The 115,265-nt window shown below is 46.1% G+C and overlaps 1 protein-coding gene and 2 long non-coding RNA genes across 5 annotated transcripts; 2 read left to right on the top strand and 1 right to left on the bottom strand.

Moving 5' to 3' along the window:
- Nucleotides 1-22,715: 22,715 nt before the first annotated feature.
- On the top strand, nt 22,716-31,896 carry LOC109283053 (uncharacterized). Its single transcript, XR_009464378.1, has 4 exons — nt 22,716-22,787; nt 23,012-23,121; nt 27,621-27,777; nt 31,332-31,896. It is a non-coding gene; the product is annotated as an uncharacterized LOC109283053 (long non-coding RNA).
- Nucleotides 31,897-36,654: 4,758 nt separating this feature from the next.
- Nucleotides 36,655-105,154, bottom strand: DIAPH1 (diaphanous related formin 1). 2 transcript variants are annotated; one of them, XM_059733339.1, is made up of 17 exons: nt 105,010-105,154; nt 70,327-70,353; nt 69,144-69,302; nt 67,696-67,797; nt 58,949-59,079; nt 58,663-58,749; nt 57,951-58,014; nt 56,978-57,117; nt 56,692-56,800; nt 55,337-55,447; nt 54,703-54,821; nt 52,925-53,041; nt 48,439-48,554; nt 47,666-47,730; nt 46,826-47,005; nt 42,934-43,584; nt 36,655-36,843 (listed from the first exon to the last, which is right to left on the bottom strand). In XM_059733339.1, exons 1-17 carry the CDS (start codon nt 105,112-105,114, stop codon nt 36,670-36,672), a joined length of 2,457 nt encoding a protein of 818 aa, XP_059589322.1. In that variant the 5' UTR covers nt 105,115-105,154; the 3' UTR covers nt 36,655-36,669. The 2 variants fall into 2 exon arrangements, with proteins under 2 accessions (XP_059589322.1, XP_059589323.1); XM_059733340.1 differs by lacking the exon at nt 70,327-70,353.
- Nucleotides 43,762-65,647, top strand: LOC132252453 (uncharacterized). Of its 2 annotated transcripts, XR_009464377.1 has the most exons (3): nt 43,762-44,199; nt 61,526-61,638; nt 65,412-65,647. It is a non-coding gene; the product is annotated as an uncharacterized LOC132252453 (long non-coding RNA). The 2 variants fall into 2 exon arrangements; XR_009464376.1 differs by lacking the exon at nt 61,526-61,638.
- Nucleotides 105,155-115,265: the final 10,111 nt, after the last annotated feature.

The raw sequence follows: 115,265 nt of genomic DNA, 5'->3' as shown, positions 1-115,265 counted from the left end.
CTTGTGCAGCATGGAAGACGTACCAGTCAAAACCCAGTGACTAGCATCTCTAATTCCAATAGCTCTGAATACAAATCTTAGCTATGAACAAGATCCCATCTCCCTTTACCATCCTTACCCTCTCAGACACATGGCGCTAGCATCATTAAGAAAAGGGAGAGAGGACTCGAGATAGAAGGCTGCCCAGAGACCTCAAAATTCATTCCATTTGCTGGAAATGATGTCTAGTTTGAAAGAATCTTACTGCACCTCCACTGATCACATGATTGCCCAAGGAACAAAAGCAAAGGAGCTATTCAATACTGCAGGAAAAGTGGTGAGCAGGAGTGAAGGCATGGGATTCATGTGGCGTTAATGGTCCAACCAGAGAGGAGAAACATGGCTATGGAACTTTCTTAGTATTTGCAACTATATAGAGAAAGTGAAATTCCTGCCCCCTGCGGAGTGCACTGAAATACTAATGTCAATCAATTTGACAGAAGAGACACTAAATAACTGCCAATCATGTTCTGTCAGGCCTAGCTCCAATAACCGTAGAGACCTCCCTTTCATCAATGTAGAACGCACACTGCCTAGTAAAGTGGTGGGGAAGGAGTTACAACCTTCCCTGCAGAGCTAGCACATGGCTGTGCTACCCACTGGCCTCCCCCTCCATCTGACACGTGCTCACACCTCAGGCTATAGAGTACAGCTGCTGAAGAGAGTCACTGACCTAATTTCTGTGTGTGCACATGAACAAGTGTGCAAATGAAGGACACTGCAGCTTAGACAGATTTCAAAGGAAAGCAACCGTTATAGCCACAGCCACCTCCATAAATCCTAGGACCTCTTCACATGTAAAAACTCAGAATGGGGAGCTGAAAAGGTCCCACCTGAAGGACTGGGGAAGAGGGAGGAGGAAAGGCAAAGAAAACATGAATTGGAAAGGTAAAACTTCAGATGTATTGCATGAAACAAGGTCCTTAGGAAAGGGGCAGGAATCAGAATCACCAAATTCATTGGTTGGGACTTTAGGATAAGGACAGAAACAAATAAACTGAGAATAAACAACCTTGAAGTTGGGGGTGGCAGAAATAAAAACTGGGAGAAACCTATGGGGTCACAATTAGGCCTGGCCTCTGTGTGAAAGATGTATAATTCCACAAGCAGGCACCAATTTTCATTAAAAAGTGGGGCCAATTAGTCTAGATAAATGATTCTGAACCAGGGTGTTCAGCACCATGGGGTGCCTTGAAATCCTTTCAAAGGTGCCACGGGGTGCCACACACTGTTAGCTCTGTTAGATGTGCAAACATAACACTAAAGATAAACCCAGAGATTTCATATAGGAATTCATAGTGTTAAAAACATTGTTGTCTTTCGAGTTCCTTGCAGCAGGAAATTTAATCTATTTTTCTGTAGTCAAAAATGAATGAAAATTAAGAGCTAGCATTTTCTGAAGGGTCATTTTCTTTGAATCTAAATAGGTTGAGAACAACTGGTCTAAACAGACAGACACACACAGCAGGCAGATCTACATCTGTCATTTCAGTGTCCTCAACTCATGTAGCTGCTTAAAACTCAAGCTATCTTTAAACTATTGTATTTACCCAATTCCCAGTGGTTTCGAATAGATTTGTCTAATGACCCAAGTATTCACCAAACTTGGCAGCATAAGTTGGACTCTATGGGTGCCTATACACAAGTGTGGAGGCTGCTCCAACATGCTGGAATTACAGGACATCAGAGCAGACTTGATTAAATCAAGTCTGCTGGAGTGTAGCAATTGCTGCGCTCCAGCAGCCTCCTCTGTCTCATGCAATGTCCCTGCACTTAAAAATGGTGGCAAGGGCACTTTATCTAAAGCTTGTTGAAAGAGTTTTACTTCAGGTGCCCCCACCACCATTTTTAAGTGTGGGGATGCTGATACACGAGATGTGGCAGTGCTTTAATTAGAGTGGCTCTAGCTGCTCCCCCACCCCACCCCCAGAGCATGTGTAAAAGTGCCCTCTGCAGCTGCAACTTCACTACTAGCAATATTAGTGCCAGTCAAAATTAGCTTAGCTAGAACTACACAACTGCAATCACTGCATTAACCACACACATACACCCTGATATCTCAGTGATGGATGCTACGTAGATCAAGGACTCTCAAGCCACTTTCTTCATTTCTGAAAAAGTGAACGGCTCCTAAGGACCTATATGAATGCATTTCTTACTAACAGCTAAACTCATCGTCATACAATAATAGATTCATAGATGCTACGGTCAGAAGGGGCCTCAACAGATCAAGTCCGCCCCCCTGCCTGGGCAGGAAAGAGTGCTGGGGTCAGATGAGCCTAGCCCAATGCCTATTCAACCTTCTCTTAAAGACCCCCAAGGTAGGGGAGAGTACCACCTCCCTTGGAAGCCCATTCCAAATTTTGGCCACCCTTACCACAAAGAAGTTTTTCCTGATATCTAACCTAAATCTGCTCTCTGTCAGTCTGTGAACATTGTTCCTTGTTACCCCAAGAGGCACCTTGTTGAACAGCGCATCTCCGATCCCTTGCTGCGTTCCCCTAATGAATTTGTAGGCAGCCACAAGATCCTCTCAGCCTTCTCTTGCAGAGGCTGAAGAGGTCCAGGTCCCTCAGTCTCTTCTCATACGGCTTGTCCTGTAAGCCCCATACCATACGAGTGGCCCTCCTCTGGACCTTCTCGAGTCTATCAACATCCTTCTTGAAGTACGGCACCCAAAACTGGACATAGTACCCAATGCTGCATAGAGGGAAAGTATCACCTCCTTGGTTCTATTTGTCATGCATCTGCTGAGGCATGATAAAGTGCGGTTAGCTTTGCTGATGATTTCGTCACACTGACAACTCATGTTCATCTTGGAGTCCACTATAACTCAGATCCCTTTCCACTTCTGTGCTGCTGAGAGGGTCACTTCCCAGCCAGTAAGTGTGCTAGATATTTTTGCATCCTAGGTGCAGCACTCTGCATTTGTCCTTGTTGTACTGAATCCTATTGTGTACTGCCCACTTTTCTACCCTGTCCAGGTCTGCCTGCGATTGTTCCCTACCCTCCGGAGTGTGTGCTTCAACCCACAATTTAGTATTGTCCTTAAACTTGGACAGAGTACACGTCACACCCACATCCAAGTCACTTATGAAGATATTGAAGAGTACAGGTCCAAGGACCGAACCCTGTGGGACCCTGCTACCCACATCCTTCTAGGTAGATACCGACCTGTCTACTACCACTCTGAGTGTGACCCCCAAGCCAATTTGCCACCCACCAAACCATGTAAACTTCTGTCACAGCCTCTTTATTTCTAGAATGGGATGAGATACTGTATCAAAGACCTTGCTTAAATCCAAGAAAATGACATCCACCTCTACTCCTGCGTCTAAGCGTTTTGTGACCCTGTCATAAAACAAAACCAGACTGGTCAGGCATGATCTACCTGCTTCGAATCCACACTGGTTTCCCTCCTGCATTATTTTTCCTGCTGGATTCCCACAAATATTATCCTTCATAATCTTTTCAAAGACCTTTCCAAGGATGGAGGTGAGAGTGACTGGCCTATAAATTACTCAGATCCTCTTTCCTCCCCTTCTTGAAAATAATGACCACATTGGCCCTTTTCCAGTCTGCCAGGACATGACTCAAGTGCCACGAGCACTCAAACAGCCATGCCAGTGGTTCTGCTGACACCGGCCAATTCCTTCAGTACTCTTAATAGCCTGTGGCCCAGGACCTAACACTATTCCTAGATCCAAACCTATCTGAAACCCTTTTCAAAGCCACTGGGAAAGATACCGCAGCCCTACTACACCTCTTTCCTTCACAACTCTCACACAATGTGTAATGGTTCCTTAATGTACTATGGATGGGAGATAAAAGGGAGACTGGAGCACCTATGGCACAAGCCCAATTCACTCACAGTACATTAAAAAGTTAAACTAGTATAAACATATACAGCCATAAAACATTTTAGGAACAATCTTTCTTTCCTGGAATTGTGTCAGCACATTCACACCAGTAGAACTTAAGAGAATCAAATGACCCACAACTCGCATACATCCAGATTTCAGCCCAAAGCAAAGAGCTTTCCCTCCTGCTTCAAAGACAAAATTAGCCAAAATCAGATAGGATCATACAGAGACACATAAAATGATCCCGGAAACTGAAACAGCTGCACCTCTTCTGCCCTGGTGGAGTTTGAACCAATGACCCAATCAGAAGCCCTGTAAGCTTTGAGCTAACCCTGAAAAATTCCCCTCTTCTTCAATGGCTGACAGAGCCCACTGATGATCGCTAAGTTCCCTGATGAGAGGAAGCATAGCAACACCTCCCTGAAAGTCAGCAAGTTTCAGTCACACTCAGAAGACCCCTGCTTATCATCCACTGTTTGAATTAACATAATTCAAATCTAGGGTAAGATGTAAGTGCTACAAAAAGACAAGCTACATGCTTTGTTAATGACAAAAGTCCAGGCAAACATGTCATGAACCTCCTGGCTGCCCATTTGCTCCACAGCAGAATTCAAAGTCCTAGTCCCTTAAACCCCAGGGCACGTGACAGGCCAGGATTTGGCTGCCTCAGAGATTCTCTCACCTTCACAATTCTTCACAACTATGTAACTGGAGAAGCTCAGGTCCCCATAACAGCATGACTGTGGAGAAGACCCTTCTCTGAAAGATTCTCTCTCAGAAGAAACCTAACCAACCCTAATAAAATATAAAGCATTCTCCAAAAACCACATTACATTTCTATGGACAGCATTTGGGGCTCTTGTGTAGAACTCAGCCATCATGGAGAAAAGGGCTATGTAGACACCTAAGGTATATGGATTGTAGCAGAAAGCCCCTTTTTCCTCTTGCCTGCATTTGCTCTCCCCTCTTTGGATATGTTTCTCTTCTTCTACCTTTTCTTCCTTCCTCTTTCTTTCAGTATAAGATAAAGAATTGTGTTTTAAAGTTTGTATGTGTGTATTTTGTATCTCCCCTTGTATTTTGGCACTTTTATCTATTTGTGTGCCATGGCATTACTCTTGTAGCTTATATTTTATACTCCTCACCTTTTAACTAAATGTGTTTAGTTTCAGAAGTTATACATTGTAACAATGTTAACAAGGGCAGGAATCAAACTGCCGCTTCCCTGAATCAGGCGGACCCCTGAAAAAGGGAGTGAATCAGTGATTGAATGCGTAACACAATAGCAGGCAGCAATTAACACCTAGGGAAACCGCAGATCAACCAAGGGAAGAAATCAATAGGAGACAATGTAGCAACCGGGAATTCTCTAAACTTCACTGTTCAAGGGCTAGAAGCCCTTGTCTGAGTTAATCAAGGCCGGGGACCAACTTCTGGGCTGAATATCTCCAGATCGACCGCTCCCAGAGCCTTATTCAAAATTCATCAACGGACTCCCAAACCTGCACATACATGCAGACGACCCCTGGGGCTGACAGATGCCATCCAGTAGCCACCAAGGGGGAAGTCCCACGAGGATCAAAGACCCCTGGATTGGCAAACCTGAAAACTGGGGAGTCACCAAAGTCTGCCAAGGACAGATAAAAAGCAGTGAAAAGTGATCCTCAGCAGCGCCCTCTTGATCTCCAACTTGACCAGCACCTGACCTGTCCAACCAGAAGGACCAGCCAGCGACCCCCTTCTGGAGGATAACACCACGCTGGAAGAAGCCTTGACTGGTCATCGACGGCAGACTCCAGCGCCTGTGGGATAGGTATACCTGACTCTTGTAGCTCGCTACTCTGTGTGTGTGTGTGTGTGTGTGTGTGTGTGTGTGTGTGTGTGTGTGTGTGTGTGTGTGTGTGTGTGTGTGTGTGTGTGTGTGTGTGTGTGTGTGGACCAGCCCCAAGGTTTATGATTTGACTTCATTACAGTGTTTCAATCCGCCTAATAAACCAGAATTTTAAGGATCCTGGAGTTGGACATTTGTAGCCAACAGGATCATACTCCTTCTCTTAGTCCCCCTCAGGCTAAAACATTTCCCTCCTATGGTGCCACTAGGGTAGAACAAACAGCCCCCATCTCAAGAGAAATGCCTCTTCCCCTCCTGGTTTTCTTTTGTAGGTTCCAGCTCTCCAAAAACCTCCACTTAACTTGAGTTCACAGGTTCACAATTCAGCTCCAAACTTAACTACAAGCACAAAGCCACTAACAATAGAGACAGTCCCCACATTTGCAGTGTCCCCCACTGTTGTGTATGATCTGGGGGGAAAGGGGCTTAAGAGAAAATAACCACTTTGGAGTGTTTGAGGGATCTCCTTCTACAAAGGGGAACAGAAAATCTCCAAAACTTTGGCTCACCAACTAGTGCCTGCTCATAGGCAGAGAATGCCCACCCTACATAACCTCTGAGACACTGTGATGGGCAGAGCAGTGTTCAAGAAATAAAATAAAAGTTAAAAACAAATAGAGCACTAAAGTATACAATAACGGGTTAATTAAATATAAAAGTACCTCTGCCAAAGCTCCCACTGCAACTGCAGAAAGGTATCACCACTGAAAACACCCTTCATTTTACCTGGGACAATAAGCCACCCAACTACCCATCAACACCCCCAACACATGCAAAAAGAGAAAATAAAACATTGTACCCCAAACACCTGGAACAAGGTAATACCCAGTACAGGGAAAACTCAGCAGATGGAGGGGAAGCTTAACCTGCCTGTGCATCCTGTGCACACCCTGTGTATGTGTGGGGAGAAGGGGGATGGGAAATGTTAAACTACTTCCCACCAGCTTCATACTACGAAAGTATAAACCTTCCTATTCCCTCCTGAGAGAAGCCAGTATCTTTCTTCAGCTGTTAAAAGCCTTTCCACCAGTACAGCTGTGGCAACCCTCTATAGCAGCTATACTGAGCAGGGTGCAGGAAAGAGCATTTCTGGCTGCCAGGGACAGTCCTACTCAATTCAGGCTATTCTCACTTCAGACATTGGACAGCTGAGAGATTCCTCACTTTGGGCTCCCTGTACACAGGGCTCCCACTTTCCTCACAGTGTCACCCTGACTGGGAACAGCCTCCTGCTCTGGTACTCAGACCTGTGGCTTTCCTGGCACCTGAACTGTGCACAATCACTAGCAGCAGAGTAGCAGTCTGAGAGCTCCAGCAGCAGCTCTGTCTCGGCTCGTCCCACTCACCCTGCAGACTCCTCCCTTGCTCAACTTTTTTCCCCCTGCGTCATACACATAAAATGGACACTGTGAAGAAGGAAAACACCCTGCCTAAAATGGCTGAAAGCAGAGGAGGGGGGAGGAAAGAAAGCTATGTTATGGTGCAAGTGCACCCTCTGCTGCTATAAAAGAAGAAACCAGGAAAACACTAACCCATGGCAGTTCAATGCCAATATAGCAGAGAGGGTAAGATGCTATTTTGAAGAACAAATTTTTTAGACAAGAAAAAGAGATGCTAAACATTATTCATAAAAACATTTAAAAATCACAAATACAGTCCAACTAACCACCCTCCATATAACTTAACTATGGCTCCTAACTAACGTAAGCTCACTTTATCTTCCATCTCCTGTACCACAGCTTTTGTTCTCATTTCATAGCAAGGCCAGGTTAATATTTCATTCAGTAAAAGGTCCAGCACATTTAAGAAAGTGCATAAAATCAGAATAATCTTAGCACTGATCCCATTCACATCTCTAAATACCCCAGCATTTGTGAAACACTATAAATACTGCCTACTTTTATTGTGCCAAGGAATCTTGCTATGCTAGAACCTGAGGGCTGCTTCCTACACAAACACAGCTTCTGCTGGGGGAGATGAGGCTAGGGTTTGCATTTCCAGGTAAGAGGAAGGTACAGAGGTGTAGAGGGGCAGCTCCACACCCAGGGCAGATACAGCACACAAGGCACCAGGGCAGCACCAGCTGCTTTTATGCTCAACCACCCCCCTCACCAGAAAAGGAGCACTTGAAGCTGCTGCCCCAGTTGCTCCCCACCTCAAATTATGTTACTGGGTAGATATGGAACTGGAAATAAAACTGGAACCAAATAATCTTAGTTTTGATCTATCCTGGGTTTGCGCACACAGTGGAGAACACCTGTTAGCCAGGCCAATGGGTAAATGGAAAACTGATACAGCAGTATAAGCCAGCAGCCATTCCTTGCCCCTCTAGTTCTCAAGACCGGAAGGAGGCAAGCTAGAGCTAAACTCTCCTGAATTTCAAACCTTTTGGGCCCTGCCTACAGTTTCCTCAATTTGCTTTAGAATCAGCTCCACAGAAGATGACAGGGACTTACACAGTTATAGCAGGAACAGTATTAATCATTCAGAGAACCAGTCATATAAAGTGTTTGGTTTCCTATTATAAACACATCAACATGCAATGAGAGAGAGATTTTAAGGATACATACTAGGGCTGTGCGAAATTTCATTGGCCGTTTCAATTTGACACTGTTTCGACTCATTCTGAGCTTGAAACAGAGAAATCAAAACAAAACAAAGGGCTTTGAAACAGCCTTGAAACAAAATGGGGCAGTCAAAACATTTCGAAAGTTTTGAAATGTTTTGAGTGTCGAAGCAGCCCGGCTGAGTTCCCCTCCCCAGCACTAGGATCAGGCTGGGGAAGGGAACTCAGTCCAGCTGAGCTGAGTTCCCTTCCCCAGCCCAATGGATCGCAGTGCTGGGGAGAGGAACTGAGCGATGAGGCTCAGTTCCCTTCCCCAGCCGCTGGGGAAGGGAACTGAGCCTCATCACACAACCCCAGCAGCCCTCCCGGGGTTGCGGCCCCAATCTGCCTGACGGATGAGAGAAGCCGGGTGCTGCTGCCTGGGATCAGCAGCATGCTGGCGCCAGTCCCAGGCAGCAGCACCCAGCTTCCCTCCCTCATCTGGCAGGCAGATTGAGGTCCGCAACCCCGGCAGGACTGGCACAGCTCCTGCAGCCTTCCCAGGGTTGTGGGCCCCGATCTGCCTCCCAGATGAGATGAAAGAGGCTGTTTCGAGCTTCCCCATTATAGCCTATGGGCAAAACTCCAAACAGCATTTAAACAGCATCACTGTTTTATCAAAACGGAACAGTGCCATTTCACACAGCCCCAATACATACACATAACCATTGTTATAACTCGTGGCAACTGAGCGATAAACCAAAGAACAAATAAATGCAGCAAGAAGCAGTTCATCCAGTAGCAGTGGTCTCAATGTGGCCAAACATATCAAGGGGCAATGTAAATGACTCGCACACAACCACCATAACTCTGTATATCCCACTTGCATATACACAGAGTTAACTGTGGAAGGAGACATGAAAGTGGTATTTACTCTCAGTCATTCAACTGACTACACTAGTTGCCATATCATGGGAACATATACTACATAGAAAGTGCACAATGTGCAAGTCTGTCTCTGGTATAGTAGAATATGCTACAGAATTACTATCCAGAATAGAGAAATATGCAAGAATGCAGAATATCAGTTTCTCATTGTATTCTGTAGTTTTATGTTGCTCAATTAACATACAATATAACATTATTCCCAGCACTCCTTATATGACTCAACAAAGGGAGTGCTGGGAAAGTACAAGCAACAGATATAAGTGGGCCCAAGGTTAAAAAAGAAGAGAGTGCTTCAGGGCAAAAACAAAGTACCTTGGCAGAACTATGCACAAACCCAGGACTGAATGGCAGGAGGGATGGGCACTGGTAGCGTAGATTAGGTAACCAGAAACATTATTTGGTGGTAGGAGATTCAGATTAGAAATAAGGTACAGCTGCAGAGCTATGGAGAGGAGCCCTATGGCCAGCAGAGCCAGGGGCTGCAGGCAAGAATGAGGTACACTGGAAAATGTACCTCAAAAAATGGGTAACCGTAGGACTGAGGCAGGGGTGTTACAGGACAAAATCAAAGTGCATTAATCTCAGAAATCACAGTGCTTGTCTGCATTTCCTGCATCTTTGACAATTCAGTTTTATTCAACAGTGCAAAAATCTATCACTCTCTCCCCTCAAAATGCATAACAAAAAAAATGCTCAAAAGGCATGTGCTGGGGGTTAGGGTACAGAAGCTACTTTTATGTATGTGTGTAGGTAATGTTCCCCCCTCACTGACTCAGCCCAGCAGCAGACAGACAAACCTCCTTAATATAACCATAGGTCACACAGAAAAAGGAGACAAATCTCTTGTGCTAGGCTCAAAGGAGAGACAAAAGGCCCCTGAAATGTGAATCGACTTGCTCTTTCCACATCCAGGCTAAGCAGCTTTAGCATGAGAGACAGCTGGTGAAGGTAAGAATGCTCACCAGCTCCACAAAGGCTTTGTCTGTACATAAGCTCTGTATTTCCCTTCTTTGTCTCCAAGAAGGAAACAAGGAGGAAGGGGGGGGAAGCGGGGGGGGGGGGGGGGAGGGAAAAGGCTGCATCATCTTCTGGGTTACAGGATATCATCTGATTTCCTCCTCCAATTGGATTCCTCTGACATCACTGCTAGTAACCTGAGCCAAAGTGGCTCAACTGCGCACGTCTCGTGGCTGTAAGAAGCAGTGCAGTTGACTTAAGCAAAATAACAAAAAACTAAAGGGAAACATACACTTATCCTAAGACAAAGAATAGATTTCTCAGCCAAAAGGGTCCAAGGATTTTCCCCCGAAAGGCACAGGGCCAAGGAATCCTTTTGCAGTGCAAAACCTTCGCAAGGAGTTCAGTCAGGATCCCTCTAAAGCCCCAAACTAAACTATTTCCATAAAAAACCACTAACTAACCTTGATACTAAGAAGCTTTTGCTAGTCCTGGAGTCATCACTCTGGGTTTTACAGTGCTAGAGCTGGAACATAAGTACCAACTCCCTTGACTGAGCATCCCACACCTGCCAATGACATGCAAATAACGCAGAAAGTTTTGCACATTATGGAAGGGAATTGACATCAATGTTGTACCTGGGATTTATGAAGGGCAACAATAAGGGGAAGAGTCAGATGCATTTGTCAACCCTTGTTCTCACAAAATTCTGCAGAATGCTGCAGACCATAGGATCTGTAGGTCTACACTGCTGCTATTATGAGGATCAGCCAAGTAGAGAGTGATATTTCAGCTTTTTGAGGTTGTGGACCATTTCTGTCCCCACTTCCTTCCTGCCTATTCCCATTGTCCCTTCCCAGAGAAGCCAGCCCCACTTAAAATATTAGCAGCTGTGGGACTGCCACACTAGTGTCTGCATCTGGATTTTTTTGTAAACCCCAGGTTATTGCTGTGAGTGTAGGTAAAGGGTGGTCCCTGCTTGGTGAGCCTCGGGTGCTGTGCCATATCTAGACTGTACATGAAAGGTGCACATGGACAGCTCTCTAAGGCCATTGGGTGAACATGAAAACATTACACAGTGATAGCATGAGTTTTGCCACTGGTCACATTAGGCAGCACCAGTTTTGCCACTGGTCACATTAGGCAAACATTGTCTATTGCATCCTATTCACGAATAGTACCATGGGAAGCAATAACTACTGAGCTCTGTTTGGAGTCTCTATGGACTGCGCTGTACTTCGGCAAGGTTTGTGATCCTCACTATAAAACCGCAGTCTCCTGAACCTCAAAGTTGCTTTTCAACAAATAATACGTCTCAGCAGTGTCCTTGTGATGAAGGGCATTTTGAACCTCCAGTGATTGCACTTAAAGGTGCATTAGGAATCTTTTCTCACAGCATGAGAGGGCAAGAGGAGAAAGGTTCTGGATCACAAATTCTGCAGAAATTAAGCTTGCAATTTAAAAACAGTTTCTAAACACGTGTGTCTAGAAAAAAAAAAAAATCCTTCCACATAGAAGAGTCCCTATTTGGCGGTCTTCCCTAGAAAATGAACCTGTGATTTTCCAATGGTGATAACGATGAATGACACTTTATAAAGTTGTGTATTTATACCATTGTGTGTTCTAACTTGGTTTAAAAGAGGGTTAGACAACATGATGTAAGAACTGCTGAGATTTCCAGTACTGTCTCTATTGATCCACTGATGCAGAGGATGTGCTTTGGGGAGGTGGAGGGTAAGGCCAACCAGTTCTGAACTGGGCCCGTGTCTGTCCTGATTTGTAAAAAGCCAGCCAGAGGAGTCTGGGACCACTGCTGGCAGGGGTTGTCAACACTATCCTTTGGGAGGGCAGGATGCCAGACCTAAATTGTTTGATGTTGACTCCCAGTTTTTACCCTGGTTGCCAACCTCCCCTTTTGAAGGAAGGTCATTGAATGGGTGGTTGCCCATAAATTCCAGGTGCATCTGGATGCCATCAGATATCTGCACCCTTGTCAGTCTGGCTTTCATCCTGAATATAACACAGAGACTGTACCTGTGGCCTTGGTCAATGATCTTTGTCTTGAGATTGACAGTGGTAATTGTGCCCTGATCATCTTGCTAGACCTTTTAGTAGCCTTTGATGGCTTATCATGAAGTGTTAATAAAGTGTTTACATTACCTGATCAATCAGAGGACTACTAAATTGGTTCCACTCTTTCCTACCTGGGAGGTCCCAGAGAGTGGTGTACCAGAGGGCAAGTACTCATCATCCCTTCAGGACCATGCCCATGGGGTCACCCAGAGCTCCATCTTTTTGCCCTTCCTATCCAAACGTGCATATGAAGTCGCTGAGCAAGACTGTGGAGAGATCTGGAGTGAGGTGACATCAGTATGCTGATGACCAGGGATCCAAGTTTTTTGTTTCTCACAGAAAAATGGAAAAAACTGCAAATTTTCCCCTTTACCCAAGAAAAAATAGGATTTTTCATTTTAACAGAGAAACCCATGGATTTTGCTCTTTTGCAGCGAGCTCTCTGCAGGCTAGTTACAGCCTGCAAGGGGCTGAGAGGGAGTAGAAGGGCAGTCAGGCAGGGGGGCGCCATGTGCATCTGGATGCACATGGCCTCCAGGCACCCTGGAAAGAAGCTTGGGTTGGTAAGTCTGGCAGGGGTGGTGGGGATTGAGCCCCCACAGGGGAGGAAGGGAGGGTGTTGGGCAGGGCTGGGGCTGCTGCCCAGCTGGGTGGTGCATGGGGCTTGGAGCTGAGGGCTACAATGCATGGCTGCAGGGCCCCAGTGGGGAGCAGGATAGGGCTGTGGAAGGCTCAGGAGTGGGGCTGGCTCCCCGCTGCTGCACACACTCCTGGAGGGGCAGGGGGGCACATGCCCCCCAGATCTGTGAGTGGGGTGGGAACAGGTGCTGGCTGCCTGCTGAGAGCTAGGGCTTCCTGCCCTGCTGCCTCTCCCTGGGGCCTCCACAGCCCAGTGGGTGGGACCCAGCATGGCAGGGCAAAGGGCTGTGCACAGAAGGTCCTTGCCACTGTAAGCCCCATGCTGCCCTGGCAATGTGCCCCCTGTCCACCTGGCAGCAGCAGGGATGGCAGTGCAGGGTTGTGCCTCTTGCTGCTGCGGGATGGGGAGGGGATGTGTCACTCAGGCAGCACAGGACCTGCAGTGGCAAGGAGCTTCTCTGCATGGCCCCACTCTTCTCTGCCATGCCAGGTCCCACCCACTGGGTGACAGGTGCCCCAGGGGAGGAGTGCAGCAGGGCGAGGAGCCCAACCCTGCAGCAGGCAGCCTGCATCTGCCCTCGCTCCCACCCCACACATAGATCTGGGAGGGCATGTGCCCCCATACCCCCTCAGAAATACATGCAGTGGTAGGGAGTCAGTTCACTGCCGCCCAAGCCCGCTGCCCCCCTCCCTGCTCCCATGGGCTCCACTCCAGCCATGTCACCCACAGGACAGGGGGAGCCAAGCTCCACGCTGGGGCCACAGCGGCCATCGCCTCCTGCAGGCAGCAGTTGGGGCTTGGGTGCTGCTGCTGTGGGGGGGGGTAGGGGGCTATGGATCTGGGAACCTGGCTCAGTAGGCCTGACAGATGGGGGCCCCCTCCGGCAGGGTTGCATCCTGGTAAGCTAAGGGGGCAGGGGGAGCTCTGATATTCCATGGTAAAAAACTAAATACCAAAATGTATAGTTACTTAGTATTTATTTTACTACAGTGACTGAGGCACTGGTAGGCTTCCGAATTGCTTTAAAATTGTAAATATAACAATAAAACATTGTCCCCCCCCCCCCCCACACACACACACACAGTGGCATTTCATTTTAATTGCAGATTTGGGGGGGTTTATCAGAGAACATGCAGTTTTTTAATCAGGGAAAACCAGGATCCCTGCTGATGACACCCAGCTCTACCTCTTTCTCATCTGACCTAGGCTCTTCAGTTTCAGTTCTTTCACAGTGGTGGGCTGTAGTTGGGGATTGGATGCAGGTGAACCAACTAAAACTGAATCCAGACAAGAAAAGTGATAGTGGTGGGCAGACCATGCGACTTAAAGGGATTTGGGACACCGATTGTTGGTGAGATTCAGCCTCTTCTTGTCACTCAAGGTTTGCAACCTTGGGGCACTCCTGGATCCTCTCTCGCACCTGGTAAGACCCTAAAATGGTCTGGGCCCTACATAGGACAGACTTTACCACTAAGGAACCATTGACTTCCAGTGAGATAAGGCCTCTCTTTTATCTGCTGTGTCTGACTTACCCCTGCCTGAGAATGACAAGTAGGAAATCTTTGCCCACAGGCCAAGTATCGTGTTGGGTGGATTAGTCGAGAGTGCAAGAGTTTATAGTAAGTGCTGTCTGTGTAATTAGTATTATCTGATAAAGGCTACAGTATCCATGATGTATAGGAGTAAACAGTGAATTTATCTGGGAGTGAATAATAATAAAGGGCACCTTGTCCCCATAAGGCTGATGCTACAGATTGTCAATGAAGGGTAATGTAAGGTGAATGAGAACCACTGTTTACATTTGGAATATCATGGTCAAGAACAATACAACCTATATAACCAAGCTTATCAATACAGGCCATCAGCACAGAGAAATTGTGTACAAGGAGTAGAAAGCATGGCTGGCAGTACCTGCTACTTGGATAGTAACACCTGCTGGGCCTATACAGAATCTCACACAGGAATACTGGAATAACAACAGTAGGCAAGACCTATTTCCCCTAAACTCAGTTAACAGTGTTTCTAAAGGCTGCTGTGAGAGGAAAAGTAGATGCATCCCTGTGTTGCCAACTCAACTATTAATCTTAACTCCACCCCCAGGACTCCACCATGGGGCATGCAGACAATAGTTCAGAACTTGGGGAAAATTGGTCCTGAAGGTCTCTGAATTGTAGCATTAACCAAAGCCCAACCCCTGAGATGAACCCAAAAGCAGAAGCAAAAAGGAGCCATGTGCCACCTGGTGTTCAAAGGAAAAACTGCACTTCATCCTGATGATGACTTAAAAGAAAATGTAAGATTAACAAAAATCTCACTATAGTAATTTACTCTAACTGTGGCTGTACGCTAACTGTTGCTGTACCCTGTACAGTAGCAAACTGGCCACTCTCTCATCCCGATTTGGCGTCACGCACAAAGCATCTACAGTCAAAGGGATATCAAAGGACCAGAACTTAACCAAGCACCTGCATGTTTTACCTCAACACTCATCACATCGGTCCCCCTTATGACACTGCCTCCTTGCTTCACCACTCATCCATATCCTTCTGTAACAGGGTCTACTCTTTGATATTCAATACCATGACTATAACCAAGACAAATGCCAATCAATACAACTCGGGAAAAACAATCCTCAGGCCACAGACTGCATGGGAGGGAGAAACATGGAAAGCAGACATTCAAGAATTGGCTCTGGAGTTTCTAATGCTATAGAGCAATATAAAAAAGTTATCTGTAGCGTAATTCTGAGTTACCTATGCAAAGATAACACAGCATGGAGGAAAAGAATCAGTATAGAGTTCTAATATAACTGCACCCAGGTTTAATTCAGGCCATCAGATTGCCAAAAAGATCTTTATAAACTGATGGGGGAAATTCAAAGACAACTAAATTCCACCAGCAGGGATTAATTTACAAGGAGAGATTAATACAGCTAAACATACACAGAGCCCAGCTATGCAAATTCTATAGTACAATGGTTTTTCAACCAGGGTGCCAAAATGCAGGTGCTACCACAGTGGTGACAGCAACCAGGTAAAATTGCCCCACACACTCCTCTAGCCCTATGGCTCTGATCAGCCTAAAATAGACAACAGCTGGTTAGTCCTGTATAGCTGGTCCAGCCTCCAGCTCACCTCCTGAAAACAACAGTTCTATCTGTTTGCCTTTTTCTGGGAGGAGTGTAGGGGAGGGCAGTCAGGAAGGTCTACAAGACAAAGCTGCCCTTACCTGCTTTAGGCTGATCAGAGCCCTAATGTAGCAGTATCATGTGCAAGTCATAGCCCTTCCCAGGCTGGCTGTGCATCAGGCATGGGGCACTTTTACCTGGAGACAGCAGAAACTAGTTGAAAAGCATTAAGGTAAGTTGAGGCAGCACCAATAGTGGTTCTCAACCAGGGGTGCTGCTACATTCAAAAAAGTGGTGAGGGGGTGCCCTGACCCTGAAAAAGGCTGAGAACTACTGTTCCAGGGGGAAGTTGGTAACATGGAGCCAGATTCTGTGGTATACCTCTCAACACAAATAAGAAGTTGAGAAGCATGCAAAGGCAGTTTCAAAGTCCTTTTGTATCTCCAGGATGCTCTGGATCTGGCACAAAATTCCAGCAAAAGTTAGAGAAGCACTAAGGTAGGGGTGAGCAAAATACAGCCCGCAGGCCGAAGCCATTCTATCCGGACTGCGAGGCCCCTAAAAAAATTTAGAAAATTAATATTTCTCTGCCCTTGGTTCCGCTTTTCCACCCCCTGCAAGCAGCTTTTCCCCAGGCTCCTTCCTGGCACAGAGGAAAGTGGCCCTTCACCGCACTGTGGCTGGTGCTCCCTGCTGCAGCCGCGCGCAGCCTGCACGGGGCTGTCCGGAGCAGGCACAGGCAGCCCCAGGTGGGCTGCGAGCGGCGCTGGCCATGGGGCGGGCGAGGGGCCGTTTTTCCCACCCCCACGCTCAGCACCACCTTGTAACCCAGCCCCACTACCAGCCTGGGCCCTGCGCAGCTCCGAGCTCTCCCGTCGGGGCTGCGTGTGGCGACAGCAGCTGCAGCATTCCCACTTGCCGCGCCAGGCAGTGTTTGCCACCACTGCCTGTGGGCTGCCCAGCATGTGCTCTGGGCAGGCAGCAGCAGGCAACACTGCCCAGCACGGCACACGGGGGGGCCGCAGCAGCTGCTGCTGCCGCATACAGCCCCAATGGGCGAGCCCAGAGCTGGCACAGAGCCCAGGCTGGCAGCAGAGGCGGGTTACAAGCTGGTGCTGAGCACAGGGAAAAGCGGCCCCTCACTCACCCCGGGGCTGGCACCCCGCATTGTAGCTGCTCGCAGCCTGCCTAGGGCTGCCTGTGCCTGCTCAGGACAGCCCCTGCCTGCGCACTGCCCCCTGCCTGTACTGTGGGGCTGGGGGGCACTGGGAATGAGTGGGCAGGGAGCCAGCGGGAGCACAGAGCCTGCACCGGTGTCCCAGGGCCAGTGCCGGCAGGGCCCGGAGCAGGGTGGCAGGAGCGCGGGGTCCCAGCTGGCAGGGGTTCCATGGAGCCAGGCCAGCTTCTCCTTGCCAGCCTATGCCCCGCATTGAGCCCCACAGGTGCTGGCCCTGGGACATGGGACTAATGTCCCAATGTCTTGGGACCAAAGTCATCGGGACATTGGTCTCAAGATGGTGACCAGGGGGCAGGGCACCCATCAAGGGGCGGGGCTGCCCATGTAGCCCTCAACAGCCTGCCATAACTGGGTAAGCAGCCTTCTGCCTGAAATAATTGCCCGCCCCTGCACTAAGGACTGGTCTAATTTATGGCAGTGTGGTATTGCAGGCTGCTCTGCTCACAAGAATAGCCAGTGCAAACTCCTTCAGCCATACCCTCTCCGGTCCTCGATTTATCCCAACACCCATATAGCAGCGTCAGCACAATCTGTATTGGCCTTGTGCTGTTCCTGTGATGGGAAATTTCCATTCTGCTTCCTTTATAGTCTATATATGCTTCTAGGCTTAGTAAGGAAAGCATGGTGTCTGCCTGTGAGCATCTGAAAGATGTAAAGTCAAAGGAAGGCGAGGAAGGCTTGCATCCGCAGATGCTTCTCAAGCAAATCCCGGGACATCATTCTCCCATTGTACTCGGCCTTGGTGAGGCCGCAGCTGGAGTACTGCATCCAGTTTCGGGCTCCGCAATTCAAAAAGGATGTGGAGAAGCTTGAAAGAGTGCAGAGAAGGGCCACGCGCATGATCAGAGGTCAGGAAAACAGACCTCATGATGAAAGGCTGAGAGCCATGGGACTCTTCAGGCTGGAAAAGCTCAGGGATGATCTGGTGGCCACCTATAAGTTTCCCAGGGGTGCTCATCAGGATCTGGGGGAACGTCTGTTCACCAGAGCGCCCCAAGGGATGACAAGATCGAACAGTCAGAAACTCCGCCATGATCGATTCAGGCAGGACATAAGAAAGAACTTCTTCACTGTCCGAGCCCCCCACGTTTGGAATAGACTGTCTTCGGAGGCAGTTCAAGCACCCACTTTGAACGCCTTCAAGAGACATTTGGATGTTTATCTTGCTGGGATCCTATGATCCCTGCTGACTTCCTGCCCCTGGGGGACTCAGGACTCAATGATCCTCTGGGGTCCCTTCCAGCCCAAATGTCTATGAAATCTATGAACTAGGAAGAACAGAATGCAATTAAAGCAACTTGGATTTAGCCTGAATGTTTACTTCCTTTAATATGTTATGCTACTAGACAAAAAACACAAGTAAGAGAACTGTGCACACAACTCAGTGCAAGAGCAAGTGGGCAGAGGTTGCTGCCTGACAGCACTCCTGGGCTCAGAGCAGAAGCACCGTAGGGTAGGGGTCAGTAATCTACAGTCTGCTATGGGCCAGATCCGGCTCATGGAAACATTTGATCCATCCTACAGACATGGGCTTCAGCTGCACAGAGATGAACACTAGCTATGGGCACTCTCTCCATGCTGCCACAGGGAGAAATGCCAGCAGTGGGTGCTTTCCCTGTGTGGCTGGGGACAGAAGTGGCAGTGGTAGGTTCCTAGCTCTCACTTTTCTCCAAACCAGGGTAAGTCAATTTGGCCTGCAGTTGGAAAAGGTTGCCTACCGCTGCTCCAAGTAACCTTTTAAACCTTCCTTGGTGTTTGGTCAGTATTTGTTTTGCTGCTGTTTCCTTTTAGAAGATACAGACCCACCTTAGGCAGGAGAAACATTGCTGGTTTGCAGCAGTGCTGCAAGTAGGAAGAAAAAGTATGGAAGCAAAAAAAGCCTATGACTTGCCCAGGTTATACAGAAGGTCTGTGGCACAGTCAGGACTAGATTCCAGACATTTCTGACTCCTAATGTACAATTCATGAGGCCACACATGCTACTGAACCAGACAGAGGTGGAAATGGTGAAGAAAGCAATGAGTTCAGTCTCTGTGGGAGCTCAGATGCGTACTCGACCTACAGGTTTATTCACACTAACAGGCAGCTGGTAATGTCCACGCCACAACTTTTTCTGTGCAGCAGCCTCAATCTTGCTGAGACCCTGATACACATATGTGGTCTAATGTGATTTTCTGAAACAGAAAGGCCCTAGTTTTACCTTCTTGTCCCAAACAGGTCACTGCTGCAAACCCTTAGTGCTTTTTCTGCATAAGGTAGGCCTCTGTGTTCACTTCGATGAGGAAACAGCAGCAGGCTGCAGTAAGATTCTATAGCTGTGCATCAAGGAGAACAGTCTGGATTTCAAGCAAAAACCTGAAGGTTTGCAGATCAAATGGCAACAATTGCAAAAACAGAGGTAGATTTCAGCTCCTATGCAAAGTAATTAAGCCCTCTTAATCATCATCACCAATGACACAATTAAAAAAACACCAAAACAAAGAGACAGGCAACTTCCCAGGGTTTGAGGGAGAGACAGCTTACTTATCAAACATAAGAAATGGGCACATTTGAAATGATCTGCCCAGGTTCACAGATGGAATCTGTGGCAAAGCCAGAAATAGAATCCAGAAGTTCTTAGTCCCACAGCTAGACCATGCTCCTCCCTAGGTGAGAACCTTTCACCCTTTGCAAAGGCCAATGAATACAGGCCAATGGTTATACTTGAGTTTTGCCTACATGGGCATTTCTGAAAGAGACTGAGTCTTGTTCTGTCCCCTCCCAGCAGCATGCAGCTACCCGCTGCATGGCTGATACCCATGCAGCACAGCACAGAGGGGCCAGGTCAGGTCCGTGCCGTGCCGTGCTGGCTTTGTGCCACACCGTGTGGGTCCTGGCCATGCAGTGAGGAACCATGTGCTGCCAGGGCTGGGCTGGCTCTGTGCTACGCCATGTGAGTCCCGGCCTTGAAGCTGGGAACTGTGTGCTGCCAGGAGGGGCTGGGCCAGACCGGGGCCGGGCCAGACCGGGGCCAGCTCTATGCTGCACTGCACAGTTCCCGACTGCATGGCCAGGACCTGCAGGGCACGGCACGGAGCCAGCCCGGCCCAGCCCTTGCAGCACACAGTTCCCAGGTGGCTTCTGCTACACTGTGCAGGTCCCGACCATGCAGCTGAGAATTGTGTGTTACCGGGCCAGGCCAGCTCCAGCAGCATTCAGTTCCTGGCTGCATGGCTGGGACTGCAGGAGAGAGGATGGAGCCAGCTCAGCTCAGCCTGGCAGCACACAGTTCCTGACTGGCTCCTGCTTCATCATGCAGGTCTTGGCCATGCAGCTGGAAACTGTGTGCTGCCAGGCCGGGACAGCTCTGGCAGCATCCGGTTCCTGGCTGCATGGCTGGGACCACAGGGTGCAGCATGGAGCCAGCCTAGCCTGGTCTGGCAGCATGAGGATCCCGGCTGTATGGCTGGGCCCCACACGGCACAGCAGGAGCTGATCTGGCCCGGCTCCACACAGTTCCTGGCTGTATGGCCGGGACCCACAGGGTGCAGCATGGAGCCAGCCTGCAGGCTAGAGTGCCAGAAGCCATGGGAAGTCCCTCACCATCAGGTTGAGCTGGCTCCATGCTTTCACATGGTGCTCCTGGCACTCTAGCTGGGAGTGGCACATGGAGGCACAGAGCCTGAGTTCTGAATTTCCACTCTCTGACAGAGGGAGGGCTGGGGAACAGCCACAGGGTTGCCACGGCAGAAACATCTGCTACACAGAAGCTTCTGGGGGCTAGGGGTGGGGTGGGGCTGGGTAGGCACAACCAGAGCCTGAACTGCTTGTTGCTGCGGCCAATAGCTCCTGCCACCAGTGCCTCATCAGCTTTCAGACAGCCAGCAACCGGCAGGTAATAATTGCCTAAATTTTAGAGGGGTCCTGCAGGCCAAACACAATAATGGCCTGGTGGGTCAGATCCAGCCTGCGAGATGCATTTTGCCCACCCCTGGTCTAGAGGTTGCCCCTGTACTACACCCTGCCTTTCTGATTCATGTACTGGGCTGTCCTATGAAAAGCAGCATTTCCCTCCTGCTCTAACCTCCATTAGTTACATGTGTGCATGCACACACGCACACTCGCATGCACACGGGGCCTCTCTTCTACAGATTCTGCTTTAAATTAAATCTTGCTACGAAATGAATCTCAAGCAAGTAAACTCTCTCCCCTTCTGTGATTAAATAATTTGCGGTGTGTATTTCAATAAGACATAAAAAGTCTCTCCCATTTAAATGGATATGAGAGCCAACAGGAGAGCCCACTACCAGAACCAGCAGGCCAATTCCAGTTCCATTTCCAAGTCAAGGGTGCCACCTTGTGGACACAGAATGCAGTGTCTTAGGGAATTTTAGCCTGCAATAGGACTAATGAATGGCAAGAGGCAATTTGTGCCTATCTGTAATGGTTCTAGCTACAGGCAAGGCTCCTGCTTCTCAGTAAAAGATTTTTTTTTAAATGTAGTTCAGCTAATAGTGATGGCAGACAGCTGAAGTTTGCCATGCCCAGTCAACCATACTTTATCAATATACAGGCTAAACAAATGCCACCTGTCTCCCTCCTCTGCAATGGCAGGGCAATGCCTTGTACTCTGCTGACATCACGCTGTGCCTCACGGCTGAGTTACTCTTGCTAAACAAGAAGAAATTTCATAGAATTCCATATGTGAAATGTCCACTGTTCACTGCAAAAGCTGGGTCTGTACAACCCATGATTTCAAGTGCCACCTTGCAGAGGGTAGTCTGCTCCGTGAGAGGAATTCCCCAGACAGGGCCTCAGATTTCAGCAAAGCTCCCTCCACAGAGATAACCTGCCCCTTGTTGCGTCTTTTGGTTTATGAAAGGAAAACTAAAGGAGGCAAAAGTATTAGTATCAAAGCTTCTGGTAGTTGTGATCTCTGGGTAATCATCTTAAAGAGATGCTGTTCTAGACTGAAGCCCTTACTGATGAGTCATTAGCTCCTCTCAACATCTCACTTGGCCCCATGCCTCTGACCTTCCAAAAATGGCAGTGACCCTCCTTTATGAATAATGAGTAGTATGACAGCCGTGTGGCTAAACGCTTATGTATTACGCAAGAGCTACTGAGTGAGAAACTTCACCTTCTACCTATACATCATCATCTACACACTGATGAAATTGATATATCATGAACAGGTAATAACTTAAAAACCTTTGGGTATATCAGCGTGAAAGGCTGAAGAGAACTAAATTTTATTTATTAGTGGAAAGTCTTGAAGGATTAGTGAGAAATCTCATGAGAGGGCTGTCCAATTGGCAGCCTGCAAGTGGTTAACATGCAGCTCCTGGGCTCTCACCTAGTTCCTTCATTTCTTCTGCTGTTGTGGCAACCAGGGTCTCTGGGGCAGGGCAGCATGGCAGGAGGGAGCCTGGTGAGTCTGATGCCTGCCCACATGGAGGGACTCATGCTGTCTGCATGGAAGTGGCAGGTGTGTGTGTTTGGGGGGTGGGGGTCATACTTCCGACACGGTAGAGGGGCTTCACTGGCCATGCAGCCCATGAGCCCCCAGCCACTCAGAAATTGGACAGTCCTGTCAGATGCCTGAGCTATCATTTACAGCTATGTGAACAGTTATGCAGACATACATTTAACAAGTTAAATATTATTTCAGGTTTGTCCATTCATTCTTTCCTTCTTTTGAACCTTATACAGTATTCCTTGCAAAGTGAAGGAAGCTCAAGTCCTACAACAGTCCTACAACGACCCGCACATTACGACGAGGGACATGCTCAGCTGGGATGGGCTTCACCTGTCCCCCAAAGGTAAGTGTGCGTTTTCTTCTAGGTTGGCAGATCTCCTCCGGCAGGCTTTAAACTAGGCTCATCGGGGGGAGGGGAAGATGAGGGCGGGGGAAGCTGTGGACCACCAAACCATGTGGCACCCACAAGGACAGCCCAGCCTGAAGAAAGAGAGCATTGGGAACCTGAAAGCCATGGGGAGGCCAGCATTACAGCACAAGTAAGAAACGAGAAGGTAAGAAACAATGGGCCCCTTGGGACTCGGAGCGGGGGGGCAGCAAAGGCACCAGTCACAGGGCTCAAGTGCCTATATACTAATGCTAGGAGCATGGGAAACAAGCAGGGTGAACTAGCGCTCCTGCTTGCACTAAACACCTATGACTTAGTAGTGCTAACAGAAACCTGGTGGGATTCATCCCACGACTGGGCAGTACATATTGAGGGCTATAGATTGTACAGAAAGGACAGGGTGGGGAAGAAAGGGGGAGGGGTTGCGCTCTATGTCAGTGAGCAATATACATCAACCCTCATCAAGACAGAATCCAAGGATGAGGAAGTAGAAGGATTGTGGGTTAGGCTACACGGGGGGCAAGGAGAAAGGGATTTGGTGGTAGGGGTCTGCTACAGACCCCCACATCAAGGGGAAGAAAGAGATTCGGGGCTCCTGAGGCAACTCTCGGAGACCATAAAAGCTAAAGAGGCGGTAGTCATGGGGGACCTAAACTACCCGGACATCTGCTGGGAGTCACAGTCAGCAAAGTCCCACCGCTCAAGAAGGTTTCTAACCTGTGTACAGGACCTCCACCTGACACAGAAGGTACACGGTCCCACTAGGGGGAATGCCATACTGGATCTGGTATTGGCAACGGGGGACGACATGGTAGCGGACCTCCAGATCGGTAGCCATCTGGGGGACAGTGATCACCTAATAATAGAATTCACCATAAGACGTCGAGTGGGTAAGGTAACTAGTAGGGTGAAAGTGCTAGACTTTAGGAAAGCTGATCTCAATGCACTCAGGCGATTAGTCAAGGACGCACTGCAGAGTAGGAGTTTTGAAGGGATGGGAGCCCAAGAAGGGTGGCTGTGCCTTAAGGAAACGATCCTTCGGGCACAAAGCAAGACAATCCCCGAGCGAGGCAAAAGAGGGAAAGGGGCCAGGAGGCTTCCCTGGCTGACCACAGAAATCCAGGGCAGCCTAAGGGACAAAAGGGGAGCACATAAAAAGTGGAAACAGGGAGAGATCACCAAAGATGAATATACCTCCTCTGCTCGTGCTTGTAGGGAGGCAGTTAGACGGGCCAAAGCTACCATGGAGCTGAGGATGGCAACCCAAGTAAAAGACAACAAGAAATTGTTTTTTAGATATATAGGGAGTAAAAGGAAGACACAGGGAGGAATAAGGCCCTGCTAAATGGGCAGAAACAATTGGTGACGGAGAGGGGGGACAAGGCTGAACTCCTCAACGAGTTCTTTGCCTCAGTGTTCCTAAGCGAGGGACATGACAAGTCTCTCACTGGGGTTGTAGAGGGGCAGCAGCAAGGCGCCAGACTTCCACGCGTAGACCCTGAGATGGTGCAGAGTCACTTGGAAGAACTGGATGCCTTTACGTCGGCAGGCCCGGATGAGCTCCATCTGAGGGTGCTGAAGGCACTGGCCGACATCATTGCAGAGCCACTGGCGGGAATATTTGAACGCTCGTGGCGCACGGGCCAAGTCCTGGAGGACTGGAAAAGGGCCAACGTGGTCCCCATTTTCAAAAAGGGGAGGAAGGAGGACCCGGGCAACTATAGGCCAGTCAGTCTCACCTCCATCCTTGGCAAAGTCTTTGAAAAAATTATCAAGGCTCACGTTTGTGAGAGCCCGGCAGGACAAATTATGCTGAGGGGAAATCAGCACGGGTTCGTGGCAGGCAGATCATGCCTGACCAATCTAGTCTCTTTTTATGACCAGGTTACAAAACGCCTGGACACAGGAGGAGGGGTGGATGTCATATACTTAGACTTCAGGAAGGCCTTCGATATGGTATCCCACCCCATACTGGTGAACAAGTTAAGAGGCTGTGACTTGGATGACTACACAGTCCGGTGGGTGGCGAATTGGCTGGAGGGTCGCACCCAGAGAGTCGTGGTAGATGGGTCGGTTTTGACCTGGAAGGGTGTGGGCAGTGGGGTCCCGCAGGGCTCAGTCCTAGGACCGATACTCTTTAATGTATTCATCAGTGACTTGGACGAGGGACTGAAGTGTACTCTGTCCAAGTTTGCAGATGACAAAGCTATGGGGAGATGTGGACACGCCGGAGGGCAGGGAACAGCTGCAGGCAGACCTGGACAGGTTGGACAAGTGGGCAGAAAACAACAGAATGCAGTTCAACAAGGAGAAATGCAAAGTGCTGCACCTAGGGAGGAAAAATGTCCAGCACACCTACAGCCTAGGAAATGACCTGCTGGGTGGCACAGAGGTGGAAAGGGATCTTGGAGTCCTAGTGGACTCCAAGATGAACATGAGTCGGCAGTGTGACGAAGCCATCAAAAAAGCCAATGGCACTTTGTCGTGCATTAGCAGATGCATGACGAATAGGTCCAAGGAGGTGATACTTCCCCTCTATCGGGCGCTGGTCAGACCGCAGTTGGAGTACTGCGTGCAATTCTGGGCACCACACTTCAAGAGGGATGCGGATAACCTGGAGAGGGTCCAGAGAAGGGCCACTAGCATGGTTAAGGGCCTGCAGACCAAGCCCTACGAGGAGAGACTAGAGAAACTGGACCTTTTCAGCCTCCGCAAGAGACGGTTGAGAGGCAACCTTGTGGCTGCCTATAAGTTCATCACGGGGGCACAGAAGGGAATTGGTGAGGTTTTATTCACCAAGGCGCCCCCAGGGGTTACAAGAAACAATGGCCACAAGCTAGCAGAGAGCAGATTTAGATTGGACATTAGGAAGAACTTCTTCACGGTTAGAGTGGCCAAGGTCTGGAACAGGCTCCCAAGGGAGGTGGTGCTCTCCCCTACCCTGGGGGTCTTCAAGAGGAGATTAGATGAGTATCTAGCTGGGGTCATCTAGACCCAGCACTCTTTCCTGCTTATGCAGGGGATCGGACTCGATGATCTATTGAGGTCCCTTCCGACCCTAACATCCATGAATCTATGAACAGTCTTCACTGCTGACCTAGTGTAATATACAGCACTTCATACAAAATGGATCTTGTATGGTATGTAGTAAAAAGACTTTGCCAAATCCTTGGCCTTATTTTACAAATTGAAATATGAACAACTCACTCATGACCTACCAGGCACACACACAACAGGAAACCACAGTATAAGCTGTTTTATCCTGACAGAATCATAGAAAATTAGGAATGCAAGGGACCTCAGGAGGACATCTAGGCCAAACCCTTGCTCAAAGCAGGACCATCGCCAAGTACATCATCCCAGCCCAGGCTTCATTTAGCCAGGTCTTAAAAAACCTCCAAGGATGGAGATTCTACCGCCATTCTGGGTAACCTGTTCCAGTGTTTTACTACCCTCCTAGTAAGAAAGTCTGTCCTACTATCTAACTTAACCTTGCCTTGGTCAATAAAAAAAACCCTGTACTGTTCTCAAGTATAGGGGACCAGTAACATACCATGGGTGACACTGCCTTTGGCATCTCTCAGTGTCTAAGTGCTTAATAATGCAATTCCCATATTTTTGGGATGTCCATACATGTTTGTTGAGAGCTGATAGCAGGCTCAGTGCTGTCCACACAAAGTCCCTGCATCAACTAATGTCCAGCCTAATAGTTTGGCTCCTTCATTTTACAGTTCATTTCAGCAGAATTTGTTTTTAAGAACAGTTGTAGGGAAGTAACATTTTCCAGTAGGAAATAAAGTGCCTGGAATAAGAGAATGTTAGATAACAAGAGACAAATCCCTTTCTCTTCTAGTCTTTACTGACTAAATAGGAAAGGTACTTTTCTATTTCTAAAGATTTCCTAAGTGCACCTTCTCCTCATCATCTACATGGGATGCAGTGGCTCTTTCAAAGCAGCAATTTGTGTTGTTTTTCAGGTACTTTGCTAGAAAAAAAGAGGACCTGTGAAAAACTGAGAAAAAGAGTTATGCTAAAAAGATCTGTGCCTCTTATGCACCGGCTGGGGTCAAACCACCATTTTCCTCCCTGGTGTCTTTGGGTTCTCCACCCCTAAAATAAAGAGAGGTTTGTGAGGTTGGGGATGGGAGAGTTCCTGAATGACTGACTCCCTCCTGGAAGAAGGGATAGGACGTGTGTGTGCAGTAGGGAGGGGAGAAAATATCCATTTTTCCCCTGAGGCAGGGAGTGGGTGAGGGGACTTAACTGGGTTAAAAACACACCTTTCCCCACACAATGCCCTGCCAAGATGGTCATTCAGTACTGATTTGGGTAGCAGTCCCTCTTTTAGAGAAACAGTGATTTATAAGGAAAAATCAGCACAATCAAGGAAAAACAAAAAAAACAAAAAACACATCAGTAAATAGCTTCAGCAACCACTTCTCATTTGTTTGAAGAATCCTCACTGTGAATTCCTCAGGTGAAGATGGCTTTCTGGAAGCTCTAAAGAGATGCAGAATCAAAATGAAGCTCTTCAGGGTGGAATTAAAGCAGGAAATGATAGAAGGATAGATCTCCTGTCCCATGACCTTTGTGGAAGCAAAACCTTCTCAGGTAATACAAACTAGAGCTGTTTAAGGACATGGGAATGTAATGGCAAGTGTGTTGTATGGCTGGGGGGAGTGGGGGAGGGCAGAGGATGTCTTTGACAACAGCAAAATAAATAAAGAAGCTGAGGAAACCCTGCTGTCCAGACAACACACAGAGACAGTGCTGACAGTGTTTATGCACATTCAAGCTGTGTGAAACAAACGCACTTCCCCCACAAAACTCTGCAGTGCTTCACAGGCATGTGCTCCAACTCGCAGCAACCAACATGATCCTAATGGGACTCACAGAATTCTCCCTCCCCAATCCCAGCAGGGCCCAGAAGAGAGAGAGAACAAGCAAAGAAGAAAGATCACACTGAGAAGGGACAAGAGACCTTATCAGCAGAGACAGCAGAGACCTTATCAAAGAATGTAAAATCCAGAAAATTAAAGATAGGCATTTTCTAAAAGGAGGAAAGATTGGGAAAGGAGTGAGAAGAAAAGGGGAACTAAGGAAAATACCTGAGTCACAAAGCAAGGGCCTGCAGAGTAGAAGAGGCAAAACCAAAGGAGCTACTTCACACAAAGTTTGTTTTATATAAGCCACATGTTGGTTATAAAGCTACCAACAATATTGTCCAAAATGGTCCCGGTTTTGGAAAGAGACGGCAATTTATATTCTGCTGTAAAATACTCCTGGCTTCACTTTCAAAAATGAAATAGGAATGAAACGGATAATGGAATGTCCTCCAGCACTATCAACAGAGCAGTAGAGTGTAATTTACATTCAACTCAGAAGGGATCAAAAAAGATCCCTTCAAAATACACTTAAGAGATGTGATCTGCGTCACAGGTGTCCAATCCAACCTAAGACCTCTGCTAATGGAAATAGCAGATTAATTCTCTGCCAGAGGGATTACAATCCTTCCCTTTGAGGTTGTGGCCAGGACATGACACTTGATCAGGTAAAGAATGAGATCCAACACGAGGACCAAAAGCTCTCTCTCTGCCCTAACCTACTGTGAAGGAACTTAGCTACACAGTTGGCACTGAAACATGAGTCCACAGTTCCTGTGTTCCGAAAAAGCTGGAACCAGCATTCCCCAAACAACCTGCCAAAAAAACTGACATTTCACAAAGATGGATTGTGCTTACATATGTTTTCAATTACCAACCTTGTCAGTAGGACTGACGGGGCTTTTACTACAGCAGTACAGGCAGCACCTCATTTTGGGAATCCCAGTCCTCTGCTGGGTGGAGAGGGTGAGAGTGGGAAATACCTTACATTAGGAGGGGAAAGCATACAGTACATAAATACCTAAAATCCAAAGGTTCCCTTCCTATTCCTCTGGAGTTCCATTGGTTTATAATAGCGCATAGCACCAGAATAACTAGGGCCAGGAATCAAACACAGACCACTGCTAAGAAGAAAAAAAAAAGTCCCACCTGAAAGGGCTTGTGAGCAGCAGAGCTCTGACACATGAGTACCACACTCAAGAACTGCTGTTTAGGAATTGGAATTGCTGCTGCTCATAAAGAATTTTGGAAAAACAGGGGACTTCAGATGCGCATTTAGTGCCCCCCTCCCCCCGTAGGATCATCCATGTCTAAACCATTCCAAACAAATGTTTTGTCTAACTTGCACTTAAAAAAACCCAAACTTCCAGTGATAGATTCCACAACTTTTCTTTGAGAATATGTTCCAGTGCTTCACCACCTTCATAGCTATATAATTCTTCATAATATCTTAGGCTGCTTCTTGTCCAGCTAGTAGTCTTTAAACAAAATCTTCTCTTCTCCAAACTAAATAATCCTACTTCTTCCAACCTTTTTTTGTATATCATACTTTCTAAATCTCTAGTAATTTTGCTTTTTTCTGGATTCTATTCAATTTTTCCATTTCATTTTTAAGGTTAGTGCTTCAAAACTGGAGCCAGTACTCCAGGTGAGGCTTCACACCAGTGCTGGCTAGAATGAAAAAAAAAAAACACACTTCCTGTGACTGACATACAGCACTCCTATTATTACATCCCAGTATGGTTAGCCCCTTGATTACTGTGCCATGTTGAGAGAGAATTCCTCAATGCCAGGTTCCTGTTCAACACAAACTATGCCTAGAGTTGGATACAGAAGCAGCAGCTTTGGAGAAGCAAAACAACTTGTACCACACAGAGACTCTGATCTGGGAGGAAATGGACTTCCAGGATACTTTATTCTGTACTTACCTGCAGAAAAACAAGGTTCTTCAGCAGGCAGTAGGACAAGGAAATATAGGCAGGACTCTGAGAAATAGTCTTAACATAAGCTGCTTGGACAACTCCTGGCACCACTGATCCCAACACAGTCAGCATAAAATTAAGCTCCTCCTCTTCAAAATTTCTCACTGAGTTTTACATCACATTTATACACAAAGGAAAAAAAGGCCATTAGCTGTTATGTCTTCTCATGACTTCTTTAAGGATTATTGTAAATCTATTATTTGCACTGTTTTAAAGAAATAAAAAAGTAACATTTTACACAGGACTCAGCATTAAGTTCCCCATTAAGTCCTGGGGAGTCTCCTAGATGGATATTAATCCTCTTGCTAAGGTAAGCCAGTTGCATCCTATTTGTGTAATCACCTGGATCTGAATGTTGCAGCAATTGCTATTAGGTAGGAATGCGTGTGCAAACCCTCTCTACAGAACACAGACAAATCCTGTGCATTACAAAGGAAGTGGAGCTCCTGGACAAGTAAGGGACACAGAAAAACAATCTCTGCAACACTATTGCTACCTGGATCTAAACCACTTCTTTTGTTAAAGCACACAACCCCTAAAAAGCTGAGCGTGCAAAGGGACGTGTGAAACATACTCTAGAGTCTATATTGCTGTACGCGACATCCAGTTGGGTTTCAATTAATTTTGGAATCAGCTCAGCGAGCAACTGATCTTTTGTGACTAAGCTCATATTTCAAGTTCATTACATTTTCACAGGCTGGGAATCCCCAATAAGTTGAACTTGCTTTTGTATGGGCACAGAATCCCTTCCTTGCCTTCTATTTGCTTTTAGCTCCATAAATATTACATAGTAATCAGACAGACACTTTGCATAGTACACTCAGCAAGATTGAGAAGACAGTACCAACAATGGCCTGCTATAGTACAAAAAAAGATGAGGGGAGATGCAGCTCACAGGCAATTAATAGTATGAGCAGACATACTATATACCATGCTAACTTCTCAGCAAACTTCTCTGATCTTAGGTGTACCAAGCACAAGTGCAACACGTTCTGCCAAACAAAACAGGGAAATTGCAGAAATAAAGAATGGATTTAGTAAGTGGATCGGGAAGTTCACAGCCCAAGTACTTAGATGGCAGCCCATGGATACTCAAAATATAATCACTTTGATGACCATGAAAGGTTGGCTGGGCCTACACATGAAATTTAAATGACCAAATTAAAATAACAGTGCAAGATCATGACTGGGACCCTTGCGAAATGAAGCAATCCCAATTGATTTAATCTCCTGTGCTGGCTGCAAATGTAGCTAATGTCTTATTATGCTAAACCAGTAATAAATAACTGCATATCCCTAGGTGACTATCCTCCTTGTTGACACATCCTCCCTTGCTTGAGTCATATTTCTTGGAACAGGCATTCAAATCAAGAGTCATCCCATTTGATTGAAGTATAAGCTCTGGACTGATCTAAAGCTTGCAAAAACAAGTTTCACAACTGGAAAACCGAAAACAGGATCCAAACAGTTAGCTATTATAAGATGATGGTCCCTCCCTACTTGCTTTGTTCAGACTTTAAACTGACCAACTATGAAGGAGGAATGCTTTGTAGCTATACAGCTGAAGAGTATAAGAATGAAATAGAGTTGCTGGCAAGATGCACTCCAGGAGAGCAAGAAATCACTGCAACATTGTAACCTGAGTCCAGCTGATCACTCTCCAGGAAGGATCCATGCCAGAGAAGGCAGCAAAGACAGAAACTGCTTTCTTCCTGCTCTGGTGAGCGACACTATTGCAGCTAACATATACTAGGACTTTTGTGATAGCTCATTTACTGAATATTGGGAAGGAGTCTTTCTGTCATTTAGTTTTCTAGCTTGTTTGTGGCATAATTATTAAAGCCTTTCTGTCATTAATCAAACAAGGTGTTGTGTCAATCCTTAACTGCACTAGGTTCAAATCCTGCTTTTGACTGCAATACACTTCTTTTTTATTAATAGTATGTTGATATTCCAACAGAGACTCTGGAAAAGGAGGGCAAGTGTAAATAGGTACAAGTGCTTTGGTTGCTTCTCTCAGACATTGCTCTTACTACTAAGCCACTCACTTTTCAGAGAGGCATAAAACCAGACCCTCAACATATAAATAACTGAACTGTCATTGGCTACTTGACTAGTTGAAAGAAAAATCATCATTGAAGCATGAAAAAAAGTGAACAAAGGGGAAAGAACGGCAGAGCCACTCTGCTGACATCGCATTCCAAGTCTCATTTCTCAGACAGAGAAGGGATTCTTCTTTACCCTTGGGATAAAAATGATTAAGCTTTGAAAGAAAAGAGCAGCAACTAAAAAGGTGTGAATTTAAATATTTCACAGACAAGAGTGTGGTGAGGGCAGGAGATGGCCAAGTGCAGCTTGCATCTTTCTGAAAGCAGGGCTCAACGCACAGCCAAATCCATTAAACACACCTAAGTACAGCTGTGTAATTTTAATTGAAAGCCAGTTAAAAATTAAAGGCTGCCCTAGTTATACCAAGTTGGAACTGAGCATTTGAGGTATTTCTTCAGGAAGTTTTAACGCTCAAGAGAGATACTACAGAATTGATTCGCTTCAACAAGAACAATGGAAAGTAATAACTTCTCCATGTATAGTTTACTAAAAATATCAACCTCAGCCAGCTTGTTTCCCAATCCCCAGAGAACAAGCTCCCCAACTTTACAAGCAGCAAAGGATATCACATAGACCTGTGGTTTCCCAGGAACTTTTGTACCAATGGATCACTGTTAACCCTCAGCATTTCTTATAGACCTACATGGATCAAACTTCTAATTGTAAAGACCATAGATCTGTGCATAGCCCAGAGTGATACAAGGACCACCACCAACATTGGAAACAACCAACTTAGAGAGCTATTTATCTAGTTCCCTACCCTTCCAAAAGACAGGAGAAATCCTCGAGTGCTAAATGCCTTGGACAGGGAATCCAAGCCTTCAAACCTCTTTTCACCACTTTAAACCATTGCTAAGTAGCATGCATTTGAGCCTGAATCATTTTCAACCCCTGTCATATTAATGAAAGGCAGCTCGGCCCTACTCAGGCTTTCCATTATTACTATACAGCCTGCCCTTTCTGTAACCACTGCACATACAACACTGTCCAAGTTCAAGAGTTTAAACTAGCAACAGAAATCAAGGACAATAAGAAGTCCTTCTTTAGGCATATAGGGAACAGAAGGTAAACAAATGGAAGCATGGGGACACTGCTTAACTCAGGACAGCTTGTTACTGACAGTCAGGAGAAAACTGAACTCCTGAATGACTACTCTGATTTGGTATTTCACCAGACTAAGGGGAAAATCATACTAGAAAAGGTTCAAAATGGGCATGGTGGGAATGACCGCCTTCCTACTGTTGATATTGAGCTGGTATATGATCAATTAGAAAAGTTAGACATTTATAAGTCAGCAGGACTGGATGAACTTCATCTGAGAGTGCTGAAGGAGCTGGCCAAAGTCATCGTGGGACCTCTGGCGAAACCCTTTCAAAGCTCATGGAGCTCGAGGGAGGTTCCTGAAGACTGGAAGAGGGCCAGTGTTGTGCCCAACTTCAAGAAAGGGAGAAGAGAGGACCTGGGCAACTATAGGCTAATTAGTCTAACATATCCCAGGGAAAATCCTGACTGGCCATCGGTGTTTGCAAATGGGTCATGGTACAAAAAAGGTTGAGAACCACTGCTCTATACAACCCCCTGCTATTATCCCCACATAGTGGTAACACCCCTTCCTCTGACAATCATAGAAAGTTAGGATTGGAAAGGACCTCAGGAAATCATCTAGTCCAACCCCCTGCTCTGAGCAGGACCAGCCCCAAATAGATCATCCCAGGCAAAGCTTTGTCTAGCCGCGTTCTGAAAACTCCCAAGGATGCAGTTTCCACCACCTCTCCGGGTAACCTGTTCCAGTGTTTTACTACCCTCCTAGTGAGACAATTCTTCCTAATATCTAACCTAAACTCCCCTTGCTGCAACTTGAGACTGTTGCTCCTTGTTCTGGTATCTGCCACTACTAAGAATAGCCTAGCTCCATCCTCTTTCAAACCCCGCGTCAGGTAGTTGAAGACCGCTATTAAGTCTCCTCTTCTCTAGACTAAATAAGCCCAGCTCCTGCAATCTTTCCTCGTAAGTCATGTCCCCCAGCCTCCTCACCATTTTTGTCACCCTCTGCTTGACTCTCTCCAATTTGTCCACATCCTTTTTGTAGTGGGGGCCCCAAACTGAACACAGTACTCCAGAAGTGGCCTTACCACAGTGCTGAATAGAGGGGAAAAATCACTTCCATTGACCTACTGGCAACACACCTACCAATGCAGCCCAGTATATCATTAGTCTTCTTGGCAACTAGGGCACACTGCTGACTCATATCCAGCATATTGTCCACTGTAACCCTCCAGGTCCTTTTCTGCAGCTAGTCAGCCCCCAGCCCGTACTGGTGCATGAGATTGTTCCGTCCTAAGTGCAGGACTTTACACTTGTCCTTGCTGAGCCTCATGAGGTGCCTTTTGGCCCAATACTCCAATTTGTCTAAGTCACTCTGAATCCTAGCCCTACCTTCCAGTGTATCTACTAATCCCCTGTTTGGTGTCATCTGCAAAGTTGCTGAGGGTGCACTCTATGCCATCTTCCAGGTCACTGATGAAGACACTGAACAAAACCAGCCCCACAACTGATCTCTGGGGCACTCCACTTGATACTGGCTGCCAACTAGACATCGAGCCTTTGATTACTACTCACTGAACCCAATGCTCCAGCCAGTTTTCTATCCACTGTACAGTCCATTCATCCAGCCCATACTTCCTTAATCCAGCCCATACTTCCTTAAAATTATGATGAAATGATATCCAAAAGGATTGGAAGGTTTATACATTATCTAACTAGGTGAGCCATATCCTGCCCAAGGGCATTGGAAATGCTTAAGTGATAGAAAAGATAATTCCTTTATCTATGCCATCAATCTGACCAGGACACCTAATAGAACTCTTATTTTTTCTTAGTAGGTATTTACTCCAAATCAGTGCAATGTCACCCATCAGCAAACATGGTTACCTAGCTGCCCTCCCAAGAGCAGCTGTGAAAGCTGTTGAGGCACCACTGGGTTTGGGGACCAACAGTGGTATCTCAGCAGTAAATAGAGTTCTAAACCTGGCCAGATCATCTGCAAACAGTGAGGGAGGTTGGAGAGGGCTTCACTGCAGCACTGTAAGAACATTCCTGTTATGCTAATGTGCGAGTCACTTCCAGAAAGATGCCAGAGGCACCTGGCAGCCTGTCAAGCTTCTTACTGAAACAAATTAAAGTGCAGCTCAAGAGAAAACGATCAACTAAAGAGGAAAAATTATACTATCTATAAATATGCTAATTCTGGTGTAGACAAGAAGGATGAGGGGTTTGAATCTGAACTGTAACTAGTTTCACTTATAAGGGGTTGAGATGAACACCTAAATAAAACAAAGCTGAGGAGACAGATTACAAATCACAGTCTGCAATGTGATGAGCACTTCCAATCCACCATGTCAGATTACAAGCAGGGGCCTTCATCTACTAGGACACAGCTAGATACCCCTATCTTCATCTCACAATTTTATTGTAAAATTGACATGCCAGCCAAGACAGAAGGCCCAAAATAGGAAGAAGAATGGTAAGGTTTCCCTGACAGAGAAGGAACCTTTGTACCTGTATGCATTTGGGAGTACAAATTGTACCCCCCTAAGACAAAGTGTTACCTGGGGAAGTATAAAAGGAAGTAAAGATTCAGAACAGACCAAGAGCTGGAGCTGAGGGAACAATAACTCAGTACAGAAAGGGAAAACCTGGGCAGAGATAAACACAACATCTAAAAGAGAAATAAAATAATGCTGTAGGAACTGCTGCACCCATATAATATGATGGGGTAAGTGCTACAACACTTTAGAGAATCACCTATGAACAGTGATGAGCAAAATTTGCATATCCTATTCTCAACTGCTCTAAAACAAAGGAACACAAAGGAAAGAAGCTTGGGGCTCATGGAAGGGCCTAACATATTTAAGTAGGTGAATTCAGCTGCATTCAACCGGTAAATCAAACACTCATGAAACAGCAACAGGAAACAGGCTTATTAATGAGACTTAACCACCTCTAGGATACTCCCCAGAGATCCCCTTCTCTAAACCTAGTCATGCTTGCCTGAAATTCCTTTTTTATAGAATAGCAATTACTTTCACTCCTCAGAAAAAATGCTTTTCAAATGCTAGAAGCTGCCTTGAGCAGTCTCAGAAAGACTGATGCTACTCACCCTTCGAGGCTGCAGGTAGTGGTCAGAGAAATCCACAGAAGAGAAAGCAGGAATGAGGTCAGGATGCAAAAGGGAAAGGAAATTCAAAATGAACAAACAATATTGTAACATTAAATGACCAAATCTTGCCCCCACTATCCCCACAGTCTCAGGCCCAGCACAATGCTTAGGATCCATAGGAAAAGAGCTCAATGTCACCATGAAGAAGCAGATCTATGAAAGTGCAGAATCCGCTGTATATTACATACCCTCGCCCTTCTGCGCCCACCTTACTTACCACTACAAGGTAAATAGCTTCCCGGTAACTAGCACCAATAGCACCCCTTCTAAAGGCAGTTTGGTATCCTCCCAAAGTATTCCCACTTCCTTCTTACTCATCTGAATTGGCTAAGGAAACAGGGGGAGAGGGGCACTGAGTATAGCACTCACGCTTAGTTTGAGCAGAAAACATCACTGTCAGCCTAGCAAAGAGGTTTTCATTCTCAAATCGCTCTTCCTTGGCTTTGGTCCAGAAACAGTCCTGGGAGAGGTCTTCAACTATAATCTGTAGTGGAGGCAAGGCAACAATATATGGTCAGAAGCAGAATAAGACCCCACTCTATGCATCCAACATCATACACAATCTCACAACTCCCTGGTTTTTCAGTACCTTTCAGTGGACTCTTGCCCTAGCCCTTTGTCATAGCCCTTCAGCAGGGATAGACATAAGGAAAAGGGTGTTTTTTGTTTTGAACTGAACGTTATCCCCTTCCCTCAGGGGTTTTGGAGACAGGCAATCTCCCTTTGAGAGGAGGAGTATGACCTGCAATGGACAGCGAGGGGGTGCGGGGATACCCCTGCACATGAGGCAGGAGAACAGAAATGGGTAGGGATAGGAAGGAATATGGGCAGGGGAGAAGGAATTGTTGCTTTCTTTTATGGAGACACTGAATGTTGGTTGAAAAGCAAGGTTGGCTTCGGCAGGTGAGAGGGGATGCTCTTGTCAGGGCAGCAGGAGTGGTTGGGATGAACTGCTTTTGAATGTCAGGGTTTGGGGCGGGGGGTGTTTGGTTGTATTTCCTCATTTGAACTGGTTTCTATTTTTTATCTTTATTGTAAGTTGCCCTGAGCCTTTTCTGGGAAGGAGGACATATACTGTATTTGCTTGAATACAAGTTTCACCCCCCACATTTACCCGGGGGGGGGGGGGAGGGGGGAGAGGGGGCGGCAGGGGGAAGCCTTTCATCTTATATTTTGGGGGGGGGCGGATTCTGAAATTCCAACTCTGGCTTTGGATCAGGGTCAGAGACTCAACTTCTGCCCACCCTCCACCAACCCACCACTGCTTACCCTCTGGCTCTGGCAGGGTTGTCCCTGCTCCATCCTGGGGCAGGGAGCATGTAACTGTTCTTACCCCAGCCCAACTTATTAACAGTGGCAGCAGCAGGTCTGGCCTGGGCTCCAGATCTGGGGTGTCACTGGAGCTGCTGCTGTAACCAGACTGGGACTGGAGCAGGGATGGAGCACTACTGGAGCCAGAAGGTAAGCAGAAGAAAGAGGGGGCAGAGGCAATGAGGATAGGTGGGAGGAGACAGGTAGGGGGTAGATGTTGGGGTGTGCAAGCAGCAGGGGGTTACTGCCTGTTCCCCCATTGCCTTCCCCTGCTGCAGCAGTGGGGGGGATAAATTTAAGACAACTCACCAATAATTCAGATACTAGACATGGGAAATTATAATAAATGTATAAATTTCCCATGTATACAACCTAATTATTGGGGGGTCACCTTAAATTCAGAGTCGTTTTTGGTTTAAGTAAATACAGTAAATTTAATAAATAAAAAATAGCCTTATACCTCTTGTAGGCGTCATTGGAGTATTGATTAATATAAGCAATGATTGATGCATATACAATTCATATAAAGGCTTTGCTAAAGTATAGACCAAAGTAGGCTTCACCAAAGGCTGACCTCACACTGCCTTGTGAGAGTAGGTTCAACAGACAACAATGTTAAAATTAATTTTTAAAGTTGATTGATAAATGTGGTGCCATAGTCTAGAACACACCTGATAATGACAGCAGGTCTGAGGATTAGGATAATTTGGTGAAGAAATTGATGTTTCCATATGCTATGTAAATGAGTGATGTAAACAGAACTGTTTGGCTTGGTGCATAAGAGAAGTACTGGAAGTCTTTGGAATGAGTATTAGGCCTAGGGGATCCTATTTGTGAGTTGTCCTGGTGTCTAACCAACAGCATCAAGGGTTTACATCTTGCAACCCTCTGGACAGGTGTGTGAGTGAGTAGGTGCTGTGTAGATAATAAATCTTGTTGAGCCTTTGCCACCAGACCAAGCAGTGGTCTGTCTTTGTATAACACTAAGGTCCCCAAGAGAACACACTGGCTGTGGCAGCACAGAGAAGACCCGGAGTGCTCATACAGAGAGAACTACACTGACCAAGAGAGAACAAGGAGGAGCAAGTATCCCACCGGATTATCTTTTTGACCCCTCCTGTTCTCCTTTTACAGTCTCTCAGAGACTTTGTCTACTTACACAGCTCCAACAAGTACCTTTAAACCAGTGACTCAAAAACAAATCTGTCCATCCCACCTTTTCTAACCAACCTCTTCTCCCACCTCAAGCTGCACCAAACTGAAAACAATCATAGCTAAATCTCAACTCCTTGCTTTTCCTCCAAAGCCCTCACTAGTCCTGCTCTTACTGCCACCACACTCCTGTCACTGAGAACCATAATTTTGGGATCATCTTTCATTCCTCTCCCACTCAAACTGCACTGTCCATTTTTTGCCCTGTACTTCTCCATAAGCTTTGAAGATCCAAAAGTTCTTTTCTGATAATGCAGCTAATAACTTATCTCCCAAACACCATCATCTCCCGTCTTGGTGACTGAAATTTCCTTTTCTTTGGCTCCTATACTACACCTCTCCAACCTGTACAAAATGTAACTGAAGAGACTGTTTCACTTCTAGTCTTTTTACATGAAGTTAAATATTGTTATGCCAAGAGGCACGTAGAGATAGTATACAGGACATACTAATGTAATATGTTAGCCACTTTCCCCTGCTCATTTTAGGTTGCTTGGTTTCTTGTACTGTAAGCCCTTATGGTCAGACTGTCACCTTATGTGGGACAGCACCTGGAACCATGTGAGCACCCTGAAAACACAAGCAGTTCTTATGACAATTACACCCAACACCCACCACTGTCAGAAAACCTGTTTCTACCAGTACCTCTGACTGTTCTTTTAAGCCTAGTACTGCAGAGTATAAAGCTGAAAAAGACCCCAACATTTCTGCATTGTGAATAAGGAACACAGGTTCCACATTTGATTGACTTTATTGTTAATCAGACTGATGCAAAAATTCTCCACCTAGTTTGCTGTCCCCTCCCCTCAGGACATTCCCATCCAAAAACAGTTCTGTCAATTCACCTGTTAGAATATATTATGCCTGTACTATGGTATACTTATGCTAAGCTGCTATTTTAAAATGTACTTCCATTTTGTAAAAAAAGAAGCAATAAGGAAATGTGTGTGTTTTGGGTGTGTGATTGATAGCTGGATAATTGCAGCAGGTATTAGACAGACTGATACGATATTTGGAGTAAACAGAGATAACAGTCAGGATGAAGTGCAGGTGGCAGTCCAGGAATGTGGAGATGATAATTAATAAAAACTGAAAAACAGACAAGGCCAACTCTCCTGAACTATGATGTAGAGATCTGTGATGTGATGTAGAGATAAGGTTCTGTGATGTAGAGATAACTGATACTGTCAAACTCAACTAAAGTTTGGATGGAGGAGAATCTGAACCTGCCCAAAGGGAGGTAATCCCAACAAGGATCAAAGGGGGCAAGAGGGCGCAAAAGCCCCCATGGCTCACCAAAAGCATCTGGGAACGTCTCCTAGCTAAAAGGGAGGCGTACACCCAATGGAAGGGAGGGGCTATCACCAGGGAGGACTATACCTCAGTTGCTCGGGGCTGCAGGGGGGCGGGCAGGAAGGCCAAGGTGGAGATAGAACTGGGACCAGCTACCTGGATCAAGGACAAGAAGTCCTTTTTTAAATACACAGGGGGCAAAAAGAAGGTACCGGGTAACGTGGGGCCTCTGCAAGACACGCTAGGAAATCTGGTTGTCGACAAGGCTAACCTATTTAAACGACTTCTTTGCCTCCATTTTCCTGAGCAGGGACCAGATCAGCCCTTCTGCCGGGACCCCCTCAGGACCCGGGGGAGGCGCACCCAGGCCTAAGGTCAGTGAGGATCTAGTCAGAGAACTTCTGGAGGAACTGGATGTATTTAAATTAGCTGGTCCTAATGAGCTCCACCCAAGAGTGCTGAGGGAATTAGCAGAGGTCATTGCAGGATCCCTGGCACAGCTTTACGAGCACTCGTGGAGCTCTGGTGTGGCGCCAAATGACTGGAAAAGGGCCAATGTGGTTCCCATTTTCAGAAATGGGAGGAAGGAGGACCCAGGGAACTATAGGCCAGTTAGTCTTACCTTGATCCTGGATAAGCTTTTTGAGAGAATTATCCTGGTGCATGTCCGCGAGGGGTCAGCAGGGGAGATTATGCTTAGGGGCAACGAACCCGGGTTCATTAGAGGCAGGTCCTGTCAGACCAACCTGGTGGCTTTCTATGACAAGGTCACAAAATCCTTAGACGCAGGGGTAGCAGTGGACATAGTATTTCTGGACTTTAGGAAGGCCTTCGACACTGTCGCTCACCCCATTCTCATTAAAAAACTAGGGGACTGTGGCATCGACACCTACACAGTCAATTGGGTCACTAACTGGCTGGAGGGCTGCACCCAGAGAGTGGTGGTGGATGGGTCTTATTTGACCTGGAGGGATGTGGGCAGTGGGGTTCCTCAGGCCTCGGTCCTGCACTGTTCAACATCTTCATCAGCGACTTGGACGAGGGGGTAAAAAGCACCCTGTTCAAATTTGCAGACAACACTAAGATGTGGGGGGAAGCGGGCACGCTAGAAGGGAGGAATAGGCTGCAATCGGACTTAGGTTACAGGGGTGGGCGGATGAGAACATGATGGGTTTCAACACTGAAAAGTGCAAGGTACTGCACCTGGGGAGGAAGAACCAGCAGCATACCTACAGGCTGGGGAACTCCCTTCTTGTCAGTGCAGAGGCAGAAAAGGATCTTGGAGTCATTATTGATGCCAAAATGAACATAGGCAACAGCGTGGGGACGCGGTCAGGAAGGCCAACCATACTTTGTCATGCATCCACAGATGCGTCTCAAGCAGGTCCAAGGAGGTGATTCTCCCCCTCTACACGACACTGGTCAGGCCATAGCTGAAGTACTGCGTCCAGTTCTGGGCGCCGCACTTCAGGAGGGATGTGGACAGCATTGAGAGGGTCCAGAGGAGGGCCACTCGCATGATTGGAGGCAGCAAAGCAGGCCCTATGAGGAGAAGCTAAGGGACCTGAACCTGTTTAGCCTCCACAAGAGAAGGCTGAGGAGGGATCTAGTGGCCTGTTACAAACTAGTCAGAGGGGACCAGCAGGCATTGGGGGAGTCCCTGTTCCCCCGAGCACTACCAGGAGTGACTAGAATAACAGTCACAAGCTGACAGAAGGTAGATTTAAACTAGACATCAGAAGTCGCTACTTCACAGTCAGGGTGGCTAGCATCTGGAACCACCTTCCAAGCAAAGTGGTGCTGGCTCCTACCCTGGGGGTCTTTAAGAGAAGGTTAGACAAACACCTTGCCAGGGTCGTTTGACCCCAGCATTCTTTCCTGCCATGGCAGGGGGTCGGACTTGATGATCTGCTCAGGTCCCTTCCAACCCTACCAACTATGAAACTATAAAACTATAATTCAGGACAGTTGGCCTTGTCTGTTCAGAAGAGGTCCACAGCTGGGGCTCCACACTTTCAAAGGTGGAGGGCCAGAACATTAACCCATTAAATGCAACATCTCTGTGCTACTAAACCAAGGAAGCATGCACAAGAAAATGATGCCCGCCTCTGAATTTACTAAAAGCTCTCTTGTTCCAGCATGACCATGCTAAGCCCATTGCTGGCTGATTGTCACACAGTTTTAGGGCAGCTATTCTGTTCACATACACACTTGTTAGCAATGTCCTAGTTTAAAAAAAGAGCAGGGGGGAAATGAAATGTGAATGGTAAAACAGCCTATGCTTTCTAGAGCAGCATAATTATCTGCTACTTGTGTATTTCAGAAAGGTTGCGATTATTAAATTGGTATCCCCACAATGCTGCCTTCAAAATGCTTCCTACAAGGTAGAGGGCATAAAAATATTAAATAAATAATACCAGTGAAATTAAACACAAAACACTCCAATAACCAATGGTTACAGGCCAACTAGGAAAGAGTTTGCTTCTCTGTATCTCCACAACTGTGTGGGGACAGCAACACGCTACAGGGGAAGCCTGAGCTACTGAGAGGTTCTTGTGACCCTCAGGCACTGGACACTTCAGTTCCAAAGGTGTTTCACTCTCCACACCCTGCAGAAGAAGGGCAGTGAAACTAGACCCTTCAAAAGACTGGGGGAAAATGGAAGGAGAGATAAGGCAATTGAAGTTGGAAGTTGAGATGGGATGCCTTGGAAAAGAATACAATGGGCAGCAGGCTCTGGATGAGAGAAAGGTCTTACCTTGGACCAGTTAGGTCTTCGCAGCTGTACCTCTGGTTTATAAGCCTTTTTAGGAGTCATTCCATATGGAAGAATTGGAACTCCAGGGGCTCCCCATCCCCCAAGCCCAGGAGGTGGAGGAGGGACACCCATCCCTGGTGGAGGTGGTGGAATACCAGGAGCACCAGGGAGTGGAGGGGGAGGCGGGAGGCCAGGAGCGCCAGGGAGCGGAGGGGGAGGTGGGGCGCCAGGGAGCGGGGGGGGAGGCGGGACGCCAGGAGCGCCAGGGAGCGGGGGGGGAGGCGGGACGCCAGGAGCGCCAGGGAGCGGGGGGGGAGGCGGGACGCCAGGGAGCGGGGGGGGAGGCGGGACGCCAGGAGCGCCAGGGAGCGGGGGGGGAGGCGGGACGCCAGGAGCGCCAGGGAGCGGGGGGGGAGGCGGGACGCCAGGGAGTGGAGGGGGAGGCGGGACGCCAGGGAGTGGAGGGGGAGGCGGGATGCCAAGAGCACCAGGGAGTGGAGGGGGAGGTGGGATCCCACTTGCACTAGGAAGAAGTGGGGAAGGGGGTACAGCAGCTGAACCAGGGAGTAGAGGAGCAGGTAAAGCAGATATAGAAGAGAGGGAAGCCATTTCCTTCTTAGTATCCTCAAGCTCCTTTGACAACTTAGACATCTGTAGAAGACAAGCAAAAAACACAAACATTACTCAGCATTACACTGGAGTATCCATTTCACTCCCAGTCCAGGAGGGCAGAAAGGATACTGGTCTCAAACCAACTGGTCTCAAAAGTATCAATTTGTGGAAATAGTAATTTCTTGCCCCCTCCTCCAAGAGGATACTAGCAGTGCCTTCAAAGTGAAGGAGTATAACAGGAGCCCTGCTACATGCTGCTCCCTTATTTTTTTCCATTTCCTTAAGCAAGACAGTGGATATACCATATTTACTCAAATCCAAGACAAGATCCTGTCCCCCTGTCACAAGGAAGAAGGTGTGCCCCTACAAGGCCAGAACCTTCTGGGCACAGAGGGATGGGGAAGAAGGGGTTAACTACTGAACTGGGATGAATAGTCAGCTGACAGGAAGAGGCAGGACTATAAAAACCCTGGGTTGAATGACAGTAAAGGTCAGCAGCCAGGGAGCCAGCAGCACATCTCTGAGCTCCAGGGAGAAGCTTGGTGGGAAGTCCAAAGCCAGGAAGAGGAGAACTATAGAAGCCCTGGAGAGATGACAGCCGCACTGCAGCAAGGACTGGAGCTGATGGTGGGGAGCTGAAACAAACCTGCAACTGTAAGCTGACATAACACTTCCCTTATTCCCATTTTTGGGGTGGCAGATACTGCCCACAAACAGGACTGTTTATTTGTTTTCTTTTAATGATGGAATAAGACCTGTGGTTTGGGTGAGGCTATTAGGGGTTGGAGGAGGCCTCAATTTGGGGACCCACTCCAGAGTGGGATCCCCAATGCTAGTGAGGGCGTAGCTTTTTAGGGGCACAGACCCCGGCACCAGTGAGGCACAGAGAGAGACAGAGCTGTGGAGAGTACGAATGCAAGTAAGGGCACCGTTTTGGGATGATCTTAAGAAGGCCAGGGAGGCCTGGAGCACCTGGCAGGGGGTGCAAGTGTATATTTTTCTACTGTTTGGACAGGTGGGGTCACACCTGGGTTTTGAACTTGTGACCCCTTTGGCTGGGGGACCGGTGCGTGTGCCTTTGGGCCAGGGGGTGCTGTGCCCCAGAAAGGAGCAGAAAAGGGGGCTGAGAGCCTCCAGGCACTGGAAGGAAGAGCTAGAGCCTTGGAGTCCAACCCTGTTTGGTGGGTTTGGATAGAGAGGCCTAGCTAGAGAAAAAGGGGGTCAGACCATCATAGGAGAGACCCCAACATACCCAATATAATCGGCAGTCTCCTACTTGCATACTAATTCCATCAAGACGTGGCAGATGAGATTAGAGCAGGACAGCAGAAGTCCAAGAGGACTCCAAGGGTGCCCCACTTAAGGCATGGATGACCCGTAAGATGGCTGGGGAGGGTGACCTGTTACACCCCTCCCCCACCCATCCCACTTAACATGTGGAAAAACGCCCCTTGTTTGTGGGGGAGTGGCTACTGTAGCTTGGACTCTGACTCAGAGCCCAGGTTGGAGCTAGTCTCAGAGCCACAGCTGCTGACCCCTACTACCACCTCTGCTCCTGCTGCCTATTCCCCCCCAACCTCTGCCCCCCACTGTTGCTCACTCTCTGGCTCTGGCCCCTGCCCTACTCCAAGCCTGGAGCACTGAGCACGTTTGTTCTGGCCCCTGCCCAGCCAGGCAGCAGTAGTGGTGGGGGTGGTAGCGGTAGTGATGGCAGCTCCAGTCTTGGATCTGGGCCCTGCACTGCTGCAGCAAACACTGCTGCATGCCAGGGTGGGGGCTGGATCAACCACGTGCTCTGTGACCCAGGCTAGAGCAGAGGCAGAGCTGGAAGGTAACCAGCCACAGAAGGCAAGTCAGGCTGCTTGACTCCCCTCCCCACCTACCCTGTTGCCTGCCCCCCTGCAGCAGAGTGGGGGGTGGGGGTGGGACAAATTTAAGATGACCCCAAATAATTAAATTCTATACATGGAAAATTATAACATTTGTACATTGTTCACGTGTAGAATCTAATTATGGAGGGGTCATCTTAAATTCAAAGTCATCTTGAATTCAGGTAAATATGGTAAGTCCTATGACCAAATGGAAACAGGAAAAAGTGATGCTCTTGTGACCCTAGTGCCTTTTAAGAAGGTTCTTGCTGGCTACAGCGCACAATGCAAGCCATATTAAATACCAGAAAAATAAAAAGCTCCACCGCTAAAACAAAGCTCAATGATAGTCCTGAACTCTGTTGTGATAATTGTGGTCTGTTCCATTTGTACACTTAAATGCTGGAAAGTGAGTGAAAGATCATACAATGTTATAGTAACTTGTAACAACAATTGTCAATAGTAAAATAGTACAAAAGGCTAGGACAAAACACACTTACACTGATGTAATCAACTTTTACACCAGTTTAAACAAAGTGCAGACACAAAACACACAGCCTTACATCAGTGTAATGCACTTGAAACTAGTATAGAACTACCACGGAAACATGGAGTAAAACTACACCACCAAGATAAGTTGTGCGTCCAGAGCTATCAGTTTGTCCCAGGGCAGCCAATTTTGCTAGTATAGGATACAGGCTTTTACTGGCTTTTTTGCACCTAGTGGCAAGATGCTGTAACAGTACCAACTCAGAAGCAGCTACCCTAGAATAACTGACCATGTGTCCACTCTGCTGCGATTTACATTGTTGTATAAATGTGATGGAATTATGAACAAAAAGGGCTTCAGCTAGAGCTTAAGAACTGCACAGTGGTCATGAATTTAAGCAAGAGGAGACTTAAACTGAAAAGTGTTAGTTTCAAATTAGTCTGTGCTGGAATTAAGTCCAATTAGGGGATAATAATGAGAAAATAATTTTTTCTACCCAAAATACTGTTTGCACCTCAGAAAGATGTTCCTGTGGGAAAGGCCACCAAACCTTTGCTTTGCTCCAGAGATTCTACCCTTTGAGTCTGGAGGATCACTGAGACCCCCAAATAGGGATGCTTGACTACAATCAGAACAATGAGCTACTAAGAAAAAAGGTGGTACAGAGCTAGAAAGCTGCTTTGTAGGCAGACAAACCCAAGTGAAGATTCCTGGAAAAAAGTGCAGTTTCTAGTTTCCTAGTCAACTACATAGTTAGAAATAAGGGTGTTTTAAAAATAAAGCTCTCCAGGACTTTCGCTGGTAGTTCAAAAGAAGCACCTCATCTCGGATAACTGTGTGAAGTCCTAAACATGAGACAGCAGAAGTACTATATGGCAGTGTAGCCCATATGGCCCCACCCAGATCTCAACTGGAACATTACCTCCTCATTCAGCTCAGAAACTTTGCTTTCCAGAGTCTGCTTCTCGGTGGCCATATGCTGTTTCTCCATGTCTAGTGTCTTGTTCTCTTTACATAATTCAAGGAGTTTCTGTTCAAAGTCACTTTCCTTCTTTTTCATTTCAACCTGCAGTTCTTGCCGTGCAGTCAACTCTGAGTCCAGCTGAGAGGAAATTATAGGTCAGGGAATGGCATGATTCTTCTGGCTTCCCCAGCAACTCTCTCAAAAATCCATAATCACCCCCCACAAATCCCTTCATATTGCAGGAGGATAAGATGCATGTCACTACTCAATCCAAGAGAAGAGAAAAATGCTCCTAGTCTCCACCATCCAGTCAGATAGGCACAGGACCCAGGACAGGACTTCTAAGTGAAATAGTTCACATTTGCAATGGGATAAATAGTAATGCACCTTTCATAGAAGGGAAAATGCATTACAAACTCTTGGCACGTTCTGAAAATAACTGCATGGCAGTGACAGAAACTGAGTATTTTAATTACATCCCAATCATAACTTCAGTTGTCCCCAATCAGAGGACCTACACATGACTATAAACTGTGGGTGTGAAACATGATGGTCCACAAATGCAATCTAATTCTCTGTAACAATGATATTCTTTTTTAAATGTAAAAAATAAACATGTGGCATCTCCTTAGTGATAAAGATCAAGTGTAATGTGGTCTGAGCTGTGTTTAACAGCCATATGTGCAGAGCCAGGGGAAAGAATCTGATTAGCACTTTCAATCCAATCTCAAATTATAATGCATTGCTCAGGGTCCAAGATGCCCCTTTCTCCTTTCATCCCCTTTCCCCCTCAAACACCTTTTTCTCCAGTTCTACTGCTTTGGCTTCACTTTTTTCCACCTTTGTTTGATCAATCAGGTTATCTACAAAAAGAAAAAGCGCACTTAAGAACACAATACTGAACAAGTGTGGTAATATGGTAATAATCCTTTCCAAATATGGTAAGAATCCTTAGTGTCCCTGCTACAGGTAGACCTTTCTTACTCCCATTACCATTTACCTCAATGCAGTATATGAACATTGCTAGTGTTTGCCCTTTTTCCCAGTAACCCTTTCCATCTTGCAATACAATGCTCATAGAATCCCATGCTGCTGATAGATAATTCTTTCTATTCACTATGGCTCATAAAAAAAAAAAAAAACAAAAAAAACCAAACACAACCCCCTACCCCCCCCAAAAAAAACCAACAACCCCCCCACTTCTTTCAGAAGTCCAATTTTAATCTGTTTTCTAATCTAGCAGGAAGGTGCCCCAGCAGGGCACAACAGGGGAGACCGTGAAAGTCCAGCTCTAAGGAACAGTTATGTAAACAAAATGACCCACATCCAGATTCCGAATGCACAAAGCACATTGTGGGGGGAAACACACAAGAAAAAAAGGGTTGGGAACCAACAGAATCTAACGGTAAAGCTTTTTCAAGGAAGGAAAACCAGAAGAACAGAAAGGCAAGAAGATCCGAGAGTCAGCAACTGAAAAGACAGCTGAGGAAAATGAAAGACAAGAGTTTATTCCAGAACTATAAACAATACAAGCTGTTTCTGACTGTGATATCAACAGCTACATGACTTACCTATTAGCCCCTCAATGTTAATGGCAAGATGCCTACATTTAAAGTCTGGATCAGCACCATTTTTGTGTAGAATTATTTGGGAAATACATTCATCAATCAGCTTGTAGTACTGAGGCCTATATCAGGAGAAGAAAAGGAAACGAAGTGTTAACACTGCTCCATGAAAGATGTCTCTGCAAACACCAGGAATTAAGCAAACAAGGGCCCCTTGCAACGAGATATATAAAGCATTCAGCAATTAAGTACATTTGAACAGCAAAATTTGATACCAGATGCAAAATTCAGTTTCCAGGTAATGCACATTCTGGTATGCAACGTAATTTGTTTCTGGAAGCTGTAACAGGGATCAGCATACTATACTATAACACACTACACATTTAGGGCATTGTGGATACACCCCCAAGCATCTATTCCTTGATTCATCTTACCTATCATCCTCACAACTTTTGGCCTTTAGCCCTTTCACCTTTACACAGAAACACTATAAATTACTTTGTCTTTTTACCCTCAGATCATCATCAGGTTCCTGCCTCCTTGGCTAAGAGCTCTCTTGTTCCTGACAAATTAACACCATTAGCTGGCAACAGAATTTTCTTCTATTCCCCAAAAAAAGAAACAATACCCTGAGTGAGCTTGAAAAACTGTTTGTTTTTTAGTTGGGGCATGAAGCTGGTTAACAAGGTAATTGTTGTGGTTTGTTTTCATCTGCTCCTCTTTAATCTATACCTCTCTCTACTTTGTAAGAGTGTATCTAGAATTCATCATCTTCAAGTGTGATAGATATATTAACATGAATTCCCTTTCTCAATGTACTTTTTTCCAAAAACCATATAGATGACCTAAAACATAAGCAATTACACCAGAGGCTAAAAACAATTTATTACAATAGATTAAAGCAGGTGGACTCCCCACTGATACTGAAGGGGAGATAAGTTGTTTACTGAAAAATCTGAATAACTAGTTAGAATGGTTTATCTACATAGCATTTGAGGAAGTGAACTTGTAATCATAAAAACTTATGCTCTCTCTGTGTGCATATATATCCATTTTATGTAATCTATAAAGATGCATATCTACCCTGCCTTTTATCTGCATTAAACCACTTAATATCAAATCCTCTATACAGTATAGAAAACAAGAACTTTGAGGGCAAACTCACTTGAGATTTTTAAACATATCTAATGATAAATATACTTAGAATAAAAGTCTTGACAAAGGAGTTCCTAAAGGATACCAAATGTCATAGGTCACAATCAAGATGTATTTGTTTATTTTTCTCCTGGGCATAAATAATCTCCTCCTATCTCAATTCAGTCTTTATTCTCATTCATTTGCAGGCTCATCTACTCAGGTCTCCTTCTTCACTTGTTCCAATCAGGGGCACCTTTCTGTTCTTATTCCCATCTTGTTCATGTCCATCTCAACAGCATCCTCCTTTTCTTCAATTTTTATCTCTATCACTCTTCTCTTTATATTTTCTTTTTCACTACATAAGAGATGCCTGCCCTTCTCAGCATGGTTTCCCGGTCTCTCTCAGCAATAGTAGTTACACACCCATGCTTACAGATGTCATTATTTCTGTGTCGTTCAGTGAAATTCTGGGTATAAATAGTCTCATGATAAATTAGAAGCTCCAGCCAGGTTCTTTCAGATGGCTGCACATGTCTTGCATCTCTTGTATAATGCTCCTCATTCCACCTTCAGTACCTGAACAACTGTAACCAGTACATTATGAAAAAGAAACCAAGGTATTCTTGAAGTATGCCTGCCAATACGATATGGTATCAAATTGGCTTCAGATTACAAGTTTACTTCTAAGGGGCTGTTCACACAGCACAAGACAATTCTGTGTTGACACACAACTTACATGCTCCACACGTACCAGCTCCCAAACACAAAGCAGTGTTGCCATATTAATGTGGTGCCATGTACACACCCAAAACAGTCTGTCTTGAAATAGAACTTGCTGAGGTGTGCAATACCACACTAGCCAAGCTACACTAGTTTGTTTCGAAACTAGCACACATGGAACAAGCAAAGCTAACACCACATCATGGTGACATCACATCTAAAGTATGAATACTGCTGTGCCTAGTGACATGCGCTAGAGATATTTGGCCAGGTTACAGCCTTGATAACTGTCTCTCTTGCAATTGTTATATGCAAGTCCACTCTTAATAAAATGCATCTTCCTTGCTATAGAACGGCGTTTCTCAACCTTGACAGGTTGAAGCCCTCTTATTTGAAACAAAAGCATCTCAGCAACCCCTTAACACTTATTAACAAAGAATAAAATCTGTATCTATGATAAGCCAACAGAATTTGTAAGATTTGTTTTTAGATTTTCAAAGAGAAAAAAAATTCTGCAACACTTTCCTGTAACTTCCTCCTGGCTGGGTTTTATGACCATCCACTTAAGTTCCCAGGCAGTGCTTCTCTTCAAAACTAACATGACCTTCAGAAGCTTTTCTGGGGATTTCAGTTTGGTTTTGGCCCTTCATGAGACACTCAAGTGTTACTGACAAGATTTCATAGACATTAGGGCTGAAAGGGACCTCGTATGATCATCAGGTCCAGCCCCTTGCCCAAGGGGTAGGAAGCCAGCAAGGGTCAAAGGATCCCAGCAAGATAAGCATCCACATTTCCTGAAAGCATCCAGAGTAGGTGCCTGCACCACCTCTAGAGGGAGTCTGTTGACCAGGCCTTGGGGGCTCAGAGAGTAAAGAAATTTTTCCTTATGTCCAGCCTAAAATGTTCTTGCAGCAGTTTGTGACCGTTGGACCTTGTCATCCCTCAGGGTCTCTGGTGAACAGGTGTTCCCCCAGATCCTGATGCACACCGCTTATGTACTTATAGGCTGCCACCATGTCACCCCTGAGCCTGCACTTCTCCAGGCTGAAGAGTCCCAAAGCTTGCAGCCTTTTTTCATAAGGCCTGTTCTCTCACCCTCTGATCATGCGCATGGCTCTCCTCTGGACTCTTTCAAGGTCCTCTATGTCCTTCCTAAATTGTGGAGCCCAGAATTGGATGCAGTACTCCAGCTGCAGCTTCACCAAGGGCAAATACAGTGGGAAGATAACACATCCTGGGTCTTGCTCAAGATGCATCGTTAGATGCAAGCCAGAGTTTTGTTCACTTTGCCAGCTACAGTATGACATTGGTGGCTCGTATTTATTTTGTGGTCAATCATGACTCCCCAAGTCTCTTTCAGTCATGGTGCTAGCAAGTGCAGCATTGCTAAGCCTATAAGTGTGATGTGGGTTTTTATTTCCAAGGTGGAGCACCTTGCATTTCTCCATATTTGAATGTCATCAGGTTTTCATCCGCTTACCTTGCAAGCCTATCGAGGTCGGCCTGGATTACCAGCCTATCCTTAAGTGTGGACACTCTTCCCCAGAATTTGGTGTCATCAGTGAACTTGGCCAGTCCACTTTTGACACCAGTATCCAGATCATTTATGAAGACATTAAAGAGTACAGGTCCGAGAATGGAGCCTTGGGGGATGCCACTGGTCACCGAGTGCCACGATGATTTGGTTCTGTCAACTACCACTCTCTGGGTCCGACCTCGGAGCCAGTTCCCCAGCCATCAGACTGTGGAGTAGTCTAGGCCACGGTTGTCCAACTTTTCCAGGAGGACATCATGGGACACTAGGTCAAAGGCTTTTTTAAAATCCAAATATGATATCAACCTCTTTCCTTTTGTCCAGGTGATACATCACCTGGTCATAGAGGGAAATGAGATTGGTCAAGCAAGACCTACCCGTAACAAATCCATGCTGGATATCCCTCAGATTCTTTGGCATCTTTTCTTCAGCACTGTTGCCGAAACAATTTTCTTTGGCCATACAAGCTTAAGAAAACAATGAGCCTAAGGAAAGTTCATCTTTATTTTTCATAGCCTTTCAGTTGGAAACTTTTGAAGGGACTATGGACAGTGACTTTCATATTTCTGTCATTCTCTGCAACTTTGTGTTCGCAGAGTCAAAATCAAGACTCGTGTAAAAAATCATCAAATATGGAAAATGGTTTAGAGAGGCTTTATAACAACAGACGTGCTCAAACTTCCTCCCTCCAGTATATGCTTATAGTGGGGTTTTTTTCAGTTTCTCTTCTTCCTCCTTGAACTCCTGTAGCTTTAAGACCAGTGTTGATTGGCTGACCACTCACCCTACAGGTAGCTTATGGCAGGGATCATCATAATGTTGAACTGGAGGTGCTTGCCATCTTCATGCAGTGTCCCTAACCAAGAACATGAGTATTTATGAAAAAAGGCCTTTTCCAAGTACTGCCCGTCTCATAGTGATGCATCATCTTTTAACAAGATGCATCAGCGACCTCATACGTCCCTCCTACCCTGGGACTATCAGAACATTTTAAACAGTCTTCCGTGCAACTATCACCCCACCCCCAAATAAAGTGACTAAGATCCCTATACATTGCCAGCATTCATCCTAGATGGCTTAGAGTGAAGGACCTTTCCTCACCTGGCTTCATAATCATTGCGGATAAGTAGAAGGTGCTGCAGGATAGAAAGAAAAAATGGCTCTGCTTTGGAATCTTTTACTGTATTCAGGAGTATCTGGAAGACATCACTGAAATCAGTGAACAAAGGGTTAAGGAACCAAAAGGTCTCTGGAAAGATACACAAGTGCCCTGTCGACTCTCCCTAAGACAGGAATTGATTTTTTCAGCGTCATCCACAATGTCATCCATGCATATTTTCTCTCATTAAAAAAACCTTTGCATAGGGAAGAGACATATATCACAGGCCAAGAAGGGTGGCAGAGTTCTTCTCACTGAGACTTTTTAAAACCCAACCAATCTTCACTAGTTGACATTCTATCGCCATACTGGAGAAATTAAGTTTGTTGATACTCATTTTCTCACCTTACAAGAGAGCAGGTACTTCGTTTCTCAGTACCTGTTCCTATGGACCTCAAAACAGTAACACAGAATCCCCAGTTTGAGGTATCTGCCCTTCCTCCCTCAAAGGGTAGCACTCTGCATGAAAAAACAGCAGAATGTGTGCAACTTGAAGCAGGGAGTACTGAAAGAAGTATGCAATCCACTTGCACATTCCCCTTTTGCACCTGCCTGTATGACACACTGGGCAGAGGAGTAAGTATGGGTCTATAAACCTAGATACACAATCTCTTATGTCTGGGGAGACCCCCAAGGAGTTGCACAAACCCTCCTGAAGCTGTCATTCCATTTGCTGATCAGGTATGTGCCACTTTCCAGGCAAGGGAATTTTCAGCTGTGGTCTCCTATTACCAAGGAGGAATCAATGGTCAGGCAAGGTATGGGAGTAGGATTCTTTACTCACTCCCTTTACACCCCATAAACGGGGCCTGAGCAACCACCTGTCTATATATGATCTTGCCAGCTATCCTGCTAATAGAGATGATCTAGAGTGAGGAGGAAGAGGAGTAGGAACAGCAACAGCAGCTACCACTACCTTATATTTTCACTAACATCTAAACTGTAGTTCCTGAGCTCTCTTGTCTCCAAGAGTGACTTAAAAGCTAGTCTCCGGACTAATGGTACACACACAGACACTATGTACTATAGTTAAGAGATTTATATCCCTTTTATACAAAGGGGAACATTTTCAAGTATGGGAATGGATGTTTTATTAAGGTTTTCATGCCAGAACAGACTGAAGAAAAAATTTCTGCTGCTTTTGCAAAACAGCAGTTCTTTCACGTGCCCTCTGGTGGCCAATTTCAAAACAGCTCAACTTATATACTGCACACCTTATATTCAAACTATATACAAACTTTGTCCATAGAAGTCTAATCTGAACTTGAGGCTTCTGGAAGTATCAGACAAGTTGTGTTCCATAAACTCCCCAAATATTCAAAATCAGTTCTAATTCTTTTTTCTAATCAACTGTCAAATCCCAAGTAGAGGACCAGTATGTCTGCCAATATGTTTACTTTGCGCAATTGACCTGAGGCATCCTAGAAAGCAGTGGGGCAGTTCTGAACCAAAAAGACTACAGAACCTAGGTGATCTGATAGCACTGGCTGAGTTGAGCCTGGGTATTCCCCAAGTAAAGACTGGATACAGGACAATATAATGATTCCACCCTTCTCCAACACTTTCCTGGGTTTCACTAGCAACAAATGAAAGGCTTGAATCTGTTCATATGTCACATTGTTTTATCTATTCTTGCTGTAGATGGATTTGAGCTAAGAAACGCCGTAGAAATGCTCCTGCCTCAAGCCTATTGTTTACCCAATAAGCTAAAAAAGGATATTCCATCTCAATGCGAATGTCTTCTAGGCGACTCCTGAGGTCTTCTGAATCCTCTTCACCATGCTCTTCAAATACTGAAAGCTGCACCTTCAGCTCCTCATTCTCCAACATTCGCAGTTCCTGCAACAATATGTGAGAGTGCCTATCAGAAGCATACCTAATTAGAAGGCATGTTACAGCACACAATAATGTCACTGGGGGGGGGGGGGGGGGCACCAAACATTAATATGCAGACTGGCCTACTAGAGGTCCCAAGAGAATGTATTCTCAACAGACAGGAGAAGCCTACCACTCAGCATGTGAGTCTTTGTTCACAAGGAGAGGAGATGATTGCAGACTGCCAGCAAAAGGACCATGTTTACCATCCAAGTGAAAATGTAAAAATCCATGTCCAGAGGTACGTATCCATAAGCAGTAACTAAGGGATAAGAAACCACTACCCAAGAACAGGGTTGTAAGGTGGCACATGGTATTCCTGCAGCACAGAGCTGGGAAAAACAGCATTGCTCTATCACTCCTAGAGCTTTTGAATGGTTCAAAGAACCTCTAATATGAATAAAAAAGGAGAGACAGGAGCTGCTGCTCCCTTCTTTGAACGTAAAGGCCGCACAACAGGACGGATAACTGCTCCTTACTTTCAGGATGTGCTGCAATCCTGAACGCATCAGCTCACTGCGAATGTGTACTCTGAAGTCAAGCTCATCAGCCGGGATGATCAGGGCATTGATCAGCTGCATACAGGCTACCTAAAAAAACAAATAAACCAGAAAGCTTCTGCATAAGACCCATTCCTTACTCAGAACTCCTGGCCAGGCTCTCAAAGTGCCAGAAAACTACTCAGATCAAGCAGAGGTTTATTAGCATAGTGCAAAACACAAGGAAACATCAGGTGGATAGCATCTAGCTCTCATATCTTATGATGATCAAGGAGAGATATCAAACAGCTAGCATATATCCCCTCTACCCCCTTCTTGGTAGAGACAGCTGTCAAAGTTTCATAGTTGGTAGGGTTGGAAGGGACCTGAGCAGATCATCAAGTCTGACACCTTGCCATGGCAGAAAAGAGTACTGGGGTCAAGTGACCTCAGCAAGGTGTTCATCCAGCCTCCTTTTAAAGACCCCCCACGGTAGGAGCCAGCACCACTTCTCTTGCAAGTTGGTTCCAGATTCTAGCCGCCCTGACAGTGAAGTAGCGCCTCCTGATATCTAGCCTGAATCTACCCTCTGCCAGCTTGTGACCGTTATTTCTAGTCACTCCTGGTAGTGCTCAGGGGAACAGGGACTCTCCCAATGCCTGCTGGTCCCCCTGACTAGTTTGTATGGCCACTAGATCCCCCCTCAGCCTTCTCTAGTGGAGGCTGAACAGGTTCAGGTCCTGTAGCTTCTCCTCGTAGGGCCTGCCCTTCTGACCCCTGATCATGTGAGTGGCGCTCCTCTGGACCCTCTCCATGTTGTTCACATCCCTCCTGAAGTGCGGCGCCCAGAACTGGACACAGTACTCTAAATGCGGCCTGACCAGTGTCACATAGAGGGTGAGGATCACCTCCTTGGACCTGCTTGAGATGCATCTGTGGATGCATGACAAAGTACAGTTGGCCTTCCTGACTACGTCCCCACACTGTCAGCCCATGTTCATTTTGGCATCAGTAATGACTCCAAGATTCTCTTCTGCCTCTGCCCAGCAGAGTTCCTCAGCCTGTAGGTATGCTGCTGGTTCTTCCTCCCCAGGTGCAGTACCTTGCACTTGTCAGTGTTGAAACCCATCCTGTTCTCATCTACCCACCCCTGTAACCTGTCCAGGTCTGATTGCAGCCTATTCCTCCCTTCTAGCGTGCCCACTTCTCCCCACATCTTAGTGTCATCTGCAAATCTGGACAGGGTGCTTTTTACCCCCCGTCTAAGTTGCTGATGAAGTGCTGGCACCAATCAACCCTCTCTCTCTCTCTCCCCCAGCCCAGAGGAGTGCCCACAGTCTGAGATAGCAAATTACCTTCAACGTCACTGAAGTTCCACTCTTTAGACCATCCAGCAAGGGTCTGAATCGCTCCACTTCATCCATTTCTGCTCGTTCTGTCAGTGCCTCCAAAACCCTCTCATGCCTGCAATAGTCAGAAAAAGGTATCAGCAGCCCCTCACTCTAAACCAGGAGTATGGACATTTCAAAATAAAATAAAAGGTTTGTAGGGTAACATCAGTTGGGAGACTCCAAAGGAAGCCAAATCATTGTCAGAGGCTCAAGAAAGATGAATGGTAGAATGAGTCCCATAGCCACATACATGTCCTCGGGTTGAGGCAGGATACAAAGGGCAGACAGCAGCTTCATGGCATCTATCATCATGGAAGGGACTTTGGGGTCAACTGCTCTTGCCAGCAACAGGATCCCCTCCTCAGTTTCAAGCATTGTTTTGATACCAAACTGAAAGGGAAGACAGGATGAGTTAGTGACAAAACATCTGCTCAATGTCTGTCTCATCCTCTCAGCAGCTGGAAGACTAAAATGACAAGGCATGGGAGATGGACTGTCTCAAAGCAGCCAGAGTCAAGGTCAGCCAGAGAAAGGCATTAAATGGGATCTGACACAATTCCCAGTGTGGGTTTGGGCAGTCGTACAGGAAGCCCGTGGGAGCAAAAAGAGAGCGAGGGGATGCAGCAAGGCCATAATCAAATGGAACTAAAAGGAGACAGAGCAGGACTTTATAAAGTAACAGGGAGGGATAAAGAGGATAACCAGAGGAACAGAGCGAGTTAAAAGGAGTAGTATTAGATGTTTCAGAATGTATGCAAATAGAAAGGGAAGGTAGGAGTGCCACACAAGTTTTAATTAAGAAAGGCAGAGAATGTGGACAGGGGCATTCCTGATACAGAGTGGAAGCAAGCAGCAAACAGGGAAGCAATTTAGCAGCTCTTGGAGTGTCTACATATGGGAGGGAGATGAGAAGAGAAAAAAAAAATACAGAAAGAAAAATATGGTACAACGAACTCCAAAAGTCTGGAAATGAGAGTATGGAAATATGGAAGGAAAAATAGTGGAGCCCTAGAAGAAGAAAAGGAAAGTGAGAATTCCAAAACACTGGGGGAGGGAACTGAGGTGCACCACTTTGGTAAAGACAACAATTTATTGAAGAGTTAGGAGCCTCCATCCTCACTTCCTTTATCCCAGTTTCAAAAGACTATCTTATGAGGTTAGGGCACACTGAACACAAGGAAGAGGCAGTAGAGAGTCATCTTGGAGTGGGAGAGGGGCCTCACCTTGTTGTTCATGAATGCCTTGAGGCACCGGATGATCTCATGTTTATTCCGGGTATCATATGAGCTGCAAGGAAGGGAAACCAGATCTATCAATTTGCATTTTTTATCAATCACTATAGTCACATGGATGAAAATGATCCTCACATTCTAACCCTGTGGTTCTCAAGCAGGGTCCTGGAAGACCCTTTCAAGGGTGCTGTGACACAGGTACCATAGCCAGGTGAAACGGTCTTGTGCATCTCTGTTTCTGGGAGGCACCTGTGGAAGCAGCGGTGGCAGGAGGGGGTCAACTGAGACAGTACAACAGTTTTCCTCACCTGGGATGCTGCTAAATTCATGAAAGTTATGGACAGGTGCCTTGAGTTTAGAACAGTTTCTCTCAACCTTTGTAATCAACTTAAACTCAGTCACCCCACAATTCTCAAATGAAGCCAAATGAGGTCTTTTGTATTTAATGCTGCATTGAACTTCTGCCCTAATCAACCCATACCTGAATTCAAAATAGACAGAAAAAAGGCTCCCCCAAATCCCATAGTGCAGACTGGTATCCCAGGATTGCTTTCTTCCTGTTGCCTTTATTCACAATTAGCTAATCCATATGTGCCCTACACCCTCATGAGTCTCCAAATAGACTATAAGAAATGTATAAACTCAGCAGGACAGGGTCTTATGAACAGTTTTATAAACAGTTCCTACTCAGTCAGTCCCTTACCTGGGTATCTCATCCTTTTCCTCATGAAGCACTTTTAAGATAGACAGCAGGGAAGTGAGGCCCTCATTTCCAAAATTCTGCACCCAGCTGTAAGGAACACAATATAGTCATATCAGCAGCCCAAAGAAGGATGGGACATTCCAAGACTCTCAATCACCTCCTGCCCTGTCTCTCCTCTGCTCATTTTCAATGCACTGTCCACAGTTCCCAACAGCCAAGGAACCAGTCTCCTTATTAACATCTCCAGGTCCCTGCCTGGTCTCCTCTGTTTCAGCCAGCCCTTTACCTGACAGGGTTATTATTCAGTGACACTCGCAGAGACTCCAAACAGTTGAGCAGCTGGGCATCCCTGGGATTTGATTTCAGCTCCTGGATATACATCATAGGTGACTTAGCACTCTCCTTTTGATTCATACCCTACACAGGGAAGAAATAAATCAATTTTCAGCTCAGCTATTTTTAATAGCAGCATAAAAAAGAGATTTTGACTTTTTATTGTCCATATATACACACACACATGTATGCTCTACGTATGTATTAGTATTTTAATCAATCAATCTGTGACTTCTCTTAGTAGGCAAGACAGACTGAGCTCTCTAGAAGGATGGTGCTATTTGGTATTATTTCTGTACTTTATATGGATGAATAGAAGGGGAGATATTGATGTCTGTCACCATTTATGTGAGGCTGAAGTAGAGTATGATCTGAGTTTGTCTCAGTGGCCCTTGGTACATCTATACATTTGTATCATGCTATCCTTGGACTACCTTGGAAAAAGTAAATCCTAGAGGTGATGAGTGAAAGGATTATTTTGACTGATTTCACATTAACAAAAAAGGGCACAAACTTCTGGACCAGCCAGCAGGAAAACGTATCTTTCTTAACTGATAGAATTTGGGTACATATCAGCAGTGTTTGTTTATGTAGGACCCAAAACTAACTCACCCAACTTTCAGAAAGTCACATTCAGTTAAAACAAGAAGCCCCTAGTTTCAACAAATAACTTCAATGTTTTCTCTCTTCCAAATGCTACCTAGGCAACCTCACTTAGCCAAGTGCATTGTAATCAAGTTCCTTCTACCTGGGTGGCATTATTAGTATTTAATGAAAATGAACTAAACCTGGGCATTAACACATTATTCCCACTGAGGCCCATAACATTTCATGAACTCTTATGCAGCATGGCAGTTAATATAAATCGGTTTGAACTTGTGTTCATAGAATCATAGAAAATTAAGTGTTAAATTATTTAATGAAAATTTCTCTGTTTCTTCACATCTTTACACAACAGAAGTTGAAGGTTTGGGGTTCATGTAAGAAATACAGTCTTGTTCCAACTATAAGCTGACACTACATGTAAATTGCTCCCATATTTTCAGGTTCAGTGTTATAAAAAACAGCTTCCCTTCTCCAAATATAAATCAATAGCTACAGATAAAGTCCTTGAACTGCTATTGCTCTTACAAAATCTCACAGAAGAATCAAATAATCAAGAAAAGGATGCAAAGAATTAAATACAATAAAAACAAATGGTTTCCTCTGTATTGGACAAGATTTTGCCCAAGACTCATCATATCGTCTTCAGCCTAGAATCTCACATCAATACTTAAAGACAAATATTTTAGTTAAATAGAAACTGCAACAGGTTAAACAAAAACTGGCTCATATTAAAAAGGCAATTTGAACTGCAGCTGTGGATTCAAAGTTCACTGACAAATACAGCCAAAATCCTGAATCCAAACTCTTGGGTTTAGGAATTCAATTCCTAACTTTTCCTAAATTCCAAATTTTCCTAATTTCTGAGAGATGTGGGACAGGAGAAAGTGGGTAGTTCTGGGAGAATTTTCTTACTCCTGTTTTGTTGGAAAATGCTACTATGTTAAATTCAAAATGTTTCACTATTGCTTTTGGCCAACTTCCAATTAATCAAAAAAGAAAGGCTTCCAACAGAACCCTGCATGCTTTCTTGTCATCTCACCTTGTAGGCTCCTTCTGGGTCTGTGGTTCTAGTAGTAACCTGCAACATTAACTGTTTAGAGCTGCTACCAAAGGTTTCCCAGCTCCATGCTCCCTGCAACAGACCCAAGGGTCTGGAAGCCTCACCTGACATCAGGTTTTTAGGAATTCTGGGATCTTAGCCTGCCTGCCTTCCACTCTGGTAGAGAAGACCAAGCAGTTCCATAGGAACTGTGGGGTCATGGTGATCTGGGTTCACACAGCTATTGTGGCCCTTCCCCAATACACAGGACAAAGCAGATGACTTTGTGCAGCAGTTAAGGGCCATGTGGGCTTTAGGATTTCAAAAGAGGGTCATGTGCTTTGTAAAATAGTACTTTATTGTTCCAGTTGTTCCAAGTGTTCCTTTTAAATGGGAAAAAGGCTGAATTATAACTGGAATGTTACGGTACTCAACAGGGCCCTGGTTTCTGACTAGAGGTCTTAGGCCCTATAGTAATACAACTAATAAGTATACCTCAGAATAAGGAGACCACCTGAAGGTAGAGTGAAGGACACACACAGATAAGGAATCAGACTTAAGGACAAGGTCTTCCCTTTAAAGAGTTAGTGCATTTAAGTAATATAAATAAAATAAAACAGAATCATCTTCAGCATCTGATTTCATTTAGTACTAGAAGCTCAGTATGTGAAATGGTTTAGTCACTTACAGTGCAGACAGAAGTTACAGAAAATGCTTTGTTTTAAAACGTCTTCACCTGACCCCTCGTGCAATGAGGGTTCAGATTTTCACCCAACTGGCCATTTTTTAAGCTGTTTGCAACTGTGCACTTGTTTGGTCATGGCTATATACTATTTTCTATGGCCAGATTGGGCAAAAATTGTCGTTTCTGTCTGTGCCTTTCAGGTCTAAGATGATACATTCCACAACAGGAACAGAAACACTTTCTCATCAGGGACACTATTATGGGCTGTCACAGGAGGAAGAATTCTTTAAGAAATCCAATTCATCCATGACTGGTTAGTTGGATCTGATAGTTGTCACCTAACCATTACAAAGAGCTGAGTTGTAATTTTGAAAAAGAGGAACAGAAAGGAGTGATGAGATCTGGTAGAGAAAACACTGGGGAATCCTATTAAGCAGGATTATATGGAGGCCCCAGAAAAAAGAAAGGAAGGAGCCAACTCAAGGCAGGCTTACCCCAAGAAAAGATGGGTTGATTCTGGAGACAGGTTACTGTGAAGATGATCTCAGCAGGGCAGGACTCACAGGTGAAGGAGCTTAGGGTGTGGATCATTATAGAAAGCCCTGCCACAGAATGCCTGAGGCAAGGTCACTGGGAAGAGTTGCAAGATTTGCAAAACAGTGCCACTAGGAAAGAAGCTTGAGAATACAAGCAGAGGAACTGAAAATGTTTGGTTAAGTTTTAGGGGGATAATTGAAAGTGGGGATGCAGGACAGCGATACAAAGACTTGTCTTGCTATAAAGGTGTTTTGTGAAATATCTCATTTGAAGAGATTCTGCAGATGGCTATGATTATATTAATAAATTATGCCTATAAGCAAGGTTCAAATTGGACTTTTGAGGGTTAACATTCCTTTCATGGGAGAAGAATGGAAAGTGACTATTGGGGGTCTAATCCATAGTAGAAAAGGTACACCATTTGTTTCACAGTTGGTAGGGTTGGAAGGAACCTGAGCAGATCATCAAGTCCGACCCCTGCCATGGGCAGGAAAGAATGCTGAGGACAAACGACCCCGGCTAGGTGATTATCTAGCCTCCTTTTGAAAACCCACAGGGTAGAAGCGAGCACCACTTCCCTTGGAAGTTGGTTCCAGATCCTAGCAGCCCTGACTGCGAAGTAGTACCTCCTGATGTCTAGCCTGAATCTACTCAGTCAACTTATGACCGTTATTCCTTGTTACTCCCAGTAGTGCTTGGGGGAACAGGGACTCTCCCATTGCCTGCTGGTCCCCCTTGGCAAGTTTACAGATGGCCACCAGATCCCCTCTCAGCCTTCTCTTGTGGAGGCTGAAGGTCCTGTAGCCTCTCCTTGTAGGGCCTGCCCTGCTGCCCCCTGATCATGCGAGTGGCCCTCCTCTGGACCCTCTCCACGTTGTCCACATCCTTCCTGAAGTGCGGCACCCAGAACTGGACACAGTACTCCAACTGTGGCCTGACCAATGTCGTATAGAAGGGGAGGATCACCTCCTTGGACCTGCTCGTGATGCATCTGTGGATGCATGACAAGGTGTGGTTAGCCTCCCTGACCACATTCTCACATTGGCAGCCCATGTTCATCTTGGAATCACTAGTGACTCCAAGATCCTTTTCTGTCTCCATGCTGATGAGAAGGGAGTTTCCCAGCCTGTAGGTATGCTGCTGGTTCTTCCTTCCTAGGTACAGTACCTTGCACTTGTCAGTATTGAAACTCATCCTGTTCTCATCTGCCCACCCCTGTAACCTGTCCAGATCTAGTTGCAGCCTGTCCCTCTCTTCTAGCGTGCCCACTTATCCCCATATCTTAGTGTCATCTGCAAATTTGCAGAAGGTGCTTTTCACCCCCTCTTCCAAGTCCCTGATGAAGATGTTGAACGGTGCGGGTCCGAGGACCAAGCCCTGGGAAACCCCGCTGCCCACATACCTCCAAGTCGAAAATGACCTGTCCACCACCACTCTCTGGGTGTGGCCCTCCAGCCAATTTGTGACCCATCTGACTGTGTAGGCATCGATACCACAGTCACCTAATTTTTTAATGAGAATGGCATGAGAGACAGTGTTGAAGGCCTTCCTGAAGTCCAGAAAGACTACGTCCACCGTGACACCTGCGTCCAAGGATTTTGTGACCTGGTCGTAGAAGGCAACCAGGTTGGTCTGATAGGACCTGCCTCTAATGAACCCATGTTGATTGCCCCTAAGCATAATCTCCCCAGCTGGTCCCTTGCAGATGTGCTCCTGGATCATTTTCTCAAAGACCTTTCCCAGGACCGAGATAAGACTAACAGGCCTATAGTTTCCTGGGTCCTCCTTTCTCCCTTTTTTGAAAATGGGGACCACACTGGCCTTTTCCAGTCTTCTGACACCTTGCCAGAGTACCATGAGTGCTCATAAAGCTGTGCCAGGGGTCTCGCAATGACCTCTGCCAATTCCCTCAGCACCCTAACAGTAATGTTAATAGTAATGTTAGCCCTGGGGACTGTGAAGGGAGCTGGGGCATGATTTGCCTTTAATTGCTACAGTTGACCATACAGCAAGCTGTGACAGGCTCCTAAATGAAGTAAGAAATCCAGCATTTTCCCTTGCAGCTTATTACTAAAGGCTACTCCATATAGTTTTAGTCTTTGCCCCTTTTTCTTTTCCATACACTCAATTTTATAATGGCACCTACAAGCTCCTGTACTGTTTGAAGTAATCCCAGCTTGTGCCTTAAAACATGGGATAGAAGCTAACCAGAAATAGTGAGAAAAATGGCCTTTCAATCTGAATGTTAAACCTGCTGTTGGGAAGAAGATGCAGGGTGGGCAGTCATAGAAGAGGATGGGGCTGTCTTGCAGAAGTGGGACTTCCTATAAGGAGGTCAACATGCAGGTCTCCAGTAACAAGGGAAAGAACTGACTCTAGTATCCAAATCGTTTCTCCCAGTCATGTGTATAGTTCTTCAAGAGTCCTTTAGGGCACGGGTCAGCACCATTTTGCAGTGGGGAGCTGCTTTAACAGAGCTTACTTCCGAGTGTGGGCCACTTCCAACCTCATGCAGCCACTGTCCCTCCACACAGAAATGCTTCCAAAGCGCAGCCCAGCCAGCTCTGTGTACCACTTCAAATGGCTCTACAGACTAGATCTGGATCACGAGCCATAGGTTACTAACCCCTGCTTTAATGTATATAACAACTCATCCATATATAAGCTAAATAGGTCTGCCCTTTTAAAGGGAAACTTTTCAACGGTTATTTAGATGTTTTAAAAAAGGAGTGGCCAACCTGCAGCACAAGTGCCATGAGCGGCATGGGCAGTCTCTTTGCATGGCACACAGCAGATCAGGGAGGGATCAGGGAACACAGCAACAGATAAGCAGGGAGCAGAGAAGATCAGACAGGGGAAGAGGATTGGAATAGCACTAGAGAGGGCACAGGATGTAAGTTGAGGCACATGTGCCAAAAAGGTTGGCCCTTGCTGCCTTAAGGAATGTCAGACGACTGTATCAGAGATGATGCTGATAGCAGCATCTAGTCAGGGAATGGGATCCTGTATCAGAGGCTCCTGAAGGGAAATTCTAGCTATTAGCTATCCCCGATGTACCTTTTGATTCTTGCGAGAGCTTGCCAGGGAACCATGGCAGACTGGCTGAAGTCAGGCACTCACATTTAGTGACCAGGCTTTGACAGCTGGCTAAGAGATGCCAAAGAGTAAACTCTCCTGGCCAGATGGTTCAGCTTTTTAGGATCCTGGGGCCAGATCCACAAAGAAGTCATTTAATATGAAATGTGTAGGCCTTGGACACCATTGTGGATTCAAATTTTTGTCCTTAGGACTATCTAACTACTCCTGTCAGTCTGGACTTTTGTGCTACAAAGATCATTAAATAGCCATACATGAAAACAAAGCACTCCAGTTCTCTCTGAGGGACATCCATGCCCTGACCCCCAATCACTTTGCTGAAAATAGAGGCTGGAGTCTATAACTGGTCTTTTTTACATGCTTCAGGACTCCTTTATTTACTGGCATTGCCAATGTGCCTAGGAGGTAAGAGTATAACATGGCAAATAATTTGTTCTTTTTCCTGCATTTCAGACAGACAAGTTCAGAGCATCTGCTATTCTTCTGAGCCTCCGTCTCCTCACATTTTTATCCCTCATTCTGAGTTTCCGGTCAAGATGCTAACTGACTGGCGAAGGCAATCTGACTGTTTCTGAAGGGAGAGAGAGAGAGAATGGTCCTGGTGGGTCCAGCAAGCTAAAGAGTGGGCAGTGGCCCAAAGAAACATCTCAAGAAACGAAAAATTGTGATTCTATAAAAAGATTAAATCATGGGCTCCTTTATGAAATTTTTAACCCATTCCCCTCCTCCTCCCAGGGGGTACAGCACAATTGCAAGCAAGAAGAATTTGACTCCTGCTGTATCATTTTAAGAATTTCTGAAACTCTCTCACCCATATTCAGTTTTGGAGCAGGTGCTTGCAGCAAGAGCTGTGATACATATCTATGTGGAGTGTGCATGATATGAAAAAACTGTGGTTGCCTGTCCCCTATTGAGTGGAAGGAGAAAATACCGAGTTCTGGCAGGTGGGCCTGGCTAGAGCCAGACGAAAGCACTACTGGAGAAGGAAACTAAAGACTGAGCTCAGGTTATTCAGTATCATCAGCAGGATATGCTGCTCTTATGAGCAGTTGACTTGGAGGCTCTTAGCAAGTTTGAAGAAGTTAGCTGGTTTCTTTTAATAGATGTGTAGATCCCCACCAGACATTTGAGAAACAAAATTCTACAAGGACCTGGTCACATGTCCACACATTCAAAAATTATTTGGATGTAAGTCTGGAAAAATCTCCACAGTCTTGTCTAAAAATCTTACACAATAGATCTCCTCACTTCTCAAATGTGACGTTAGAGTATAATCCACTTACAGAGGACTTGACAAAACAGACTTCAAAAGGACTTTGAAGTTAAGCATACATACCAAGCCCTGTTTTAGAAATAGTTTGGCTGATTCATCACATACATTACTTATTCCATTTGGCCAGAATTCTTTTAGAACAGCTTATGATGAAAGACCATTTACAAATGATGAGAGGCTGTCTTTTCATAGAGGGGCAATGTTGACTTGAAGCATTTTTGGGGAAATACTCAGATTACTTATGGCATGCAAATGTAGGAGACACAATCAAAATTTTGTTTGAAATTTTTTAGTAAAAATGTTCTTTTTTCCATAAACAAAGTGCTTTTTGCAGGAAAAAAAATAGAACATTTTTTTTTTTTTATAAAGTCGATTGAAACAAAAATAAATAAAGTAACTGATTATTTTCCTTTAAAACAAGAAACCTTAATTTATCTCCACCTGTTGAACAAAACAGCCTAGATATTTAACCAAACCCAGTACATACAGTAACAGAAGGCTACTAATATTTTCCCCCTTTTTTTGGAGAATTTGACACCACTTTGCATATAGTCTGTTTCAATGATTCCTCTGTCTATTCTCACAGTTTTTTCTTGGCAAAAGCTTTATAAACATGAATCAATAAGACACACAAAAAAAAACCATGATGCTCTTCAGAGTGTTTTTAAAAAGTAAATAACTTTAAAAAATGAGAGAAGTTTTCAGAATTTTTTAAAAATAATTATTTCACAAAAATGGTTAGAACAGGTTGTTAACACTTAGTCACAGAATACAGTAGAACCTGGATAATTCATAGGGTTTCTAACGCTCTTGTAAAGATGAGGATTTGAAAACTGCTGTGGGTACTCAGAGCCACAGCAAATCACGGAAGTACTCAGCTGTTCACTTCAGCTGCTTCTAAAAGGGTGGTGCTTCTCTGACCAGCTCCATGATACTATTGTAGCGCTCTGAGTGAAGAAAGGGCACTCTGAAGTAACTGCCACAGCAAAATAGCTGAAAGGTTTGTCCTTAATTTGCAACAGGTTGCTGTATCAACTGGGTTGCAAACCACCTGGATATGAATGATCTGGGTCCTACCATATCTTGGTTCACTCTACTATCTTTAGAAACTATGAAAATTAACCAAATGATGCGACAAACTAACAACAGATACAAATTAATAACAATTTTGAGCTACTTTCTTCCTGGTGTACATACTTCACTGAGAATTTACTGGAAAACTTTTGTTCAATTTTACTTTCCAAGTTAAGTGCCATAGAGGCTGTATATCACTTTCTAACAACAGTTAGGGTCTGAGCCATTTCCTTTCCTGTACATCTCCTTCACATTTGTTCAAGATGCTTGTGGGGGTCATACCAGATTCCACTTAAAAACTTCTCCTACAAGGGATGTTTTTGTACTTCTTCCTGTACTTCACTGTGCCCTTCCTTTACTGTTTTCTGTACTCAGAGCAAGAATACTCACAGCTTTGGATGTGTGCAGATACTGGGACACCATCTCCCTCTTGATTATTATGTCCTTTTCCCTCAGAGGTTGCTGTTTTTCTTCATTCAGATTCATATCCACCTATTGAACAAAAAAAGCCAAGTAAAAAAAAATATTTATTCAGATGCCCTAATCCTTGGAACAAAATCCCTCAAGTAGAAACATCATTTGCTACATGGAATACAATCTGCTCAGTCTGTGGCAAGCTTCCAACCCTGTCACAGCAAGACCTGAAACCTGTTTTAGTGAGCATGGCAGAATCTCAGGAGGGAAAGAAGAGTACTTACTCTTTATATAATCATCATACATAATCTTCATCAGAGGGAAACACCTGAGCTATGAAAAGGACAAAAGCAATCCCCACTACACACTTCCTTAAAGGAAATAGAAAATGCCCTGAGGAAAGCCAGAGAAAGTTACCTCTTAGTCTCCTTAATCAAGAGCTAACTGACCAACCTCAAGAATTCTCAGACTGTGGTCTTCTGTCCCAATAATGATGCAACTGTCAAGCAGTTAAACCACTTGCTAGTTCTTACTCAGTCCAAGACTTATGGTTCCCACGAGGGTTCTATCCTACTAAAAAGAAGTCAGTCCCTCTTAAGTCCCTGCCTCTGTTTCACATCTGCTAGGTTTCTTTTGTGGAAAATGTTCTTGATTTAATGTTTGCTAATAACACCAAAATCAGAGGGCTATTAAACAACTGAGGAGTCTAAAACCCAACAGCAAAGGAACCAGAGATGGGGATGCAATCGAGCAATTGGCTGCAACATATTAAAGAGAGCTTATTTTCCTCTTTGCTTCTTAATCCCATCCTAACTTCACTCACACACCCCAGAATTAGAGCCACTGGAGAAAAAGGGCTGGGACTTAGAAGCTGGATGGAGGGATGTCCACAAGAGGAATATTATAATACAGTCTTGGATCTATGAGAAACTACAGTCCAAGGGATCAAACAGACTCCCTTCTGCATGGAGGTATATGAAAGCAAAACAGAAGTTGTAGGATGTTGTTTTGTAACGAAGGCCTCACATAATTAGGCATTTTAGAAAAGTGGAAGGCACCACTGTCTCCAATTCCTGACCTGAGAAAAAAGCGAAGATATCATTTAGTGCAGGGGTCAGGGCCAGATTTAGACTGCAGAGCTATGGCTTCAGTGGCATTCATAGTTGGGAGGCTCCCCCTAAGCCACTTGTCTGTTGCTTGGGACTCTAGCAAAGCAGGGAATGGGGAGGGGGCTGCTGTGAAACAGTGTAGTTGGGCAGTAGGGAGAAAGGGGAGCAGCAGCTGGGTCCTAATAGCCACCCATCTCCAACCTGAGCTGGGTCATTTTGCCCCCTTCACTCCCACTACCAAAAAATGTGCCAACCCCTAGTCTAGAGAGCAAGGCATGCAGGAACAGAAGGTGGATGTATGGCTGACTGACATACCAGCATCTGCTCAAAGAGTACCAGCACGTCCTCATCAGGGATTTCCTGCAGCGTCTGGCCTGTGCTTTGAACATCCATATAGGAGGCAGACGAATTCCTATGAGATGCATTGGGCCTTTCCTTCTCCTTCTTTATCCTCATACTGGTCAATCGTTCCAGCTGAGTGAAATTAAAAAAAAACAAACAAAAAACAAATTCAACAGGATACATTGCCCACCACCCAGATTTATGCATCATCTGCAACTCTGCATATCATCTCAAAATCCAGCTAGACTCTCAGACTTGCACTGTTGGCAACAGAGAGAAAACAGAGCTTGTTTAGGAGGTAGTCTTTATACCAAGGGGCCTGAACCCACGCTTCAGGAACATACCAAGTGCCAATTAGTAGGGACACTGAAGAGTGAAGATTAAAATACAGACAAAATCTGCCAATACCACATGTAACTGACAACCTGCAGCCCAGGTTAGCGGTTACTCTCTTTTCTAGATATTCATGCACTGTCACTAACAGAGGAAAAACTGACATCTTCTGGCACAACTACTGATGCCACCCAAATTCAACATCATCCCAGGGAAGTCTGAATCAGCAAAATCCTGAAACCCAGAAGCAGTTTTGCAGCACCATCCACCAGAAACATGACAGCACTAAGACTATTAATCAACAAGGGGTATGCAAGTGGAGCATCAGCCCCAGGCACTGACTTAGGGAGGGCACCACACCAGAATGGCAGCCCCCTGGGGAATCTGTGCTGGGCAGCAGCAGTCCAGCACTGCTTCTGTAATACCAGCAACAATCAAAGGTGGGTAGACCACACCCCCAGCAAGTAAGATTGATACCCCTTCCTGCCCCCTGCTCTCCAAACGGTTTTGCCCAGGGTACAAGAGTTGCTAGTTATGCTTTTACCATTAACTATACCAATGCTTGGGAGGACAGAGCTGGGACTATGACAATCTATATTTGAAAAGCAAAGGTAGAGAATCTTACAGGTGCCTCCCATAAGAAACAACATGCATGCAGCAGGCTTGCACCAGCAAGAATTAGGGCTGCTTAGTAAGGAACAGAACAGAGTCTAGGGGCACAGCATGCATGGGACACTGGATAAACTATTGAGGAAACAGCCAGGTGCAAGAAAGTTACAGCAGGCGAAAAAAGGTATACGCAAAAGAAAGCAACCATCCTTACCTCATCTGCCATGAGTCGCTTCAAAGTCTGTGAGACAGAAAGAGGAGGGAGAAGGGGAGAAACAATCAGTGACTTAAGAAACACTCTAAATACAAAAGGAGGTGAAGGGGACAAAGAGAGGTAATGGGCAGTAATAATCCAGATTGGTCCGTGTCTTTTCAGAACGAACACAGGAGGACAAAGCCAAATTGCCAGATCCTGAATGCTAAAATGGTGGTGGCAGGGTGGGGAAGGAGGAAGAATTAAGCCACCAGGCAGACATACAGAAACTCTACAGGTTTAAGAGATGAGAGCTAGAGCTGTTAGCTTTCTTTTTGCTCACCTCAAAATAATTGTGTCATCATATAGTCAAATCCTTCCTAATGATACGCAATGATAAAAAGCATGGCCCTTAGGGGAAAATCAGAAGCAATCCTACCCCATAGACCCAGCCCTTGGAACAGGATTGGGCAAAATACGGCCCAGGGGCCAGATTTGGCCTGCCAGGCCATTATATCTAGCCCACGGGGCCCCTAGAAAAATTAGAAAATTAAATATTTATTTGCTCCTGGCTGCCTGTCAAAGATGACAGGAGCCAGAAGCAGTAGGACCCAAGGGAAGCTGGCAGCAGGATCCAGCAGCAAGGCCCATCTAGCCCTGCCCCACAACCAGAAGACCCTGCCTGTCCCTGAAGAGGTGATCAAGCCTTAAAATTCAGTCATGGCACTAACAACCACACGGCTCTGCATCTCCACAGCTTTGTTGTAAAGCTATACTTTCAAAGGTCTCACTGGACTCAAGTATTCCCGTCTCAGGTGGATACAGTAGCATGGATTTTGGATCTTGATTTTCCAGAACAGACAACTGCTGGTTTCAGGGAAGTGTCTGAGCTTCTGTTAATGGGCACAGATGATCAGGAATGTTAAACAGGCAAGTACACCAGACTGACATCCAAAAAAAAGGTAGAAATAAACTTCAATACCTATGGTCCTTTGTCAGTCATCTGGGACAGATAAGATAAAGGAATATGTCACACTGTATATCCTTTAGAAGCATAGATTCATAGACGTTAGGGCCGAAAGGGACCTCAATAGATCATTGAGTCCGACCCCCTGCATAGGCAGGAAAGAGTGCTGGGTCTAGATGACCCCAGCTAGATGCTTATCTAACCTCCTCTTGAAGACCCCCAGGGTAGGTGAGAGCACCACCTCCCTTGGGAGCCCGTTCCAGACCTTGGCCACTCGAACTGTGAAGAAGTTCTTCCTAATGTCCAATCTAAATCTGCTCTCTGCTAGCTTGTGGCCATTATTTCTTGTAACCCCCGGGGGTGCCTTGGTGAATAAATACTCACCAATTCCCTTCTGTGCCCCCGTGATGAACTTACAGGCAGCCACAAGGTCGCCTCTCAACCTTCTCTTGCGGTGGCTGAAAACGTCCAGTTTCTCTAGTCTCTCCTCGTAGGGCTTGGTCTGCAGGCCCTTAACCATACGAGTGGCCCTTCTCTGGACCCTCTCCAGGTTATCCGCATCCCTCTTGAATTGCGGCGCCCAGAATTGCACACAGTACTCCAATTGTACTTGTGTTCTTGTATTGCACACATTGCCTCATGACAATCCATAGCAGGATGCTACCTCCAGCCCCAAACTTCCAGAATAGGACTGATTGAATCCTAAATTCATTACTTATTTGCCAGTTACTTTTTCTACACATAGAAGCCATGTCTCTATAATTTGTTATAATCCAGACATTCCAGCAGAGGGCAGAAATAGACAATGCAGAGATGAACTGAAGACCTGTAGCTGCTCTAAGGGCAGGAAGACAGTGGCACAAACTTAATCAATGCAGACTAGGTCCGTAAGAAATATATTTTAAGACCACTCCAGAGAACGTAGATGGGGGCCTTCTCTGCTCCTTCCAATAGCAATCCCACATACTAGGGATTTACACACAGAATCAGATGTGCTATATAGTTCAGTACCCCGTACCTAGGATGCCAACTCCAATTTATCATACGATTTAAGCCCCTAATCTGCCTTGGGGATGGATCACTCTTCTCCAAGAGTTTTCAAGATTGCACAACCCTAAGAGAACCAAGACAAAAACTCCTCTGATAACACAGGCTCACGGTATCTGCAGCTGCATTATTCCAAATGTCTGTCCTGTGAAACTCACCCTTCAGTGCTAAATTGTGCTCCACAATCTCATCTTTCATGTAAAAATGAAACTGTTTGAAGTTGAAATAAAAACCAAGTATAATCAATTAAAGCTTTTGCAGTCTAAAAAAATACAGTGTGAAGAGGTATGAACACTACCTCTTACATCTCAGTCAGGGCAGACTGAACTCTGGTGAAGTATCTGGCATTCTACTTTTTCACCAAAGAATAACCCCATTCTGCTGTAATCATGTACCTATTATCTTGTTTTACATCACTCTGCCCCTAGCTGCTGCTTGCTGTCCTGTTCACCTGCACACGGAAATTAATTGGATTACAGCGCATAGAACAATCACAGAGCAGGGAGTCAGAGAAATCACAGCTGGAGTCTGGCTAGGGCCCTGTCCGAATGGACTTGCCTCTGCAACTGGAACTTCTGTGATAGTATTGCTGGAAGTTCTGGTGGCAGGCAGCAGCTACCACTACTGATCCACCACAGCATGTGCATATCAACGCACTTTTCAGCAGCTCCATGGAGTTCCACTCAGCAACTGCGCTGTGAGTAAGTCAAGCACACTGTGGGAAAGCACTGACTGTTGAAAGTATTTAACTATAGCTAGGTGTGAGCAAGTGCTGGTCCCAGGAGTGGCCATTCAGCCCTTGCCATCCTGTGACTCTCCTTGGGCAATCTCCACTTTACTTGCCAGTTATACCTTGATACAAGGGAAACTGCCCCAGGGATTCCCAAACCTGGTCTTCTCCTCATGACCACAGGTGTCCACAGTCACTACCTTATGGACCAGTTATGTGGGCTCCATCCTCCCCAATACCTGTTCCCGTGCCTCACAGATGACATACATGCCCTTCCTGGGAAAAGAGCTCCCAACCCAGTCCTCGTCCCTCCTGGTTTATGGCCTCTTTGGCCCCCTTGGTCTATGGCTGTAGTCCTTTAGCTTTGGTCTTCTTAGACCAGGGGTGAACAATTATTTGGGCCCAATGGCCACATCAGAGTTTTGAAAAGCTGCTGTGGGCTGGCAGACAGAGTAGAGAGACAGCAACCGGTAGCTGGAGCCCTGCACTCTGGGGATGGAGCTGGCCCAGCTGAAACTTCCTTCCCACCCAGTGGCACAACAGGAGCAGGAAGAGAAGCCACCGCTATAGGCGACAGGAGCTGAGCAGCACCCGAGTAACTGCAGCTGCTCTGGAAGCAATCCCGCTGGTTGAGACTGGGGCCAGCAGGTGCAAATAGGAGTACAGCACTAGCTACCTCAAGTGAAGCACCATGGGGGCAGCCAAGAGCCTGATCCAATCAATTGGTAGGTGCCCCCCACAGGCTGGATCCAATCATTTGGTGGGCTGGATTTGGCTTGTGGGATGTATTTTGCCTTCCCCCCACAACCTTAGACTCTGGCCCCAATCCTAGGCCAGTTGAAATCTTTGGGATCCCTTGGCCCTGCTGACACTTGTCCCTCTTGCTGCTCCAGATCTCTGGACTCTCTGGCCCTGCTGACACACCTGCCCACAGGGCTACCAACCCCAACTCAGTCTTTGACCCCTCTCTAGGCCCTGCTGACATCCTGCCCTCTCTTTAGGCCCCTCAGCCCCAGGCTCTGCCCCTCTATGGGCTACAGGCTCACCCATATTCCTAGGCCTGCCTCTAGGCTACGGGCTCACCTGCCCCTGTTCTCAGGCCTGCCCTACTCCCAAGCTCTAAGTTGCTTGCCCCAGCTCTGCTGTTCTGCTAGGAGCCAGGCAGCCAGGATCTCCTTTCTCTCTGGCTTAGACTGCCTGACCAGCTGAGCAGCAGGGCTTCCCCATGCCTCCCTGCCCGAGCAGCAGCAGCAGCTCCCTCCCCACCACCCACCTCTGCCTCCTCCCCTGAGAAGCAGGGGTACCTCCCCCCCCCCCCCCGAGGGCTAAGGGGTGAATCACGGTGGCAGTGCTTCCTCCCACCCACCCACCCAGCCCTGACACTGCCCATAACAGCCAGCCAGGGACAGGGAGCCAGCAGGCAGGGAGGGAGGAGAGTGGGGAGGGCAGGCAGGCAGACGCAGAGTGGGGCAGGGGTGGTGGAGCACGGGCCGGATGCTTCACCCACGCAGTGGGGAGGGAGTGCAGCTGCACACAGAGTGGCAGGGGGAAGGCGGATGCAGGGCTCCATCCCTGCCTGCCCCTCCTCCTCCCCCCGTCATTCTTGACAGGCAATTTGCTAGTTTTATATAATATTAGGGGTGCACCAATAGAGATTTTGGGGGCCGATACCGATATCCAACTTTTAAGGAAGCATAATTGACTGATAGCTCCTCCCAATAACATTCTTAAGCAAGACTTCAAAAACTTAACGCTCCTATCCATAACAAAACAGAAGAGAAGTAAAAGTCTTTCATAGACATTAGGGCTGGAAGGGATCTTAGAAGATTATCGAGTCCAGCCCCCTGCCCCAGGGGCAGGAAGTCAGCAGAAATCATAGGATCCCAGAAAGAAAAACATCCAGATATCTTTTGAAGGCGTCCAGAGTAGGTGCTTGAACTACCTCCAGCGGCAGTCTATTCCAAACCTTGGGAGTCGGACAGTAAAGAAGTTCTTCCTTATGTCCAGCCTGAAACGGTCTTAGAGGAGTTTGTGACCGTTCAACCTTGACATCCCTTGGGGTGCTCTGGTGAACAGACGTTCCCCCAGATCCTGGTAAGCACCCCTGATAAACTTATAGGTGGCCACCAGATCACCCCTGAGCCTGTGCTTTTGCAGGCTGAAGAGTCCCATGGCTCTCAACTTCTCTTCATAAGGTCTGCTTTCTTGACCTCTGGTCATGCGCGTGGCTCTCCTTTGCACTCTTTCAAGCTGCTTCACATCCTATTTGAATTGTGGAGCCCAAAATTGGACGCAGTACTCCAGCTGCAGCCTCACCAAGGTAAAGTACAATGGGAGGATGACATTCTGGGATTTACCTGAGAAACATCTATGGATGCAAGTAAGCGTTTTGCTTGCTTTACTAGCCACAGTATCACATTGCAGGCTTATGTTCATCTTCTGGTCAATCATGACCCCCCCAAGTCCCTTTCGTCCGTAGTGCTAGCCAGCGTAGCACTGCTGAGCCTGTAAGGATGCTGCAGGTTTTTCTTCCCAAGGTCTTACTGTCATACAAGAGGATACACAACTAATTTTCCTGCCACCTTCCTTATGTACTTCTCAATATTTAATGTAAGCTCTTTGGGGAAGGACTGTGCCCCCTATTCTGCCTGTAAAAGGTTCAACATAAATTATGAAGACAAAAAAATAAAATAAAATAAATCAATAACTGTAGCTACATCACTGGCTAGTCTGCCTCTTACTAAAGGAAGAGCCAGCACTCCATCCATTTACATCCATAGAGCACTGGCGATTTAGGAAAGGATTTTCTATTAGAACAACTCTCACTGCACAACTCCACCTAAATAATAAATGAAAAAACAAAATGTAGAAGTCAGTGTGAAGGCTGGTACATCAATCTCTGAAAGGCTGCAAAAGAAATCAGATCAAAGCTAAAACCTGCCAGTCTGGTTACACTGACATTTCTATCCCGCTCCTCTCCACTCCTATTAATCTAGTGCAGGGGTATCAAAGATCACAGAACCATTGGAAGTCAGGGCGGGAAGGGACCTCAGGAGATCATCTAGTCCAACCCCCTGCTCTAAGCAGGACCATCTCCAACTAGATTATCCCAGCCAAAGCTTTGTCTAGTCAGGCTGACCTGTGGAGCCTTATGATCCGACCTGCAGTGTTGCCTGTGGGTCTCAAATGAATGCCACATGTTCCAGGTTTAGTAAGTACCATGTGGAGCTAGGTCTGATCCAGCCTATGGACTGGCCCTACACTTTTCATCTGGCCCTGTAGGCTAGATGACTTTGGGGCATGCACTAGGTCAGAGGTATCAATGCTCTACTTCTGTTTCCTTCCTCTGGAGTCCTTCAAACATGTGGGGGGCCTTAAAAATTTTTCCTTCAGAAACAGTAGTGGAAACAATAAAGAAGACCCCAAATGCTATGCTGCTCCTTGGCCCAGTGCAAGGAGATATAATAGTTACATATCTGGCTATACAAAGTTATTTCCAGACCCAAACATGCAGTCTTGTAAGTGAGGGCCAGACATGCACCTTAAGCATGCCATGACCCCTGGAAACAGCTCAGACAGTTTCAGTCCCAAAGCTCCTAGGGGCTGCAGATCTAATACCAACAGCCTGCTTATCCTACAGCTACCCACAAAGGGGCAACCGAGGACATACTACAAACAGTAACTCCGGCTCCCATGCCTCAGAGCATTATCCACTTAGAGAACAGAGTCCCATTCAAGGGAGATTTACATTTCCTTTAACAAAAGAGTAAGCCCACACCATGTATTAAGCTTCAAGATATTAAACAACTAGCACTTCTAGTAAATAAACTTCCCATCTCTTTACTAAGTTCCTACTTTAATAGCCGATGAACAATCCCAAAGGCCCCGAACATGTAGAACACAGGAATTAAACACTCAAATACAGCCAGAGTCCTGAAAGTAGATGGCACCAACAATATAATTAATGACAACAACACCCTTTTTGGAACCCTTTACATTTTCAATTCATGGTTCACATGTGACAAAGACTAGAGAGGATGGAACAGGAGGGAATTGGAATGACTTTCCAGCACTTAAACACTAGAGCTTCTGAGGCATTCTGCTCAACTTATAAGGTCCCAGAGTTGAGCCAAATCAGTACTAGACTAGGAGAACTTCATGGAAACCCAAGGGTCATGCAGGAAGCACTGCTGTGTGAAGTCCCAGAGACAGCATCTTCCCTCAATGCTGCACTCTGCTTCAGGATTGTACTGGAAAGTACCATGCTGTTAGAGCATGTAACCTAATAAATAAACAATATTGATGTGCTGTTATTTTGAAAACACTAGACAGGGCTTTTTGGGGTAGAGGAAGAAGAGAGTAAAAGGTACCCCCTTGTACTCTTCCAGAATAAGAAAATAAAGAAGATGAAACTTCCAAATATTACCTTCTGCCCATCACTTTTTCTTTCCCTTCCCATCTCCTGTTAATACTTCATTACCTTCTACTCTAATGTAGACAGTTTTTCAGCCTTGCAAAACAAATCTTTTCCTGGCAAGATCTGTTCTCTGTATCTTCATGCTCATCTATGACTACCAGACAGTGCTCTTCCCTATAGCCCTGATACTGTAAGAAGAACAGACAGCAGAGAAAAGCAGTCACGTTCAGTGGCATCAAATGAAGCAGGGATATAGAATGCAGAGAAGAGTTTGAAGGGAAGTTTTTTCCAAAAAAAGGCACAGAAACTGCTACCAAAGAAAGAATATTGGTCATAGATACAACCCCTTGATGAGTTGGAGTTAGAGCTAAATACCTAAGCCACACAATCTGGATCAAAAGCCTAGGATAACTTTACCATAGAAATATACCCACATTCTAGCATATAGAACCTGCTGCTAAAGTATAAGGAGGTGAGGCCTTTTAACTGTCCCTATCTGTAACCCCCAATCTCCAGAGAGCTAATTATCCAAGCAGCTGAGTGGGAACATGGGGGGAACCTCCATTAGTCCTAACTGGTATGGAGGATACCTGAAAAACTTCACGATTTCTACAATTACATACTGCATTTCCAGCACTGAAAGATACCATAGTACACTTATACGAGAAGAGTGGAATATTTCAGCCAAAATTTCATAACTTTATGAAACAAAATTTCAGCCATAATTTTATAACTACAGTTCCACTGAGTACAATGCGCTTTAAACCACCGGTTCTTAACTTTTTCCACCCCCCATGGGCCAGATAGGCAGTACCTGGTCTAACCACAGGCTGGATGGTGGGACCAATCCAGCGCTGGGGGCCAACAGGCAGCCACCATCTGGCCAAGCAATGGGGCAGCCTGGCCTGAACACAGCCCTGCAGAGGGTTGAAGGGGGCTTCACCTCGCCCCACAGATGGGAGCAGGGAAGGACATGACCTTGCCCCACAGGGGTGGGGCCGTGGGGGGGGGGGGACGGGGAGGGATCTTAATCCAACCCCACAGGGATTGGGGGAGCAGAGGAGAAAGGGGCATTACTCCACGCCAACCCAAACCTGTGGTGGGGGTGGGGAAAGGGGGGAATGGCCTGGCCATGAAAGAGGAAGGCCGCATAGCCTGGCCCCAGCCAGGTCTTCCAGGGGAAAGGGGGCACGGTCTGGCCCCTGGGGAGAAGGGAGTGTGGCCAAACCCTAACCTAGTCCCCAGGGGAAAATGGGAATGGCCTGGGTCCATGGGATGGAAGAAGGCATGGCCCAGCCTTGGGGAAGGGGAAGAGGTGAGGGGGAGGAAGATGTGCAGCCTGGCTCTGACAGAGTGCATGGGACTTGGGTTTGGGAATTTGGCAGAAGGGAACATGGCCATATTAATGGCCACCACTCCTCAGCTGACAAATTTTATGACCTGTGGAGAGTCCTATAGGCCAGATGTGATGACTCTATGGGCCACATTTGGTCTGCAGGCCATAGGTTGAGCATCCCTGCTTTGAACTGTTGCATATCATTTAACAGCTAGGGAGAACACTGTTTTTTAGCGGCAAGAAGCATTTTTTAAATTTTTATGTACACACACACACGTGTGTATATATGTGTGCATGTGTATATATGTATGTATATTCAAATGTAATAAAGAGCTTAGTCTGTCTGTCTATAACGCTTTTGGCAAGGAGGGAGGGAGGCTGCACAGGCCCAGGTGGGTATGGGGGGGGGGTCATGGTGGTGGCTATTGTCAGGGCCGGGCAGGAGGAAGGAATGAAAGGAGGGAAGCGGGGGGTGGGGGAGCAGCGTCCCTCCACCCCCCCGCCCCCAACAGCCAGCAGGAGATGGGAGGAGGCAGGTGTGGGGAGGGAGCCTCCATGCCAGAGGAGGGAGTCTTTACATGGCTGGCCCTGAAGGGCGAGTGGGGGGCAACCATGTAAACACTCCCTGAAAACCATCATTCTAGACGAGCAATTAGCTAGTTCAACCTTAAGGACCACCAGCAAATTTTTGTCATATAAAAGTAATTATAATAAACCTGTTGACGCACACCACTGACAGGTTGTCTGCATACCACTGGTGGTACCCACACCACATATTGGGTACCCCTGGGCTAGAGCATAAGGCAAAGACAGTAGCAATATGCAATCTTACTGCTTTTGACAACACAGCTAGGCTACAAATAACCTTGCTTCTAAATCTTAGCCACCAATTTTTGATGACTGATCAACCAAGGAAGAGGCAGCTTTAGTGAATGACTAAGAACTTCACTATTGCATTTAGAAGTAGTTTCTATATATCTTTGCACTTGCTTTTGCAAAAACCACTCAGACAGAGCATGAGCTCTGAAGTCTCCAAAAAACAGATCAACATTTCCTACAGCTCAGGAAGGTTAACTGAAAGAGCCTCCTTTTTCTTACCAGAAAGACAAAATCCAACAGGAAGGGCTATGTTAAGTTCTTCTTTTGAAATCTTTCTAGTTATTAGAAGATTCCTGAAAATAGACTGGCAGGCACTGTCAAACCCAAATAAGGGTAATTTTCTTACAGGGATGATAGAATCTGTATCACAGGCCAGATACCAGAAAAAAAAATGCAAGAGTGCATGCTTGGGTTACAGTTTGTTTTTTTTTTTAAATACGAGAAACCGGTAGAAAGCAGGGACAGGAACATCTGCGGTTCTTTCACAGATCTTTTCACAAACAGTTAGCGGAGGTCTGAGATGCAAGATGACAGTGATCTGCTGGCTGCAATGTATCAGGGAAATCAAGCTGTGAAAAAAAAACCTCACTTCAATTGGACAAGTTTATTTGGACATGAGTCCTGAAGGCAACCACTCCACAATCCAAAAGACGGAAGCACAGATTCAGCCTGGTGCTAGTGAGTTAATGCACACAGTGCCCACAACGTTTGGCGTGGCAGAAGGTGCGATTGTATGGATCATGTATTAGATCCCATTGTGCCTTTACCTCAGGGGTGGGCAATTATTTTGGCTGGAGGGCCATTTATTGAGTTTTGGTGAGCTGTTGAGGGCCACACATGTAAAATTTTTCAGAAGATATAATTATAACAAATTATAGATAAAAACAAATCATAAACTAAAAAAAAAAAAAATCAAACATCTACTAGAACATATTTTAATTTTATTTCAAAGAATAATTTTTGTCCTGATCTATGGGTTTTTTTGAGTAGTGCTGGGTATCTGTCTCCTGGGACAGCCCTTGCCTGCTGATAGTTCTGGCTGGCATGCACAACTTCCCAGCAGGGTTGCTGCTACAGCCACCCAGGTACTGCTTGGCTCCCCTCTGCCTCCAGCAGCTCCTCCTCCCCTTCCTACTGTACCACTCCAGGGAGCAGGTAACATGGGAAAGCTATGGGGACATGTGCTGGGCAGCAGATGCCCAGCCAGGCAATGGGAAAACTACAGCCAGGAGCCTCCTACCCCAGCGCACAGGGCTCAAGCTCCAGGCCACCTTCTATCCCCTCAGCTGCATGGCACGATGAGCAGCCAGCTGAGGGTGGCTGACAGAATTGAAGACAGGCAGGAGCTGAAGCCCTGCACAGTGAGGCAGGAGCTGCTCGGCTGCAGCTTCCCCCCACCTGGCTGGGCATCCCCATGGCCACTATCACTTCACTATGCTACCTGATGCCTGAACTGGTGCAGCAGGAAGAGGAGGAGGAGCTGGAGGAAGGCGGAGCCAAGCAGTACCTCTGTAGCAGTAGCAGCAGCAGCCCTGCTGGGAAGCTGTGCATGCTAGCCAGAGCAGAAGGGCCACTGGTTGGGTGGGGGGTGGGGATGAACACTGCAGTACCCTGGTGGCTGCAGCCATACCAGGAGCAGCTCCACAGGGAAGCTGTGCATGTTGGCCAGGGCTGCTGGTGGGAGTGGGCAGCAGTGTGGTGCAGACTGCCCCAGGCAGCAGCAGGAGGGGCTTTGCCCCATGCAGAGTACTATGGGGGCAGCCACAGGCCAGATACAATCAATTGATGGGGTCTCAACAGACAATTCTGTCCAAAAGATTCTGATATGAAGGCCATGGGTTTCACACCAACTGAGAGTACAATATGGACAAGCACACAAAGAATGATCAGATCCCCTTTTCCAAAAAAGGCACAAGGACATCAGAAATGTACGTAATTCCTAGATTATTTTCATTGTGGTAGTACCATGGTGCCAATGTCAGATTTCACAGTGACAATTACAGTTTTCGGTAAGTGGCAAGATGCATGTGGATTTTGAAGGAACAAAAAAGTCTGAGCCAATACACACCTAAATGTTTGCAAGTCCCAGACACTGGGGTAACTCTCTTTGGGGGAGGGTAAGAGGAGTGTTGGTCAGGACACACACACACACACACACACACACTTCCTTTATCCAGTAACTAAGGAATGCTGTTTACAGTTTGTCACGGTAACCAAGCGGTAACTAAGGAGTGCTGTTTACTGGAATCTATAGCAACATGAGACTATGAGCAACCTGGTACTCCCCTTCTTGCCAAATAGCGCGTGCAAGTGGTGACACACCCTGGACCTGTAACACAGGAAACTCTTGCAACTGTTGGCTCGTCAATGTTTCTGCATGCAAGCATCAAACCCAAGGCAGGAAGGAAACGCACCCAGCTCCCCTGACTACTCTAGCAGCAAGAAAGAAAGAAAGAAAGAAAAAATACCTTCGGTGAACAACAATCAACACAAAACTTGTTGTGGATAGGAACTCCCTGAAATTTCCAAGCTCTTCCAACAAGCCTCCAACCTTATTCTTCCAAGTTCCGTCCCCAATAAACTAGAGTAAACTAAATGATTACTGAAGAATAATTAGAACTATAAGTCATTTTCAGGAGACCTGGATGAAGACTTTGCTTTCCAAAATCTTGTCTAGTTAAAAAAAAAAAGATGACAGTGCTGTTTTGATTTATGAGCTGAACTTAGGCTGCTGATGAATTAACCATGTCTAAAAAAAAGCTGCAAAGCAGCTTTACTTGAGAAGCTTTTTTCAAAGATAATTTACAACTGAGATTCTCCCTTACTCTTTCTTCTCTTTTCTCTTATGTAATAAGTAGTGTCTGGTCCCATGATTCCTCGTGCTTTACCCTAGCCCTATTTGTACTTGGCCTTCCAATTCCACAGCCTAGATCAATGGCAAAGGACTGGTCTGCAGGCTACATCCCACCAGGGGTCAAGTTCCTGGAGTTCATTCTGTGGGCATCATCCCACACTGGCCTGATCTGGCTGTGTACTGCTCCCATCCCATATTGGCCTAATCCAGCCATGCACTGTCCTAATCCTGCGTGTCTGTATCTGGCCATATGCTGCTGTGATCTGGTTTGCTGGGCCACATTATCCAGCCTGCAAGACTCCCCATGATTATGGAAATCTAGCAGCAGGGGAACGGCAATTATTGCTGCCACGGCCCCCCTGGATGCCAAATTTCCAGATCCTTAGGGAGCCCCATAGACAGGATGACATGGCTTTTCAGACCAAATCTGGCCCACAGGGTAGAACAGGGGTGGGCAAAATATGACCAGCAGGCTGGTTCCAGTCCGCAGGGCCCCTAAAAACATTCTGAAAAATTAAAATTTATCTGTCCTTGGTGCCTGTCAAAAGTGACAGGAACCAGGGGCAGTAGGACCCAGGGGAATCCTCAGCAGGCTCCTGCAACAGCAGGACCCGCCCCCCCCCCCAGCCAGAAGGCTCAGGAGGGGCTTCTGGCCTGAGACCATGTGGCTGCACGCGCTGGAACCTCACGTAAGGGAGGGGGGAGGGGCAGGGAAGGAGCTGATGCAGAGCACAGCAAAAAGCGCACCCCCCCCCCCCCCCCCCCCCCCCGGGTGGCTGGTGCTCCCTGCTGCAGCTGCTTGCAGCTCACACGGGGCTGTCCTGAGCAGGCACAGGCAGCCCCAGGTGGGCTGCGAGTAGCTGCAGCATGGGCATCAGGCATGGGGCGGGCAAGGGGCTGCTGTTCCCCCGCACTCAGCGCCAGCTTGTAACCTGCCCCCGCTGCCAGCCTGGGCCCCGTACTGGCTTCGGGCTCACCTGTCAGGGCTGCACCCTGGCAGCAGCAGCTATGGCCTCCCCACTTACCATGCTGGGCAGTGTTTGCTGCTGCTTCCCACCCGGAGCTCGCACCGCAGTAGGCTGCAGTGAGGCTGCTGCTGCCGCCTCTGGACTGCCCAGCGCGCAAGTTCCAGGTGGACAGCAGCAGCAAACGCTGCCCGGTGCAGCAAGTGGGGGGGCTGCAGCTGCTGCCGCTGTGTGCAGCCCTGATGGGCAAGCCCAGTGCCGGTGCGGGACCCAGGCTGGCAGTGGGGGTGGGTTACAAGCTGGTGCTGAGCATGTGGGAGAAAAGTGGCCCCTTGCCCACCCGGTGACTGGCACCCTGCACTGCAGCCACTTGCAACTCACGTGGCGCTGCCTGTGCCTGCTCAGGACAGCCCTGCGGGCTGCAAGTGGCTGCAGCAGGGAGCACCGGCCACTGGGCAGGTGAGGGGCCACTTTTCCCCGTGCTCCGTACCAGTTCGTTCCCTGCTGGGAAGCAGGGGGCCGGGGCTGTGCACTGCCCCCCGCCTGTACCGCAGGGCTGGGGGGCACTGGGAGTGAGCGGGCGTGGGAACACAGCACCCACATCGGTGTCCCAGAGCCAGCGCCAGCAGGGCCCAGAGCAGGGTGGCAGGGTACAGGGTCCTGGCTGGCAGGGGCTCTACGGAGCCGGGCCAGCACCCCCCTCTCCCTACTGGTGCAGCCCAGTCTGGCTCCACAGACCCCTGCCAGCCTGCACCCTGCTCTGGGCCCCACCACTGCTGGCCCCAAGACATTGGGACATTGGTCCCAAGATGGTGACCAGGGGGCAGGGCACCTGTCAAGGGGCCGGGCTACCCATGCGGCCCTGGACAGCTTGCCAAAACTGGGTAAGCGGCCCTCCACCCCAAATAATTGCCTGCCCCTGGGGTAGAGGTTGAACATCCCTAGCCAAAGCAATTGATCAAAACAGAATTTAAGCTTTTTTAAGATTAAATTTTCTATCCCCTACTTTCGCGAAGGGAGCTTCTAAAGTTAATGTGAACACAGGCTACAATGTCTCCCTGAGCCCTAAGAGAGACAGCTGCAAAGTCTCCAAGGATTTTCAGCACTTGCACTATCATGAAATTAACAAGACACTTGTCTGCTTGAGGAATATGGTGTAAAACCCCATGGGCAGTTTTAAGTCTGTCAGGACTCTTCTCAGTGTCATGCTTCTGGTACAATTACAAGCAGTAAACTTCCTGGTGTGGTCAAGCCTAGTCCACTGCAGCTGAAAGGGGGGTAGGGGACGGGGGGACAGAGGGTGGGATGGTACTGGTTTTTTCAGCTGGACACCAACCCTACCTCAAGAGCAGTTCCACCCTGCTGTCCCCCATCATCCTGAACGCTTGTCTTTTTTTTTTTTTTTTTTTTAATCTGATACATTTTTTAGAGCCTGGCCACTACTCACACTAAGAAAGACACTGCCTCGGAGGAGTGACACAGCTGCTGCTTACCCTGATATTGCATATCTGACTAAAAACAGGCACTCCAACACTTTGTGGTTTTAACTACAGGAAACAAATGTAACTCACAGATCTAGAACTAACCAAACAAACTGCAGCAGCAGAGTAAGTTTCTAACAAAAGCCAAACACCAACATCTACCTCATGAAACTCATTAAGTGGAAAACAGCAGTTTCTGCAACACTAGTGGGGTCTGAATGGAATAGCAACTTTACAGCATGATTACAGCCCACTCAAAAGTCAGCAGTTTGTACACCAATCCAAGCTACTGAGATCCTGAAATAATTTCAAGCAGGGTGCAAAACATCCCACCTTTAGCCTCAAATCCAAAAGGACAGTGGTGATCAAAAGTTTAGGCGTTTTCTAACGTGCATTCTGGGTCCTGTATGAAATGCACTGTTTCAATCCCACTCCCAGCAGAATTATCCATAGATATTTATAGCACAATACTACCACCAAGGCTGATGCTAACTGACCATCAGCTATATATCTTTTTTGTTGAAAACTACCAGACTGATTAGCTCATGCACATTTCCCACCAACACCTGCCTCCTCACATTCACTCACGTATGCAATCCATTTACTTAAGGCTCAATGGTAAGATAAAGCAATGAAGTTTACATCAGCAGCAGCACTTCTGCTGTGGATAAATATGGAACCCTTACAACAGAACCTTGTCATATATATCAACAGTGGTCTACCACGTTTCTAGGCTCAAGAGACCAATTACAGTATTCACAGGACTTCTAGATGGGCAACGATTTCCATCAACAAAATTCCCAGTGGTTATCCTCAGAGGTTTGTTTGTAAAATTCTAGCTAATTTAGGGACAGAAACCACAGGCTTTACTACTGACTTGAAAGCCATGCTGTCACAGAAACACAAAGCCAGCAATGTGGAGCAGGAGATCTGATTGCAAATATAATGGATTAAAGAGAAAGATTTCAGAACAAGACAAACTTTCTAGAAGTGAAGATGCTGCTGAATGAGACACAAGAGATGACCAGAAATGTGTAGGAGTGAGTGAAGGATGTTACAAACAAGTAGAGGAGGAAATTATTATTCTCATGGCAATGTCACTGCTACTTCATTTTAACTCTTGCGGAAGCTTTGAGTGCCCATCCCCCTCCTAAGTACATTGTATAGCAGAAAGTGTTATGTTCAAAATGAGTTTTATGCAGCACAGACATTAAGGTACAGGCAACCCCTGCTTAATGCGGTTTCACTTGGCAGAGTTTTGTTACAGCACTAATTTAAAATACCTACCTGGTTTCACTTAGCACTGAGCACGTTTTGTTATAGCGCTCAGCGCCGAAGCAGGAAGAAGCAGTGGTGTCAGCATCAGCAGAGGGAAGTGGTGAGTAGCAGTCGGCAGGGGCCCAGACAGGGATGGCAGGAGCCTGGGGTCCGCTCCGGCACATGGTGCTGGAGCAGGTGGGGAGGAGCAGTAGCAGTGAGAAGGGGTGGGTGATGGGGCTGGGCAGTGTCAGCTTGGAGTTCAGGCCGGTGGGGCCCAGGGCAAGGTGGCAGGAGCACAGGGTCTGCTCTGGCATGTGGTGCTGGAGTGGCTAGTGGGTGGGGAGGAGCAGCGGCAGCAGCAAGAAGGGGCGGCAGCAGCGCGGGGTGTGGGCCAGCAGGAATGCGGGGCCCAAATCCAGGGCTGGCAGGAGTGCAGGGCCTGGGCCAGTGCAAGCCAAGCACACAGAGCTCCCCCGCTCCCACCAGCGATCTGTGCTGGGTGCCCTGGAAGGAGTTCCCACTGGGCAAAGCGGGCCATTGGCTGTGGGTGGCCCCATTGCTTACCCCGCACCAGAGCCCTGATGCCTTCTCACCATAAATCCCTGGGCAGGTATGTCTCCCAGGGCCAGCAGGCGTGCAAAGCCTGGGCTGGCAGGGCCCAGGGTGGGGTGGCAGGAGCGCAGGGTCTGGGTTTCACACAACCTGCTGGCCAGTTATCTTTATTTACATTAAATCCAGTGAGGTAATGGGTTTCGCTTACTGCGGTTTCACTTAGCGCTAAGTTTTTCCAAAACCAATTAAGAGCACTAAGCAGGGGTTGCCTGCACATACCAAGAAAAGTGTATTTTAATGCACATTAATCAACCCAAACCTATTTAAAATATACCTCTTCTTGTGGCGTAGACATGACCCACAAGTACCATCCTCCTAACCAAAGTACTTAACGTTTCATTCTACTTTCAGAAAGCAATTTAAGAACATGAAGAACCATTCCTTGGGGGCTTAGGGAGAAGGATGGGGGGAGCAGGGAGGGGAAGAGGGCTAGAAGATTATACAGCTGAGAGTAAGGCAGTTTTTGGAAAACTTCTGTAAGAAAGCCACCAGTATCTAAGGGTCCATTCACCAAATGTCTGAGTGAGAAACAAACAAGTATAGAAGAAGCTTCTTTAACAGTTAGCTCTTGACCCCTAATGGGGGTAAATTCCTAAATGATTCCCAAATGATTTCTACCTAAATTCCCAAATGATTTCTTTTGGCAATCCCAAAGTTTGCCATAGCCGCCCCCCCTCCCAGTGCTGCTGCTACCCACCCCTACCTGTCCCAAGTGCAGTCTTGGCCCAGCCCCCACTGAGAAGAGGCTGGCACAGCCCTCGGCCCCAGCCTGCAGCAGGAGGCCCACCCTCGCCCCGCAGACAAATCCGGGGGGGTATGTGCCCCCATGTCCCCCAAGGAGTGGACACAGCAGCAGCAGGAGCTGCCCCCCCCAATCAAGCTGCTCCACATCCCATCCTGGCTGGGCAGCACCTACCCTTGGCTACACACATGCATGCAATTTATCAGTGATGTTATTGGCCACATCAGCCAAAAACAGCCAATTGCTGATAATGTCAATTTTCCTTTTATCAGTGGCGATACAATATGAACCAGTATATCGGTGTACCTCTAGCAGCAATGACCATGGGGACAACATACCTAGTGAGGTGGGGGGGGGGGGGAAGCTGCAGCCAGGGGGCTCCTACTCCAGCTCCTGGATGCCTTCCATCCACTCTGCCCGCCCTGCACCAAGAACAGCCACCTGCAGGCAGCCAAGCAAGTGGAAGGCAGCCCTACTGGAACGCTGTGCATGCTGGTTGGGGCCACAGCAGTGCCTGCCAGTGGGCCTGGGGTGATGCTGGTGGTAGCACAGACCTATGCAGAGTGCCACAGGGCAGCCACAAACTGGATACAATCAGTGGGCAGGCTTGCTCCAGTCTGTTAGCCATATTTTGCCCACCTCTGAATGATATGATCCCAGCTTCAAGTCCTAGTATCATCTACTGGGAACTGTCCCTTGGAAAGTCAAAAGAAGAGAAACACCACATCTTGAGGAAGTATTCTGCTATCCCGTCCCTGCAGTCTTAAAGACTGACATGGTTATCATTACTTTGAAGAAGAACAACTGCAAAACAGACTCACTTCCCTCCACTATCTCCAGCTCAAATGCCAGCAGCTTCCTTAGGTATAAACACAATCGTGTAAAGTCCTTGTTTAAAGTCTATGGTGAGATGGATTTAAATACTTGTGGCAAAAGCAGACTTTGGTGCACGAGAATTGAAATTCCCAAATGATTTCTTTTGAAGTCAGAATTTTAGGCTTTAACTTCAATTATGAAAATAAGCAACATGCAAACAGTTCAATACGTTAGTTTCAAAATACATGCTTGATTACATTTATTGTATGCTGTCCCCAAACTTTCAGGTCTCAGTACTCTGTAGATATTTACAATGGCAATGAATAACTGCATTAAAAAGGCATCAGGTTTAGATAGATTTGGATTTCTGTAATTTAATGGAGTGTGGAAGGAAAATTGGGATTATGGGACAATCTCATTAGCTGTATGCTTCTCTTAAAATGGCTAGATGTTTCAACAATGAGGACTAGAGGCTTTTTTTTCTTGGTTTTTTGGTGGGGGAGGATGAAGCTTAGAAAGCTCCTGTACCACCTCAGTTTTTTTTTTAATGCATTTAATATACATGTTTGGAAATCTCCTTAGTATTTTTTACAGTGACATTAGCTGGTCTTGATAAAGTCTGTTTAGCTAAAATACAGATTAGCTTGATCTAACTAACATCTTCAAACACAATAGTTAAGAGATATAGTGTAATAAAAGTATAACTGCTACACTGGACCAGTTAGAGCAAAGCTTAAGGTATAACTCAACCAAATATCATCAAGTGTTTAGTCATGTCCACCCCAGTGCAAAATGCAGTTTTCAATGGAGTTAAAATACCTTGATTATGCTAGCTCAATCTTTTTTTTAAGTACCCTGTCTCCCAAAAGCCTACAGTTTTAGGAAGCAAGACAAGTAATCTAATATCACACCTTTAAATTCTTCTCTAGACAAGGCCTAAACTAAAGCTGTATTTAAACAAAATATGTTAAAATGTTTTAACAGACATTGTAAAATGGTAGTGGAGACAGCAAGTTATACTTCAAACACAGGTGAGTTTGGCAAAATGTACTCTAGTTCCTCCTGGGTTTCACTTTACCCAGTGAATTTGTACCTGGGACCACGTGAAGAATTCAGGAGTTACAGAAATACCTGTATTTAGGGGCCCATATTTTTCACAATAATACAGGCAAAGAACTGGCCACAAAACTGTCTGCTTGTTATAAAAATCTGCCCTACCAGAAAAAACTAACCTTTTCAATACAAATAACTTCCAAGTCCTTATAGTTGCATAGAAAATCTTCCGACATTAAATAGCATACATAGAGCTATGATTTGAAGTCTCTACCTGGCTTTAAAATATTGATAATAGCTATGACCTGTGATTTGCCCCATTCATCATTGTTTGTAAAATAATCTCTCTAAGCATGATACCAGTATAGATGGTTAGTGTTGGCATAACAGCCCTGACAGTGCAAATAACTTGTCCATGACTTCCCCCACAGTGCAGCCACTGAATAAGTACATTTTCTGCTTCACATTCTCTACTTTATAGGTCTGTTTCAAGCTGCAGTACCTCAATGAATGAAGCATTGGCACTTCACTTGCCAGCTCTCCTTGTGTCCATACACAACACAGCCCTTCCTCCAGTTGTTATGCTAATTGTAAAGCATGCATTCTTTGGATGTTCTCATATTACAATAAACAGCACAGTTCCCTGATTAAGAGTTATTCAGGAGCTGCAGATCAAGGATGGAAAGGTCCTGCACCAATTTAAAATATTTAAAATACACTACTATAAGCAGTGGTTGCAGCACTACCTTTTGTTATCCAGCTTCCTTAATCCAACCCAGTTTTCAATTGCTTATAACTTGAACTGTTTGGGATGAAATTCTCCATGCCAGCTCTCCCCATGGAGTAAATTCTTTGGAAAATTTCAGCCAAAAGCAATTAAGCCGTTTCCATGAACGATGCTAGAGCAAAACAAGTAGTTTTCATATAAACATCCAGGCTATTATTTTAAGAAGTTTTAACTATTTGGCTCCTTGAATTGAGAGGAAAAGGCCATGGCTGAAACAGAACCAGAAAGTGAGGAACAAGAATGACATACGAATGGAGCTGGGTAAGAGGAGGAGACACAGAGAGCAAGGAGGTAGGAATTGGGACTGACTGGACAAGGATAATTGGATAGGAGCAAACAGTCAGGAAGGGCAAAAAGAGGATTGGGCTAGAGTCTGAAAAAAGTAGCAGTAGCAGCAAAGGTTAATATTGGGGAAACAGATAAAAAAAGTTTACATTCACTTCCTTCATGACTAGAAAGGAACAACTAGGACCAACAGCCTCATGCTTCATCAGGGTAAATTTAAACTGGAGATTAGGAGGAACTTTCTGATCATGTGGGTAGTCAAGCATTGATTTCAAGGCTACCTAGAGAAATTGCACAATCTCTATCCTTATAAGCTTTCAAGAGCAGTTGAGATAGACGTTTCGTTGGGATGGCTTACTCACGGAAGATCCTACTTTGAGGAGGGGACTGGACTAGACAACCTAGTGATGTCCCTTCCAATTCTGCCTCAATTACATTTTGCTTTTATTTAACTAGCAGGAGAAAAGAAAATTATTTTCTTAATTTGGACTAGTTCATTCAAAACTGAGAAACCAAATGGGAGCTGAAAAAGCAGAACTTTTTGCCAGAATGGATAAAAATTGATGATTAAAAAAAATGTTTAATGGATTTTTATTTAAATCAGATTTTTTAATTTACATTATAAGTAAGTTTCCTTTTTTAAAAATAAACCATTTTAACATGAAATTTGAATTTAATACAGCATAGGCTAAGGTATAAATTTAGTATAATCTATTATGGTAATTTAAATTAAATAATACGTTGACCCAATGAGCCTCTACTAAAACGTCTGGAATTAGTCTGATTTTCTGGAAACATCTAACTTTTGAGGTCAAGCTTTATTTGTTTATTTATAATACAAAATATTTCATGTATTAGCACAGTTGTTTTCAATCTGTGGTCTGCAGACCTCTGGGGGTCCACAGACTATGTTTAAGGGGCCCACAAAATATGACTATGATCAATCAAAAGTATATGAATACCAAAACTTAAAATTCAAAGGGGTATGGCACCTCTATTTGAGATGTCCAAAGTGGTCCATATCTACATTCAAATTCTTTTAGGGACCCACAAATGAAAAAAGGTTGTAAATAACTGTTTTAAGGGCTTGACCCTGCAAAGGATGCAGCATCTATACTACTGGAAGCAAAGGATCAACAATCCCTTCTGACTATCAACTATGAAACAATGTCATCACAGGTGTTGGAACTTTGCCTCTAACTCCAGAAGATACCATCATGGGTACTCTTTGATCAGGATTATCCACTAAATGAGTGATTCCCAACATTTTTTTTTTTTTTTTTTTTTACTGCGGCCTGGAGGGAGCAGGACAGGGTGTGCAGAGCCGACTGCCTCCCTTCCAGGGCTCCCTCCCCCCCCCGCCCAACTTTAACCCTAGAAGCTCAGCTGTGACCCCGGAAACCGCTCATCTGGGCAAACAGATGGGGGTCCGAGTGGGGGGCTCATGCCACAACCCAGCAGCCAACCTGCTGTGGCCTGGTACCAGGCCGCGGCCCAGTGATTGGGAACCTCTGCACTAAGCCCACTGGATGATATCAAACTCCCATTTTATTCTCTCTGCCTGAGCTCCGATTATCTCATCTCTCAAACAGTGAATGGTATGGTGTGGTACATCACAGGGTAAAGGAGACTTGAGGGAGAAGGAACAGAGTAAGGAAAAATGTGCACAACAGAATAGGCAAACACTGACCTCAAGACAGTGTAAGAAAACAAATAACATTCTATGGAGCATAAGCTAGTCCTGATCTACTGTAAAACTATTTCAATTTAAACCATGTTTTAATTGTTAGATGAGCCAATAGAGATGCACCTTTTTAAAAAAAAAAAACAAAAAATACATACAGTGGGAAAGATGATAAGTATCAATGATTTAAAATTGGGTTTTTGGATTATTGCTTTAATCCATGTGATTTAAATCAATCCAACCTGTTTTTTTGCAAGTCATCATGAGTGTCTGTACACAAGCACAGAGGCTGTTCTGATGCACTGTAATTACAGTGACCTAAAACTCATTGAATGAGCTTTAGATAAAGCACCCCATCCTCCATTTTGAAGCACAGGGATGCCAATACACAAGACACTGTGGCATTTTACTTGGAGCATGTGTACGTGTAAAAGTGCTCCATGGTTCAGTGGCTGTTTTCTTCAGTGAGAATTAATTAATAAAAAGTACAAATACAAAACAAGATTAATATCTAGTCTACAGTTCCTGCTTGCTGATTTAATTCTGTGTGTATGTGGTTACTCAAGAAACAAAGCGTAACAAAGAAAGATAAAGGGTGAAACAAGGCCCTATGATACACCGACTGAGAAGATGGGCGGTGACAGGAACCAATAAGGCAGTTGCTCAAATCCTCATTGGATTCAAGGCACCCTCCCCATTTCCTTGTTTGACCAATTCTTTGCTTTTGCTCAGTTTGACTAGGGAAGAGAGAGTAATGCTTCTGTTGTAAAGAATTCAGAAAGATTACAAGAGGTCAACATGTTTTGACACTATGGATTCCTGATTGAGATCTTTGGGTTTATCTTGTGAATTATGTGTAGGTGTTTGCACATCTAACAGTGCTAATATTGCACAGCACCTTGACGCACCCTTAAAAAGATCTCAAGGCACTCCAAGGTGCCACAACACCCTAGTTGAGAATCACTATAATAAGGTGATGCTGAATTTTCCATCTGAAAGCAAGTCAGCTCAAAGATAATATCATTAATCATTTTACTGCTAATCATTGTAAGCAGTAACATTCAGATAATGCACTAAACCAATGTTATTTTCAGTAAGAGCTGTTTCAAATGGATGCAGAACCTGGATGCTGTTATACACATAAAGGAGCAACAAAGCAGAAAGTTCAAATACTCTAGAGAAACATTAAGCTACCACTGCCAAGAAGGGATGAAGTGTTATTATAGCCCTGATGGTCTAGAAAATATGCTGAAAGCTATGTTTTTGGTCGTATCTTTACTTTGACCAACTGTAGTTGAGAGAGAGGTTATACAAGCATTAGGGCACAAAGCATCTTCTCTCAGGTGTGGGAAAGAACTATCTGAAGACGGGCAGGTTTTAACTTGCCTAACTTTTCTTCCAACTATATAGTTGGTCCAATAAAAGATATCAATGGAAACAAGCTTCATTCTCAGAAAAGGAAGGGAAAAATGAGGTGCTTCCCCAATAAGTGTAAAAAATTTTAAGTCACCTTCAAAGAACCAAAAGCAAATGCCCCTACTTCTCCTTTGGAGCATCAAGATTCCTAAATTGCCTTAAACTCCAGCTTTTTTTCCCTGACAACCTTGTTAATGCCATTGAACATTGTCAGTACAAAATTTTGCAGCTCACTTAATTTGGAAGCAACATTAAATTCAAACATTGCTCCAAGATTTCTAATGAATTTACTATCAAAACAAATAACAGAAGGAACACTGTAACAGCTGTTATATTCTTTTTCATATGAAGAGTCAACAAAACCTCACTGTATTTACTCAAATATAAGACGACGGGGGGGGGGGGGGGGGGAGGGGTGTGTGTTCAGAGCAAACTCTGACACTCACCCCTGGTTCCAATTATTTTTTATTTGGGTGGGGAGGGGGGAGGAGGGATAGCATCCTTTGTACAAGCCCCAGGCCCAGGAGCCTTGGAGTTCAGATGCCCCCAGATTTTTCTTGCTCCTACCGAAAAGGCTGAGAAGCAGCTAGGGGAGAAGCACAAGAGCCCCCATTGCAACAATATTGATAGGAACTTTTTTTTTTTTTTTTTAAATGAAAATTTTTCATGTTCCAAGCCAAATCAATTCCAAATCCATGAGTCAGTCAAGAACCATAAGTAGGCCTACTGCTAGCAAACATCCTCCACCCCACCTGGGGCTTCAGATATTTCCAAATCCTTGGGCAGCCATCCTATATGCAGACCCAAGCCCAGAAGCTTGGGGTTCAGATGCCCCCAAGTTTTGCTTGCCCCCAGCTGTAAGGCACCAGAGGCAAGCCAGGGAGGAGTCTCCCATTCCCATAAAACAGGCATAAAGCTTGAACAGCAAATAGGAAGCTTACTTTACATAACCTCCATGCATACTACCCCGTGCCAGAAAAGCAGTCATCCCCAGGGGCAGCTATGAAAGCTGCCTTAGTGGTCATGGTATTTCCACTGTCAGGTAATTGATAGGAACCTAAAATAGGTTAGTATATCCCATTTGAGTTAAGACATAAATTAGTGCATATTAAATGCAATCCCACTCAATGCCGATTCTTTTTAAAGTCATGGTGAGCCAGTACAATGAATACATTTCAACTTCCTCTTCACTCCATCATACATGATTAGGGCTCTACTGAACTTGAGGAGGCAGCCAGCTGATTTTGCAGGCAGATCCTAGGACCAGCTGCCATTTTTGCAGGCTGAGCATGGCAGGCCCCCACCATGCTTCTGATTGGCCAAAGGGTCCAGGCAGTTCCACCCCTCCCTGGAGATTGCCAGATGGCCCCAAGCCACGGCTTAAATTGCTTAACAATATTTCCCTTAAAGGTTTCCGCGGGCTTAATGAGGGGATTAAGCCCACAGAAACCATTAACTGATGTGTTATTAAGCAATCCAAGCACTTAAACTCTAAAATAAAATATCTTATTAAAATAAAGCTATACACAACAGGAATTGTAACTAATGCCCACTATATACGCTTTATGAAAGGATATTATAAAAACGAGTTGAAACTGAAATGCTAACCTTGAGACAGGCAATTCATGCCATTAAATGTGAACATGCTGCATCCAGCCACAGCTGTTGCAGACATTCTCTGTGTCTCTGTGGGGTGAATATACTTGTTCATATACTGAGATGACACGCTCAGCATCCATTGAGTTCATTGGGATGGTGAGGCAGCATCTTGCCAGGGCATACAGATGTGGAAAACAGTAACATACAAAGTCCCAGAACACAGGCATCCCTTTGACAGGGTTCATGTTGCATATTCGTTGTAGTGCTCTTTCTGCTGTCCCGGGATTGCTTTCAGTAGCTGATGGTCACAACGCAGAACAGACACCTGATTCGGGTCCAAAATGCAAACAGCACTAAGGTAGGAGGCAGCCAGTTGTCTGAACCATGGTGACAGTAATGCATCGTACCTATAGTACTGGTTCAGCTTCACAGCTATTTCCTGGAACATGTTCTTTCTCCGCTGGTTTTCATGAGGACAGCTTGACAATTCTTGCAATGCCTGGTCTTTGACCCAGCTTTTCAAATCCAGCAGCTGGTTGTGCGAATGGTGGATCACAGCCTGCTGACCTTCGAACCATATTAGAAACTCCATGAACTTGGTGGCATTGTCAACCACAAATATCACTTGTTGCTTTACTTTAAGAGATCATAAAATTTAAGCATGCACTGTGCTGGGTGTGATTTCCAACTTCTCGCTCACAAACTGCTGATAGTACTGCATATGCTTGGCGTGGCAACAGACCGTGTTGAACCAGGAATTCCATCTTGTGAGCACAGGCTCTGGTAACAGCGACACAATGACATGCAAGTCTCTACTCTGACTGGTAACAGACTTCCTGTACCAGACCTTACACCCTGGACAATGCTTGAAGGCTTTCTTATAGGAAGACACCAGGCTATTCAGACTGGGGAACTACGTGAACCAAATGTCACTTACTAAATACAGAATGTGCACATTGCAGGGGACATGAACTGCAATGGGTAACACTCCTTGGAGCACATCAGAGAAAGCCTTGCACATGTACACAGCACTGTCTGACAGGAATGCCGAGATCTTGTTAAATTCTATATGCCATAGCTGACAGTTACCTTCACAATGACTTGAGACACAGTAGAAAAATTGACAGATAGGAGGTAGACCAGCTCTGTCAGAAACACAGGCAGGTCCTGGTCTGCCCAGCTCCCTGCACAAAAACAATGTGCAGCATGTAGTTATATCGAGGGTCACTGGCTTCATTAGCCAGAATGGGGGAGTCATACTCTGCCAGTGCAGCCTTTGTGGACTCTACATGTGAAGCAATCACTGCAGAGTCTTGGTGAAACTTGTTGGCACACAGAAAACTGCCAACATCTGGCACATTTTGGTTCAAGTAAGTAGTCTTTTAACTTTGGGTGATCAAGTTTCTCCAGTGGGATGTTCATCGCCTCGAAAGCTTCCATGAGGGAAAATGCCACCTCTTGCCTTGCCAAGCTGCTTTCTATGGTCCTTTTAAAGAGAGAGGACATGTTTGCTTGTTTCTTGCTCTGACCTTCAGCCTCTGCAACAGCCTTTCATTTCATGTGTGCCTCAGACTCTAAGAGTCGATCTATACTGGTTTTCCTCAAAACATCCAGAGTTGCACTGCAGGCAATACAGAAGAGTCTATCTCCACTTGTGTGCAAGGTCCCTGCAGGATATTGTCTTACATGGTCGAGCGCCGAAACGTACTTGGCTGTCTTGGAGGATTTCTTCTTAGTTGGCACACTGAAGAATCCTCCTCATGCTACAGTATACCACAGCAGCATGCCCATTGGTGCTTTAAAAGCCAGAACAAAAGCCCTCCTGCTTTCCTGACTGGCCCCGGACTGGCTTTCGGACTAAGCCTATGTCACGGGCTCAGCCTCTGATTTGTTCCCTCTCATCCTCACCCCCCACCAACCATGCTTCAAGACTCCATGGTGTCCCACCCTTTTGCCTGCTTTGCAGATAGGGTTTTTTTTCCTTTCACAGTGAGCCCACCAAAATTACAGAGCCCACCTGAATATGCAGTTTCCATGAAAATCATGCAAACGCAAGTTTGGTAGGTCCCTACATACTATTAGTATGGCCCTCCCCTCAATGAGGTAGAGCCAGACCAGGCTGACCTGGACCTTATCTGCATATAAATTTTTGCAGAATCTGGGACCTGTGACAATAACACTTGGTTCCAGTCATGAGTGGGAGCCAATTAGCATGTGGATGCAATTGAAATAACAGACTTAGTGGGATAGCTTGCATGACTGGAGTACTGTCATGGATCAGTATAAACTGTTCAGGAAGGACAGGCAGGGGGAGGAAGAAAAGTTTCTCTTTATGTAGAAGAGCTGTATGATTGTTCAGAGGTACAGTACAAAACTGGAGATAGGCCTGTTGAAAGTCTCTGGGTTAAGGTCAGAGGAGAGAGCAACAAGGGTGATGTAACGGTGGGTGGCTGCTATAGACCGCTGGCTCTCAACCTTTGGTACCTTACGTACCTCTTGCTGATTGACGCAACAAAAGTGAAACTGGAAGTCCCACCGTGGTACTTCTGGTTTCGCCGCTGCGAGCCGAGTCCCACTTTTTCCACCACGGCCTGGGGCAAAGCAGCCTCCGTGGGGCCTCCCTCCCTAACCCCCAGCACACTGATGCTGGGGAGTGAAAGCCCCAGCACACCAGACATGGCAGGAGAGGCAGCAGCTGGAACTTCCTGCCCAAGCAAGCAAAGACCAAAATGCAGCACTCACATACTCCCAGGGGTACATGTACATGGGTTGAGAAACATAGCTATAGACCACCAGACCAGAAGGATTAAGCTTCTTCAAACTGCTAGTGGAAGTTTCCCCAATCACAGGACCTGGTTCTCATGGGGGACTCCAGCCACCCTGACATTTGCTGGGAGGGGAATACAGCAGTGCACTGCAGGAAGTTTTTGGAGAATGTTGGGGACAACTTCCTAGTGCAAGTGTCGAAGGGGCTAACAACAGGCCACAATCTTTTTGATCTGCTGCTCACAAACAGGAGAGAATTGGTGGGGAATGTAGTAGTGGATAGCAACCTGGGCAGCAGCAACCACAAAATTACTGATTGCAAGACCCTAAGGAAGAAAGGCAGGCAGGCAGCAAAGTAAGGACCCTGGACTTCAGAAAAACAGACTAATTCAGTCAGGGAATTGAAGGGCTGGATCCCTTAGGAGGCCAGTCTGAGGGGGAAAGGAGTCCAAAAGGGCTGGCTGTTCTGTAAAAAAACCTCACTGAGGGCACAGGAATGAAGCATCCCACTGCACAGGAAGACTAGCAAGTAAAGCAGAAGACAAACTTGACTTAGCAGGGAACTCCTCAATGAGCTAAAACATAAAAAGAAAGCTTATAAAAAGTGGAAACTTGGACAAATGACTAGGGAAGAGTATAATAATATTGCTCGGGCATGCAGGGATGAAGTCAGGAAGGCCAAAGTGCAACTGGAGTTACAGCTAGCAAGAGACATGAAAGGCAACAGGAATGATTTCTACAAGTATTTCAGCAACAAAAGGACGATCAGAGAAAGTGTGGGTCCTTTACTAAACAAGGGAGGAAACCTAGTGACAGATAATGTGGGAAAAGCTGAAATATTCAGTGCCTTCTTTACCTCAGTCTTCACAGGCAAGGTCAGCTTGGGAAAGGAGGTGAGTGTCACAACCCAAGGGTGTGATTTTTGTTTGTGTGCGCTTTGGCACTGCTAAATTATTTCCCGCCACTCGTAGCTTTCTTTGCAGGGTGCATTTCTAGGTTGCAAAAGAGAAATGCACGGTGCAAGGAGTTCCCGCCATTCGTATACAAATTTGTGTCCCACTATTGGCCAGTTCTAAATTATTCCTGCGTGGCGGCTAGTGATTGGCTTGCTAGCCGTATAAGAGGCTTGAGCGGTTTCCGCCCAAGTTGGAGATCTCCGGAGTCCCCCCCTGCAAGGGGGGACTCCGTAAACATCTTGAGGAGAACTCTAGGTGCGCTGCGGAGCCTATCGGACCCAGCACGTGTACCTCAGAGCTGGCTATAGGGGTCTGATCAGCCTCTCGCCTCTCCATGTCGCCGCCTGATCCCTTGACGTACCCTTCCCTGCGCGCAAGTTCCACGGAGCCTAGCAAACTGCATGTGAGTGTATCCAGAGCTCTGTCCAGGTTCGAGTCCTGCAGGTTTATCTTCCCGTCGCCGAAAACCCGTTGCGACGTACTCTCGTGTTCTGCACCTTCCCGTCGCCAAAAACCCCCTGCGATGAACTCTCGAGCCCTGCAGGTTCGAGCTTTGTTTTGTTTTGTTTTGTAACTGCAACTCAAGCAAGTTTTCCTGCCTGCACCGCGACCATCTTCGGTGTAAGTAAAATAATCTTTAATCAACCACTAAGCGTCCGTGCCTAATTCTAGCGTGCCGCCTGCCTTCCCCGACCCGGCGTGTCCGGGCTGCTGGCCACAGCCCGCCGCGCGAAAAGAAAACCCCCGAGGGCCTCGGACCACTCCCAGCCCACACAGTGAGCAGCCAAATTAAAGTGGTGAAAGAACAGGTTAGGGACTATTTTAAAAAGCTGGAAATATAAAAGTCCACGGACCCAGACACAAGGCACCCAGAAGTGCTGAGCTGGCTGATGCAATTACAGAGCCATTGACCATTATCTTTGAAAACTCGTGATGATTGGGAGAGGTCCCGGATGATTGGAAACAGGTAAATATAGTGGTTATGTTTAAGACAGGGAAAAAGAAGGATCCAGGGAACTATATACTGGTCAGCCTCACCTCAGTCACTGGAAAATTCATGGACCAGGTCCTCAAGGAATCCATTTCTAAGCAGTTGGGGGAAAAGAAGATAATCAGGAACAGTCAGCATGGATTCACCAAGGGCAATTCATGCCTGACCAATCCGATTACTTTCTATAATGATATCACTGGCTCCGTGGACATGGGAAGAGCAGTGGATGTGACATAACTTTGTATTTAGCAAGGCTTTTGATTCAGTCTCCCATAGTGTTCTCGCAACCAAGCTAAGGAGCACAGGTTGGCCAAATGGACTCCAAGGTGGACAAAAAAATGGCTGAATCATTTAAAGGATAGTAATCAATGGCTCAATGTCTATTTGACAACTGATCTTGTATAGAGTGCCCCCAGGATTGGTCCTGGGGCCAGTTTTGTTCAGTATCTTCATCAACAACGTGGAAGATGGGATGGAGTGCACCCTCAGCAAGTTTGCAGATAACACCAAGCTGGGGAAAGTAGTAGAAATGCTAGAGGATAAGGCTATGATTGAGACAGATCCTTGACAAATTGGAGGACTGAACCAAAAGAAATCTTAACAAGTTCAATAAGGACAAGTGCAAAGTCCTGTACTAAGGACACAACAATCCCACATGCTGACACAGGCTGGGAATTGACTAGCTAAGCAGCAGCTCTACAGAAAAGGACCTGGGGTTACAGTGAACAGTAAGCTGAACAGAAGCCAACAGTGTGCCCTTGTCAAAGAAGCAGACTCCCATGAGTGGAAGGGGAACAAATTCAAGGCAAACCTCCAATAATTAGAATCTATACCTGGAAAATGCTACCAAATTTATAAATTTTCTATATACAGAATTTAATTCTTAGGGTTCATCTTACATTCTAGCAAATATACTACTTTTTACCATGATGCTACAAAAAAATGACTATATGCCTTGGGTATCATTAGCATTTGCTGTGTAGTATATAATTCTTTTTGTATGGCTAATGAAATTGCTTTGGGTTTATAATAATATGAGCCAATTGCCCATCAGGAATGATGGCAGGGGGTAGGGGGGTAGTTAGGGTCTGGGCCCACTCCCCACCACAGTGGCAGGGGGAGGGCCCAGGCCTGATGCGGGGGAGGACCGGGCCTGAGGGTGGGGAGAAGCCAGGAGCAGCAGGCCTGGGCTGACCTGGCAGTGGTGGGGGAACAGGAAGAGTGGGCTTGGAGTCAACTGGTGAGGGGGGGGAAGGGGGGCGGAGATGGGCCTGGGCCCAAGGTGGAGAGAAGGCCCAAGCCCAAGCCAGGGGAGAAGCCAGCCTGACGCGGCAGTTGTGGGGAGCAGCAGGCCCGGCAGCTGGGCAGCAACTGGGGGAGGGGAGGAGCAAGCCTCCTCCCCCCCTAGGGCCTGGGCCCACTCCTCCCCCCCCACATTGGCTCGGAGTCCACCCCTCCCGTTTCCGCATCGCCACTGGGTGAGGCTGGGCCCGCTACTCCCCCACTCCGCATGGCAGGCCAGCTTCTCCCCCAGCTGTGGCTCGGTCCTCCTCCCCCCTCCCCCATGGGGCCTGGGCCTACTCCTCCCTTCCCCCCACTGCTGCTGTGGTGCATCCGCTATTCCCCCAACCTGCTTCAGGCCCACTCCTTCCCCTACCACCATGCCAGGACAGAAGTGTGGAGGGGCAGGTCAAGGCCAAGGCCAGAGCCAGTGGCCTCACCCCCACCTGTGGCATCCTGACTCCATCCCCCCTTCACCTGCAAGGAGTAAGGGGGGGTGCCCCCCCTGCTCCATCATTGTCACTTGCGGGGGGGACAGCGAGGCCAGCTGTGCTGCCCTCGCCACATCCCTGCCTCCATCCCTACCATCATCACCCCATCAGCTCCTGTCCGAACGCTTGTTTGCACTCTGATTGGCTGTTTCCCAGCATCCTCTGGCTCTGGGAACATTGGTTACCAGTAATTACTAGTATTCCTGCTGACCGTAGCATAGAATCTGATAGAACTAATCCAGTTTTTCTGACCCATGATTATCCTATATCACAAGATATTGGACCATAAAAAGTAAAGCATCTTAGAATGAAAAAAAGCTATTAAAGCATTTAAATCCAACCCAGCTCTTTCTAAAGGATAGAATATACTTTTCACCCTGTACTTCTTAGTCTCCCAATTGACTATGCCCCCAATAAAGCATGTACCCCACTAGGTAACTGTTTTAAAAATTAATGTCTGATCATTAAAAAAGAATTGTTTGATATTCAGTCTTTTTTCCTTTTCTCCGAGAGAGAGCAATTCCCAAAATTTGGATTTTACAAGTTATAAAGGGTTTACTTCATTCAATAAAGATAAACTGGAAGTAATTTGGCTTTCAAAAGATTTTTCAGTTTCAACATTTTTAGGCTGTGCTGGCAAAGTGATTCTGTGTTGCTGTTACACTTTAAGATGACCGTATCTATTATTTTTTCTACATACAAACACTAGCAACCCATATTTTTTACTTACACCTTCACACCCTTGTGGTCTACTCCCTGTCCCATAGTGGTCAGTTAGTCAAACTTTACTATAAGCTTTACTATCAAGTTTTCCTCAGACCAGTCCATCTAGCCCCCTAACCATTTCTAATCTTCTCTGAATCACCTCCAATTTAGGATATCCTAAATGTAGACAAATGACAAGCCTTTAGCTCATCTAATAATAACTCTTTGGCTCCCGAGGCAGCAAGTACATATTTTTGAGGGGAAACTATTTTCACATAACTATTAATGAATTTCAACATCCAAAAAAACAGTTTGCATAATTACATTCAATCTCCCTTAATTCAGAGGAAGTTGACAGTAATATTTTTATTGTAGTATTTTAAATTTCCTACCCTATACTTGTGAAAAGTTGATATGTGTTACCCAAAGTGCTACACCGTTTCTTTCCAGAGATGGGTAACATTTCTATGATCAATTAAGTGATCTATGTATCATACAAAGTACTTTGTGATGTGTTTTTGAGATTCTTTTGGAATAAAAATGAGCTACATAGATGTAAGTTATTACAAACCTGCTAATACCACATATTGTAAGGGTATCTAACTCTCTTAAAGATCTTAATACTTTCAAAGCTTCCTTCTGTTGCATGAGACATATAGTAAGAGACACTCCCTGTGATCAGCATTTCCTTCCTGTTTCTTTTATGTGACTTATGGACAGCAATAAGTGGATTACCAAACTAGACTGCATTCACCAAATCCAATACTCACTGCAACCTGGCCAATACACTGTTAAGCCCCACTCTACATGTAAATTTACCTGAGAATAGAACAGAAAGGTTTAGCAACAGTGCCAACTCCTCTGTGATCAGAGAGGGACACTGCCCACATGATGCTTTGAATGAAGTAATGCAGCTTCATTCAAAATGTGAAAAATACACTGTGGCAGGGAAAAGAACCTACATGCAACCAACCAGCAGTCCCAAACACCAAAACATTAGACACCCACCTCTTAGCAAAGGCCCCTGTACATTCAGTGCCTTGAGCACTGTTTGATCTATAGGCATCATCTTGTACTCCTACTCTTCAGCTAGCACCCTTGGGGGACACTTTTCTTGCATAAATAAGATTCCAAGGGTCGAAAGGTCCACAGCAGTCCCACTGATCTCTTTTCCCAAGAGCCCCTTCAGTTAATCCACATCCCTCTGAGGGTTTACCATCAGAGCCTGCCTAAGGCTGAGAAAGGTACATACTACTAAACAGATCAGTGACCCCTCATAACTAGATGGAAACAGTCAACAATCAGAAACCTTAATCTGTGCTACCAGGGCTCCCATACAAGCAGCTACAATGAAAAAAATATTGTTCAATAGAGACTCCTGGAGTTACATACGTGCCACAAATAGGAAAGGATCCAGAAAGACCAAGTAAGCCAATCAGTGTGCAGACCTAACATCTTCCTCCAAATCCTTACTTTTAATGAGAACAAATGGTGTAATGTTAACCCAAGTGAGCTAACAGTTTAAAATCCTACTGCAGACCAAGCAGTACATACCTTTCATACATGTCAGCAGGTCAAGTTAAAATCCGAGTTAAAAACAAAAGGGGAATCTAATCTTTAACTTGAGCTGCTAACTTCCATCAAAATGACAAGCTTCCTCATCTTCTCTGGGATTTTTACTGGAGTTAAGGATACACTTTTTTTTAAGCCTTTTTCAAAAGATGAAAGAAATCAAATGGACCGCTCTGCACTGACCAAACTGAGACCAGAACCTACAAGCATTCAGACTTTACCGGGGAACATTCCTCTTTCTTACAAATACATTTCAATTTGGATCTTGCTGAGGGACCTACATGATTTGCCTACAGCAAAGGCATCAAACACGTGGCCTCAGGAGCTGTTCCCTGCAGCCTGCCTGTGACTGTAGCCAAGGAATGCAGGGCTGGCTAGCAGGAGGCAGGGAACTGGGGCCATGGGGCCAGCTGGGCATGGTCACTGGTGGCAGGGGGCAAGCAAGCGTCCAGCTCACAGCGGGGGGTGACAGTTGCAACAGGAAGAGCCCCCCAAGATCCCACCGAAGGCCGCGGCCCCACCGGTATGGCCCAGGCAAGTGACATTTCACGAGCCAGCAAAATGGTCAGCAAGTAGGGCGCTGCTCAAAGGCAGGGCGAGCTCTGCCCGCGGGCTGAGCTCCCGCCATAAAGACACGCTCCCTCCAGCCCGGAGACAAGTGCGCGGGGCGGCACTGCGAGCCCGGCCCCGGGCTCCGCTTCCCGCGCCGCCTCGAGCGGGACCCGGCCTGCGCCGCCGGAGCTGAGCTCCCGGGAAAGTCCCCGCGGCCGCCCCAGCCCGGGCAGGAGGCTGCGCGCGGCGCCACCGCCCGGGGCTGAGACAGAGCGAAGTCCGTCCCGGGGGGGCAGGGGCAGAGGCGGCGACCGCGCGGGACCCGCCGCACCCGCACGCCGGGGCCTGGCACCTCCTCGGGCGCCGCCGGCAAGGAGGCACCTGCGGCAGGTGAGGGCCGGGCCAGGCCGGGCCGCGCAGCGCGGGCGGGAAAGGCGGGGTCCGGCCCCGCGATACTTACGAATTTCTTGGACTTGCCAGAGTCCGCGGGTGCCGCCGCCTCCTCCGGGCCCTTCCCCCGCCGCTTGTCCCGGCCAACGCGCGCCGAGCCCCCGCCGCCCTCCATAGTGCCGCCGGCTCCTCAGGCCGCGCCGCTCGCTCGCCCGCCCGCCCGGCCGCCCGCTGCAGCCGCGCCCGGCCCCGCCCGCTCATTCCGCAGGCAGCATCTCATTAGCGGACGCGGCTCCTCTCATATTCATGAGGGGGCACTTCCGCTTCCGGCCTGCAAGAGCGCAGCCGCCCGGGCGCGGAGGGGAGCTGCGCCTTGCGCGCCCGCGGCCTGGAGGCAGCGCGGCTCAGTGCTCGCCCTGCCGCTGCTCGCGCCAGGCCGGCCGGCGGCCCGGCGCCTTTGGTACGGCGCCGCTGCAGGGCGCCTGTCTTGGAGACTCGGGCCCAGGGGAGCCTGTCCCTGCCGCCGCCCAGCGCCGCAGGCCGAAGAGCAGCGGAGGCTTAGCCTGTTGTGCCCATCCCATCCCGGCTGTGCTTCTCACTTGCTGCCGCTGGAGAATCAGAGGCCACTAAAAGCAACCAAACTGAGCGGGGACGGCTGTGGCTGACCTCTACCTGCAATTCTTGCAACAGCCAAGGGAAAAGCCTTTTCGGAGGCTGAGGCTTATAGGAACCACAAAGGCACTTGTTGCAGGTCTGTAAGAAGAACCTGCCTATAATAATGACAAAACAGAACTGGCTGCATGCCAAAGCCAGCAGGGACACACATTTGGGACAGGAGGGGTGAGCCCCTGCATGCCTTGGTTGCAGAGCTGCTTCTCATTCCTCCTCTTCAGTAGACTGATCCAGCCCATCTCCCTTGTGCTTAACAAAAGGGTCAGCTGTCCTGCCCCTGCTGGGGCCCAAACCCAACCACCAGCCTAACTTGCCTGAGCTCTACGCCCCACCGTTCAGAAGCAGAGCCTGGGAGGAGTTCTGTGCCAAAGAATTCCCAAACAATAGGAATAGGGTTTACTTGTGATGGACTCCCTCCCCCATATTCCTAAAATTTCCTCAGCCCCCCCTGCCTCAAATTTAATCCAGGTTAGGAGTTAAAAATTGCTCAACTGCATTTCGTTATTTAAAAAAGGAAGTCACCTTATAGGTGGCTCAGCTGAAAATGCTCTTGACACTGAAAAACAGCTGCTGATGGTTTCTAAAGTTGAAGACCATCTGTATTTATTAATTTTCCCAGAGCAAAAGATACAATATCACCAAAATGAATGGGGTATTTTTTAGGTAAACTATCAGATTTTTCTGTCATTCAAACTCAACTCCTACTTGCCTGTTAAGAGCAGTAAAATCAAAGAACAGGCCTCTTGCAGAATAAATTACTATTAGGGAAGCACAAAATGCTGTACCCTTCTTCTCTCAAGAACAGCTTTCAATGTCCTCTGGAGTAGTATACAAGCCTGGCATTTTTTGCTGACAAACAGAAAACTCGAAGCCCATTTTCTCCAAGGTGTAGCCAGCCAAGATATTGCCAAAAGGCTTCCTGAATTTCTATCCCATCCTCTCTAGCCAGGCCAGTGAGAAAAACGTAGCTGGAGAGTGGGATCACTAATCCTACACTGCTTGCTGCTAAGCCTTATAATTTCTATCAAGAGGCTGAACATGTCCTGCTGGAATCTGTGGAACCTTTTATTAAGAATTGTTATGCTTTGAAGTAGAAACATTCTAAAGTAGGAGACATTCTAGGAATGTTAATCCTGTTATTTAACCTATTCAGATTATTCTGCATTATTTTTACCAGTTTATATTAAATAGGTTTTTGTTATGTGAAAGAAAAAAAGACTATAAATGCCAATGCAATAGAAAAAATAGCATATGGAAATACCTTCATAATCTATTTCGCATTTCTTGACTACCTCAAGCTGTAAGAACTCTCATGAAAAGGTCCTAAATGCAGTGAGAAAATAGAAATGAGCCATAGGGAAACAAGGGAAAGATGACACTTGGAACATACTGTACCAGTCACCGGAAGGTTATTGTGCATAGGCAAAAACCTGTTATCCTACAATACTGACCTCACTCTAGAACTGTTTCATCAGGACTATCAAGAGAACAGCCCATACCCATCACCTTCCTGTAATGATCTGTAGATCAGACAACTGTAAAAAAAAAAAAAAAAAAAATCCAAGTGTCATCACAATTGTAGAAATCTTCCTTTCTTCTATCCTGTTGTTGCCAGACCTACAATGTAATTTAATCCCAGTAGGACCAGCTTTCTCTGTCTCCTGAGAAATGAAGATGACTTCCAGACCAGAATTGTAATATCAGGCATTTTCTTACTAATGAGGATCTAAGGAAGTAGTGCCCTTGTCAATTAATAAATCCTAGCTTCTTTGGTAGGCTCCAAAATAAACAATTCTTCAGGGGATAAAAAAAAATCCTTAGGAAAGTTAGTTATGAAATTTCTCTCTTCCCAAATGCTCCAAATATTTCAAAAGCTATGTATGCCAAAATGAACCAGATAATCACTCCTATAACTCTACTGAGAAGACTGAAATGTAGTCTTCAAAAGTCTTCTGAAGAATTAGATTGAGACCTAATTTGAGGCTTTTCAAATATTATACACAATTGCTTCACTGTCGTATGTTCAAGATAATGATCACTAAATTCTAATGATGAAGTACTTCCATGTTTTTTCCTTTATTGTATCACTGCAATAGATCTGGTACACTGGTCTATTTTTATTTATTTGTAAATAAATACCATAGTTGTTATGGACATTTTGGCGATTTTGTTGCATTGCTGTCAAAATAATTAGTGAATGAGCCTCTAAATTGTAAATACTGCCATAATTAGTTTCTTTGGAAGCCTGATTTTTGTTGCCACTCTGGCCAACCTTTGTCACCTGCCCTTCTCTTTTTAATTGCTTAATAAAAGGATTCATTAAAGCAATGGGGGGGGGCAAATTTTGTCAGGCATGCCACAAATTGGATCTACATACTCCTCAAGTACCACTCTGATCCCCTTCTTCTGCTCAATCTGCTACTCCTGTTTCCTGCCCTGTGCTCCCTGCCCAGTCTGCTGCTCTGCTTTCTGCTTCCTGTCCAATCTGATGCTCTGCTGCCTGTCCTCTTCCTGATCTGCTGAATGCCACACACAGAAGCTGCCTACCCCACTTGTGGCATATGTGCCACAGGTTGGCAACCCTTGCTTTAAGGGACTGTTACACTTGTATATCACAATTCATGGATTTTTGATCTGATGTGAATTTGATCCTGAGCAAATTTTGAAGGTTCCTTTCAAGTACAAAAGTAGTGCTCATATTATAATTTGGCTGAACTTCTGTGGCCACTACTTTTATCTTATGCAGGTGAAATCCTGCTAGTCTCCCCTTCTATTATTTGGCAATGAAATAATATGGATTTGCAACCTTATCCAAAATCTTTACAAAATTGCACCCTTTAATCTATTTAGTGCCCAGCTTGTTTGTTATATCAGCTAAATGAAACAGCTGATCAGAAGACAAGAGAATGAGTAGACTGGATGTTGAAAAAGCACTTTAATTTGGGATTGGGCACTTAAGTCCCTCCGTGCTCTCTAAACACACAGGCCTTTGTTGCTGCAGAGAGCCAAGATATTTTGTAAGTTTCTCATACCATTTGTGGCATTCAAGTGAAACCTGAAATTCAGGGGATTTCTGTTCTGAGATAATCAAAATGTCATGTAATCATTCCTGTAAATCCAAGCAGCCATTTTCCTAGCCAAGACTTAAGAGCCTCTTGCATTAAAGCAGTGGTTTTCAAACTTTCTCAAGTCATGGAACCCTTTCATATCAATTCTGCTGTGAAACTCCTTCCCCTATCCTGTGAGCTGACATGGAGCCAAGCAATCTGGGATGGCAGTGGCAGCACACCACCTCCCAGCCTGCGCCATTACCCCGTCTCTTTGTGGAACCAATGATGACCTATTGTGCAACAGTCTGAAAAACCACTGTATTAGAAGAAAGGCAGCCACTGTTAATGAAGTCTGCCAAGATTCTACATGGAGCTTGCCTTAATCTTTTCTAAACCATTACTCTTCTATTGGAAGCTAAATCATATGCTGAATGAGGGAGAGCGGTGCTTCCTTCTCAACTACCACTCCCCAGACCTTGCCTGGATGTTTGTGACTGCTCACGAGTCTCTAATGATTGTGAGCTGCAGAGATACTTTTTACAAGAGAAAAGGAAAGGATATTTGTCAGTGACTATTATTGCCACTTCAAATCCACATTGGAGCTTCTCATCCTTCCCTTTTCTAAGCTAGATTTCATTAAAGTTAAGAACCAAGATACAGTTAAGAGGCAAGGTCTTTTGTACCCTTCAAGCTAGACTGCATCAGTGATGTACAATGCACATCCAGACATACCTCACTTCCAAGGACCCATGGTTCAATGGAGGGCAAACAAGGTTAAATCTGCAGAGGCAATGTGTTCAGAGAAATCTGCTTCCAGGTAAGTAACCTTTGTGCTTATGCCCATTCTGTAATCTTTTCATCATCCATGTCATAAGATGGTAGTTCTCAATCTTTTTGGATTCCAGGCACCCTTCCGTAAGTTTTATGAATTGAGTGGCATCCAATTTTAAACACTAATTTATACATTACAGTGCTTACCACCTTGCAGGAGGGGTCAGGCAGGGACAAGCCTAAACCTGCATTTATCTGCTTTTCTCTTCCACCTCAGGGCACCCTTAAAAGGATCTGGCAGGATCTGGCTAAAAATCAGTCATGAAAGTGTACTCAAAACAAGGGTCCCCCTTTAAAAAGGAAATCAAAGTCACAGTGACTAGTCTGAGTTTCTGTTACAGGCATGGGGAGGGGGGAAGAGGAGAACATGTATATATAAACAGAACAATGGTGAAGTAGTAGCAGAACATTACTATAGCTACTTTTATCTTAGAAATTCTAGGCTGCTTATAACCTAGTCACATCTATGTAGGTCAATATTCTTCCCTCTTCCCTTTTTCCAGCATCTATCAAAATCACTTGGAAAAATACTGTAGTGAGGCACCACAGGATCAGCTGCCAAGAATGTCATTGATACCCATTTTCTTCCATTGCTTTAACTACTCAATTTATGAGATCAAGATGTTCTTGAATGAAAGCAGCTGGCTCAAACTCAACCCAGGAATGTTCAAAATGATGCTGGCTAAAAGGGAGAAGATGCATTGAGGAGATAAGATAGTTCCCTCTGCTACTGAAGGCATACATCCTTCATCAAAGCAGTCCCAAAATCTTAGGCTACTGTCTAAATTGTCATTCTTCTTTCAGTGACTAAACACTTCTCCTTTCACTTCAACTCACTATGAAATGTCACTCCTTCCTCCTGGATGATTCTGAGCCTAAATACAAGAATCATACAAAGGCTCCAGATAGTATGAAATGTACTGCCATCTTCTCCACCATGTGCATGCTCCAGTCTTCCACTGGCTCCCAGTCCAATGTCATTTTAAGGCTTTAATCCTAAAGTTTAAAGCCATTAATGGTTCTGGTCCAAGCAACAGCCAAGGCAATATCAGTTCATACCCACTAAGACTAGCTGTGTTTCTCCATGTCAACTCTGTCAGATTAAAATGCACAAAAAGCATGAAAAAGCTGGGAGCCACAGTATTCCCAGTCAAGGGGTTATGGTTGAGGAATAAAAAATGACAGAGATTAGAAGACTTTAATGTTTTATCACCTTCTGAAGCTGCTGAAAAAGGTTAACAAAAAAACCCCTTTTCCACTATTGACAGGACATTCACAACCTCAGCCAGACCCATATTTCTAAGACTGACCCTCAGCTCCCCCCCCAAAAAAAATACTCCACACCCACACTTCAAAACAGCTTTCTAAAACTGGAAAGAAGAAGTCAGACATTAAGAAAGCTTATAGGGACTTTAGTATTAATCTTTTACATGGAAATAGCTTGCATATGGGCAGCAGTACAAAAAAACCCAACCCCTTAGCTAAGTGACTGAATGCATTAAATTGTGGTTTTCTATGTAGCAGAAAGCTAAGTCCATTATGAACTGTAATTAGAGCAATACACATCTGTGCAAGTGTTTGTCCTCAAACATTTCCTAAAAATAATTAAATCATCCTTTATTTAATTTCAGTTGTTACCATATCTTGGCCTCATCCCATATTTTAGACCACAGTCCTGTGAGCACTGCATCATTTAATGTCAAAGCCTTGGTGTTTAATGTGCATAGGTCTGCCTAATTAGACTGGTTCTTTAATCCAGAGTGTTTCTTCCTCTCTGACAAGTGAGTTACAGTGGGAGATGCAACTCAGAAAAAATTTCAATAGACAGACATGGCTTCCAAATGAGAGACTTTTAAAGAGCACAAACAAAGCCCGCCATTCAAAAATATGGCTTAGTTCAAAACCTGTCAGTAAAGACTCATGGTTTGGGGTCTAGAAAAGAGTGAAGGCCTACACAATCCAGTTCATACTTGTGATATGCCCCACAGTGGAATCGGGGGGAAAAAGAAGCAGGTTAGGATTATCTGTTGTTTGTGAGGAACATAGACTGAAGACCCACTAAAGAATGGACCAGTTTCTGCTCCTCATACTATCCCATAATAGAAAGGCAGCAGGGTGCACAATAAAAGTGAGGAGTACAACCAACCTACAGAAATCACTAATGCACAAAATACAATAAATCTAAATCTATTGCGGAAGGGGAGAAGAGAAAGAACTGTGGCTCAGTAATAGCTGTGACTTTATAAAATGCATTTATTATAAGCAAAATCAACATTTCCTGCTGCAGCAGACAGGGAGACTGTCTTTGTGGGCTGGCAATGAATTTCACCAGTACTTTGAATGAGTGATCGATACATTATAAAGGAAGAGACTGCCTTCTGAAGCAACAGCACATACTTACCACTAACACAAGGAGGACACTGAACTAATTTTTACTAACGGTCTGCTTTAATGTGGCCAGAGATCACATCAGACATGAAGGACTAACTGATTGTGTGAGGCAGACTGGAGCTGCTTACATATGTTAACAAAACAAAACCAAACCGTGCTTTGCTGGAAGAAGCAACTCCTCAGAGTCTGTACAGATCAGGCACTTCAGCAGGACTTTTTGGCACTTCTATCTAATAGCTGCTTCAATCAGCTGTTGGATGAAAGCACCAAAAAAGCCCCACTAAAGTGCCTGACCTAACAGACTTTGGACAAGCTGGGTCCTACAAATGCAATGCCTCTTTTGGGCATGCACTGGGCTCAGCACGGGAGCGCTCCGGGCTTTAAAGTAAAGCGCTGGGGTTCTGGTTTTTTGTTGTTTTGGGGGTTTGTTGTTTTTTTTGGGGGGGGGGGGGCAGTTTCTACGTCTGTAAACAGCCTAGAAGAGCAGAATGGTACTGCCTATCAGAAATCTGGGTTCTTTTCTAACTCAGCTAACTGAGAGTGCCTGTAAAAACGTGCAGGATGCCTGCTCTGATGTGCTGTAATTAGTGTCAGAGCAGACTCAATTAATCAAGTCTGCTGCGGCATGCTAATTACCTTGCTCCAGCAGTCTCAGCATCTCTTGTATTTGTCATCACACAATGATTGTGCGTGTGCTTCAGCACTGCAGAATTATTTCCCGCCACATGGAGCTTTCTTTGCATGGTGCAATTCTCAGCTGCAGAGAGAAAAACCCCGGTGCAAAGGAGTTCCTGCGGCTCGCGTGCAAATTTGTTCCCCACTATTGGCTGTTTCTAAATTATTCCCACGTGGTGGCTAGCGATTGGCTTGCTAGCCGTATAAGAGGCTTGAGCAGTTTCCGCCCAAGTCAGGAGGATCCTGAGAACCCTGATTCCGAGAATTCCGGGAGAAATCCGAGAGAATTCCAGCAAGCAGTCCACGATTATCTCGTGGACTTCTACGTAAATCTCGGACCGAATGGTGGTTTGATCACCCATCAAGAGTCTCTCCCCGTCACCGGACAATCCTTGATGTACCCCTGCCCTGCACGCTCGTTGAGAGTCACAGCACGGACTCTTGTATTGGTTTAAAGAGCTCTCATCTTTCGAGTTCTCTTTTTTTCTTCTTTTCTTCTATCTGCAACTGTAACCAAACAAGTTTTCCTGCCTGCACCGCGACCATCTACAGTGTAAGTAAAATAATCTTTAATCAACCTCCACGCGTCAGTGCCTAATTCTAGTTCGCTGTGCTGACTTCCCCGGCCCACGTGCCCGGGCTGCTGGCCACAGCCCCTTGGCCCCGACAGTATTCAGCATCTCCATGCTTCAAAAAGACAGCAGGGGTGCTTTAACTTAAGCTCGCCAAATGATCTTTAGTTAAAGTGTCCCTGCCACCATTTTGAAGCACAGGATACTGGATACATAAAATTCTGTGGGCGCCTTAATTAGACAGGCTCCCAAGAGCACACTAATTAAAGTGCCCTGTCCTTCCTGACCCTCAGGGCATGTGTAAAGATGACCTCAGTGTACTTCCAGGTGTGGCATTTCACTTCTTGCTTCCCCCTATAAAACAGGGATAGGTAGCTAATTTTGTAAAGCAGTGCCCTTTCAACCAAAGAATGCTACATTAGATATACCAAAAGGGCTAATCTGGTATGTTCATTCTTATGAAGCAGAGAGGAACAGGGGAGAGGCTAAACACAAGTAAGACTGAAATAGTCAGGGGCAGAGGTAATTTCTCTGGACATCATGTGCCTGTCACATTTAGCATTACTGCCCACTGTGTGCACAGCTGTGATTCCCTGGCATTTAGCTGCTGCATTCCATCCCATTATCCTTTACCTGCAGGCTACTAGTTGCATTACCTGGCCACATATGTTCTTTTTAGGATGCTTGTTTCCTAACAGATCAGATCAATTTGCCACTTGTCAGGCCTTCACCATTTGCCTTCAATGCTGTCAGTACAAACACAGCAGCAGAAAGAAATGGTAACTTGACTCAGGAAGCTTTACTGGCAGAGTTGACTTCCTAGACAGCAGATGAAACACCCAACAGTTCTGGCTTCTATGAGATCACTTCACATTGAACTAGCAACATCTCCATTACAGAATTATTTACTACTTGAGCTCTCCTACTATTATAGCTCATCTGGCAAATAAAAGTTAAGAAAAAACCTGGTCTAACAAACAGATCTCAATGAGAAGAGCCTACCCAAGTCTTGTTACACTCCAGATATCATGAGGGAGGAGTAACAGACCTAATAGAGAGACCCAGCACAGATGCCAGTTAGAAATGGGTGAGACACAAACTAAGTAGCAAAAATTTTAGGAGGTTTGTGGCTAGCAAGAACCATTACTTTGAAACAACTTTTCTAAGCATGTCCTTAACACAAAAGCCTGCTGCTCCCTGAAAATCTTGGTGGTCAATTAATTTCCTCAGAAAGGGGACAGCAAAGCAATTTCAGACAGTATTTAGTAGAGGTGCACTGATAGAGATTTTGGGGGCCGATAGCTGATATTTAAGGAGGCATATTGACCAATATCGATCCGATACAGCTGCCATCAGGTGGTAAGTCCAGTGTGGTGGAAGGGGAGGTGGGGAGAGAAGGGGCGTGTGGGGGCAGATTAATGCCCCCCTGCAGTGAGAAAGGGGGCAGGAGCAGATGCTGCCCAGTGGGGCAGAAAGGGGGCGGAAAACAGACACAGAGGTGCGGCTTGTGGGGTGGAGGCAGCTCCCGCCACTATTTGCATCCCAGGAGGGGGGCATGTGCCCCCGGAACTGTGCAGCATGGGGCAGGCTGTAGCTGTGGGGTGGAGCCAAAGCCGCTCAGGGCTTTTCTTGCCAAGGGCTGGGCTCAGAGCAAGCTCTGGTGGTTCTGGGGGGTGGCCCACCACAGCCCCAGCTGAACGACCCACCTCCACCCAAGCACCAGGAAAAGCCAGGGCTGCGCTGGGCAACAACACAGGGCTGCGAGCAGAGCTGTGGCAAAATCTGGGGCAGCTGTAGCCTCTTCCCAGTGCTGCAGGAGCCCACTCCCAGCCCAGCCCCCGGCAAGAAAAGCCCCATGCAGTGGTGGCTCCATCCTGCAGCTGCAGCCTGCCCTACACTGTGCAGATTTGGGGGCACATGTTCCCCCACCCACCCGGGGTGCAAGCAGCAGCGAGCGCCACCCCCACACCACGAGACATGCCTCTGTTCCATGCCCCGCCCCCCACGGCAGCACCTACTCCCTCCCTCACCATGGGGGAAGCATTGATCTGCCCCCACACTTGTTTGATTTACCAGCTAGAGGCAGCTCTCCGCTTCTGCTCCATACTGTGCTGCAGCTGTGCGCAGCACCGGCA

Source organism: Alligator mississippiensis, chromosome 9 (assembly GCF_030867095.1).
Source record: "Alligator mississippiensis isolate rAllMis1 chromosome 9, rAllMis1, whole genome shotgun sequence".
Lineage (NCBI taxonomy): Eukaryota > Metazoa > Chordata > Crocodylia > Alligatoridae > Alligator > Alligator mississippiensis.
This window is presented reverse-complemented; position numbering and strand designations above follow the sequence as displayed.

Coding starts and splice junctions, on each gene's coding strand:
- DIAPH1 (XM_059733339.1), bottom strand. CDS start 105,114: ATGGAGGGCGGCGGGGGCTCGGCGCGCGTTGGCCGGGACAAGCGGCGG. Junction 47,731..48,438: donor TAACATTGAGGGGCTAATAG/GTAAGTCATGTA, acceptor TTCTTTTTGTAG/ATAACCTGATTGATCAAACA. Junction 43,585..46,825: donor TTTCTGAGCTGAATGAGGAG/GTAATGTTCCAG, acceptor TGTCTTCTACAG/ATGTCTAAGTTGTCAAAGGA.